This window comes from Panthera tigris, chromosome D3 (assembly GCF_018350195.1).
Source record: "Panthera tigris isolate Pti1 chromosome D3, P.tigris_Pti1_mat1.1, whole genome shotgun sequence".
NCBI lineage: Eukaryota > Metazoa > Chordata > Mammalia > Carnivora > Felidae > Panthera > Panthera tigris.
The window spans coordinates 34,007,016-34,151,194 of NC_056671.1; the positions used below are offsets into that span (position 1 = coordinate 34,007,016).

General features: G+C 44.5%; 2 protein-coding genes across 5 annotated transcripts; both read right to left on the reverse strand.

Annotated features, from left to right (window-relative positions):
* Window positions 1–4,372: 4,372 nt before the first annotated feature.
* NAPG (NSF attachment protein gamma) lies at window positions 4,373–69,540 on the reverse strand. Of its 3 annotated transcripts, none has more exons than XM_042963212.1 (13): window positions 67,371–69,540; window positions 37,380–37,577; window positions 23,414–23,481; window positions 21,323–21,407; window positions 20,607–20,624; window positions 19,938–19,968; window positions 16,666–16,775; window positions 16,485–16,551; window positions 16,134–16,204; window positions 10,529–10,607; window positions 8,351–8,427; window positions 7,675–7,804; window positions 4,373–6,654 (listed from the first exon to the last, which is right to left on the reverse strand). In XM_042963212.1, the coding sequence occupies exons 2-13, from the start codon at window positions 37,436–37,438 to the stop codon at window positions 6,514–6,516; spliced, it is 936 nt and encodes a 311-aa protein (XP_042819146.1). In that variant the 5' UTR covers window positions 37,439–37,577; window positions 67,371–69,540; the 3' UTR covers window positions 4,373–6,513. The 3 variants fall into 3 exon arrangements, with proteins under 3 accessions (XP_042819146.1, XP_042819145.1, XP_007083599.1); XM_042963211.1 differs by having other exon boundaries at window positions 8,351–8,430; XM_007083537.2 differs by lacking the exons at window positions 37,380–37,577; window positions 67,371–69,540 and adding an exon at window positions 32,687–32,840 and having other exon boundaries at window positions 8,351–8,430.
* Window positions 69,541–70,743: 1,203 nt separating this feature from the next.
* On the reverse strand, window positions 70,744–103,566 carry APCDD1 (APC down-regulated 1). Of its 2 annotated transcripts, XM_042963209.1 has the most exons (6): window positions 103,413–103,566; window positions 90,489–90,672; window positions 86,936–87,467; window positions 73,436–73,757; window positions 71,834–71,968; window positions 70,744–71,721 (listed from the first exon to the last, which is right to left on the reverse strand). In XM_042963209.1, the coding sequence occupies exons 1-6, from the start codon at window positions 103,468–103,470 to the stop codon at window positions 71,270–71,272; spliced, it is 1,683 nt and encodes a 560-aa protein (XP_042819143.1). In that variant the 5' UTR covers window positions 103,471–103,566; the 3' UTR covers window positions 70,744–71,269. The 2 variants fall into 2 exon arrangements, with proteins under 2 accessions (XP_042819143.1, XP_042819144.1); XM_042963210.1 differs by lacking the exon at window positions 71,834–71,968 and having other exon boundaries at window positions 103,413–103,565.
* Window positions 103,567–144,179: the final 40,613 nt, after the last annotated feature.

The window sequence follows — 144,179 nt, forward strand, 5'->3', positions numbered from 1 at the left end:
TGAGAAGGGGTCGGTATTAGCATGAGAAGTGCTATTTGTGTTTATTTACTCTGCACTAGAGAGCCTGGAAGGCCTTGGCCCCCTCCTGCTAATGACAGTGACAACATCTGCACTCCTATGGGTCCATCGTCAGCCCCCTTCTGGAATGAAGATCCGCAGGGCCCCTGAGGAACTCCTCCAGGATGGAATAACATCTGGGATGCCAAGAGCGAGAAATGCGTACCTGACCTGAAGCCCTTGCTTCCCAGCTGCCACGGGTCTGGGCTGGGCTCTGGCACTTTTGGCCTTTGGCAGGCGACCTGTGCGATTGCACAGGGTCCACGCGCAAAGGGCCCCACGCCTGGGGTCATCTTGAATTTCTCAATAATCTTGTCTTTGGAGGTGTCTTTTGTAAGCCAATCTGATGGGATAGTGGGGGATGTGCCAGGGCCTTGGAGCCTTGGCTCATGCGGGGTCCGCCTCCCCATCGTCATGGGAAGGCTTCTCAGCAACCGGCTCCCTGCCCCTGCCCACAGACCTGGGGCCGCCTCTGCTGGGAGGGCGGCCTGGGTGTGGGAAGGGTCGGCGTCAGGCATGCACCCCTGTGCAGAGGTGCACGGCAGGGCCAAGGCCCCATGAGGGTCTGCTCCGGAAGCACCCACATTGAATAGCAAACGCAAACACTATGATAGGCAGAGAGAGACACACACACACACGCAAAGAAACAGAACTTTTTTTTTCCGTTTTTGAACAAAGGGGCCTGTTGTTTCATGTGGCACTGGGCCCAGAAAAATCATCCAGTTGACCCTGGCTAGAGAAGGCCTCCAAACTCCAGACTCACTGGAGCTGGGTATGGGTCGCCAGCAGCTGTGGGGCAACTCGTGGCAGCCTTGAAGTTCTAGGTCATTTGGGGATCCTTGCATTTCCTCCCTTGTGCCCACAGGCACACCACTGATGCAGGGGGATGCAGGAAAGGGGGACCAGGGCCACCGCTCACCATCCTGGGTAGCCACACGGTAACGTGCCAACCCATACATCCCGGTTGAGTAAGCACCAGCGGTGGGAGAAGTCGCCAGCGTCACAATGGCAGTCGGGTCCTGATAAATCTTAATACTTCCGTCCCATTCATCTTTCTTCTCGTGCCTTCTGCACCCTTCTTGGATAACACAGCTACAGAAACCCACTGCTTTTGCCAAGAGAATTGGTTAGGATTATCGCATTCCAACGTTTAAGCCAATGTTCAGCTCTGAAGACACAAGTCTGGACATGCCTCTCATACGTCTGCCAGGTGACAGGACGGTCCAGCTTCCGGTGGGGTGCTCATCTGTCTATATGCCCACAGAAGCCACGGGTATGGCCCCGGAGCTAAGTGGCTTCTGTAGAGGTGTGGATGAGACAGCGGAGGATATGAAGAGGAAAACATTCAGAGACCGAGGAAGCCGTGGAAGATGCTGGAAAAATGCAAGACAGCTACAAAGCGACTTCCAAAATACGGGAAGAGATCAAAACGTGTTGCTCATTCTACAACGCTCTACACATCACAGTTCAATTTTGTGAGTGAGTTCACGTAGCATGCTTGACGTCAGCCCTGAAGTTAGAAATATTCATCTGCACGGTTCTGGGAGGTATCACTCTGCCCCAGACATTTTATAAAGCCTCCCTAATCAAAATCATATTCAATCAAATCTCAAGAAACATTTGCTAACATCACAGTTAAAAGGAGCTATTGGCCAAAGGACTAAACCTAAACACACCAAAAAGGTGAAACACTGGTTTCATTTTGAACAGAAATCTTCTGCAGGGGGACTTCTGCAAGCCGCCCATGCAATAAGCTATCGGAATGTCGCCTGTTCTCACCATCAAGGTCGTAGGTGCAAAGGCGGCAGGATGTTCCGCTCTCTTGAACTGGGAAGCCCAGGTTCTAGAAAGAGCTTCAGAGAGGCTTGAAGAGGAAAGGCAAGGTTTCTGTGTACGAGTTCTAAGATTTGAACAGCACAGCTCGAACCAATTTTGTTTTCAGATTCTCCAATCTCCGCCCCTCTGATGGATCGCCCCTATGAAATCAAAGCCAGACTGGACCTCAGCTTCGAGCAATAAAACAACTTCAGGGTCTGGCTCTGATATCTGGAGAACTTGCAGCCTGAGACTCACCCAACATGGCCTCGCTGGGCTCTGGAAGGCAAATAACCGAACGCATCTCCGTGTGCTCAGGTATTTCTCAGAGCCTCCCTGAGGAGGCTTGTGTCCTACGAGTGCCTTGGCCTAAGATCTAGCAGGGAATGTTCAGTCCCTCTAAATGAGGCATGGAGGGACAGGGAAAACAGAGGAGCTCCTAAGTTAACATTTCATGACCTTAGAAATGCTACGTCTACTGGGTTTGAAAGCACTGGATAAATATTGGCTAATACAAATTAAGAGTGACAAAGAACAGGACCAGAGACCAGCCAATTTCTTTTTTTTTTTTAATTTTTTTTAATGTTTATTTATTTTTGAGAGAGACAGAGCATGAGCAGGGGAGGAGCAGACAGAGAGGGAGACACAGAATTAGAAGCAGGCTCCAGGCTCTAAGCTGTCAGCACAGTGCCCGACGCGGGGCTCGAACTCACAGACCGTGAGATCATGACCTGAGCCGAAGCCGGACGCTCAACCGACTGAGACACCCAGGCGCCCTGAGACCAGCCGATTTCAGTAAGAGCAAACGGAATAACATTTGCTGAGTGCTTTTGTTCCCGTATCTATTAATATTTATTCAGTGCCCACTATGTGCCAGAAACTGTTCTGAAAGACTCACAGGTGAGGGAGAGAATGAAGGCCCTGCTCTCATGGCGGCCGTATTTTAACCTAATGGAGTTCACATTTTCTTCACAATTCGTACACAAAAAACATGCACACATGCCGTAATTTCAAGTACTGAGAAGCACTAGGAAGCAAAATAACACAGGATGAAGAAAGGGCAATCTGGATAGTGAGAACAAATCCCACATTCTCTGGGAGGGAACGAACCCTAATTTGCTCAGCTGGAGTCAGAAGCCAAGTCTGGGACCAAACCACTGTGGCCAGGAGGGTGGGGACAGTGTCTGAACCTGACTGCTGAGGGCCCACCACACAGCCTGCAGAGGGAGGAGGGAGATGTGGGGCTGTCCCCCCACTCCGCCCCCAGGTTCAGAGCCACTGGTCCTGGTCTGAAGGCAGGCAGAGGTCAGCCTCCAAGAGATCACGGGGCAGTAGAGGCCGCAAACGGAACTGTGGGAGAGGCCGGCAGGCAGCATCCTGGGTACGCAAAGCCCGAGGGCTGAGGCCCATCAGTCAGTCTAACCGGGAGGTGCCAACAGGCACAGAGACACAAGTCTCTAGCAGAGACGTGGCCTCAGTTGTCATCCGGCCACAATGAGAATAAAATGAAGTCTTAGATCCAATGACTTACGCCGGAGTCTGAAATGCAGAAGTTCGCAAGGAAGTTTGGCTGTCAAAATCGGAACGACTAACTGACCTTTTCTCTCCCAGAGTTCATGATCTCATGAACCCGCTATTTATCAATTACTCTGTGAGGTGCTTTGCGTTTGTGAACTCAATCCCCCAAGCCCCTTTAAGTAGACACCATGAGGCTCCTGTGGTTAAGTGAGGAAGCCAGCTTGCCCAAGATCCACAGCAAGTCAGCTGGGAGCACCGCGGGCCGGCTTGTCCAGGAGCCTGGCTCACCAGCGCGCACAAAAAACACAATATAGCTTCCATCAACTCTTAACAGTAAAGTCATACACGCTTTTCGAAGACCAACTAAAACACTTTACAACAAAACGTGCCTTACTCCAGGTTTATATTCTTATAGAAGTAATAACATTTTTCAAGAAAAATTTCTTGAATAATTAGTCAACTTCTGCACAAATCCTGGGACAGTCTTTACGTACTAAGACGCACTGGAAACCAAGTACATTCCTGCTTTGTGTGCATCACAGGTCAGCTGAGGGCTCTGCTTACGGCTTCCGCTCTCAGGGCGGGACACGGGAGCATTCCGGATCTGAGTGGCAGGGGAAAAGGAACTCGTGAGTGTCCCTCCAGCCGTAAGTGGTCTGGCCTGGAAATGATGCACTTGACTTCCACCGCCTCCCTTCGTGAAAGAATTACTCTCTCGGAAGAGGTATTAAAGTCTTCCACCTCAACAAGCAGCAGATAGTACAGTATTATACTAACTGGAGGATCAGTATCTTAAAAACTCAAATAGTTTAACTCCTAAAGGTACTTAACTGACTCCCAAAGAGCAGAATACAGGACCTAACAAAATACTGTTCTTGTATATGTATGGCTGGAAATCACATAAATGAGACTATGTTCTTGGAAGAAAGGAAATAAGTGAAGCGAAATGAGTAACAATAGTCATACTTTCATATCATATATATATATATCATAGTTACAGATTTTATTTTCATAATATCTTCCCACTGAAGCAATAATCTACATTTCCGTAACAACACATTTAATATTTTCTCATCAAAGAACTGGAAAAAATAGGAAGGAAGCACAGATTCCATACACAAATACCATACATACTCTATGTACAAAGAAATTCAATATATTAAATATATTTGTAGATCGACTTCACTTACAATATAATAGAACACTGAGTATTCAATTCTGAGCATACTCATGCAGACTTCCACTTTGGTAAAAGTGATGGTGTGAGCTCTGCAAAAGGTTTTCCTGTTGTTGTAAACACGTTTCCCACTTCGGACCACACTCAGGATACAGACTTCCGTGCATGGAACACTAAACTGCATGAGGATGGAACGAGGGCTCTTTCCTGGACACCACAGCGTGCGTCCTGCACGTCAGTCCCTGAGCATGGGCAGGGAGGGAGGAGGAGGCTGCACTTGGAAGAAACAGAGCCTTTTACGTTGCTAAGGGTCAGCTGCCCTGCGGATGCAGAATGCACTGAATCACTCCTCGTTTTTAGAATGTAAAAGTTACCGATTTTTCCAAGGCTGCAATGGGTAATATGGTCTTTAAACAAACGGTCTAAAGTATCTTTTAAGTGCTGCCAAATCTGTTTAGACAGATGGTGGCTTAGCTCACAGGAGCGTTAATATGAGGCTCCTGAAGTTTCCGACTAGATCTAAAGGGCACAGCAGCAATGGCGGGATCTTGGCAGCATTCTAGTATGTCCTTCAGTACAAATGTCTAAGTGCAGCTTTACTGAGATTGTTCAAAGTTAATCTCCATAGAGTCAGTGAAAATGGGCTGCTACCAGAACTAGGAGTGCAACTTGGGGAATCCAAACATTGTATTTGTTAGTATTTTAAATAGGGTCTTCAATAAATCTGTCTACCCTGCCACCCACCCCCACCCAAGAGCACCTGCCACATGAAGATAACGTCCTGGCTAAGCCCTCCTCTCCCTTGGCTAAAACCATGGCTAAACACCACACATTGTGATGGATCGGCCCTGGGGTCTTCAGAGAGCAGCGAACAGACACACGCTGCACTCGCATAAGGCCGGGCTCTGTGAAGACAGGACACGCGGACAGGAAACCACCCTGCCCGCAGAAGGCACCCTGCTGCTGACCGGTGCCTCTTTCCGCTTAGCAGACTGGGAGACAGAGGTGAAAAAGGAATGCTTCAAAAATAATCTCTTAGGAATACCCACCAGGACTAAAATGCTGGCAGTCAGTCCTTTAAACAGAAGTGCTTCAGAAACCATTCTTCCCTCTAAGCTAAATGTCTATGGTATACGGCATTCCCACGTCTAGTTACCGTCCGGTTACAGCTCTAAATGAATCAAAAATTATTTTGGAGGGAAGAAATGTTCTAGACTGCTGGGAATTAGAATGCATAAAAACAGTCCTCATTAATTCCCATTTAGTCAAAACCAAGTGGATTTGGGGAGAGCCGCTGTGTTTTTTTAGGTGGAAAAAATGTATTTCAAAGAGGAGCTAAATATGCCTTCAAAGGATTCAATTTACGTGTAAGACTTTAAATGTACCTTTCATTGGGCTAAACAATATTGTAAAGCTCAAAATAGCATCCTGTCCCAGTCTTGCCTCTGAAAAGACTTAGATTTAATAATTTAAATGTATCTGACATCACTAGGGATAAATCTCCTTTTCAAAACAAAAGTTTAAAATACTACTTTGTTTAACCAGTAAACTTTACTTTTAGCAGCAATGATTAAATAAAATGCAAAGAAAATTCTCTAACAATAAATTAAAAAAACCCAAGAGAAAAGAATCTCTATGTCTACTGTCCCTTTTGTTTAGAATATCATTTGTGGCTTGCAAATTTCAAAATCAACTGTATTAAAATGTGACAATACATTTGCCTGTTCATTCTTGCTGGGTGTCTTAGAAAGGCTCTTATGGAAAGAAAAAAAAAGTTCTCAGGTAGTGGGTACAATGGGTGACTTCGCGAAATGATGACTAAAGACGAGTCTTTATTAGCATTTTCAAAACCATGACTGCAGTGAAGTCTGGATCCCCTTGGACAAGGTCCAAGTCCATGAACGGCACGTCAGAAATTTTCTCTTCCTTTCCGCAGAGCCACGACCCTAGCACAGGCCTCCGGCATACTCGTCCTCGTCTTCCTCGGTGGCAGGGGCAGTGGCGCCTTCAGACTTAGCCTGCGGTGCGGCAGATTTCTTCTTGATTCCCCCTCCTGGAACCACCAAACTCAGGCCCAGCTTAGCATACTGTCAACGACAAAACATGTTCTCAGGAGCTGGATGACCAGAATCTCAGTGTGCCACGTGTCAACAGTAGTTATCTATACGAGACAGATCTTAGTTCTCTACCAATACTACCATTTAGATGGAAGAACACCCACAGCACAACCCACACTGCTCTGCCAACAGATGGCTCATGACCGTGACGTGACAGGTACGCAACCAGTAAAAACATCAGTTCTCTGCCACACCTAGGAATCTGAGATCATTGGGACCCGCTAAGTAATACTGGCAGGTACCTACAAAATAAAGATCTGTGCAGTAAATGAGAAGTTAAGCTAGAGACAAATTCTTAAAAAATCATCAAACTTACAAAAACCTACAGAAGAATTTATCGAGAAAAAAACCTATATACATCATTACAAAAAACCGAAGGTCTTAAGCTGCTCTAATATCAAATCAAATGAACAGGGGCTCATCAATCTACTGAACAGACACGGCTCGCACTCTGTATACGGCACTGTGCGAGGCTGTTTCCCACACGCAAATCTATTCTTCGAGACAGGTGGGCAAGACAGGGACCTGCTGCTCCATTCTTACAGATGAGTTAAGTGAGGCTTCCAGAGTTCAGGAGTTCAGTAGTACCCCGTGTCACACAACCAGCTGTCACGGAAGTGGGCCTCCGACAAGGTCCCTGAATTACAAAGGCCACTACCTGAGGAGCCTCTTTCGGTGAAGCCTAAAAGAAAGCTCAAACTAAGCGACCTACAGAGGTCTACGGGAGGAAGGCAAAGCTGAGAACTGGAACCGAATTAAAAACTACAGATATGGTCAACAGTTAGAAGGCTAGATAAATGGCTGTGAACCCACATGGCTGACATCTCAACAGTCTAAGACTATGGTGAAATTCAGGGCAAGTGCCGCATTCCTTGTCGGGCAGTAGCCGGAGGTGAAAAATAGAGGGGGAACATCTCACACGCCCACAGGAGGAAAATGATGTCACTAGAAGCCTCCACCTTTGAAGGGGAAAGAAAAGAGGCCACTTACATCATTGTCCATGTACTTGAAAAGGGGCGAGTTGCAGACCTCCGACACTTGGTCTTGGTCTTGCTGGTCATAGCCTTCAAGGAGCTGCTCCAGGGCGGCGCAGTCCTCGCTCCCGCTGAACCCTGGAATGCTGCGGCAAGCACGAGTCACACGTCTCCACCTGCCCCCCGGCCATCCTGCCCCCCCAGCAAACGTTTGGCAATATCTGGAGACATTTTTGTTAACAAGTGGGTAGCGGCCTGGGATGCCCCAGACGCCCCACAAGGCACAGGACAGGCCAGACAGCAAGGAATTATGTATGCGCCCAAAATGTCAGCAGTGCCCAGGCTGAGACCACTCATTTGAACTACCTTCAGTAAGACATGATCCTCCTGTAACATATAATCTGAGAACATTTCTTTACTCCTTTTTTTGTTGTTCTATTTTCTTAGAAGGCAAACAGAACAAAATCATTGAAGTCATTCACTCCCGCGAAATCCCCAGGAGAAAAACACAGGGAAGATCCGAACTTGTCAAAATCCTGCTGAAGTGGTTAGGGAAGTCCCCCCACCACTATGAAATGTATTAAAAACCAAAAATGGCTTCAGGACCAATAGCAGCTGTCTAAGCAGTGGTCTGCCACTGAGAACTACAGACGTTAACACCGCACATCCGGGCAGCGCTGCCTCCGTCTTACCTGTAGCTCTCTCTGACGCACCTCTCCGCGGCCACGTAGTCACTCCTGTGCAGGTGAACTAAGACTTGAGCGATTGTCTTCTGAAACAGAACAGGTGATGACGGCCCAAATTTACATCTGTTTAGCCAAGTCAATCCCCTGACATCTGCAGTCATACGGAGACTTATAAATTCTTAGTAGCTTCCACAGGACGCATGAAAGAAAACACACAACGGCACAGGTCAAACTGTACCGTGCCCATGAGCCACGCAGGGTCTTGCTAAATGAAGGCTGATCTAGGGGGTCCGAGGCAAGCCTGCAATCCCGCTTGCTCCCACGTGTCCCAACACTGCCAGTCTGAGGACCACACTGAATAACACAACTTAGAACACAACTACCGCACGCTGTAAGAAAACGTCTCTTAAGTATCTACATAGGCTCAATCTTGAAAAAGGAATGAAAAAGAGGGGAGACTTGTGACGCCACAATAATACTCTGGAATTCTTAGACAGTAGGAAAAAGACAAATGAATGAATAAAAACTTTAGATAATAGGAACAATACTATCTATAAGCCCACAAAAGCATCATTAAGACCAAAGATATGACTGATAAGATCTTATTGGCAGAACAGCTCTTCAAAATGGGTTTTTCAGTCTTTTTCCGTTCTTCAGACAACTTTTACTGATCCATCTTTAAGTTCACTGTATCTTTTATCATCTCCATTATCAGATTAAGTTCATCCAATATTTACTGCAGACATTGCCTTTTCAGTTCCAAAATTCTCATTTAGCTCATCTTTAGTTTTTATTGAAAGAAAGAAAGAAAGAAAGAAAGAAAGAAAGAAAGAAAGAAAGAAAGAAAAGAGAAGAGAAGAGGAAACAACAGTCCTTTTGTCTATTCATCTGTTTGCCTTTCCACCTCATGGGCCAGTTGCAACAGCTGCTTCAAAGTTGTGAAGTTGTGGGGCGCCTGGGTGGCTCAGTCGGTTGGGCGTCTGACTTCGGCGCAGGTCATGGCCTCATGGTTTGTGAGTTCGAGCCCTGCGTTGGGCTCTGTGCTGACAGCTCAGAGGCTGGAGCCTGTCCTCGGATTCTGTGTCTCCCTCTCTCTCTCTCTCTGTCCCTCCCCTGCTTGCACTGTCTCTCTCTCTCAAAAATAAATAAAACATTAAAAAAAAAAAAAAAGGCTGGGAAGTTGTGACCTGGTAATTCCAACATCTGGGGCACCTCTGGGTGGGCGTCCACTGTCTTCTCTTGAAAACTGGCCGACTTCCTGGCTCCTTCTGTGTGGAGCGCTTTGGGGCTGTATCCTGGACACTGTGGATGTTATGCTGCATAGACTCTCCTAGAATTCTCAGGAGAGCATGGATGCTTTCAGCAGGCAATACCGCAGGCAGGCTCAGACTGCAGGTTCCGTCTGCAGCTGGCGGGCAGCGGCTCTGGTCTTCAGCGCCTCTGCCCTGCCGCTGCGGCTCGGCCCCAAGCAAGAGTCCTGCCAGGGTGCTGTGGGCCCTGGACAGTGGTCAGATCTTACTTCAGCTCCCAAAGCCTATGCCCTGCTGCTCTGGGTCTGTCCAGCACACGCGGAGCTGGAGAGTAAACCCAGGACTTGTGTGGGCGCCTGCTCACACCCACACTCGGGATTCCCTTCTCCTCCTTCCTGAGCGTTCTACCTTGCTCTTAGCTCATCGTCCCAGCTCCTCTGGCCAAAGAGACTGATAAGCCTCTTGCGGTGTTTCATCTGCCTGCACCATCGTCACAGCCGTTGCCATGACTAGGACTCACCCTCAGAACAAAGCCATGGGAGAAACACGGGATAGATGAGTCCCTCCAGTTAGAAACATGGGGTAGATGGGTTTTAGCTGCTGGAGCCTCTGCTGCCGAGCTCTAGGACTGGGGGCCTCTCTCAAGCAATGCCACAAGAAAAATAGGGAAAACTCTGGAAACCATCTCCTGTACTGGCTGCCTGTCCAAGTGCTTACTCACCCTCTGCTTTTATTTTTCAGAGTCCAGGAATTTTTATATTTTGTCCAGAAGTTTTAGCTGTAATCAGCAGGAGAGACAGACTATAGGGGGCTTACTCCATCTTGCCCAAAATTATTTTTAAAAATATCCATGGAATCCAGTCCTAGGTACCCAGTTACACCAATATGAAAAATTAACAAATATAAAGCCAAAATAAGCACTTTCAAAGCATACCTTATAACAAGTTGGATAATTCTCAATCTCCTTATAAATATTTTTTTCTTTCTGAATAGAAAGTGCTGCCTCATCAAACCTAAAGACAAAACAAAGAAATGTCAAACAAGGCAGCTCTAAATGACCTAAAGGGAAGATCGCCTTTGTATTTGATAGCACAGACTTTAGCGAAAATAACACATAAAGCACTGTGAGCTCAGTAACCCAGTTTCCATGAGCTCTGTACATCTGGCTTATGATTTTGTTTGTTTTTTAATGTTTATTTATTTTTGAGAGACAGAGACAGAGCACAAGCAGGCTCCAAGCTCTGAGCTGTCAGCATAGAGCCCGATGCGGGGCTCGAGCTCATGAACCGCGAGATCATGACCTGAGCCGAAGTCGGATGCTTAACCAACTGAGCCACCCAGGCACCCCATGGCTTATCTTTGAAACACTCCACTCACCCGTTCAGGCATCAAGCAGACAGACAAAAAGCAGCACGTAAGGATAAGTTACTTCAAACAGAGAAGTTTAAGTCTGGTAAAGATCACCCATTAATGAGCCATCTATCCAATTCAACAAACTGCTCTCTGTGAATTTCCGTGAAAAGCATTAGACAAGCCCTGATTTAATCACCCCAGAGTTCTTCCCTTCCACTAAGGCCATTCAGACACCCCAAGGGCAGTGCCTCACAGCTGGAGAGTTCTTTCCCCAACTCTGTCCTCACCACCACACGCTCCACTGCTGCTCAGTGAGCCAGAAAAAATGTCCCTTTCGTCCTCACCTTTCACCGGTTTCAATGAACTCTCACCCACTTTCCTTTTCTTCCATCCCACTCAGACGGCAGGATGAAGAGGAAAGGCACTGCTAACACTGTTCCCCCAAATCCTCCAAGGCCCTCGCCCTTCCCATTCCGCAGCCTCAACCCCAGCACACCGTACACAGCTCCTCATCTCTTTCTACAGGCGTACCATGGCCCCGTCCTGGGACTCCTTTCCTGGCACCTAACCCGTGCCTCAAGAAAGTGTGCAGGCCTCACCCCAAAAGCCAAAAGGGCAAGCAGTCTGCACTGTTCGGATGCAGAGGCAAAGGGCTGTTTTGTAACCCAAATTAACATATAAAAATGTTAACAATTATCTTTTAAAAAAGATAATTTTAAAATTATGCCTGAATAGTTGAGTCGCATATGCGTGCACACACCACACACACAGTATTGGCTTGGTTTACTTCTTATGAATTAAATTGAATTTCTGTGGGCCTTACCCTGGCAACTTAATACTTCATATAATACGAGCACTTGTTGGGATGAGCAGTGGGTGTTGTATGTAAGCGATGAACCTCGGGAATCTACCCCCAAAAACCAAGAGCACACTTTACACACTGTATGTTAGCCAATCTGACAATAAATTATATTAAAAAAAAATAAGGCTCACTGGAGAAATACATTCTGAATTTCTTAAGCCCAATTTGATAAATCTGGGGAACAAAGCCAGTTTATAAATTGCACATGGTAGCAGAATTCTAAGACTGTTCCCCAAGATTCTTGCTCCTTATATATATCCTTATATAGTCTTCCCTTGAATGTGGGCATGACCTCTGAATATGATAGAACTCACTCCTATGAGGAGTGACTCAGTGACTAATCAACTGACTTTGAGTGAAGCAGAGAGACTGTCTGGATGGGCCTGACCTAATCAGAAGAGCTCTTAAAAGGTCAGAGATTGAAGTCAAGAGACATGCTCTCACCAACCTTGAAGAAGCCACAGAACTACTATCTTGTAAACCGTCCAGAGGGCACATGCCAAGGAACTATGGGTACCTCTAGAGCTGAGGACTGCCCCCAGGCCAACGACTAATAAGAAAATATGGGTGTGCGTCCTACAGCCACAAGGAAAGGAATCCTGCCGACAGCCAATGAGCCCAGAATGACTTCACAGCCATACTGGACACCTCATTCCAGCCTAATGAGACTCTGAGCACAGGACCCAGCTATACCGGAGCTGGGCTTCTAACCTGCAGAACTGTGAGACAATGAATGAGTAACTGTTGTTTTAAGCTGCTAGGTTTGTGGTTACTTGTCATACAGAAAAGGAAATTAATACGCTGGGTAACATACATTTGTATCATTTGTAATTATGACATGAGCTTATCCCAGATCCTGTTTTATAAAACGTATTACATCAGGACATTCGGTGAACATCCAGATTATACCACTCTAGTAGGAATCTTAACATTTTAAGTTTTTCATATATTTAACGATAAAGGCTGTATTCTTCACACGTGACTCACTTATCTCCTTGGCATAAAAACAGCATTTCCATGTGCTAACAGCTAGTTAGCAAAACAGCCATCTAAGAGAAATACTGTTTGTTTATGTGTGATTTAAAAAAATGATCAACTTGGCTAAAAGTCCATGAAACTGACATATAAAGCCAACTGTTTTCAAATGTATCCAGGAAATTATTCATAAATTATAATGGAACATGGAGATAATTCTTAATACTCCTAACAAAATAAAATGTGTCTGGTTTTGCTGAAAAGAGAATAAACTGTTTTTGATCTTCCTACAATTCAAAAATAAAATAAAATGTAAGCCCCACAAAAATTATGTGCATACAACAGGAAATTGTCACAGGACTTCACTCAACCCAGTTTTCAATGGACATCTCTCTCACAATAACTCAAAACTCCTCCACGGCCTCCTGAAATCCAGAACGTATTTTTAACTACCTACAAAACTTTCAGCCAATTCATCACATTGCCAACTAAGCTTAATATCACCCTAATAAACCTTGGCATCACAACGGACAGGACAGGACAAGGACAGGAAACTAGTTATGTTCAACTAGTACCTACCCCACATACACACACCCAGTTCTCCCTGTGTTTACAATCTAGTGACTGACTCAGCCACCAGGGGAGAGTCTGAGAGAGAGCCTTAGAAGTGGGGAGTCAGGTAGTGGTGGGGGTGGTTAATTGATACAGAAGTCGGATTCTCCTCCTCACTGAGAATTATGACAAAGCTCTGGAAAGCACTCTGACTTGGTTCACTGCGCACCAACCACTCAGTGTTACCAACCAGCTCAGCTGCCTCAGAACTTCTCTGGAAGGCACAGGAATGGTCTGTTAAGTCAAACCAACTGGAAGGGCCTGTTCAGGGAGGGGACACGGGCACTGGTGTGGACTGATTTAAGGCCTCACAGATGGAACCTAAATGAACTCTGACTCACTTCTGAATTATGGCTCTCCAGAAATGTGGGAAGAGCATGAGACTAATACCAATATATTAAACAGGATATTTAATGTCACTATACTTAGAAGCTACTGTTAAGTTGTGACTAAATATTACAGAATCACATTATTGTAAAAATATATTATTCTAAATGTAACAAACATAAAATTTAAAATTGCAAGCTACACTCTATTAGATGCTCTTTCTATAATTATATAAAATTACTATTTTAGTTCTTTTGGACAACTGACAGCCCCAATTGAGATTAGAATCAAAGTATATATTCAAAATACTCAAATATCATATAAATTCTCACAGCTATCTTTTTTTAACATATACCCTCCAGGTTTTTCTCATCCCGTACTAGTGAAATTCCTGACGGCAGTACTGTGACAGCTGACTTGTAACTCTTTCATACTATCCATACCCAGGGATAGTTTTCAAAACATCAAATTCCTTACCACTCCTGAATAAATTCAAATCAATCTTTATGTTCTTATAAAACTTAAAGAAAGTATTTCCATAAAATTTTTGTTCAAGATACTACATAAAATACTATTTTTCAATGCACTTTTACTAAAAAGGAAGAAAAAAAGCAATAAAACATTCATGAAGTAAATAAAAGACATACTGGCTGCCCTAGACATATAAATGTCCCCCTTCCAACATCTCCATACCACTTTATTGGACTGTGAAGAAAACTCCGTATTTGTTCTAGAATAATGGTTCTCATCACACACGCTACAGCTGACTAGTAACTTCTGGGAATGGTGGTGGCTACTGCTCGGCAGGGGACCATGTACATGTAGCTAGAAAAGGGTGCTCAGCTGCCCTCCTGGGGAGCTCCTCCTGGCCCCCTCCTTCCCTTTGCTCCACCCCCTAGAAACCAGCTTTAGATAATCTCAGTCTGGACAACAGGTGAGCAGATGTGAAAGCAGAAATACTCTGGGGAGACTGAAGCAGCGCACGCTCGTGCCCAGAGCAGGCCTGACTTTCTGTCCCTAGCTCCAACTTCGCTTCGGATGCCTTCAGTGGTTAAGGGACCTCGGTCGGGCCTTAAGAAGGCTCTGGAGGTCTGCGGGGAGGACCGTCAGGGAGTGGATGAGAAGAGGACGAAGTATGCCAGGGCATGCCTGTCTGCCCTGGGATGAGAAGAGTCCAGGGTACCGTTGCGACAAGTGCGAGGCTCTGCTCAGAGAATCAGAATCCTGGTACACTTCAGCTATGCTGCACCACCTGGGACCATCACCACAGGCAGCTCTGTTTCTATAAGAAACCCTTTCAGGCACTGACCTGAACTTACTATATCACCGTTTATAAGTTGGGAATCGTTGGAGTTAGCATTCCAGTTGTTTGGATTTCTAGGAAGCTTAGATAAGTAAAATGAATAAACGTAATGACCCGAGGCTTATGTATATGTTAAGTTTTGCCTCATGGTTTAGTACAAAACTCTTAATTTAAAAACACAACAAAAATACTACGCCGTTTAGCCCAACAAAAAAATCCTAATCAATGAAAGAAGGTCCTATAAAGTAGTATATCTAAATGAAAACACACCAAAGTTATCAATTCTATATTAATTTATTCCGATGCTACTTTAAATCTGTTTGAATTATATTTTACAATCTATTGTCTTCATGAAGAAACATTTAATTCAGTCTCAGAAAAAGGTCAACTGATTCTTTAGTCATTTGTTTTTTGATTCCTTCACAAAACAGATCTTGGGTCTTTTCTGTCACGAGGGAAGTAGGGGCAAATTTTAACGAGGTTATCTACCTTCAGATTTACAGTTTTCTAAGTGTGTTCATCTTAAATAGTACTAAACAGTGTCTTGGCAAACAATTTTATTAATGACAAAGAGTGCCTACTAAGCTTAAATTAAGGTAAATGAATAAAAATAAAGGAAAATCCAGTAGCATTCTAGGTTCCTGGGGTCCAGCTATTTATGCATTAAGTCATATGTTTAAAGGATAAAAAAGCAAATACCCTATTTAATGACAATATTTGACTGTCAAGAACCGGGCAATTTCCCTGGGTGAACACTGGGGGATCTTGTTATTTATGCCTGTACAGCAATTTCTCCTCAAGAGAAACATGTTATAACCCAACCAAATAACGTATCAAGACAACTGCTCTCCCACACTGCTGAGCCAGGTTTTAACCAATAAAACCACAATGCATGATACATTTTGGCATCAGATTTACAAAAACAGATCTTTTCATATTTAATTCCATGTTCCATCTTGTAGACATTACTCTTTCTACTCGGTGGCCTGGTGTGCCTGTGGCTCACACCAAATAGATTAACAAGCCATTCCCCACACTACTTAACGGTTCCAAATGTGGACTGAAGGTTTACGTGGACACACAGCAACACAGTTTTGGAAATCTTACCTGCGTCCTCGGACCAGCAGTCTGGAGGCTTTTCCTAGTAATTCAACTGCCTGTCGTAAGCGTTCCTCATTCTGAAGGAATCAGAGAAAAGAGACAGTTGGCTGCTTTAATCTAGGAATCTTCTTTTCCTCCCAATAATTATTTGATAAAAAAGTAACAGCACTCAAAGTGGGCAGAGGGAAAATGCCAAAGCTGTTAATCCATTTTATTAACTGTCTAATAAAAAACTACAGTTCAACTGTGAGCACAGAAAACTTTAAAAGCAGTCACTGCATTTCTCTATTTTCCTACAGAAAATGAGCCTAAACATTCTAAGTATACTTAAAGGAAAAAAGTAAAATTCAGACTTACTTCGAACACATTTGCTGTCTGTTGATACAACTGTACAGCCTTTTCTGGATCTACATTTTCTATAAGCCTATGAGACAAGAAAATTGGACTCTTATGAGAGATAGAAAACTTGTTTTTCCAAGGACTTTATTAAGACAAAAAGCCAGTGGCTCCTATGCAGACTTGTGTTCCACGCACTCACTTGCCAGCGCGTTCCAAGGCCATGGCTGCCGTGTCAGGGGTGCCGTTTTCCAGATACATCATGCTGGCTTTCTCAATCAGCTGAACGGCCTCTGGTAGTTTCTGCATCTCCTTTAGGCAAAGGATAAATGCATCAGCTTAAGCACAGAATTAACAATCAGAAATTCATTTTATTCCTTATTCATGAAAGTAGAATTTATTAATTTTAACGTTTGAATACGTTATACAACAGATAGATTTAAGATGAAATGCCTTCACGTGGTTACTCTCCCCCATCAAGTTCATTTTGCCAAACTAAAAACGTTATCAGTTGAGTTCTGCAGAGTTCATCACCACTTTAGAGTTTCAGAAAAGCTCTACCAACGGTAGAAACCAAAACCCTTGCTCTTGACTGTTTTGTAGGATTTATAATCCTCTGAACACTTACTGAGTCCCTACCAGGTGCGAAGCCTATGCCAAAGGCTGCAAACCAGCAGCTCAAGGGCTGTACCTCATTTCCAAGTGCATCTTGCTTGAACCGTTCAGTAGTTTTAAATCAGAAACTTTCACAAAGGTTCTGTCTTACAGCTTCCTATTTTAAAAAAGGCTCACAAGCTCTGGCATCAGCAGGTTTTCATTCCCACATGGCAGGAGTGGGTTGAGGCTGAGCGGATGTCCCGGGAGGCGTGGCGTCTCCTGCAGTGGCCTCCTCTCTCCGCACTCCCCTCCACACTCCCTGCTGTCCTATACGCCCAGGCCTGCCTCAGTCCCCACTGCCCTGGGCTCATCAGAGTCTGCAGCCCTTTTCCACAATGAGTGCCACCAGCACGTTAACTCCATGCCTCACTAGGAGATCATAGGTCTCAGCATCCTGTGGTCCTTACATCTATTATCTCCAAATCTAAACTCTTTTAGAAACAGAACAATAATCATTTACAAGCCAGATATAAGGTTTACGTGGCATTGTCCTACTTAGGGTTGACATCCTTAGATCTTCAAGTAGGCTCCATGCAGACGTTTCATGGGTTGTTTTCAAATCTGCCTGTTCAGTCACTCATTAAGTTGGCAAATTCTTTAGGATACAAAACCTGTTGGTCTCATTCTTACTGATGTCCAAATATAACTTTTTCATTCTTTAGCTAAGGAATAAGCTAGGATAGGCTGCCATCTGAAAAGTTATACTATTTTATACTCTTCCCCATGTTCTTGTAGCATGGCAAAATCAAGAGGAAAATAAAAACATGCTTATTTTCAGCGGTTTTGTGCCTGAGTCACCCTACTGCTTCTGTGGAGCAACCAGGATATGAAATCTAACAGTCGTACAATGACAGAACCAGGGGCGGCTCCAGTAAGTAGTGTCTTCCACTCGGCCTCCTTCCACATATTGTCACTTCCTAAGCCTTGCTGGCAGATGATTACGAAGGTCTGTATGACAAACTGATGGAAATTTTAACCCACGGAATTAACACTGAGCCAAGTAGCTCAGGACCCCTAATGCTGCTAAGGACTGTCCAAAGGCATTTAATTTAAATACAAGAGCATGGCAGAAAGCGTTTTCTCTTGTCTCTTCCCCTACCTACTAGGTTTATTTTTCCTTCATTCAAAGCAGTGCCTTCAAATCCTCAAATTAAACCAATACTATCACAGCGGAAATGATGTCAAAATAGTATCTTTTTATGAAGACTCAAGTCTTAGCCCAGCTGTTAGAATATAAACTGAAGCTGTGAGGATTATAAATTATAGTGGTCTAGCATTTCTGTATTAAGAGAGTGGATCCTAATAATAGCCACAAATGAGATGACACGAGCCACCTGGGAGCTTCCTATTTCTCAGGGGGACCTGGGACAGCAGAAGGTCAGGGCAGACACCCAGCTCCTTCGGCTACAAGAGATATTTTAGTTGCTAAGAAACTGCTGATAACCTGACCTGCATCACCAAATCTGGTTGCAGGTTTTATCCAGAAAAGCTTTACTACAATGGCAACGTAACAGTTTATCACAAGGAAGCACCATAATTTATTTAAATATCTCCTTATTATTAAAACTTTAGATAACTGCCATTTTTCTTAAGCAATATATAATAAACATTTTTACACATAAATCTTTGCTATCTGTCTCTTTACAACAGAGTCACAGAATTGGAATTCCTAGGTCAAAGGATATGGAAATTCTTAAAGCCCGTGATATATATTTTGAAAGTAATTTTTTAAATGGCATGAAAAAGAAAATCTGCATGAAAAAGTTAAATGTAAATAGTAAGATATGTATGTACATAGAAAAATGACTAAAAGAAAAAAACTCATTACTAACATTTTTTGGTCCTTCCAGTTTCTAAATGTTCTACAATGAGCATGTATTCTTTAAAAAATCAGTAAGATTATAAAAGTCATTAAAATTAAAAAAAATAGTTTTACTAAAGCATGAGTTCTTAAAGCTTCATAATAATTCAAACAGCTTTCACCATATTAGGAAACATAAAAATGGAAAGGAAATGTTCTATGTCAACCGCTACTTGGCATGCTTTGTAAGTGTCATAAAGTAACATGTTTTTTCTCACCACAACAGTGTATTACTTCCCAACCTGCTTTAATGAGGCAGAAATATGAAAAGCGGCACAAGCACATTAGCCAACTATTCCATTCAACAAGAATCAGAATTAAACATCAATTGCTTAAGTCTAAGGTTCTTTTCAATGCCAGCTTCTATAAAACAAGCAAAACTCTTCTTTCTAAAACCCAAAAGTGGGGTGCCTGGATGTCTCAGTCCGTTAAGTGTCTGACTTTCGCTGTTCATGAGTTCAAGTCCCATGTCGGACTCTGTGCTGACAGAGCAGAGCCTGCTTCCGATTCTGTATCTCCCTCTCTCTCTCTGCTCCTCCCCCACTTGTGCTCTGTCTCGGTCTCTCTCAAAAATAAATATTTTTAAAAAAATTAAAAAATAAAAATAAAAAAATAAAACCCAAGAGTAACAAAAAACATGTATTTGTAAATTTTTACTGCATTAAAATGTCCTGAAGCTCTCAGCAGTAGGGAAATCTCCCAAAGAGCTCTCTGTTTATCAACAAGCTCCTGGTTACAAAGCATAGAAATGTGTTCCTGGTTTCCTCCATTAAGTTTTCTCTTAAATTTCACCTTTAAAACTCCCTATCTTAAGACACACAGAATATACTTTGGAAATGAAATCTTAGCACCTCTCACCTTACAGCAAGGAGACTTTTCAATCTCAACACAAATTTACTTTAACACCTTTTAGTTAATTCATTTTACCTACAGAACAGTTGTGACACATTACTGACCTTCAACATCATGCCAGCTTGCTCATAAGCTCTGCAAAGAGAATACAAGTTCTCAGATGAGATCTTAATGAAATAAGGAGGAGAAACTTTCTACCACAGATAGGAGAAGTTAGATCAATTAAAACTGGCTCAGGCACTATATGCTGCTTTAGGCCTTGAGTAACAGTTTTTTCTTCTTTTTATTTTTGAGGGCAATAATGCCTTGGAAACAATTGACATCTGAGTTAAAGGGATTTTACTTTGCAGATGCAAAATTAAGTAAAACTCAGACAGGTTAAAGGACTTTCTATGTGACAAAACTAAATCCAAGTTTTGCAACATGTACTCTCCACGAAAGCAGGAGAAAGCCTGCTTCTATCCACAAGTACTATTAACTATCAAGGAAGAGGGGGGAAAACATCCTTGTTTTTTCATAGGTCATTGAAGAAAATGGCCCTAAAAATATTTGGTGAATTGAACTTAACCGCTGTATATCTTAGGAGTGACTTAGTTTCTAAGGGTCAGGTAAAGACTGAAACAAATGGAAATGATGATTTTATCTAAATCAATACAAAATAATTCACTATTTATGGATTTATAACGTAGGAAAAATTTACCGACCTATGGAAAAACAGCAACATTTAAAACATAAACTGCAAATACATGAAAACATGGAAAATATTTACTTACTTGGCAGCATGAAAAAGACTGAATGGATGTAACAAAGTTAAAATTAAGGAAAAAAACCAAATCAACAGTTTCTACAGATCTACCACTTAAAAAACAACGTCAACTGCCCCAGTTGGTTCCAAAAGACAAATCCTACAAACAGATGAAGCAGTAATTTTATGCCTGTTGATGTCGCTTAAAACTACATAATGCACAAAAACACTGAAAAAATAAAAATACCACATAGATTTTTAAGTTCTTTCCACTGCCCATTTATCTGTAAAGTTTCACTAAAATGCAAGGTTATTACAACCGCAATTTCAAAGTAGATAAAAAAGACACTTTTTACAGAGTAAATTTTCAAATACCTCAGAAAAATTTATTTAAACTACTCATCTTTTTTCAAATACTTAAGAAAGACTGTATTTTAAAAATTTCCACTACCTGCCTCACTCTTCAGCACCTGTGTATTTCCCTCACTTCAGCCCAAGTAAAACCACTATGGAGCAAATCCAGAAACAACAGAAATAAACTCTCAACTACAGTTCTGCAAAACAGTGTAAACATTATGAGAAGTCTCTGTAAATGCTCCCTCAGTTAAAAATGCAGAACTTTTTCTAATCATTTTCTAACTTAATAGCATTGTTCTCTCCACACGTAGCCAACTTATAACAAAACGAGTTTCAGTCTGTATCATTCTAATTCCCCAACTCCTTTGTAAAGGTTGAAAAAGATACGCCCTGTTATTCTCATGAGCAACAGCTTCTCTCAGGCAGGCATCTTTTGCTTGCTCGAACTGTTTGGCGTTTTTAAAAGCAACAGCTGAAACGGAACAACAACAAAGGCAGACGTTCTAATCCATCATGACAAAACTTCAAACGAACCATTACTAAAATCTGTATCACGTGGGAAGTATTAGAAAATATACTTATTTTAATCAAACACCTAAGAAGTTTTATAAAACAGCACTTTTTAAAAAGCAATTTTCTTGTAACTTTTTTGATTACCAGTAACTTAGAAGTACTTTCAAAAGTTTGTTTTTGTTTTTGCTTTTTTTTAAATTGTAGACTACTGGCGATAAGTCAGCGCTACTTTCACTCAAAGCCAAGTCTTTTTAACACCTACGCTTTGAGAAACTACAACCGCATCAGTCAAATCAAGACTCCCCAAGTAGCGGGTACTGTCATAAAAGACAGTACCTTACTTCACCAGTTTTACAGTTAATAATAAAAACAGTGCTGTAGTTATAGCTAAGTCCATCTTTCAAGTTATTTAGAAACTGAAGACCAATAAACACATTCAATATTTGTGTAATAAACCCTCCTTTTGTCACAATCTTTAAATAAATGCCCAAAACATTAACGATGCATGTCTTTTAAAGCTTTTACACTGTTCAGTAGGTTTCTGTGAAAATGACATTTCTATTGTCCAAAGAGCTAAAATATATTGCTCACTGTTATAAAGTGTCATCAGAGTAAAACAATTAGGAATGGTCCTAAAATAGGATCTTACAGATTTTGGAAAACTTGCCAAGGGTTGCTTACAAATAAGTAAAAAAGGATACTGCTTAAAAAAAAAAAGTACTTGTTAAAATCAAACTCTTAAAATTCTCGTCAGTAAAATGTTGAAAATAAACTACCGAACTATTTTCACCCCTGGACTTCCACATTTTGCTTTTTAAAAAAGTTATTCTAATGATTAAATGTATTTTGCATAACCCCTTAAAGAAAAGAAACAATGGATGATTTAATGGCAAGACAGGACCTGAAATACATTATCTGTGAAAGCAACTCATGGTCTCGGATGCATATAAAACAAATCTGTGTTAAATTTCCCTCAGGAGATTTGCAAAACGTTGTGCCCTCCACTTACAAAAGCATTCTTGTACAAGGTATCCACAGAATCCACACGAGGTTTGATTTTAATAATTTTCCTTTTAAGTATAACATAAATAACCGGCGTAAGTCAACAGAGAGAATTTACTCAGGATTTAAATGAAAGTGTTAAAGACTCATTAGTTCCTACTTACCGGATTTCTGCATTCTTTGGTGATATACTAAAACTAAAGTCTATCAAAAGCACATTACACAGGTGGTCTCTACATTCGGCTAACAAACGTGATCCAAGCTGTGGCTGAAACACAACTGCAAATGTATTCAGAGCACTTCAAAAACTGCATTAGGCTTTATATCCGAAATAATTGTGGATATGCCGAAAGCTATCATTGCATAATTGAATGCTAAATTTTTGATAAAGTCCCTCTCTGTTGCATATTGCAGATCATTTTTATCTAATGTACAGATAAATTTATTCAAAGATTTATACAACTTCATATTTCATGAACACTTATCAGTGTATCTCAAAAGCGCAGCTCTTAAAAAAACATGTGCCAAACAAACACAAGATTGGCAGATCTATTCAGATTAAGGCTAAATTTTGAAAAATTAAGAAAAATTTTTACTCAATTATAGGAAGCACAAGAGAGAGATACAGAAAGACTCCTGGAAGTAGCAAACAACTGACTGAAATTCAAGCATGTAAGAACAATGCAAAAACCCTGCAGCTATGTGCCACCAACCCTACCCATCTCTGCCGTCAGGACAGACAGCTGCAGGGAACTGGACCTCTCACTCAGTCCTCAACACATCTGAAAATAACAAGTGAGAACAAAGCAAGGGTTTGGGCAGGTTTATTATTTTTTTTTGTTTTTTAGTTTTTTTAACTATTAAAATCTTACAGAGAGCATCGAGTGTTAAGTACTTTGCCGAGAAGTTACCAGCCTATGTTAAGATTACACGTTGGAGTTACAAGGCTACGGTCACACATACCTGCTTTTCCATATTCAGAAGCGGCACTGTCATAATCTGGCTTCCATTTTAAAAAACCAGTTTTCAGGCTAAAATGAAATGAAGACACAAGTTACCAACTACATGTGTAAGTCAGAACCCTGCTTTAATAACTATAGGTGATTTTAAAAAACCAACAACAGGGTGCCTAGGTGGCTCAATCGGTTAAGTGTCCAACTTGATCAGGTCATGATCTCACAGTTCGTGGGTTCGAGCCCCATGTCAGGCCTGTGCTGACAGCTCAGAGCCTGGAGCATGCTTTGGATTCTGTCTCCCTCTCTCTCTGGCCCTCCTCTGCTCATGCTCTCTCCCTCTCTCAAAAATAAACAAACATTAAAAAAAACAAGCAAACTGGCATTTATCTTCTTACCCAGCTGCCTTCTTGGGCTGTTCCAAGGAACAAATCCAAGCACACCTGGTGGAGGGTCCAAATTATTACTACCAGTAGGGTAATAAGATAACCAAGGACACGAAAATAGAGATCAAGTAACAATCTCCAGAAAAACACCTCCTGAAGGGCCAGGCCCTGCACAGTGTACGACCCTCCTTTAACATAGCAGTGCTCACAGGTGCAGAGCACACAACAAGCTTTTAAAACACATAAGGGACAGAAAACTAGCCAAAATGGTGAAACAGAAGAATTCTCCTCAAAAGAAATTCCAGGAAATAGCGACAGCTAACGAATTGATCAAAACTGATTTAAGCAATATAACAGAACAAGAATTTAGAGTAATAGTCATAAAATTAATCCCTGGGCTTGAAAAAAGCATAGAGGACAGCAGAGAATCTATTGCTACAGAGATCGAGGGACTAAAAACTAATCATGATGAATTAAAAAATGCAATAAATGAGGTGCAAAATAAAATGGAGGCGGCCACAGTGCGGACTAAAGAGGCAGAGGAGAGAATAGGTGAATTAGAAGATAAAATTATGGAAAAAGAGGAAGCTTAGAAAAGAAGAAATATAAAAAAATCCAGAAGTACGAGGGGGAGAATTAGAGAACTAAGTGATGCAATCAAACGGAACAATATCCATATCACAGGAATTCCAGAAGAGAGAGAGAAAGGGGCTGAAGGTGTACTAGAACAAATCATAGCTGAGAACTGCCCTGATCTGGGGAAGGAAACAGGCACTGAAACCCAAGAGGCACAGAGAACTCCCTTCAGACATAACCTGAATCGATCTTCTGCAGGACATATCATAGTGAAACTGGCAAAATACAAGGATAAAGAGAGAATTCTGAAAGCAGCTAGGGATAAATGGGCCTTAACATACAAAGATAGACATGTAAGAGTAGTAACAGACCTATCTACTGAAACCTGGCAGGCCAGAAAGGAATGGCAGGAAATTTTCAATGTGATGAACAGAAAAAACGTGCAGCCAAGAATCCTTTACCCAGCAAGTCTGTCATTCAGAATAGGAGGAGAGATAAAGGTTTTCCCAAACATACAAAAACTGAAGGAATTCATCACCACTAAACCAGCCCTACAAAAGATCCTAAAGGGGACTCTGTGAGTAAAAGGTTGCAAGGACCACAAAGTACCAGACACCAGTACAAGCATGAAACTTACAGATATCACAATGACTCTAAACCCGTATCTTTCAATAATAATATTGAATGTAATGGACCAAATGCTCCAACCAAAAGACATAGGGTATCAGAATGGGTAAAAAAAACAAGACCCATCTATTTGCTGTTTACAAGAGACTCATTTTAGACCTGAGGACACCTTCAGATTGAAAGTGGGGGGATGGAGAACTATCTATCATGCTACTGGAAGTCAAAAGAAAGCTGGAATAGTCATACTTATATCAGACAAACTAGACTTTAAATGAAAGGCTGTAACAAGAGATGAAGAAGGGCATTATATAATAATTACAGGGTCTATCCATCAGGAAGAGCTAACAATCATAAATGTCTATGCACCGAATTCAGAAGCCCCCAAATATATAAAACAATTAATCACAAACATAAGCAACCTTATTGATAAGAATGTGGTTAATTGCAAGAGACTTTAATACTCCACTTACAACAATGGATAGAACATCTAGACAGAGCATAAATAAAGAAACAAGGGCCCTGAATGATATATTGGATCAGATGGACTTGACAGATATATTTAGAACTCTGCATCCCAAAGCAACAGAATACACTTTCTTCTTGAGTGCACATGGAACATTCTCCAAGACAGATCACATACTGTGTCATAAAACAGCCCTTCATAAGTATAAAAGAATTGAGATCATACCATGCATACTTTCAGACCACAATGCTATGAAACTTGAAATCCACCAAAGGAAAAAGTCTGGAAAACCTCCAAAAGCATGGAGGTTAAAGAACATCCTACTAAAGAATGAATGGGTCAACCAGGCAATTAGAGAAGAAATTAAAAAATATATGGAAACAAATGAAAATTAAAATACATCAATCCAAACACTTTGGGATGCAGCGAAGTCAGTCCTGAGAGGAAAATACATTGCAATCCAGGCCTATCTCAAGAAACAAGAAAAATCCCAAATACAAAATCTAACAGCACACCTAAAGGAAAGAGAAGCAGAACAGCAAAGACAGCCTAAACCCAGCAGAAGAAGAGAAATAATAAAGATCAGAGCAGAAATAAACAATATAGAATCTAAAAAAACAGTAGAGCAGATCAATGAAACCAAGAGTTGGTTTTTTTGAAAAATAAACAAAATTGATAAACCTCTAGCCAGGCTACTTGAAAAGAAAAGAGAGGATACAAATACATAAAATCACGAATTAAAATGGAATTATTACAACCAATCCCTCAGAAATACAAGCAATTATCAGGGAATACTATGAAAAACTATATGCTAACAAACTGGGCAACCTGGAAGAAATGGACAAATTCCTAAACACCCACACACTTCCAAAACTCAAACAGGAAGAAATAGAAAATTTGAACAGACCCAAAACCAGTGAAGAAATTGAATCAGTTATCAAAAATCTCCCTTGGGGCACCTGGGTGGCTCAGTCAGTTGAGCGTCTGACTTTGGCTCAGGTCATGATCTCGCGGTCCATGAGTTAGAGAGCCCTGCGTCGGGCTCTGTGCTGACAGCTTGGAGCCTGCTTCCAATTCTGTGTCTGTCTCTCTCTCTCTCTCTCTCTCTCTGTCAAAAATAAATAAACATTAAAAGAAAAAAAATCTCCCAACAAATAAGAATCCAGGACCAGATGGCTTCCCTGGGGAATTCTACCAGACGTTTAAAGCAGAGGTAATACCTATCCTTCTCAAACTGTTCCAAAAAATAGAAAGGGAAGGAAAACTTCCAGACTCATTCTATGAAGCCAGCATTACTTTGATTCCCAAACCAGACAGAGACCCAGCAAAAAAAGAGAACCACAGGCCAATATCCCTGATGAATATGGATGCAAAAATTCTCAACAAGATACTAGCAAATCGAATTCAACAGCATATAAAAAGAATTATTCACCACGATCAAGTGGGATTCACTCCTGGGCTGCAGGGCTGGTTCAACATTCGCAAATCCATCAATGTTGATACATCACATTAATAAAAGAAAAGATAAGAACCATATGATCCTGTCAATCGATGCAGAAAAAGCATTTGACAAAATTCAGCATCCTTTCTTAATAAAAACCCTCCAGAAAGTCGGGATAGAAGGAACATACTTAAACATCATAAAAGTCATTTATGAAGAGCTAATATCATCCTCAATGGGGAAAAACGGAGAGCTTTCCCCCTGAGATCAGGAACACGACAGGGATGTCCACTCTCACCGCTATTGTTTAACATAGTGTTGGAAGTTCTGGCATCAGCAATCAGATAACAAAAGGAAATCAAAGGCATCAAAATTGGCAAAGATGAAGTCAAGCTTTCCCTTTTTGCAGATGACATGATATTATACATGGAAAACCCAAGAGACTCCACCAAAAGTCTCCTAGAACTGACACATGAATTCAGCAGTCGCAGGATACAAAATTAACGTACAGAAATGAGTTGCATTCTCATACACTAATAATGAAGCAACAGAAAGACAAATAAAGGAACTGATCGCATTCACAATTGCACCAAGAAGCATAAAATACCTAGGAATAAACCTAACCAAAGATGTAAAAGATCTGTATGCTGAAAACTAAAGAAAGCTTATGAAGGAAACTGAAGAAGACACAAAGAAATGGAAAAACATTCCATGCTCATGGATTGGAAGAATAAATATTGTTAAAATGTCAACACTACCCAAAGCAATCTACACATTCAATGCAATCCCAATCAAAACTGCACCAGCATTCTTGAAGCTAGAACAAGCAATCTTAAAGTCTGTATGGAACCACAAAAGACCCTGAATAGCCAAAGTGATATTGAAGAAGACCAAAGCAGGAGGCATCACAATCCCAGACTTTAGTCTCTACTACAAAGCTGTAATCATCAAGACAGCATGGTATTGGCACAAAAACAGACACATAGACCAATGGAATAGAATACAGACTCCAGAACTGGACCCACAAAAGTATGGCCAACTAACCTTTGACAAAGCAGGAAAGAATATCCAATGGAAAAAAGGCAGTCTCTAACAAATGGTGCTGGAAGATCTGGACAGCAACATGCAGAAGAATGAAACTAGACCACTTTCTCACACCATTCACAAAAATAAACTCAAAATGGATGAAAGACCTGAATGTGAGACAGGGGAAACCATCAAAACGCTAGAGGAGAAAGCAGGAAAAAATCTCTCTGACCTCAGCTGCAACAATTTCTTGACATATCTCCAAAGGCAAGGGAATTAAAAGCAAAAATGAACTATTGGGACCTCATCAAGATAAAAAGCTTCTGCAGTGCAAAGGAAACAATCAACAAAACTAAAAGGCAACTGACGGAATGGGAAAAGATATTTGCAAATGACATATCAGATAAAGGGCTAGTATCCAAAATCTATAAAGAGCTCACCAAACTCCACACCTGAAAAACATAATCCAGTGAAGAAATGGGTAGAAAACATGAATAGACACTTCTCTAAAGAAGACATCCAGATGGCCAGCAGGCACATGAAAAGATGCTCAACGTCACTCCTCATCAGGGAAATACAAATCAAAACCACACTGAGATACCACCTCACACCGGTCAGAGTGGCTAAAATGAACAAATCAGGAGACTATAGATGCTGATGAGGATGTGGAGAAACGGGAACCCTCTGGCACTGTTGGTGGGAATGCAAACTGGCGCAGCCACTCTGGAAAACAGTGTGGAGGTTCCTCAAAAAATTAAAAATAGACCTACCCTATGACCCAGCAATAGCACTGCTAGGAATTTACCCAAGGGATACAGGAGTGCTGATGCATCAGGGCACTTGTACCCCAATGTTTACAGCAGCACTTTCAACAATAGCCAAATTATGGAAAGAGCCTAAATGTCCATCACCTGATGAATGGATAAAGAAATTGAGGTATATATACACAATGGAATACTACGTGGCAATGAGAAAGAATGAAATCTGGCCTTTTGTAGCAACGTGGATGGTACTGGAGAGTGTGATGCTAAGTGAAATAAGTCATACAGAGAAAGACAGATACCATATGTTTTCACTCATATGTGGATCCTGAGAAACTCGACAGAAGACCAGCAGGGAGGAGAAGGGGGGAAAAAAAAAGTTACAGAGAGGGAAGGAGGCAAACCATAAGAGACTCTTAAGTACTGAGAATAAAGTGAGGGTTGATGGGGGGGTAGGGTGGAGGGGAAAGTGGGTGATGGGCATTGAGGAGGGCACCTGTTGGGATGAGCACTAGGTGTTGTATGGAAACCAATCTGACAATGAATTTCATATTAAAAACAAAACAAAACACCAACAACAACATGGGGAAGCCACCAGGTACAAAGTCCCCATCTTGCCCACCTCTACCCGAATTTATTCACAATGAACTACAACCTCGCCATTTTCCCTTTCACTATCATAGATGTGGATTTCCTTCTTTTGAAATGTTGGTATAACATCCACATACAGCAGAAATTCTCAGTGTGGGGTCCCCAGACCAGCACTGCCAGAAAGCATGCTAGAAATACTAACTCATCCTGCCCCAGACCTACAGAACCAGAAACCCCAGGCTGGCAGCAGCAATCACAGTATAACAAACCGTGAGGTGCATTAACGCTTGAGACCCTCTGCAGCACAGCATCAAGTAAGCAGTTGGATTCATGAGGCTGAAGCTCAGGAGAGGCTAGAGGTATTAACCAAGGAGCCACTGGCTTATGCCACACCAGGGGCCTAGGTAAGATCCCCTAGGGATATCTTAGAGAATGAGCAGAAAGACTACAGAATGCAAACATTCAGAGGAACAACACAGGGAGTCAGCAACACGGGTTGAGAACTCACACCAGTGAACAGGGAGGATAACAAGAAAGATGAGGATGTTATGAAAACAACAGAAGCTATTCGAGGATGACCACTGGTTCTTTAGATACCAAAGCAAAGGACCATCAATTTTGAGTCCTTACCTTACTTGCCCTTTCTTCAATATTTTATTCCTTTTTTATTTTAAAATAAGCTCAGACTTACACTTTGAAGTAACTTTAAAGTAACACTTTAAAGTCACTAAAGTAAAGTGACTGTCAAACTTGGGTGTGCATAAGAACTGCTAAATAAATGTCATTTTAGTTTCTAAATTTCAATTCAATAAGGAAAGTCTACTTACACAGAACACTGTAAGGTGCTTCAAAGGAGCACCCTAACTGAAAGACGGGGGAATCCCCAAGAGCCCTCAGAAATACATGTTTATTTTGTCAGCCCTAACTTTTAAGCAATATTTTTTGCCAAATAAGCGTGTTTAACATTTGTGTTTGCGTATTTAGTGCTATAAGATCCAAATGTGTGAGCAATTTTTTAAGCTCACCAAGAATATTATTGCTCAGAAAAATAAAATGTTTAAATTGCAGTCTAATCCACAACACTAGAGAAGTACTCCATTAAGGCAAAATTCTAATCCTTCACCCTACCCTAAAGGGTTCGTTATATTCTGTATACTCACATAATTTCTTAAATCCCGACCCAAACACAATATGAATGTATTGTCTCATGTGCTACACATGAAAAGAACTAGAGATTTAAAAATACAGCAAATCATCCCCAGTCAACTAAATACCTCTAATAAGAAAGAGAGAAGGCACACTGGTTAATTTAATGGCTCTACCTGTTAGTGTTTTTGATATTTTGGTCCAAAGAGTCAATAAAGAAGGGTGCCTGGGTGGCCCAATCAGTTAAGCATCTGATTCTTGACCTTGGCTTAGGTGATGATTTCTTGGTCCCTGAGACAGAGCCCTCATTGGGCTCCGTGCTGTGACTGCAGAATCCTTTCAGGATTCTCTCTCTCTCTCAATAAATAAATAAATAAATTTTAAAAAATCGTTTTAATTTAAAAATTTTTTTTAATTAAAAAAAGAGAAGAGTCAATAGCTGAAGATCTCTCTTCCACTTCATCTCTCCAAACTCTCCGAAACCTTGACTCTTGTCAAGCTTTTCACTCCAGTCAAGTCATTAAAGATTGCCAATTCTGTCTGACAGATGTTGCCCAATCCTGCCCCCTACACAGTTACTTTAATTTGGACCCTGGTCAAGTCTACTAACCTGTCATGGGAAAGTCACCTTTCCTGCCTGCTCTCTTCTTCCATTTCCCCCACTCCGAGGATAGTAACTTTTCCTTACTTTGTATATCCACTGAAACCACTGCATACCTCTATTCTAGCATTTAATATCTGACTTATATGCCCACCTGTGAAGTCTAGGCTCCTGAGCAAAGGACCACTTTTCATTACCTCAATAACCCCAGTGGCTGGGACAGATACACAGGACAGCTTTGCAGATGTTTGCTTACTGAATAGGCCAAAGTTCTCACTTTTCTCTCTCCCTGCCCATTCTCCATGTTGCTGCCACACCTCTTTTGCCAAAAATAAACCTAAACACGTCCCACTCCTTATATGATCCCTAGAAGAGCTAAGGTTCAGGACCATCAGAGGGGCAGCCCCTTCAAAGTCCAACCCCAAATTCTCTGCTCTAGCTTATCCCCTGGCACTACAACTACTCTACATTAACTATTTTCCCAGCATATTTTCAGGGCTGTGCTCAGACTACATCCTGTGCATAAATTCTGTCTCACAGGATTTTCCCTCCGTCTAAAAACTTATTTTCTGGGCCCTGCTCAGAAATCACCTCTGGGAAATCTTCCTAAATTTCCCCAGGCAGAATAAATTTCTCTCCCTGTGCTACCAAAGCAAAGTTAACACAGCTTTATTCTGGTCCGTAGTACACACACTTTTCTAATGATACTTTTGTTTGCTCTCAGTAGAAAGCAAGACTGTTGTGGTCATTTCCAGTACCTTACACACTGCCTGGAAGCAGTGATATGGTACAACAGAAAGATCTTGAATTTTCCCACTGTTCAAAAACTGGCGCTGCCACCTTTCAACCGTACAGTTTCGGGCAAGTCACCATAAAGCTTCTCCAAGCCTCGCCTCTTCTTCTGTAAAATGAGATTCTGCACGTCCAAAGTTGTAAAGATCTCAGATCAGGTATGTGAAGCATCTGCCACACGGCACCACGTAGACTTTTTCATGTTCTAGAACTGCTAGACAAAAATTCGTTGCAGTAATGACACGGAGGAGGAGGAGAGTGTTCAAGGACTGGACGAATCAGTTCAGTTCCGCAACTGTCTGTTGGGTGCCTACTTAGTACCATCTCAGAAGCTGGGCGAACACATAAAATGACTAAGGAAGCTCAACCCCCAAAAACCGTATATTGGGACACAAGAGACAACTGCGGAGTTTTCAGGGTACATCTGTAGCTCCTTTCTCAACTCTACTTTAGAGTGCTGGTTGTCAAGAAGGCGATTTTATCTCCCAGGGGGACAGTTTCGTCGGCTCGAACAGGGAGGAGAGGTGCTGCAGGCATCTAGTAGCTAGAGGCCACGGACGCTGCTAAACTACAGTGCACAAGACGGTCTCCTAAGCCAATCATCCAGTCCAGAGAGCCCAGAACAGAAGCAGCTGCACAGCCTCCAGCCCACCGACCCCAAAAGACAGAGGAGACGACTTCCGGCAAGGGGGACCAAGTCCGCTTCCGGAGGAAAGCAGGCCCCGCCCAGGCCGCAGCCCCTCCGGGAGGCCGCTGCCTTCCCCGCTCGCTCCCCCGCGCCCTCCCTCCAACTCCCAGGTGCCAGGACCGGGCGGGGGTGGGGGCACCGACCCACGGCCGGGACAGCGGCCCACGTCAGTGTCTCTCACTCACTATTTCTCTGCTTTGGCGAGGTGCTCCAGCCCCTCATTTATCTTCTGAGCCGCCATCTCGAAGGTCCGGGCCCTGACGTGGAGGGCGAGAGCCCGGCTGAGGAGGCGTGGGAACGCCGAGGGGAAAGCCGGGACGACGCGGCAGCCCGGCTGCTACAGGGGCCTGTAGGGCTCAAACCTAATGCGGCGAAGCAGGCTGGGGCGGGGCGTTTAGAGGCAGCGCAGTCACACAACGCGCAGGCGCAGAGTGCCAGGGTTCGCGTGAGTCTTGCGCTTCCAGCGCAGGCGCCGTGGGCACTGTCGGTGGTTGTTTCGTTCCGGCGTTCGTTCGGTGATTATTTATTGAACATCTAATATGTGCCGGGCACCGTTCCAAGCACCGGGAAATCAGCAGGGGGTACAACAGACAAAAAACCCCGCCCTCGCGGAGACTTGCTTTTCTCTTCATGTGAAAATACGTTGGTGCTATAATTTACTACATTTGTCCCATAGCTGAAAGAGTATTCATTCACTTATCCTGCCTTTTGAGCGCCAACTATACGTCAGTCAGTAAGCAAAACAGACTGTCCGTCCTGGTTACTGTCAAATAATCACCCAGCCGCTACAAACTACGGTGAGTGCTCTGAATGAAACGGAGTTAGGATCGCTTGCAATGTTCAAACAGAAATAATAGCCAGTAACACCCTTGGCTCAATTGCTAACTCACGGTGATTCCAATATCCACAAAGACGATTCTTGCAATGCCTAGGCAGCCTCTCAGTTTCTAACCCCACCAACTCATCCACCCATTCCCAGGATCATACTCTTGACCTTACTAATTACTCGTAACTGCGTACTTAACCTCCACTTAACCTCCTCCTGCCATTCCACATCACCTTTCCTCGTGCCAGGAATTTTTCACCTTCAACAGAACGCTCACCTTTTCCTATCCTTCTACTCTTACTCATCTCCCCCTCTTTACCCAGCATAGATTCTGTGTTCCATCATTTTAGCTACTCTTTGGTAGCTAAACCTCAACCTCCGTGGCCCTCCCTTTCTCCTCTCTCCTTGTCTAGAAAACCCCCAACTCTCTACCTACTCTGGAACTGCTCTGGAACAAGGAAATGTGGCTGGAGAAAAAAAACAAACCAGCATGCCAACATTACTCATTCTAATGATCATAAGCATCAAGGAGATCTTTGGTGCTGCTAAGCAATTGTTCTTTATTTTCCTGTCAAATTACTCACCCACTCACTTGGATGGCTGTTGACACCCTCTTTCTCCTCAAAATTCCAACACAATCGTCCTGGCTGCCTGCCTGCCTGCCAACTCTTAACTTCTTGTGTAATAGGAAATAGCAATTGAAGAGACATCTTGCATTTGGCCTCATCAGCCCATCTACCAATTATCTGTATCAGTTCCCGAATAGTCCGCCTTTTCTCCAGTGAACCCCTCTCATCTATCCTCACTTCCTTACTTAGTTTCTTGGGTATAAGTACCACCCACACATGGGGCTTCCCGCCATCATCACATTATCTAGCCTGGGCTTCCCTATATGAAGGCACAGCATTCCAAGGGGGGCGGAAGTGGAAATCTAGGCCTTCTGGGACCAACTCAAAATCACCTCCGCAGCTTTCATTGGTTAAAGCAAGTCACAAGGCAAGTCCAGATTCAAAAGGTGGGGAAATAAAGGAGTTGCAAAATATTGTGACCTTGACTTCCAGTTCACCACAGCTCCGGAATGACTGGTTCAGTATAAGAGAACTGGGGCCTTTATCAGAAAACAGGAAAGTCTTACATTTTTAAGGGAAATTAGACCTAACATCCACCCAGCATTATCAACCTCTAAAACCATTTGACTGTCCCAGAAGTTTTTCTGCACCAAAAGGCTTCTCCTCGTTCTCCCTTGTTCACACATTCATTTATTAAACATTTTCTGAGCATCCACTCTGCACAAGGCACCGTGCCCACACCCACAGGATACAACTGTAAGCAAGGGAACATAGGGGAGAAAGAAATATCTTCCTCTACCCAACTTAGAGTCTCCAACTGGGGTACTGTAAATTAGACTGGAAAGACAGATCAACAGGAGGAAAGCATACAGATTTGCTTAATGGAAGTTTCACAGGACACAAGAGCCTTCCCAAGGAAATGAAGACGTGCAAAAGTGGGTAAACCTGAATGTGATGCTAGATTTGATGAAGGAAAGGAAAGTTGTGGGAAAACGTAATAGGACAAAGGGTATGAGTGAAGGGTAGTAAACAGAGGGAAGCTTAGCAAGGACTAATCATTCAGGGTCCCCTCAGCATCCCTGCATCTTCTGAGATAAGGAAGGTCCTCTTTTCCAGGTATAAGGAGGGCACATCTCATAGGAGGGCTGATGGGTTCAGGACATGATCCTCAAAATATGTCACCTTGGCGTATTGAATGTTTTAAGCTGAGGAAATTTGAGAAAACAGTACAAGCAGGAAGATCACTCTGAATTCCTCTGCCCACCGCCCTTCTGCTCTGAAAACAGGTCATAAAACCCTCACGTGAGAGCTGCCTCCCTACACCTGGAGGAAAACAACATCCTTATCTCCAAAGACGGAGGAGAAGAAGCTGAACAAACAGGTTTTGCTAAGTGTCCGCCACTTTAATACCCTTACTTTCTGCTCCTTAACCTGTCATATTCCACTCTTCACTGAACCTAGGATAAAAGTACACAGGTCTGGATCTTGGGATCTTTGTTTCCTTATGAGGGCTCCCATGCCATGTAAAACTTACATGAAATATACCTGTAGGCTTTTCTCCTGTTAATCTTTGTCTGTTTAATTTGCAGACCCAGCCAGAGATTCCAAGAGAGTTGAGAAAAACTTTTCCCTCTCCTGCAGGGTCTTATGACCTGCTCCAGCAGAGAAGGGCGAGGTCAGAGAGACATCCTGCACCTGCTGTTTCTCGAATTTCTTCATCTTAAAGTTTTCACTAAGCCAAGGTGCCATATTTAGGGGCAGCCTGTTCTAAACCCTATCAAGACATAATGCCTGCCCACGTGGAACTTGTGGTCTATGAGAGGACACAAATATTAAACCTACTTTTGTTAAGTAGTGACAAAGACAGAATGGAAAAAAGAAAGAAGGCTAGGACATCCCCATGGCATCTGAGGGTTCTAGTTCCCAAAGACCTTTGACTAGGGAAGGTGTGTAAGTACATGCTAACTCTCCTTCACAGGAAAGGGAGCAAGAGGAGGGAGAACAGGGACAGTAAATGGGGGTACACAAATATTCTACCTTCTTCTTCCCTCCCCGCCTCCACCAATCCTTTCCTACATTAGGGTTGAAATAGGGCTTGAGGGAGGGATATTAGGGAAGCCAGCTTGGGTGAGCCAAAAAATGAAAAGACTGGACCAACTGAGGAAAGGCGAAAGAGTGTAGTCTCTCAAGCTAAATCTGGTGGTATACCCCAAGAAAATAATTCTTGATATCACAGCAGCTGCTTCCAGCACCCAAGCAAAGGTTGCCATCGTGGCCTTTGCCTTCGACTCACCTGCTGCCTCGCCTCCTTCCGGGGCATCTCTCACCTCCTCTCCTGGACCCCTTCATATGCTCAATGTCCCTTGGTGGTGCCTGGGTGGCTCAGTCAGTTAAGCAGCCGACTTCGGCTCAGGTCATGATCTCGCGGTCCGTGAGTTCAAGCCCCGCATCAGGCTCTGTGCTGACAGCTCAGAGCCTGGAGCCTGTTTTGGATTCTGTGTCTCCCTCTCTCTCTGACCCTCCCCTGTTCATGCTCTGTCTCTCCCTGTCTCAAAAATAAATAAAACATTAAAAAAAAAATTTCAAATGCTCAATGTCCCACTCATTCCCCAAGCTGGCTGCTGGTTCAAGCAACCCCATCAAACTCATCCTTTCCTCTTATTCTAAAAATTCCTTCTTTATCTTGCCTCCACAAAAATTTACCTTCCCACATGCTGTCTGGTTTTGGATCTGACTACAGTGATTTCCATCAAAGGGTGAACAAGGCTGAGGTAGAGCTTGTTACCCCCAGCTTTCTAATGGCAGGCTATGGTCTTGGGCTGTGGTCTTGGGAGAGTTCTTCATGCCCATGCCCGGATCCCCGGGCTCCTCATGTGCACAAACCTCCCTCCCCTTGTCTCCTCTGCTGCCAGAAAGGAAGATTCTTGGACCCACCTTCCTCAGCTGAATGTTCAGGGAAATGAAGGGTATTTGTCACTGCTTGGGAGAGAGGTTGGTTGATGAACTCTGACTATTTTGACTCAAAAACCCACACTTTTGGGGCACCTGGGTGGCTCAGTCGGTTGAGCGACCGACTTCAGCTCAGCTGATCTCACGGTTTGTGAGTTCAAGCCCCTCATCGGGCTCTGTGCTGACAGCTCAGAGCCTGGAGCCTGCTTCAGATTCTGTGTCTCCCTCTCTCTCTGCCCCTCCCCCACTCATGCTCTGTGTCTCTCTGCCTCGGAAATAAATAAACATTAAAAAAAATTTTTAAAAAGAAAAATAAGAAACCCACACTTTTAGTCCTCAGCATTGCCCTACTTTTCCCCCAGAGCATCTGTTGTCTCCCTACCTGATGTCATTTTCTTGTTTTATGAAGATTTTTGTTTATTGTTCATCTCTCCTGGTGGAAGTTAAGCCTTGTGTGGCTGGCTTTCTTTGTACTGCCTGTTTGCTGGTGTTTAGACCAATGCCTGACCCTTAAGAGGCACACAGTGTGCACACCTGGGGTTAACTGGTGAATTGTTCCCTGTCCCTGTGGCTGCAGGGCCTCCATCTGGCATTGTCTGAGGGTTTGCAGTATCTGCCTTTGCCCTTCACCTGTGAGCTTTGGGGGACAGGGCCCCTGACTTCTGCAGGACCCAGTACAGGGCTGCACGGAGAACAGAGCTCACTCAGCGCTCTTCTGCAATTCTCTCGTTCCTGCGGAAGAAGAGAAAGACGAGTTAGGACGTTTAGACGCTGCTTCCTCCAGAGCCTTGGTGTGGCTCCTCCCCGGGGTGATTTCCAGATGGATTTATAGATAGGAAACTGTTGCAAGCATCATTGTTAATGCCTTAATATCTTCAGAAGAATTCCAGAAACAGAACGAGAGGGCAAGGGTGTGAGAATGGAAACAGACACACCCTATGTGCTGTTCCTCTTACCTCGGCACAAGACGGCAGACCAGTGTGGCCTCAGCCGGAGCATAGCTTCCCATGTAGCCACGATGCCACAGTCGCCCCTGCCTCAGTGCGGAGGAGGTGGGTGTTGGCGGTGCCGACAGTGGATTCTGTCCGGATTGCCTGACCCTGCAGGCTCCGGATGGAGGCCAGCCGCTAAGACCCCCACCCTGGCAGTCCCTGGCAGCTGAGAGACAAACGGCTCAATGGGACAACTAAAATCTGCCCAAAACCCTACAAAGCATTTCATGTGCACCACCTCAGAAGCACGATAACGATCCCATTTCACATATGAGGAAACTGAGGCTCAGAGAAGCTAAGTAACTTGCCTAAGATCACACAATCAGTAAATGGGAAGGCAGAACTTGGACCCAGAACCATGAGACTCCAAAATCTATACCCGAGCCACTCTAGTGGACTTAAAAATGGAACCTGTTTTGTAGTCGTTTAATAACAACTCACACAATACACCCACTTAGGCGCATGGATCAATTATAGACGTTCAAATATTTCTGAAGAAAAAAAATCGGAGCACGTTTTACTACATATCTGTTAGTGTTTGGAAATTTCACTAACCATTGAAAAATTGGGGAGTTTATTAGATACGACTGACAGAAGTTGCCAAATGGCTGAGAAGGAAACATCCCTGCCAGATGCAGTAAGGGCACCTTACAGAGACTTTCCCAGTTCATTGCCTCCTTGAGGTGGTCTTGTACTTCTCCCTAGTAGACACACGGTGGCGCCACTCGCACAGGCGTTTAGAGCCGCGGGCCATCCAAACAGCAGTGATTTGCTACTTTTGGTACAGAGCCAGACGCCGGCAACATGCTGCCTTCATAACTGAACTTTCCACATAAAAGTGATACCTCTCATTATTTTGTACACAAAGTTAGGCAGTGTTTCCCAAGAGTTCAGAGCACAGTAAAGCTAGAAACATCTGCAGCATTAATGGGCTTAGTAACAGATTTTTAAAATCCCCTTTAACCAACACAATTGTTTTGATAAATAATACTTGTAAGAAGAGAAAAGATGTAGAACTTACTCTGATAGTTATCTTTGAATGAAAGTTGAAACCAATTTACCAAATCGGCTTAGTAGAGTCCTACTGTATATTTTATTAGCCTGCTTGCAGACAACCTAATTTCATCCTGAAAATGTTCTTTTTAAAACTACATCCCAAAGATATACCTGTAAAGATGACTTTAGCCTTCAATTGTAATAATTTAATACTGTTGCAAAAGAATACATTCGTGTGGCTACATTTTGTGCAAATATAAATTAGACAGATTTGAAGTAACACAACATTGACTTTATCAATAAAATTTTACAAATAGCATGCATCTTCCACACTAAAAATTCCTCAAGAATTGCACAATTTGAACCTGTCAGGAACAAAGAGCTGTAGACTGAGTTTATGCTATTGACTCTTTTGTTTAAATTTATTTTTGAGGGGGGCCTGAGTGGCTCAGTTGGTTAAGCGTCACACTTTGGCTCAGGTCACGATCTCACGGTTTAAGCCCGCATTCGTCTCTGTGCTGACAGCTCAGAGCCTGGAGCCTGCTTCAGATTCTATGTCTCCATAGCTCTCTGCCCCTCCCCCGTTCACGCTCTGTCTCTTACGGTCCCTCAAAAATAAACAAACATTAAAACATTTTTCAAAGTTTATTTTTGAGAGAGAGTGAAAGCACATGCTTGAGTGGGGGAGGGGCAGAGAGCGAGGGAGAGAGAGAATCCCAAGCAGGTGCCACACTCAGTGCAGAGCCGGGCACAGGGGTCCACCTCACAAATCCTGAGATCGTGACCTGAGCTGAAATCAAGAGTTGGACGCTTAACAGACTGAGCCACCCAGGCGCCCCTATGCTGTTTACTCTTTAGGCATTCGTTCAAGAGATATTTGTGGACTGGCTTCTGTGTGCCAGGCACTGTTCCAGGTCCTGGGGGTACAGCTGTGGACACAACAGACAGCAGACTTGCCTGGTGCTCTCAGAGTTTATATGCTGGGGAGGGAAGGGTGCGGGTGGGGGCCTGGGCGACCAGCTGGAATGCTAGGTGGGATCTGTGCTTCTTGGAAAATAAAGCAGGAAGAGAGCTGGAGCAGTGCACACATAAGGGTGGGAGCAGTCACCTGACTGGGCAGGTGACAGCTGAACGAAGACACGCAGGCACGATGGCTTGAGCCAGTGGGCTCTCCGGTCAAGGAGCGTGGCTAATAGAGAGATAAAGCAAAGCAGCACGTTGGTGTTGGAGGGTGTGTTCCTGGCCTATTCCAGGGAACACAAGGGACCCGCAATGCCAAGGCCCCATCGGAGTGCAGAAGACCAACTGCTGAGTGAACGAGCCAACACACCCCTCCTCCGTCGAGTCCCATCTAAAGCCAGGCAAAGTTTGGATTTGGTTGAAAATCTTCAGGAATATGCCTCATGATCACATACAGACAGCTTCCTTCTGCTTGTGTGATTAGAAATGAACAAATAGTAATAAAGAAGGCAAAAAAAAAAAAGTGCCTATAGTCTATGATGGAAAGCTTACTCAAACATGAAAATTTCAAGCCCACAAAGTGCACTAGAGTTGCAAAAGCAGCCTTTTTCTCGAGATTCTCGTGTCGCTGTGAAGATAGAATAACACTATGGTGGGACACATTCTAGTAAAGAGACGTAAAAGTTCCAGAGACGAATCATGTTCACAGGGATCAGTAGGGCCCCTGCAATCCCGGTGAACCTACACAGCCCGCACCAAGCTCCCCTCTGCTCGCGGTTCCCGTTCTTCCCGCTGGGGAGAGCTCTAGGGCCACGGCCATTGCCAGAGGAAGGCGTGGACTCAGAAATAGACTCTGGTAAGGCTTTTTAGTCATGCCCACATTAGAAAGGAGACCTTCCAGATTTGGGGGGAAAGAAAAAAAGAAGAAGAAGATAAAAAACAAAACAAAACAAAACCTCATCTCCCAGCTCCCAACAAAATCAGAGGTTGAAAGAAGACGGTTTTAGCATGGCAAATAAGAAAAATAAACAAGTGCTTGAAATGGATAAGGTTTTCCTTTTAAATTTGTTTTTGCAAAGGGTTTTTTCTTCCCCGAAAAACAAAATACTAAAATAGCAAGTTATGTTTTCACTTATGAATCCTTCTCAAGAGGAAATCTAATAATAACAAGGGGTTCCCATTGGATTCCAGTGTATTTCATAATGTAAATATATTTCTATCCTCTGTGGAGAGAAACCTATCCCGCGCCAGGTAGTTCTCATTTCAATTGGTGATTTTGCTCATTGGTAATTTTTCCTCGTCTTTTACCTCGAACAACCTCTCAAACTGAAGGAAACTTTGGATTCGACACCTGTATGTTGGGACCGGGGGCCTACAGCTAGTGACAGAGGGTGAAAGGTGGCGGTGGCGAAGGGAGTTCTTATGCTTTCTTCTAGATTCGGTCGGAAAAGTTCTTTGCTGCTCACCAAATGTTCACATGTTGAGAGAACAGGGCTGGGACTGGAAAAAGAAACGGCTTCGAGGCAGTCCCACTGCCAGTCTCAGCTGTGTTCCCGTACGATGTAAATTATTTCGCTTCTTTGAACCTCAGTCTCCTCTTCTATGAAATAACCATAATAATAGCGTGGTGGATTCAAAATGGCAGTCAAATCTCTGGCGCTCCTCCCATTGAGAGGTGGAGTCTGTGTCCCCTCCTCCCTTGAACCCAGGGTGGGGAGGTGTGCTTTGGCCGCTTTGGCCCGTAGGACGTGGAGGCGGCAGTGTTGTTCCAGGCAGCAACTACTTCCTGCCATTCTTGGAGCCCTGAACACAACCACCCCGAGGCCACCATGATGGGTAGACTCCCGAGTTTACCCGGAGATGGTCTGTGTGCGCGTGGAGGGGGAGATGCCCAGCCAGCCCCCAGCTCTGCCGGCGGCTCCCAGCCCTGTGGGCCACCCCAGCCGGGGTCCCCCACGTCGCGAGGCAGAGGTGAGGTCCTCCGACCGTACCTATCTAAATGCCTTTTTACACTATCATGAGACACATAAATAACAATCGTCGTTTGAAGCCACCGAGCTCCGGGATCGTTTGCAAAGCAGCAGCAGATAAGCACACTGAGGGCTTATCTTGCGAAGCTGTTGTCAGTTTTACCAAAAATACCTGCAAGCCACCTAGCCCAGAACGGACACAGGCTGAGCGCTTGGTAGACAGTGCCCTCATCATTACTGCTGTTTGTATTTTCTTTCCAAAGGGCAGTTTTTAAGACTGTGGGCAGAAAATCCTCTCTGAGCGCACAGAGGACATGGAGAGCCCTCGCAGCTGACTCGTCTGGAAGTCCACGGGCTTCGGGACTGCAAATCCTCCGCGGTCTAAGCAAGTCAGGCGCAAGGAGAGCCACTGAGTCCAGCCTTTGCTGGCACTTCTGGTAAACATGAGCTCCGTCCGGGAGCAGGACATGCTGTCCCCACATTCCAGGGACGCTACGGCATATGCAAGAGCAGCTCTGTGCCTGCCTTGTGCTTTTTCTCCGGTAAATCTCTTTGACCACCTAACTTCGGTAGGCAACCGAACACAACCGGGCTTAAAGAAGGTACGGTGGCCTAAGAGATTGTCTTGAAAGGCAGCTGCTCATGCCCAGGTCCGTGGAGGAGCTGAGAGCTTGCCAGCCAGGCTGAGAGTCTCTCAAGCACTCGCCCTCCCCATGGCCTCCAAGTGACCTTATCTTTTGGTCACAGGTATTTAGGGGATCCTCTGTGTCAGTGATGACACTAGACCTCCTGGGATAATCAAGGCGGTAGTAATGTTAGGATAGAAAGTATTCTTTTTTTTTTTTTTAATTAAAAAAAATTTTTTTTTAATATTTATTCATTTTTGAGAGAGAGAAAGGCAGAGCGTGAGCAGGGGAGGGGCACAGAGAGAGGGAGACACAGAATCCGAAGCAGCCTCCGGGCTCTGAGCTGTCGGCACACAGCCAGATGCAGGGCTCAAACCCACAAGCCGTGAGATCATGACCTGAGCGAAAGTCTGACACTTAACTCACTGAGCCACCCAGGCCCCCCTATAAAGTATTCTTAGTGCAGTGAACTTCTAGAACTCAGAATCCCAAAGAAGGGCGTGTGCTGATTCCTAATCTGTCCCACATGAGCCTACATTCCCATCCCTGCTGCCACTGGCCCTTTCTCTGGCCTGGACGACTGGCCAACCTGTTCTTACCGGCCAGTCCTCCTGCCATCGCTCTGACTTCTGTAGAAGCCATCATCCTCCCGGCAGCCTTCTCGACGCCCCAGTGTCATGGTGTGACAATACCACTCCCTGTTTCAACGACTTCAGTAGTTCCTCTTCACACAGAAGAAAATGTAGCAAGTCCAGGGCTGGGAGCCCAGCTTTCCTGGCGCAGGCCCTGCGTTTGCCCCACTTGCTCTGACCGATGGCTCAGGCCAGTGCTTTGCCCATCCCCAGACAGGAGGGGACGTGGGGAGGACTGGGGGCTGACGGTGGGGATGTCACAGCCCAAAGGTGGCAGAAGCAGATGACTCAGTGGGAGGTGAGGTGAGGATCTTTTGCTTAAGGACTTTGTACCTCACAATCCACCCCTGGATCCTCAACCTGGGAATCTCAAGGTTGGTTCAAATCGCCAAGATTGGAACAAATAACTGAGTGAGGTGCTGTCCCCATCGGTGCTTTGGAACCGCTCGGAAAAAGGCAGGATTCGCTAAAATCGACAAGTCAAAAAGCAAAAACTGAGACTTTCAGCGAAGGCGCTCGTGTTCCCCAGCAGACTAGGACCAGGCACCTCACTTCTCGTACTGATGCTTCCAAACGCCTCTGTTCCCCAAGGAATGCAACTCTGCCTTAGGGCCCTCACACAGCCACTGTGACCTCCCCTGTCCCCATTTAGAAACCAAGCTTCTATTTCTCATGTTTCCGGTCTCTCTTGTCACACGAGCTCATGTTTTCAGTTCTTCCTTTGGAGCCATAGCACACATCTCCAGTATTCCCACAGGCTTGACCCCGATTTCTTCTGTTGACCTGGCACACAGCCCCGGCTCACTTCTGTTCTCCCCACTGGCCTCATTACCTTTGAAGGACACTCCCTGTGTGGCTTCTCTTTGCCTTTGTTTGGCTTTCTGCCACCCACCAAGTATCAGAGTGGGGACAGAAAGACAAGGGGGCTGGTGATTTCCACCTAGCGGGCTCCGGGTTTAACCCTGGGAGTCTGCACACCCGGACAGACCGTTATAAGAATGCAGGGTGGTTGTGAGTGGTTCTAGGAAGCATTTTTACATTAGCTGTGATTTGCTCTAAGTCTCTCCATTTCTAGGGGCCAGTGCCGGTCCTGCAGAGGAACAGAGAAGATTCCCCTTCGGAGCAGGGGGAAGAGATAGCAGCAATCCACTTGAACAAATAGATCTTGTAGCCCTGCTAAAGCTTCATTTTCAGAGCCACCGTTTAGAAGCTGTCTCATTTATCATTGTAGAACTTTGATTTTATGGGTTTCACTTTTGAGTAAGCATCGACCAGCAGGCAACTTACGGTTTAAACTACAGAGTAAGTCTTTGATATTCAAAATCAGCTCTCAAATCAACCTTCTAACTGAATTATAATCTTTTTTTAATTTTTTAATTTTTTTCAACGTTTTTTATTTATTTTTGGGACAGAGAGACAGAGCATGAACGGGGGAGGGTCAGAGAGAGAGGGAGACACAGAATCGGAAACAGGCTCCAGGCTCCGAGCCATCAGCCCAGAGCCTGACACAGGGCTCGAACTCACGGACCGCGAGATCGTCGCGGGGCTCGAACTCACGGACCGCGAGATCGTGACCTGGCTGAAGTCGGACGCTTAACCGACTGCGCCACCCAGGCGCCAAATTTTTTTAATGTTTTATTTATTTTTGAGAAAGAGAGAGAGAGAGAGAAACAGAGCATGGGTGGGGGATGGGCAGAGAGAGAGAGAGGGAGACACAGAATCTGAAACAGGCTCCAGGCTCCAAGCTGTCAGCACAGAGCCCGACACGGGGCTGAAACTCAGGAAGAATGAGATCATGACCTAGGCTGAAGTCGAACGCTCAACCAACTGAACCACCCGGGCACCCCTATACTCTTTTTTTAAATGTTTATTTATTTTTACAAAGAGAGTACTAGTGGGGGAGGAGCAGAAAGAGGGAGAGAGAGAATCCCAAGCAGGCTTGGCATCATCAGCACAGAGCCCGATCGATGTGGGACTCGAACCCACGAACTGTGAGATCATGACCCGAGCCAAGTCATGGGTCGGACGCTCAACCGACTGAGCCACCCAGCTGCTCCTGAATTATCATCTTCTATATCTTATTTATCAAAAATACAAATTTGGGGGCACCTGGGTGGCTCAGTCGGTTGAGCGTCTGACTTCGACTCAGGTCATGATCTCACAGCTTGTGAGTTCGAGCCCCATGTCAGGCTCTGTGCTGACAGCTCAGAGCCTGGAGCCTGTTTCAGATTCTTTGTCTCCCTTCCCTTGTTCATGCTCTGTCTCTCCCTGTCTCAAAAAAAAAAAAAAAAAAAAAAAAAAGTTAAAAAAAATTAAAAAAAAAAACAAATTTGTAAAAAGGGATAAATTTAGTAAGTTTTCCTTGTTGAATGTATCAAGACTTATCGGTTGTCATTGGAAGTCCTTACATTACAGGCAGTGCCCTGCCTTGGACTGAGTCCCGGTCAAGGTCAGCCAAGTTGGTGCTCTTGGCTCCCAGAGACCAGCTTCAGCTGCCTTGCTTGCCAGGCATTGAACAGAAAAGACATAGATCTTCACAATTGTTGCTGGGACTATCTCTGTGTAATTTTCCCAGACAAGATTCTTTTCTCTGCCTCTGGAATAAAGGTTCTCTTTCTGTCTTAGGCAAGCATTGGATGTCTTTGCATAGAGGAGCACTTATAATTAAGTTTGCTCTCGACAATAGTTTTAGATAGATAATTAGAATAACATTCATCTTAGGAAAAAAAATCGGTATGTTTTATACAGAACTAAACATAGTGAATTGAATCAAAAGATCGTTTCTGAAGCTAAAGGTCTGCTAATTGTATTGCCAGAGCTATGATGAAGTTTGTTTATTTTCAAATTTTGTAGCATTCTGTGACCTTGAATTCTTTCTGGGGAAGTTTTTAATAAAGCGAGGCTTTATGGTTGGTGGGGAAACCAGACGGTACATTCAATGTTCACGTATTCATCTAGAACATGTTTGCAAAGTACTAAGGTCCGCTGATACGGAAACAGCATGGGCCAGTCAGGCACCATCCCTACCCTGGAGGAACTCACTCTGTAGCAAAAGTGTCAGATACTAAATAACATTTAACATTTTTTAAAAATGTTTATTTATTTTTGAGAGACAGAGACAGAGTATGGGGGGGGGAGGGGCAGAGAGAGAGGGAGACACAGAATCCGAAGCAAGTTCCAGGCTCTGAGCTGACAGCCCAGAGCCCAACGTGGGGCTCGAACTCGCGGACCGCGAGATCATGACCTGAGCCGAAGTCGGACGCTTAACCAACTGTGCCACCCAGGTGCCCCCTAAATAACATATTTTTAAAATTACAAGTAGCTGCGGAGGAGATAGAGCCTACCAGGGGGCGGGTGTGGGAGAGGAGAGAGGGATGAGCATGGGCGTAATCTCAAACAGCTCAGGGAAAAGTTAAGGAGACAAGATTCTAGGGAAGAGAGCACCCTGCAGCTCACAGAGACAGGCCCTGGTGCCCATGAGCCCCAGCTAAACTTTGGGTGGGGATATGGACCTCTGAGCAGCCAAGCACTGAGTACCTATCGACCGAATACATGATGCTTCATGGGCATGTCACAGGTTACTTCTCAAATACTGCAAAGTTGGCAGAAAAGGTTGAGAAATAATAATATAAGAATTCAAGGGAAAGACATATTCCGGTTAACTCTGGTATTTTTCCCATTTGAAGGTTATTCTTTAGAATGACTGGCTTTTAAATGATCAATTACTTATATGTGGATATTACAATTATATGAAGATGAACAGAGGAAACTCTTTTTTTTCTAGTATTTATTTTTGGGAGAGCGCAAGTGGGGGAGGGGTAGAGAGAGGGGGACAGAGGATTCGAAGCAGGCTCTGCGCTGACAGGCTGGCAGCAGAGAGCCCAACGTGGGGCTTGAACTCATGAACTGTGAAATCATGACCCGAGCAGAAGTCAGACGTTTAACTGACTGAGCCACCCAGGTGCCCCCCAGCAGAGGAGACGCTCTTACGGGTAGAAGGGAATGGAAGAAGGAAAGAGTCTAATTTGGGTTACTCTTAGATCGGAAGAAATTCCAGGGAAGGGTTGGACGCTACAGTTAAAAAAAAATAGTGCTCAGGGGCGCCCGGGCGGCTCAGCTGGTTAAGTGTCTGACTCTTGATTTCGGCTCAGGTTATGATCTCATGGTTTGTGCATTTGAGCCCGGTGTCAGGATCCCGTGTTGGGATTCTCTCTCTCTCTCTCCCTCTCTCTCTGCCTCTCCCCCACTCACACACACACACTCTCTCTCTCTCTCCCTCAAAATAAAAGCTTATCTTGTGGTGCAATGCTTGCTTCTGGTGATGAAACCTGCCCCAGTTCATGCCAGTGAAGATGGTGAGGAGGATATGAAGGAGGCTCTTTTTAACTGGTTTTGAACTCACTTAGAGACCACTCCTTCTCCTGCTGTTTGGGGGCAGCTGTGACCCAGCCAAGAAAGCATCTCTGATTAAAGCCTAGGACACTGTTTTATAAGACAAAGGAAAAGCTTTGTGATGCAAAACACAGACACACAGACACACACATACAGATTCACACACCCATAGATGCATACACAGAGAGAGAAAGAGAGAGAGAGAGAGAAACACAGAAACACACACATATAGACACACACACACACACACACACACACATCCCTGTCTTAGCGATAGCAGGGTTTTCTTTGAGAAGAGATTGGCCTGGATTGAGGACTTAAAAAATAACCCTCTGTAAGAAGATAAAGGAGAACTGAAGAAAGCAAGATAAGAGAGGGTGGACAGTGGGCATCTGAGGAACTCAGCTCTGGAAGGCCCATCACCTATGGGTAAGACAAGAGAATGGTTTGTGATCAAGTGAAAGAAAAATTCCATCCTTAGTGTTTTGGATGCCATGCCATGGCTCTGAGATCCAGCTGACTCTTCATAAAGAGATACCACCAAGGTCTGATGCAATTGGTCTGGGGTAGACTATCTAGGCAGGAGGGATGGACAAAAGGACTCCGTCCTGCCAATCGTTCGGTGAGAAAACTGGGGTGAAGGAGGGCAAGGTTGATGCAATTAGGGCTGGTGGAGAGAGAAGGCCCACTGGCTGGCCTCACTGAGCCCCTCCAGCTGTGGGGACAGTAAGCAGAACTCTGTGTTGCCACTTAACTCCCACTCCACCCTCCCAAAGTTTTTCCAAGAACACCCTTGGATGTATAAAAACGCAAGGACCCTTCCACATGGAGGCCACACAATAAATGGTTTTGCTATAAACAAGTAGAGCCATTTAGGGTTTTAAAGTTGGATAAGCTTAACCAAGACTGTCATGTCAACTATTCAGCAGAAGGTACTCTGCATGCAGACTGCGTGTTCGGGCCTTCATTGACACCTGACATAGAATGCCATAATTGTGGGACCGCTCTGGGGACAGATAATTATGACCCTTTGATGGGAATGCAGCTTTGTGTTTATGACTAGGGTAACAAGAGGACAATCTGCCTTTCATTAGCACACAATAACATCTCACTTTTATGGGAAGTTCCTTCAGTTGATTTTCTTAATTAGATTTAACCGAAGGATGAAAGTCAACTTTTGCTACACAAAGCCCTGAAAAGGAAGACCACTGTGTTTAACACAGTAATTGAACATGAAAGCCACATACATCAAAGGTACACACAAATAAGAGAAGTATGTTTCCTAAAGATCCCTGCACCAGAGAAGGCTAATTTCAGACGGACCCAGGGCTTCAAATTTAAGTGAAAGCTTCCATACTGGGACTAAATGGTGCGTAGACCTGGGGTATGCAACACAGACATCCTTACTTCACTTTCTAAAAAATACACAAAAAGGTAGCCAGCTCACTAGGTGCCAAGATGGTCTAGCTTTCAAATTCCTCAATGGAAATGACTAGACTGAGGAATAAACAAGCAGATTCTTCTTTATTGAGTAAGTTTTCCAAAGAAGAATCTCTGCTTTCAGAAATAGTTGTTCTTTTGTTCCTGAGCAATTAACTTGTTTAAGTCACTTGAGATTTTAAGTCATGTTGCCTCTTTGGCGTCTAGAAAGCCTGGCATTCAATATGGCTCCCCTCTAAGTGAGGAGCTGAGGTTTGCCAGCACCTCCTGAGAATACCCTGTCACGTCCGGATTGTTCTTGTTTTTGTAGCCCTACATTCTGTTTGCTCAGATGCACTCAGCTATTTTTACATTTCATTTGGTCTTGTTGAATTGTAGGTATTTCCGTAAGCTGCCTTGAATCATTTTGGGAATATAGTGGGATATGAATAAGTAAATGAAGAAACATTGATTGCACATTAAGGAACTCCAACAATTTAACCGTACTAAAGTAATGCAGTAAGATCAAAGCTTCAAAAGCACAAATAATAAAGCACTAAGATAGGCAAAATATAACTTTATAACCCCTCCCCTGCTTCAAATACAACCAGTCGCTATCAGGCCAAGGTGATGTTCCCTATTTTGTCTTCCCCTGAAAATACATCAAATTCTTGACCCATTGAAACTTCTTGATCCTTTATGGAAACGAAACTCAGGGGTCCTGCCTTCCGGGGATAGTGTCTTGTCCCACACACTCATCTCGTTCTTCCACCATAATTAAGTGTTGTTTGTGAGCTTTGATAAGCATGGAGTCTGTCAAAGGTAAAACATTTTAGCCACTGTCTTCATGAAATATGACATACAGTGCATATGTCAGATGCCAGACCAGAGGAGGTGATGCTGGAGTTGCACTGGTAGAGCTTCTAGGGAGACAGAACAAATGCAGACGTCCATCATTTCTGGGTGAAACAACTTGGAATCTTCTCAAATTCCCAGAGCAATTGAGTCCTTACATTTCTACACTCTACAACTCAAAAGAGACAACTCTAGCTTCTAAATCTTGCAGGACACCAATGCCAAAAATGAATGCAAGTCCTATATTTAAAACTGTAACTTACTGATAACCACCAGAACTGGCTTAGAATAGGGGAAGCATGGGTACTAATATTAGTTTCATTGGTCTATTCATCTAAATATCTCTGACAGTCCTTTCAGTATTTTAAGAGAAATGTTAATTTGTGAGACTGACGCCAACTGAAGGAGAAAGAATAAAGAAGTGATTTTTAGCACTGTATCCAAGTCTATTAGGAAAGTGTGAAGAAACTACCAGAGAACAGAATTGGAAAGAATAGTTATTTGGAAGCGTATCAAGTCAAGGAAGACTATAGTTTATTCTGACAAAACTAAGGCCATGGGTAGGAGCATATTCGTTTTAACTCAATATGAGAAAGTTTTTAAGAATTTCAAGTGTTTAGGGGCGCCTGGGTGGCTCAGTCGGTTAAGCGTCTGGCGTCGGCTCAGGTCATGATCTCACAGCTTGTGAGTTCGAGCCCCACGTCGGGCTCTGTGCTGACAGCTCAGAGCCTGGAGCCTGCTTCAATTCTGTGTCTCCCTGTCTCTGCCCCTACCCTGCTTGTGCTCTCTGTGTCTCATAAATGAATCAATATTAAAAAATAAAAAATAAAAAAATAAAAAGAATTTCAAGTGTTTAGAATGGAATGGGAAGCCTTGGGAGATTTGAGCAATGTTTCTGAAAGTGTTTGAGCTAACACTGGATGTCCTGAGCAGTTACAGGATCGAGGGGCTCACTGCATGGGATATGTGGTGGGACTAGATAGATTCAAAGTTTCGTTGTGTAGAACATTCTCTATTTGTTGCAATATATTTGCTGTTGCTTAAATGGTGTAAGGGCAGAGCCTGGAGATTGGCTTACATAATGGTGGCCATATAAAAATAAGTGAACTCTAGGATAATTGATTTAAGTCATGCCATCTAAGATTAGCTAAGCTGCATGTACCACTGTGTTGTGAAACAGCTGCTAGTAATAAAGCAGTTAGGATATGTAATTTGCATGGAGGAAGATGCCGGGACTTCACAGACCTTACAAGAACAGGTTGAATAACCATATTTATACTTGTAAATAGATATTCGTACGCGTGGTAGAATTTTGCGTGAGAGCTATTTTCATTTTGCCAGAGTGCCTGGCAAAAAGACTATAGATAGAATCACAGATTGTGGGGCAAGGCTGTGAAGTCACAAGTCACACAAAATGTGCCAAAAATAATACGAAAACTATAAAGAGCCAAGTTCCCATTGCCAACAGTTATTCTTGAGTCTTTTCTGAGAGATAGAACATAATAAAGCAGTATTCGTCTCCAGCTTGTTGTTTTCAAACAATATATTATTTCAATGAACCAGATCCTAAAATGTCTTAGAAGGAAGGAAGGCTTGAGTTTTTAAGACATGGTCAATAAATAGATAGATTTTATCTTGAGGCAATCAGGGATATTAAAAAATATGGAATCGATCCTAAGTCAATGCCCATCAAGAAAATACGTAAAGAAAATTTGATTCAGAGGTGTGGCAAGATTTTGGACTTTTGGCAAAGTCCTTCTGGGATCGGCATAAATTGTGCTATTAAATATGACACAGAAGTAACCGTTGGAGAAAAGTTTAGGTTAAAACATTATTGAATGACTGAAAAATGGTAGTGTAGAGAAGTCTAAAACTACCTTCCCTCACTAAAGCAACAATTAAGCTAGCCAAACCTGTCAGAATTAACTTTTTGGATCTCTGGAATATAATTTAAAAACTTGCAACAACTGGGGAATGATTAAAGAAGAAGGAAGCTACTGAAATTCAATAAGAAATAATGGGGGTATTTGTACTTACCTGCCCATGACCATCCATGCCCCAGCATGGCAGCAGCCATGAGTCCCTGATGCAGCTTGCACCAACCAGCGGGAGCAGTGTGGGCCTTGTTATCAGAGAAGTGTGTTTGCAGGTACTGATCTGTCTGCTGGCTCCCTGAGCATCGGTGCCAGGGTGGGGGTGGTGGAGGGTGGTGAATAACCTTTATTTTCCTGCCTTAGAGCTTCCTCAGGGATGCCTAGGTAGCATTTGTCAAATGCATTTAAAGGAAAACACATGAGCAGAAGCCACCCACCAAAGGGCAAGCAGCAGACAGACCAAAAAGCCAAAGAAGGTAAAGTCTCGGAAAGAGACAGCATGGGGAAACAGGGCTTTAAAAAGCTCCTGCGTGTACCAAGGAATTTAGAAAGCCATGCCCAGGACTAGATACGTGTTCAGGAAAGACCTGAGAAGACCCTGAACTTTGGCCACCCTCGGGCTGACCATTAGGCTCCGGATAAGCAGGAAATGAAGGTTAAGACAAATTTGTCAATGGCCTGGCTAAATGTGGAAAGAGTGTCCCAGCAAAAGGCCATCTGCAAACCCAGGATTTTTTTTTCCAGGCATTTAAGGAAGACTGTCTAATGACACAACTAACAGAACAATCAGTGACCCTGGGTAACAAAGAATACATTCTTTATAAAACTAACTTAGAAAAGTCACTAACCAAGCAACTCTTAATGCATAACACACAGCAGCAGCAAGCCCTAGACAAAGCAGCAAATCTGATCTCAAGTTGTCTCGTTATAGAATTCAAAATACCCAATTTGCAATAAAAATGTATGAGGCATGTAAAGAAAAAAGAAAATAGGATCTAATCACAAGGAAAAAAAGAAATTAAGAGGAACTGTCCATTATTAAACCCAGGCATTGTACTTACTAGACAAAGATTTTGAAGCCATTTTCTTAAATATGCTCAGGAAACCAAGAACAAAGAACTAAAAGAAACCAGGAGAATTATGTCCCACCGAATAGAGACTATAAATAAAAAAGTAAAAATTATAAAAAGAAGCCAAAAAATATTCTGGAGCTTAAAAATAGAACTAAAATGAAAAGTTCACTCATGGAGTTCAGTAACAGATTTGAAAAGGCAGAAAAAAGAATCCGTGAATGTGAAGATATGTCAGTTGAAATTATCCAGTTGAAAGTCTGAGAAGTAGAAAAAAAAGAATGAATAAAAATGAACTGAGCAGAAGAGACATATAGAACACCATGAAGTATACCTATACATGCATAATGAGGGTCCTAGAAGGAGAGAAGAAAGGGAAAGAGACTGCAAACATATTTGAAGAAATAATGGCCCCAAATTCCCCAAATATGATGAAAGACATCAATCTCCACATCCAGCAAACTCAATGAACTCCAAGTAGAATAAACTCAGAGATGCACAGGGACACATTGTAATCAAACTGTGTAAAGCCAGAGACAAAGCAACAATCTTGAAAGCAGCAAGAGACAAGAGGCTCGTCACACTCAAGGGATCTTCAATAGATTAACCATCTATTCCTTGTCAGAGACTGTGAAGGCCAGAAAGCAATTGGATGACACATTTAAAGTGCTGAGAATAAAAATTGGATCTGCCTGATAGGTAGTCGGAGTCAGACTCCTTACAGATGAATCTGGGACAAGGAGCCTTGGGCACTCAGAACACCCAGGAGTTCCTCATCCTAGGAGCCCCCTGCCAGCCCCCATAGAACTTCCAAGATCCCATGAGATTGGACTTCCTCTGGGAAGAGCAGTCATGGCTGTAGCATCCCAGGCCTGATTTCACCATTCTCTGAGCTGCCCCTACACTAAGCTCATCTCAGCCCATCTTCTCCCTGCCCCTCCATCAGGACCCACACTTACTTCCCCTATACACATGCAGTCACATAGCATATCCTGCAGGCTCTAACTGAGCCCTGTTGGCTTCTTGGGACACTCCACCCACCTGGACCAAAAGAATTTTTTTTCAAAATATTGAGATTATAATTCTGGGTTGTTGTGTAACTGAATATTTTCATTTTTATTTCTTTTCTGCATTTTAAATACTTCTACATATGTGAACCATGTCATGATTTTGAAAAGATATCAGTTATTTAAAAAACGTGAGTATACATATAGATGGCAGACAGATAAAACTGATAGACATGTATAGAACACACTATGCAAAAATAGTAGAATACACATTCTTCTCAAGTACTCATGGAACATTCTCCAGGGTGGCCACATGTTAGGCCACAAACAACTATCATTAAAATTAAAAAGACTGAAATTTTACAAATTATCTTCTCCACCTACAATGGAATGCAAGTAGAAATCAATAATGAAAATATAACTGGAGGGGCGCCTGGGTGGCTCAGTCGGTTGAGCGGCCGACTTCGGCTCAGGTCATGATCTCGCGGTCCGTGAGTTCGAGCCCCGCGTCGGGCTCTGTGCTGACTGTGCTCAGAGCCTGGAGCCTGTTTCAGATTCTGTGTCTCCCTCTCTCTGACTCTCCCCCATTCATGCTCTGTCTCTCTCTGTCTCAAAAATAAATAAACGTGAAAAAAAAATAAAAAAAAAATAAAAAAACCCAATACTATGAAAACTTGTACATCACAAATGAGATTACCTAGATGAAATGAACAAATTCCTAGAAACAGCACACTACCAAAACTAACTGAAGAAGAAATAGAAAATCTCAATGACCTATATAACAAGAGATTAAATCAGTAATAATAAAAAAAAAAAAAAAAAGAAAAAACCCTGCCAATAAAGAGAATCCCAGGACCAGATGATTTCACTGGTGAATTCTACCAAATATTAAAAAAATTAAAGCAAAGCTTTCTCAAGTGCTTTAAAAAATAGAAGAGAAAGGAATACTTCTTAACTCATTCTATGAGGCCAAAATTACCCTGATACTGAAGCCAGACAAAGATATTACAAGAAAAGAAAATGATAGACCAACATCCCCCATGACTACAGACTAAAAAATCCTCAATAAAACACTAACAAACTGAACCCAGCAGCGTACTGCACATAAACATCATGATCAAGTGGGATTTATCTCAGAAATGCAAGGGTGGGTGGTTCAATATAAGAAAATTAATCAATTGAATGCACTACATTAGTAGAACAAAGAAGGAAAAAAAGCCCCACAATCACCACAATTGATGGAGTAAAAGCATTTGACAAAATCCACTACCTTTTCATCATAAAAACACTCAACAAACTAGAAATAGAAGGGAGCATCCTCAAAATGGCAGTGGGCATTTATGAAAAACTCCACAGCTAACATCACACTCAATGATGAAAAACTGAAATCTTTCCTGCTAATATCAGGAACAAGACAAGGATGCTTACTTTGGACCCTTATCTTCAAAATTTTACTGATTGTTTTATCCAGAACAACTAAGCAAAAAAAAAAAAAAAAAAAAAAAGGAATAAAAGACATTCAAATCATAAAGAAAGAAAGAAAACTATCCATATTCACAGATGACATAATCCTATGTAAAATCCTACAGTATCCTTATGAAAATGATTAGGGCTCATAAATGAATTCAGCAAGTTGCAGGACACAAGATCAACACACAAAAAACAATTGCATTTCTATACATTAGCAATAAACAATCTAAAGGGAAATTAAGGAAGCAATTGCATTTTCACAGTAACATTAAAAAGAATGAAACAGTTCGGAATAAACTTAACTGAAAAGGTACAAGACTTGTACACTGAAAACCACAAAATATTGTTGAAAGAAGTTCTAGAAGACCTAGGTAAGTGGAAAGTCTGCTGTGTCCATGGGTTGGAAGATGTAATACTGTCAAGGTGGCAGTATTTCCCAAAGCAATTTACAGATCTGCTGCAATTCCTATCAAAACTCTAAGAGGCTTTTTTGGCAGCAATGGGAAAGCCAATCCTGAAGTGTATACAAAATTGCAGGGCACCCTAAACAGTCAAAACAAAGGGTAAGGCTGCAGTACTCATATTTCTTAATTTTGAAACTTACTACAAAGCTACAGTAATCAAAATAATGTGGTATTGGCATAAGGATACACCATAAATAAAGGTATACATGAGATCATATTCATATAGGTCATGGAATAGAATTGAGGCTTTATAAATGACCTATACATCTATTTTTCAACATGTCTGTTGAGATCATTCAATGGGGAAAGAATAATCTCTTCAACAAATTGTGCTGAAGAAGGAAGTTGGAACTCTATCTCACCCCATATACAAGAATTAATGCAAAATGGTGTTTAAAACTATGAAAATCCTAGAAGATAAGGTAGGACTAAATCTTTATGACCCTTAGATTTGGCAATGATTTCTTACATATAATATCAAAAGTATATGTAAGAAAAGAAAACATAAATTGAACTTCATCAAAATGAAAAATTTTTGTGAATCAAAGAACACAATCAACAAAAAAAGGAAAAGCCACAGAATCAGAGAAAATATTTGTTAAATCATGTACTCAGTCAAGGTCTAGGATCCAAAATATGTAAAGGACTCTTAAAACTCAACAACTAAAATACAAGCAACCCAATTCGAAATGTTCCAAAACTGGAATAGACATTTCTCCAGAGGAGACATACAAATGGCCACTGAGCACATGAAAAGATGCTCAACATCGATAGTCATTAGGGAAATACAAGTTGAAACTACAGTGAGATCCCAATTCACAATCACTAGGATGGCTATAACAACAATAACAGAAAAAGGGAAATAACAAGTGTTGGCGAGGGTATAGAGAAATTGAAATCTTCCCACGATGCTGGTTAGAACATAAAATGACACAGCGGTCCCTCAACAAGTTAAACATTACTCTATGACCTGGCAAATTCTACTCCTGGGAAAAAGCCCAAAAGAATTTAAAACAGGTGTTCAGATAAAAATTGGCACACAAATGCTCATAATAGCACTATTTTCAATAGACCAAAGTTGGAAACAGCCCAAATGAATGAATAATGAATGACTAAACAAAATGCGGTATGCGATGGAATATTATTCAGCCACAAAAAGGAATGAAGTACTGATAAATGTCACAACATGGATGAATCTAGAGAACATGCTGGATGAAGAAGCCAGGCAGAAAAAGCAACATATTGGAGGATTCCATTCAGATGAAATCTCTAGAATAGGCAAATCCATAGAGACAGAAGGCAGATGAGTGATTGCCTGGGGCTGGGGGAAGCAGGTAACAGGAACTACTACTTAAAGGGTATTGGTGTCCTTTGGAGGTGATGAAAATGCTCAGGAACTAAATGGCGGTGATGGGTGCCTAACATTGTGAATGTACTGAATGCCACTGACCAGTGCACTTTATAAAGTGGTTAAAATGAAAAAATTTAAGTTACATGACTTTAAACACAAATCAAATCATTATTAATTCAGAGGCGCCTGGGTGGCTCAGTCGGTTAAGCGTCCAACTTCGGCTGAGGTCATGATCTCACAGTTCGTGGGTTTGAGCCCCACGTCGGGCTCTGTGTTGACAGCTCGGAGCCTGGAGCCTGTTTCGCGTTCCGTGTCTCCCTCTCTCTCTGCCCCTCCCCTGCTCCTGCTCTGTCTCTTTCTCAAAAGTAAATAATGTTAAACAATTTTTAAAAATCATTACTGTTCAAATGGTAAATTATAGATATCGTCTAAACTTCATTGTCATATTTTTCTGAAAGTGAACAACTCTGCAAATGCACCGATAACATCTTGCCTCGGATGGAAGTCATTTCTGTTGCCTTGTCAATATTCAGTTGCAAACACTTAGAAGCCAGGGTCCATGTACTCATCTCTGAAGTTTTCACAGTCCTGCCATCCCACCATCCCACCCAGAAAGTTGCCTTATTCATGCCTTACTCAGCAGCACATTTTCATTCCCTTTTTATACTGTCTTCCCAACACATTCAATGTGGATTTCATGGCCATGACAGTTCTCTTTTGAAGTTTTTAAAAATAAGTTGTTTATGAATTTCTTTCTTTTCTATCCTTTTAAAATTCAGCTTTGAAGTTATTTAAAAAAAATTTTTATTAAATGTTTTTATTTATTTTTGAGACAGAGAGAGACAGAGCATGAGCAGGGGAGGAGCAGAGAGAGAGAGAGAGAGAGAGAGAGGCAGAATCCGAAGCAGGCTCCGGGCTCCGAGCTGGCCGCACAGAGCCTGACGTGGGGCTCGAACTCAGGAACCGGGAGATCATGACCTGAGCCGAAGTTGGACGCCACACCGACCGAGCCACCCAGGCGCCCCATGAAGTTATTTATATAATGACAACAAGAAGAAGAGCATGTGCAAATAAGCGTGGGGATTAAAACAACTCATCAATGAGCACACAAGTCAGTTGGTAGCAGCAGAAGTGCTGAGTGTACTAGAGAGTAAGTTAGTCACACCTCTCGAGCTTGCATTGTGCACAGGAATCACCTAGAGAGAGATCTTACTGAAATGCAGATTCTGATTCAGGAGGTCTGGAATGGGGCCTGGGAATGTGCATTGCTAACACACTCCCAGGGGACGCCATGCTGCTGGTTCGTGGTCCACACTCTGAGAAGCAAGGTGCTGAAGCAAGCCCTGAGCACCAGCCAGGCCTCCAGGATATTTTCTGGAGGGAACCGGACAGTCCACAAATCCAGGACACTGATAAGTGCAGGTCTGCTATAAACATTTCTATCCCACCGGGTTAGGCTTCTCATTATATGAATGCAGAAGCTGAACACAGAAAAGCTGAAGGACTTACTCAAAGAGGGCAAGTGGGCAGTGGGTGAGCAGGCATTCAGATGCGGGTCTGCTTGGCTCCGAAGCCTGTGGTCTTCCCACTGGATGTCTTGCACAGATGCTCAGGGAAGGGCTACAGGAAATGATGGCAGTTCTGGCCAACCCGCCCAGAGGAAACAGCAAAAAGGAGAAAATAGTTTCCAGGGCAAGATCGGTGACTTTCGGGATCGCTTACAAATCATTAGAAGGGTCAGCTAAAGGTAAGAGGCTAGACATTCTCTTCCTTAAATTTATGTATTACCACAAACACTTGGGGCTTGCAGAGTTCCTATTAGCTTGTAATTATTTTTGTCATCACCATTTTCTCCAACATCCTGGTGCTTTTTGAGTGAATTGCGACTGGAAAGTTAACTTCTTGGCTCTCTGTTGTCTGGAAAAATGATCAGAAACTAGGCACAAATGAACAATTGGGCATAGTACAGTGATGTTATTGCCTACCTCATTCCTTAGAAGAAAGGTTGCTCCAGAAATAGAAAGTATTGTTTTGTTTTGTTTTGTTTTGTTTTGAATCAGACTGCTCATTTGAATTCATATTCACTGCTTTATTATGCTGAAAATTGCACATGACTTCTTTGGATCTTTGGCTCAATCATCACTTTGATGTTTTATTTATTGATGCAAAAAAGGGACCTGCCTTTCAAGTTTGTTATCTCTCATTTCAATGGAATTTTTCAAAGTATCCAGAAACTAGCTTCATAGTACTGTCTACCCAGTTTGGAATTGGCACAAGATTCTGAAGTGTTATTGGTGCCCCTGGGTGTTTCCTGCCATTTAGTTTCAAGCTAATAAGGAAATGCAGAGGTTGGCTAGAGTTTGCTATGAATACTGTAGATAGACATTTGTACTGGAACACACTCAAAGAAGTTTCTTTAGAGAATGCATTTTATCGTACCAGGGACTTTGTTTTTTTGGCCATTGAAATGATTTGTATTTGGAAATCAGAGCCATTTCTCATCTTTGACCAACTCTTTGTGAAGTCTGAACTTCCATGTTTATGGAATCTGTCTGTGACATCATTCAGCCGTTTCCATGGCAAAGAAAGTAATTTTTAAAAAGTTTAGAAAAAGTCAAGGAAAAGACAATATAAAATGTAATATTGTTTTTGGAGAAATGTCTATTCCAGTACTGTGCCTATTTTGAAAATTAAGTTACTTCCTTTGTGTTTAGCTACTGAGTTGTAGTAATTCCTTATACCTTATATTTCTTGGAATATTAACCCCTAATTAGATATATGATTTGTAATTTTTTTTTCCTATTCCATAGGTTGCCTTTCTATTCTATTAATTGTTTCCTTTGCTCTGCAGAAGCTTTTGAGTTTGATGCAGGCTACTGATTTATTTTTTCTTTTATTGCCCTTGCTTTTGGAGTCACATTCAAGAAATAATTGCCAAGACCAATATCATGAAGATACTCTCCTATGTTTTCTTCTTAGGAATTTTACAGTTTCAGGTGACATGTTTAAGCTTTTAATCCATTTTTATTTGAACTTTGTATATGGTGAAGGGTCCAATTTCATTTTTTTGGGTGTGGATATCCAGTTTTCCCAGAATCATTTGTTGAAGAGGCTGTTCCCATGTATTTCTAGTGCCCTGGTCAAAGATGACTTCCTGTATAAGTCTGACTTTATTTCTGGGCTCTCTATTCTGTTCTATTGGTCTATGTCTTTATACCAATACCACACTGTTTTAATTACTGTAGCTTTGTATATATTTTGAAATCAGGGAGTATGATGCCTCTAGCTTTGTTCTTCCTCAAGATAGCTTGGGCTCTTCAGGGTCCTTTGTGGTTCCATATATATTTTAGTATTATTTTTTCTATTTCTGCAAAAAATGCCATTGAGATTTTGAAGGAATTACATTGAATCTGTAGATCTCTCTGGCTAGTATGGACATTTTAACAACATAAATTTGTCCACTCCATGAGCTGGATGTCTTTCCATTTATTGTGTCTTTAATTTCTTTCATCAATGTTTTATAATTTTCAGTGTGTAAATCTTTTGCTTTCTTAGTTAAGTTCATTATAATATGAAAAAACAAGCTATGAATATAGAGGATATATTTGCAAACTATGAATCTGACAAGAGGTTAATATTTTAAAAATATAACTCTTACAATCCAAGAGCAAAAGAAATAAATATCCTGATTATACAATGAACAATGAAAAGAATTATGCACAATAATTAAGTGGAATTTATTTCAGGCATGCAAGTCTGGTTCAACATTTGAAAATCAATAAATGTAATCCATCACACCAATAGAGCAAAAAAAAAAAAAAAAAAAAGGAAAATCACATGATCACATCAATAGATACAGTAAAAGTATTTGACAATATCCAACATCCACTCATGATAAAAATCCTCACTAAACTAGAAATAGAGGACTTAAGTCTCCAACTTGATAAAGACTACCTACGAAAACCTACAACAAACATCATCTCCAATGGTGACAAACTGGAAGCTTTCCCACTGAAACCAAGTACAAGGCAAGGACATCCCCTCTCACCATCACTTTTCAATATCATATTAGAAGTTGTAGCTAATGCAAAAAGGCAAGAAAAGGAAATAAAATACATGCGGATTGGGAAAGAAGAAATAAAACTGGGTTCACAGTTGACATGGTCATCTGTGTAGAAAATCTGAAAGAATCAACAAAAACCTTCTGGGACTAATAGGTGATTATAGAAAGGTTGTTGGGACATAGGAGTAATATACAAAAGTCAATCACTTTCCTACATAGTAGCGACAAACAAGTGGAATTTAAAATTAAAAATACAACGTCATTTACATTAGCACTCTAAAAAAATTAATCCTTAGGTATAAATCAAATAAAATATGTACAAGATCTATATGAAGAAAACTACAAACCTCTGAGGAATAAAATAAAATAGCTAAATAAATGAAGAAACATTCCATATTCATGGATAGGAAGACTCAATAGTTTCAAGATGTCAGTTCTTCCCAAATTGATCTACAGATTCAGTGCACACCCAATCAAAATTTCAGCAAGTTATTTTGTGGATACTGACAAATGGGTTCTACAATTTATGTAGAAAGGCAAAAGACCCAGAATAATTGACACAATATTGAAGAACTAAGTTGGAGGGCTGACACTACTGGACTTCAAGATTTACTTTAAAACTACAGTAACCAAAACAGTATAGTACTGGGGAAAGGATAAGCAAATAGATCAATGGAACAGAACAGAGAGCCCAGAAATAGACTCACATTAATGTACTCAGCTGATCTTTGACAAAAGAACAAAGGCAATACAATGTATCAACAAATGGTGCTAGAACAACTGGACATCCATATGCAAAAAAAAAAAAAAAAATGAACCTAGACACAGACATTTCCGCTTTACAAAAATACCCAAAATGAATCATAGACCTAATGGTAAAACATAAAACTCCTGGAAGATAACACAGGAAAAAAACCCAGATGAACTTAGGTAGGGCAATGACTTTTTAGATACAATACCAAAGGCATGATCCACACACACAAAAAAGTAATAATTGATAAGCTGGACTTCATTAAAATTAAAAACTTCTGCCCTGTGAAATACAATGTCAACAGAATGAGAAGACAAGCTTCAGACTAGGAGAAAATATTTACAAAATAAACACCTGATAAAGAACTGTTATCCAAAATATACCAAAAAAAAAAAAAAAAACAAAAAACCAAAGAATAAGAAAACAAAAAGTCCAATTTAAAAAACGGGCTCAAGACCTTAATGGACACCTCATCAAAGAAGATATACAGATGGAAAAGAAGCATATGAAAAGATGATCCATATCATATGTCATCAGGGAAATGTAGATTAAAACAATGAGATACAACTACCACCACACAGCTATTAGAATGAACACCACCAAATGCTGGTGAGGATGTGGAACATCAGGAACTCTCACCCATTGCTGGAGGGAATGCAAAATGGTACAGCCACTTGCAAGACAATTTGATGGTTTCTTACAAAACTAAACATACTCTTACCGTATGCTCCAACAAGAATGCTCCTTGGTATATAGCCAAAGGAGTTGAAAACTCATGCCTAGCCAAAAACCTGCACATGGATATTTATAACAATTTGATTCATAATTGCCAAAACTTAGAAGCAGCCAAGATGCTTTTCAACGTGTGAATCAATCAACTGCGGTACATCTAGAAAATGAAATATTATTCAGTAGCAAAAAAGAAATGATCTATCAAGCCATGTAAAAACACGGAGGAACCTTAAATGCATATCACTAAGTGAAGAAGCCAATCTGAAAAGAACTACATATTGTATGAGCCAATGACATGACATTCTGGACAATGCAAAACTATGGAGACGATAAAATGGTCAATAGTTGCCAGGGGTTAGTGGGGTGGAATGGGGGAGAGATGAATAGGCGGAACACAGAAGATTTTTAGGGCAATGAAAATGCTCTGTATGATACCAGAATGATGGATACATGTTACTGTACATTTGGCCAAACCCATAGAAGGCACAGCACCAAGAGTGAACTGTAATGTAAAACCATGGACTTGGGGTGATAATGGTGGGTCAACATAAGTTCATCTATCCTAACAAATGCACCACTCGGGTGCCAGGATGTTGATAATGGTGGAGGCTGTGAATGTCTGGGAGCAGGAAGCATCTGAGAAATCTCTGTACCTACCCCTCAATTATGCTGTGAACCTTAAACTGCTCTAAAAACATAAAGTTTTAATTTAAAAAAAAATGAGCAAAGGACTTAAGTAGGCATTTCTCCGAAATGACATACAAATTGCCAATGGGTACACTAAAATCATTAGGGACCTGCAAATAAAAACCACAATGAAATATTACCTTCTACCTGCTAAGATGGCCCTTATAAAACCACTTCACCACCACCACCACAACAAACTGATAACAACTATTGGAGAAGATGTGGAGAGATTGGAACCCTTGTAACTGCTGATGAGAATGTAAAATGGTGCGGCCATCATGGAAACTAATATGGTGGTTCCTCAGATCCTTAAAAATAGAATTGCCATCTGACCCAGCAATTCCACTTCTGCCTATTTGTTCAAGAGAAATGAAATCACTGTCTCACAAAGATATCTGTACCATGTTCGCTGCGGCATTGTTTATAATAACCAAGATGTAGAAACAACCTGAATGTCCATCAACAGACAAATGGATACATGGGGTATATGCACATCATGAAATTTTGCTCGGCATTAAAAAAGAAGGAAATCCTGCAAAATGTGACAACACGAATGAGCTAGAAGTACATTATGCTAAGTGTAAGAAGCCACTCAGAAGGACAAATGCTGTATTATTGCATTTATATGTGATATGCAACATAGTCAAACGCACAGAACCAGAGAGTGGAATAGTGGTTGTCAGAGGCTGTGGGGCGAGGGAAATGGTTATTGTTCTTCAATAGGCATAAAGTTTCAGTTATGCGAAACACGTAAGTTCTAGAGATCTGCTGTACAACATCGTGCCTGTAGTTCACAATACTTTCCTGTACATTTCAAATTCTGTTAAAAGCCTAGACATTCTCAATCTTCTTACTATAATAAAAAAATAATATATGTAATACATACCACGTTTTGGCATTGAACTCTTCATATTGAAAATAAAAGCGTCAACTAATTCAAAGTCATAGTGACTACGTAAGTCACCTACGGGAAGATTAATAGAGCACGCAGGCAAATAGAAGAGAGCTTGAGGTGAAAACATGAAATCTGATCTGAATTAAATGATCAGTTACTCCCCTCCCCCAAGTGGAGAGTGCAGTTTGTGTAATATGGAAAATATTTTTCACTCAGCATGCCCTCATGGAACCTGAGCAGTTCAGCTTCTCGTCCACGTCTCTCCTCTTCTTGTTTGCCCCCTCCCCCTGTCCAGCAGTTAACCTGTCTCCATGGAAATGCGATCTGCAATGTGAGGGGCCACCACATGTGTGGGCATGGGCCCCGGAAGATTGGGTCAGGTAAGGAAGGACTTTACTGCTTATGAAAGTAGGCAGCTCCTTGGAAAGGCTGCCACCAGATTCGCCCAGATGTCCTAGAAGCGCTAAGGCATCGTCTGAAAAAAAAAAAAAAAAAAAAAAAGATTCAAATGCATATTTATGTGTTCCCTCTAATGAGATCAGATGTGCCACAAAGATAGAAAAACAAAGCTGGTCACCAAAAGTGGGGGAAATGAAGGTTATTTACGAAGGAATGCACCAAAAATGAAGGGCAAGCAACGAGGGCCAAGCCTGGTGGGGAGCCATGCAGGGTGTGGGAGGAATGGTTTCCAGAGAGAGCAGAGAAGACAGCTGTGTGGAGAGAACTGTCTGGTAGGAGCCGTGGCTCTGGCAGCTGACCAAAGTGAGCCAATGGGGAGAGAGCCAGGGCTCCTACCAGCCAGTCCTCTCCACACCCTCTCCCACCCCTCTCCTCCTGCCTATACCCCCATTGGCTGAAGTCAGTTGGATGGCCAGGGAGTGCATGGCTGCCGTCTGTGTGGGGACCCAGGCAGGGAAGAGTGGAGCCCAGATCTGGATCTGGAGAAACCAGCAGATACTACCCTGCTCAGCTTACCATGGAGTGCTTCCCCTGGACTTTCCTCTGGGCCTCTCCTGCTGAGCATGGCTTCTGAGAACTTCATCCTCAAGACGTAGGTGAGCCTGTATACCTGAAATGTCTAGGCTATGGCCTGGCTGATAACACCACCCCACAAAGGGGAGCAATGGCTGAATATTTGACTTGGGTGACAGAACTGAAAGGCACAGTGGAGAGCTGAAGTGAGTGATGGACTGAACAATGGCTATTTAGCCACCCTGGCAGATGTGGCTTTCCTGGACTGTGTGATAAGCCAAGGCCAAGATGAAAGTTGGCCTAAAATATACTTTGGCCCCAGAGAGCACGGACGCTAGTTCATGTACTTCTACCCAGAGGATCCCTCCCATGCACAACATGCTTTTTCTAAGGACTTTCACTGAGTGCATTAAATATCTCTCCGGCTTGACCCGAGGGGCTCAAATACCTGTTCCTCGAACCTTAAATATCAAGTGTGTGCTCGTGTGTGAGGAGCCCATCCTGAAGGCACCTTTACCCATTGGTCTAGTAAACCTTGGACCAACCAGGAAAGATCAGGACGGAATCATTTTGGGTTGGCTGAGGAACCGAGGGTCGCCACTCAAGCCTGACGAGGTTTGGAAGTTGAAAAGGCCCACTTGTTGCAAAGAGGGCATGGGTTGTTCTGTCTGGGAGGAAAGAGGCTCCCTCGGCTTTCCCAAGCCTGATCCTGGGAGGAATGATTGGGAGTTTCACTCTCAAACTTAAAAGCAGAGACTAATGCCCCCCGATTCTCTCTTTTCTCTCTATCCTGAAATCGGGGACTAACATATGCTTCGTAACCTTTGCTTGCTGCGTCTCCACATGTTCCGGAAGGGTGGGTGATAAAGTCCCTAAAGAAAAACTGGTTTGTTTGTAGGGAATTAGGACAAGCAAACCATGACCAGACTTTTCAGCAATAACTCCAAACTGCAACGCGTGGTACTAGGTTGAAGATTAAACAAAGCAATATATGTAGACAACCAATTATGATGCAGTATATTCGGTGAGCATTCAAGAAACGGCTGCCTGCTTGAGAAAACCAGGCTGAACTGCTGGGGCATTAAAAAAAAAAAAAAAAAAAAAAAAAAAAACAGCTCACTAAAAGCTCTTTGATTCCCAAATCCTTGACCTCAGGGAGCTTCACCTTCATCATCTATAACATGAAATTAATAACGCCTTTTTGTTCTGCTCTAGAGCTGATCGAAGTTTCCAGGCAGTTTAATGCTTGTTTAGGCTATTCGCTAGCCTTATTTTAACAAACATTTAACACCTGGTCAAATTTCATGGGCAATAGAATCTGGAACACGTAATGGGGAAGAATTGATTTGTACGTTGACAAAACATACACACGGTTAAAAAAACAGAAAGATCTTCCCATTGATAAAGGGCCAAAAAAGCATTGAAAATGCATAAAGATGTCCACCGGAATTGGATGATGATTGCCTCTCTTTCTACATAGGTGGCAGAGAACTCTATAAACGAGGTTCTTTCTTTTTAATGGCCCACAGTGCATGTATTGCTGTGCTCTCCATCTGATATTAGGAAGAGAATTCATTTCAAAAGCTTAATTTGTGCAAAGGGATTTTAAGACAAAGCAGCCCTATGTGTTCCTAAGGTGTCTTTTGTTTCCAGGGAGAGCAAGGCAGCAATAGCGAAGAGGTGTTTTCTTGCGAATACGAGTTTCCCAGGACAAGCTGCTTGCTTCTAATACAATGCAATATACTCTCTTTTGCTTCGAGACTGCACACTCTTTTCAGGGAATTTTTTTTTTTTTTTTTTTTTTTTTTTTTTTAATGCTCTACTTAGGCACCATGAGTTGAGAATACTGCGAGGCTGGTTAACTATTTTCTTTTACGTAAGTGATGCTGGGACTGAGAGGGTAAGACTGCAACATGCAACCGATATCCTAATTTTTCCATCTATGAGATATCTCAGTTTCAATGAGATATCTCAAGACATCAAACTGATTCCAGGGCAGATGCATTACCCTGGGCCTAGCATATGAGAACACAGACTATTTTAGTTAGGGAACAGGAAGATATTCTGTAAATGAGCTGTATTTATTTTAAAAAAATTTGTGAAATGTTTATTCATCCATTTTGACAGAGAGGGAGCACGTGCACGAGAATGGGGGAGGAGCAGAGAGAGAGGGAGAGAGAGAGAATCCCAAGCAGGCTCTGGGCTGTCAGCGCAGAGCCTGACACGGGGCTTGATCCCACTGACCGTGAGATCATAACCTGAGCCCAAGTCGAGAATCAGACACTGAACCGACGGAGCCACCCAGGCCCCCCATAAATGAGCTTTCTTAATACACAGTGTCCCTCACCTGTTTGTTATAACCTTGATCTTCTGAAGGTTACATACGTCCTCTCAATCGTCCTACCTATGTTGCCTTATCTGCTGCAGAAAAAGCCCGAGCCTCAAGTGCCTAAAGTCCTCAGGAAATACAATTCCCAGCCTTCTGAGGATCTTTCTCAGCCTTTCATATCGCTTGAGAGGGAGACACTTCAGGAGGAATAAGAAGGCCAGAGCAGTCCTTGAGTGGCTGACCAAGCTGCCAGGAGCCCCTCCAGCTCAGGAGGATGAAGATTTACCCACCGGTTGCCACGGCGGTGTGGAGGCCTGGGGCTGCAAAGTTCTGCTCTCTGTGCCTGCAAACCCTCTAACCTCTAAATTCTAAGGTAAGAGCTACACAATATTGATTAAGTGAAGGGGGTGTGGAATTTCTCAGGTGGTGTTCCAGAGGGCGTAGGGCTCTCAGAGGTGACTGTGTGGCAGATGTGAGACACCAAGAGACCAAAAGGAATCCACGGCAACCATGGGGGTGCCCACCGGTCGGATCCTGCAACCTGCTGCCCAGTGTGCTGTGCATTGGAGTAGAAGAGCTGTGTTTGCTCAGTGTGGCACCCTTTGTGGAGCACAACTTGGTGTCGGGTCTCCCCTGGAGTAATGTGATTATGTCACGTGAGCGATGTGACATAACGTCATCACGTCTCAGTCAATGCAGAAGCTGGAGGTCATAACTGCCCCCCCCCCCCAATATTTTTTTCTCATGATAGTGTCACTTACTTTTGCCTGCTGGAACACCGGGGAAATGGGGCAATCATAAAATAGGAGTCCCACGTACCTTCAGAGACCATTTACCCTGCAAGCCGGAAACACTCTTGGACCATCACAGGGATTTAAAGCATTAGTACTTTAGGACACGTGATTCAGGAAAGAGTGCTTACACATTTTCTCATGAACCCAGAAATCAGTGAGAAACATCTGCCCCAGCTACCTTTATTTATTCTTGACGCAGAGGTATCCTTACGAAAGATGTTTGGATTCATGAAAGCTTCAATGTCTCGAAATGGCCAGAAAGTTCTGTGCCGGGCAGAGAAAATCTGTGTGTCAGAGTGGACCCACTCTCGCTTGTATTTCCACCCCACATCCTTGCCCCAATACCACCACCTCGGGATGGTCTGCGTTTTCCTTCGAGGCCAGCGTCCTGAAATGCCCAGTGAGGTGCCATCTGTCAGTTTCTGCACTCCATTGCCACGTGCCTAGTAAGTCTTGTAGGGACGGCGGGGAGGGGGGATTACCACGTTACAATAAAACATGGCAACGTGTGTGTGGACTGTTTTGAACACCATCTTTGTTTTCAAGATATATTTAAAGAGTTGGTGGAATACAGAATGGCTTTTCTATGATTGGGAAAGCCGTCCCTTCAACCAGGAATCACAGGACTTACATTAATCCCGTCATGTTTACAAGGTGTGTGTAAAGCCCCATTGAGGATGCCCTGACCCCCAGCCTCTCTTGCAGGCATCCTTGGTGCTGGGCACTGCTGAGAGTCACCCCCGTGGGCTGCCACGGCACTGTGGCATCATCGCGGACTGTTCAGGATGGCGGGATGGACATCACAGACACTGGGCCCGGTGTCAGCTACTACTCTCAGCAGATGACCAGATCTGTCATGTCCGCACAAGTGGGGGACTGGAGGCTCCAGGAGGCTTCTGAGTCCAAGGTCAACTTGGACTTTACAATGCTTGCCCAAGGAACAACTTCCTGATCCTGACCATCATCAGCAACTACCCAGGAAGGGAGCAAGTCTAGTTGTAGCAGGCCAGGGAAGTCTAGAAGAGCCATCCTTTATTTACTTACTTCTTTCACCAAACCTGGAATTTACACGTGGACCTGCCCGCTACTAACTTCCTAACCCTTATGTGTGTTAGCACGTCGTAACCAAGATAAGATGTGATAAATGTGGGGGATACAGCAAGTGACAGGCATACACCTAACTGAGTTGGTAACTTGTGAATAAATTATACTGGCCATTCTCTGTATAGAGTATCAGAAAGTGATATGACCACATGAATGCCACCTTGTCCCTAAGACACATATACATACACATACATTATATGCATGTTAATACCTATGTATTTGGATATAAGTATGTGTGTGTGTGTATGTGTGTGTGTGTGTGTGTGTGTGTGTGTGTGTACTTTTTTTAAAAGTGTGAGCAGCTAAGTCTAGGTGAATGGCTGTGAATTAAATGGCTATAAATCTATCACTTTTATGGCAAATCACTGAGGTATTCTTTAGCGGTGAACATAGTTTTCCACATAATTTTATTATATCCTTTAAAGATAGCATTAGTATTAAATAGATCCACAGGCAAAATGTATTCTGTGGGAGTACTGTTGACATCTTTGTTTATGAAACTTGGCAGACATTTAAGTTAGTATTTTCATTTGAATAAACCCCCTCAGTACGCACCACAACTTCAAATATATTCTAAAGATAAAGCACTTTGGTGCTCCATGCTATCCATTTAACTTATCACCATCCTGAATGCTACAGCATTTCATAAAGTTAATTTTTAAATACAAGTATGACTCTTGACCTTGATCATGGTTTGATGCTCACTTCCGGTCGCATCCAGGCTTTCAGTGACTTGCTATTTCCCTCCATCAGTCTCTATTAGCAATAGCACTTGGTGTGCAGACAGCACCGTTTGTAATAATCCAAAGTAATGGGCAGACGTGACTCAGGCGCCCTCCCAGTGCCTGTGAGGAAGACGCTCACAGATTCTGTAGAAGGTGACCCTGAGACTCTCTGCCACACGGCCAAGGCAACAGCAGGACAGAAATCGAGTCAAGCTGGCATGTCCGATGAGAAAGCGGCTTTACCCAGAGCCTGGGTTTCACACGAGTCGAGGGTCTAGTGCAGCCCCCGTGAGGGTGCCTTCACTGCACTCTCTGAACGGCCAGGCCCCTTAACAGCAAAGCGTGGTCTCTGAACAGTCATCTTTGAAGGCAGCAGAGATGGCAGAGTGAAGATGTCTGGTCGCCCCTCACCAGAAACAGCATGAGCCAGGACGACGGTCCCACGAAGAGGCAACTGTGGAAGGAACAGGCACTTTCTATCAGTAAGGTGGCATTTAACACACTGTGACCATCCCGGAGGTCACTGTTCCTGTCTGTACTGCTTTTGATATTTGCTCAACCGCCCTCGTCAACGGAGCAGGAATAAAGCAGTGTGCGTCCTGCAGCCACCCAGAAGCCGAGTCTCCTTTCCCCACCAGTTAAAACAATGATACTTTAAATTATGTTGAAACTTTAATTCCAGATACTTTTGCACTCAACATCTGAAAGCTTGGATTCCCTCCTTTTTTTTGCATAAAGGCTGTCGAGGTGGTTAAGCTAAACCCTGTGTCTTTCCCTATGTACATATCTACACCCAAGTCTCTTCTTTATTAATGAAAGGTGTCTTGATTGCAGTTCCAAACCAACTCCACACTGGATTCCCAGCTCATAAAGCAGTTTTGAGGGAAGACAGGAAGCGACTGCGGTATAGTGGCAAAAAACACCATAGCTTGATATCCATTTAAGTTTAACTCGGAAATTTAATAATAATTACAAGGAAGAAAAGAAGAGGACTTAGCTGTCACCCTGCCCCCTCTACCACACACACTAGCTCAACACTCTCTGCGGTCTTAAAGTGCAATTACTCTCGAGAAGGCACCCAGGCCTGGGATCCCATGGACAGAGTTCAAAGCAGGAACTTCAAACAGCACTGCTCAGGACTCAGGCCGGGAGGGAGGGGGCCGGACAGCAGAAAAGGAGCCACAGTTCTCGGCCATTCAAGTGCATCACAAGAAGTGTCCTTCCTTTTTGTAAAGAAAACCTGTAAGTTGTAAGGAATCCTGGCGTGGAAAAATATGCAGCTTTTTAACAACTTCTATCTGAGGACGTGCCACTGCAGGAGAGTCAAAAGGCCAGCAAGCACGGCCAGGAGCAGGGGACGAGCGCTCCTCCCTGGCGCCCGGCTCCCATACTGGTGACCCCGGTGGTCCTCGGAGAAGTCCTCGGCTCTGGGCGCCGAAGACGCACACTGGACTAAGGGCATCTGATAGGAGGTGGCTCTCTTCTCAGGCCTGTCCGGACTGGACCCATCGCTGGGCCTCTGGCCGTTGAAGAGCAGATAGCGGCCGCGGGCATCCTGCTCCATTTTGAAGATCTCGTACTCGGTGTGAGGTAGCTTGATCCCCAGCGCCACACAGCCGTTGGTGTGGGTCACGTCCTGCTGGACGCCCACCTGCCAGGAGCCCTCGGCCCCACACTCGTTCCCATTGAAGACGTTGAGGAGCGAGGCTGTGGCCGCATCCATGGGGGTGACCTTCATGTGGTTCACTGAGAAGGAGAGACGACAGGGTGGTGACTCTAAGGGGGTCGCGTGCGGTGAAGAAAGCACTCTGTCTGCACAGGCCACCTGCTCTAAACCCGACCCCGCGCAGCCACCCACCTGTCGCGGCCTCCCTAAAAGCATCTCCCAGTGGAAAGAGTTCAACGTGTTGGTCCGAATGGCCATCACATTGAATACAATGCAGGTAGACTGTATTTGGCGTATAAATGCGGAGCCCAGACTGTGGTTGACTGCCTGTTAATGTGAAATCAAACTGTCACGCAGAGGGTCTCCAAGGAGTTGTCTTTGGGAACACTGACTCTTTGGGATTGACAGAATATTCGACGCAAACTGGAATTTTATTTTTATGAAAGGTTTGGAGGTTTTTAGTTTTGCTGTCATGTCACACACCTATACTAATTAGCGGTCTTGGAAATTAATATTGGCCCATAGATCAGGCAACTAAAAAAATTAGGCTGAGAGCAAGGAAAATGTGAGTAAACGCATTAAATAAAAATCCCAGCGCTTGGAGAGGGCTGTTTTTGAAAGACCCCAGGGGATTATATTTTATGTATCCCAAGGCAGCTTCGGGGTGGAATCAGACAGAGATGGTTGTTCTCTTGGCCAAATCTAGCAAAGGTCCATATTTCCTGGAGAAAATCTTTCTCTCCAAGCGGAGGGTTAAGATGCCCTGGGACTTATCTGGGTCAGCAGAAATACTTCACATTAAAAAGACTGAACCACGGAATGCCATCCTAGAAGGGGTCACACCCAGTTTCTGGGCCACCTCTCTTTTATTTGTCAATGACATGACTGACTCCGTCTTAAAAAGGTGTACAATGGGGCGCCTGGGTGGCTCCGTCGGTTGGGCGTCCGACTTTGGCTCAGGTCATGATCTCGCGGTCCGTGAGTTCGAGCCCCACGTCGGGCTCTGTGCCGACAGCTCGGAGCCTGGAGCTTGTTTCAGATTCTGTGTCTCCCTCTCTCTCTCTGACCTTCCCCCATTCATGCTCTGTCTCTCTCTGTCTCAAAAATGAATAAACGTTAAAAAAAAAATTAAAAAAAAAAAAAAAAAAAAAAGGTGTACAAGCTTAAAAGATTCTAGAAATAGAGGCCACAAGGCCTCCCTTGCGGATAATGGCCTGGTGAATTTCACCCCTCACCGTACCTTCCTCGCTTAGGTAATCATTGCAAATCTCAAACCTCCTCCCCCCAAGCACATGACAACTCTTAAGCGCGTGACAAACTCAGCGCTGGAAAGGACAACTGTGGGAGCACCTGCGGTGTGACTAACACCGGCTCTTTACCGCCCACTCAAGAAAGCACACTGAATGCAGCAAGTAAGTGTGATGTTATCACAGGGGCAGCTCAGAGTCGGCATGAGCTGTGCACAAGAAAGGAAACATGCAGACTTGAGGCTTCATTACTAGGAGAACATGCTCCTTGACCACATCTGACACCGTGCACAGCGGGGTGGGCAGCTCCAGCACTGTGGCCCATGGGCTGAGCCACCCCTGTTGGCCCCATTCTGAGCAGAGAGGACCTCAGAGGCTGTGGCGAATGATGAACTTGAAGCAGAAAGTCCTCCCTAATCTCTCCCCCAACATCTCTACCAGAAGAAAAGCCCTTTCCCTCAGGCTCTGCCTGGACAAAAATGTCCCCAAACTGCCCACTTTCTCACCCGTGGGGCTGCTCCCTTGGGAGTCGAGGCGGGAGCCCTACCTTTGAACACAAACTCAGTTCCTCCCATGACCCTGGAGGAGTGCACGCCCCGGCTGTAGCGGCCCTTGGCATAGATGGTGAAGGTGGGGTGCTTGCAGACGGGGTCGGAGTAGTGGTAGTAATGCCCTTCCCAGGTGTTATTGTTGTCATGGAAGATGAAGTGGCGCGTGAGGAAGAGGACTTCGGGCCGCACCTCGCAGCGCTGGCTCACCCACTCGCCGTGCAGCCCGACAGTCAGGTCGGCCTTGGGGGGCAGGAGCGGCGGGCGGTGCTCATCTGACCGGTGGATGATGCGGCAGGCTATGCAGGCATGGTCGTGGTTCTGGAGCCAAGAAACAAACACACGGAGAGACGTTTGTCTTCATGACAGAGCAGCGCACACAAGCTTCCTTCAAGTGAGGCTCACCAGTGGGGCCGGGCAAGGCACCATTACTAGCCACCTGGGAACCCAAGAGACACCTGGAGCTACGCCCTTGGGCACAGACAGGAGGGTCGCGGTGGGTGTGTGCGCGCGCTGGTGTGGGCTCAAGAGTGCACCTGTGAGCACCGACATCAGGGACTTGTCTATTTCAGCCGCAATGTGTACTCTCTTTAGAATCCTATCACACGTCCTGGACACTTGACTTCAGAAAGGCGAGCCTCATCTCATACCCGTTGGGACGGCTACTCTGAGAAACATCTGAGCCTAACAGTGTTGACAAGGATGTGGAGAAATCGGAACCCTCGTGCACTGCTGGTGGGAATGGAAAACGGGGCAGTTGCTGCGGAAAAGAACTACCGTAGGATCCAGCAACCCCACCTCCGGTTTATAGTCCGAAGAACTGAAACCAGGGTCTTGAGGAGACAGCTGTTCACCCGTGTTCACAGCGGCGTTATTCGCATGGCCAAATGATGAAAACAACCCGATGTGCACGGACGAGTGAGTGGATAAACAAGACGTGGTTCACGCATACAACAAAATATTATTCAATCTTGAAAAGGGAAGGGAATTCTGACCCACGCTACAACATAGATGAGCCCTGACGACATGACGCTAAATGAAATAAGCCAGACACACTTTGGCTCAGGTCACGATCTCACGGATTGTGAGTTCGAGCCCCGTGTCGGGCTCTGCGCTGACAGCTCGGAGCCTGGAGCCTGCTTCCGATTCTGTGTCTCCTTCTCTCTCTGCCCCTCCCCCACTCGTGCTCTGTGTGTGTGTCTCTCCCTCTCAAAAATTAAGTAAATGTAAATAAAAAATAGGCCAGACACAAAAGCACAAATAACCGTACAATTCCACTTCTAGGAGGGACCCAGAGTGATCAAAGTCAGAGACAAAGGAGAACAGTGGTTGCCAGGGGCTGGGTGGGGGGAGGGGCGGAACGGGGAGTTAGTGTTTGACGGGGACAGAGCTTCAGTTCAGGAAGATGAAAAAACTCTGCGGATGGATGGGGGAGATGGCTACACAACGGTGTGAACGTACTCCATGCCACCGAACCAGATACCCTAAAATGGTTAAGATGGAAATTCTGTGTGAGTATTTGACAGTTAGATTTTTTTTTCCCACTAAAAACAATGATGAGACACACAAAATAACACACACAAAAAGGATAACATTCTAATTGCTGGGATAACAAGGGGAGCTGTGTAGTAAAGCAGGGGTCCTTTCAAAGGAGGGCATAAAGGAGGAGGCCGGAAAGAGGGCGAGAGCAGCGGCCTCTGAGAAGTCAGCACGCACATCCATTTGTGTCTGCTGGCCCCGAGGTTTCGAGGTTTATGGGCTCTTCATTTGCTTCCTGCTTTATAGCTTTAAGCCACTTAATTAGTGCAAGATAGTTGCGGCTCTTCCGGGACTGCCTCCCTGTTGCATTTGCTTCAGAACGCTAACAGAGCCTCGGGGACAAGGGCCGTCTGTTTAGGGTTGTGGCTTAGAAAACCTCCAGTGAGTAGAGGTGGCCAGGGACTGCCAGCCACATAAATGCTGTCTGCCTAGACGGCTCAGGGCGCCCCTCAAAATGCCACGGTCTAGAAGACAGCAGAGCTGGGTTCTTGAGCACCCGCGCCATTGCCTGGCTATCTGACCTCAGTCAGAGGACGCCTGTGTGCCAGGGGCTGCCTGCCCCTGGCCGTGGGGAGCGTCTCTTCAGAATTCTCCCTCCCACACTGGCTGTGGCAAAGTGGACAGAAGCACGAGGCAAATCTAATCAGTGCTGTCGCAGGAGGGTGACAGTTGTGGCCCGCTCTCAGGGGGACAGCTCCCGGACACCGGCCTGGGGCTCCCCCAGCCACGGGGCCCAGGGTGTGCAGCTGCTCACTGGTGCGGCCCCAGGCCCGAGTAACAGGGACTGGCAGACACTCCCAGGAGGGCACACACGTGTTTCCCGAAGTCAGGAATCCAACTTCCCAAGGCTTTTTCATTGCCAGCACTGACACAGCGTGATGTTCCTGCGCTTGTTTGGTTAAGTGCTCGGATGTCTCTGAGAGCGAGGGAGCTGCCCTCCCTCCACATTCTCCTCCAGGGAGAACTCAAGGCTCACTAACTTGTCACCGTGCTCGTTAGAGGAGCCTAGAGTTGTCACTGAGGAGAGAGAAGGCTTCCTTTGCTAACACCGATTATGGCTTGTAGATGGTAAGATCAAGTGGGCCGCCACAGAGTGAGATGAAGGCCAAGTCCTCACTGTGTTGGGGTCCCGATGCATCTGTTACACATTCTGTGCACAGAAGGAGAAGTTCTGGCCAGGTCCTGGGAGCCACGGGCCAGCCCCATGCTTTCAGCTGGTGACCTTGGGCAAGTCACTAATCTCTATTCCAATGTCCTGATGTGTAAAATGGGGGTCATTCTACTTGCATAACTGCTGCAAGAAATTAGCAGTAGATTAAGATGGCTCCCACTCAGTGCACCCAGAATCACTTTGGGGAGAAACTTCTCAGATGAGGCCCAGGGAGCTGGATCGCAGGCATGCATGGCATTTGACAGGAAGACTAAATAAAGGCATGTCTCCCACTACAGGTGCAAACACAGGTTAGGGTGGATAAGATAAAAATGTAGTTAAAGCACCACCGAATGCAAACTGGTGCAGCCACTCTGAACAGTATGGAGGTTCCTCAAAAAAAGAAAAACAGAACTACCCTATGACCTAGCAATTGTACTACTAGGTATTTATCCAAAGGGTAGAAAAATACAGCTTCAAAGGGACTCAGGCATCCCCATGTTTACAGCAGCACTATCAACAATAGCCAAACTCTGGAGAGAGCCCAAATGTCCATTGACTGATGACTGGGTAAAGAGGATGGGGTATATCTATGCAATGGAATATTACTCAGCCATCAAAAAGGATGAGATCTTGTCATTTGCAACGATGTGGATGAGCTAGAATGTATTATACTGAGCAAAATAAGTCAATCGGAGAAAGACAAATACATGTGGAATTTAAGAAACAAAACAGATGAATATACGGGAAGAGGAAAAAAGGAGGAGAGAGGGAAATAAATCACAAGAGACTCTTAACTGAGGGTTGACAGAGGGAGGTGGGTGAGGGATGGGCTAGATGGGTGATGGGTGTTAAGGAAGGCACTTGTTGGGATGAATACTGGGTGCTGCATATAAGTGATGAGTCACAGAATTCTACTCCTGAAACCAGTAACATGCTGTAGGCTAACTAAAATTTAAATAAAAAATAAAATAAACATAAATAAATAAAACAAAGTACCACCAAATTCAGTAGTTTTGTCATTATGTATTTTCTTAGTCAACTATCAGGAGGGGAAGAATCCAAACTTCTTACCCTGGAATGGGGTTCCGATACTCAAAGTCTGGGGTGCAAAGTGAACATAATGTCTGTAACACATATGAAGAGGAAGCAGCCTCTTAACTGCTAACAAGTGTCATCATGACCAGCACCTTTACCAAACCATACCTGCTGTCCCTGGTCCCCTGCCCCTGCCCCACACAGTCTGAGTAAAACCAGCCCAGTACTCAGATCCAAATCCCTGAGATTTCACAGACAGGACAGCAGCGTTCTGGTGCCCGGGCCTATTACAACAAGGATGCTGAGCTGTGCGGAAGATGGCTCTGGAAAGAAAGAGGACCGTCCAGCCTGGCCCAGGCTGTTCCAGAAAGGTGCCATGGTAGCACCTGGAGTCCACTTGGCATTTTTAAGAATAATGGGGCAGGGTCCTGACCTTTGAGATGGGGACCTGGAGGAAGAATTCCTGTTTGGCAACAGAGAAAAGCAGGCCACAAGCAAAGGAAGCTCGCCGTCCAGGAGTTGGGTCGGTGAGAATTTAGGGACACAATGGGAAGAACCTGGCCCTTAGGTATTGATCTTGCCAAATTCTTAAACTATTTTAATTGTGGTAAAATATACATAACACACAACTTGCCATCTGAACCATTTTTAGTGCACGGCTCCGTGGTACTAAGTACATTCACACGGTTGTGCAACCATCACCACCGTCTACTTCCAGAACTTTTTCCATCCTCCTGAATTGAAACTCGGTACCCAAGAAACAACAACTCCCCGTTCTCTCAATCCCAGCCCTCGACAACCACCCTTGTACTTTCCGTCGACGCTAGGTCCCTCACACAAGTGAAAGTATACAGAACTTACTGTTTTTTTGTGACTGGCTTATCTCGCTTAGCACAATGCCCTCAAGGTTCATCCATGGTGCAGTATGTTGCAGAAGTCCCTTCCTTTTTAAGGCCGAATAGTAGCTCAACGTACGTACGGACCACACTTTGTTTATCCATTCATCTGTTGACGAACACTCCAGTTTTTGGCCACTGTGCGTAACGATGCTATGAGCACAGGTGTACAAGCTATTTAAGACTCCACTTTCAGTAACTCTGGGCATGTGCTCAGAAGTGAAATTTCTGCATCACACTGTAATTCTGTGTTTAACTTCCGGAGGAACCACCATACTGTTTTCCACAGCAGCTGCGCCATTTTACACCCCCATGCACGGTACACAAGGGTCCCAATTTCTCCACATCCCTGCCAACTGGTATTTTTTTTCTCTTTTTGATAACAGCCATCGAAGGGGTATGGTGTGCTGTACTTTGATTTGTGTTCCCCTAATGAGGAGTGATGTTGAGCATCTTTTCGTGTGCTTATGGGCTATTTGTATATCTTCTTTGGAGACGTGTCTATTCAAGTCCTTTGCCCATTTTTTAACAGGGTTGCTTTTCTGGTTATTGCCGACTAGTAACTTTTGATAACAACTTTTGAGAAGGCATTAAAAAAACCAAAGATGTAGCAGACAGGGGTGGGATTTTTGACCTCTCTGTGGATATTATCACCAAGAGACCAGTTTTAGTCATGGTTAGGTAAAGGGGAAACCACTCTGTTTTATGGACAGATTTTTAGATTTTTGTGCTCTTCATTCCCACCATCCTTGGCTTGAATAAAACCCAAAAGACCTATAGGAACAATAATGGGGAAGCAGAAATTAAGACCTACACACTGTATTGGCTCTAACGTTTCTCTTTTTCAGGATGCTTTCCTCAAATCGCAGCTCTTCAACACTACTAAATGAGAAGTTTTTCGACATGAAGACTCATGTGTAGTATGGAATATCACTTGCTTTATGGAATTGCTCTCTTTTTTGGTCCACACTCTGATACATGATTCTCCTCTGAGAAGCTGTCAGTTTGTAGCTCTCCCACTGGGCTTCTTTCTACATCACTCCCCTCCCTGATTCTTAGAAAGGGCTGCTTTGAAGTCTGGGTTTCTGAACACAAAAGATCCGAAGGTTAAAGCAAAGGGACCAGAATATGTCTCCTTGTTACGACTCTTTCCACCAACCATAAAAAGCTTTAATTCTGAAGGAGGAGGGGAGAAAACAAGATCCCTATGTAATTAACATCGTAAAAGAAAACAACCAAACTTACTCTAAAAATGAAAGATAAACCTTCAACATCATAAGCGAGCAATGTTCTAGGCAAAGAGTGGGGTTTTGCCCACTCTGTTCTCCTGCCCAGCACCCTGGCAACACGTCAGCTAAGGGCAGCTTTGCACACACAGGACATTGGATTCTGAGGAGGTTCAAGTACACCATTCCCTTAGCTTTACAACCTCTCAAAGAGACCACGGGGACACTTCACAGATGAGGCCACCAAGGCACAGAGAGATAGAATAACGTGGCCCAGATGACTTTACAAGCCAAAAGTAGAATCTGGAGCATAATTTGGTCTTGGGCTTTGCTGAGCGCTACACCCTGGCCCCAGGCTGTCTCTTAGGCTGAGGTCCTGCAAAGAACAGATGTCTCCCTGTCAAGGACTCGGGTCCCTGGGTAAAGGTCTTCTCTGGCCGATGACTGATAGGGATTCTCTAGGCTTTCTCTCGTTCCTTGCCAATATTTATTTCTGGAGAGCCTTGGTCCGTCGACAACATTTGCTGACAGTATCCACTTGTTTCCAGCGTCTTCCCAGAATGGAAGAAATTACTTGATATCATCTTGCTGTGAACAGATCAACTAGAAAAGCAGGATGAATAAAACATTTCTTGGTCTAAAAGTTTTGCTCAAAGAGGAGGAGAAATGGGCACAGATGATGGAAAGTTCCTTTCACAGAGTTTTCTTCCATGGGATAAAAAACATTCATGTTTCTCAGGAAGAAACCTGCCAATGACTGAAGCTGAAAGCTTTTTTATTTATTTTTTTTTACAACTCCGAATCTCCACACATTTGATTAAATTTCTACTGTAGGTATTCCTACACATACAGACTTCCCAGGACCTCTCCATTTCACTGGAGAACAACTTCATCAAGCCTTTTGAAACTAAGACCAAAGTACTCTCCCTTTCCCCGACTTCCTGTGACATCTGGGGGGAGCACGGAGGGTATGATAAAGGTTCGAGAGTGACAGCCTGATTGCTTGAATGCGGTCACCAGCTATTTAACAATATGAATAGATTAGGCCAGCATTCATCACAAATGAGAGCTGACCACCTTGTGGAAGGGGCCTCACTGGGTGCTTTTCAGATCTGGGATCCCAGGAGTTCATGAACTTGGGCTCATTCTGACCACCTCAATGAGTCATGATGATTCTGCTTTCAGGAGGAAGCAAGGGGAACAGCCACGGTCACACCTGTTGGGTCTTACAGCAGCTTTCGGGGCCACAAGCGGTGGCTGATGGTGCCCACGAAGGGACGGGGGATGGAAGGCAGATGGAAGAACACAGGCCAGGTGGGTTGCTGACTCTCACGGCTCACATCTGTCTCCCGAGGCAGAAGTCAACTCCACACTGTCTGCATCCTGGAGTTTAGAAGGGGCACATGTTTGGGGGTGGGGGGGTGGGGTCTTTGGGAGCAACCCTTCATTTCCTAGAACGGCATTCTCTAAGAAGTCTAGAATCTGAGAGGTTAGCCCACAAACGCCTTTCCAGTTTGCAAAACATCAGCAAATCACACAAAAGACAATTTTGCCTCCACCTTGCCTACACGTACACACTATGTACAGACTCAACAGCCAGATGTAAAGGGCCCTAAGAGGCTGGTTCTTTAAAACAAAGGACTTCAAAAACGTTTCAGAAGAAAATTTCTCATAGATGTTTTTGCTTGTTTCTTCTACTCTTATCAATTTAAATTCATTTAAATAGTTGAAGTAGATTCATTGTAATCATTAAATTAAATCTGCTGTAAATCCAGCAGACCCCAAGGTCTGGCCCATCCAAGGGTCCACCCTCCTTCCGAAACTCTTCCCCCAGAATGGGCTTCCTACAGACTTTGTGGATGGTTGATTTCTGGCACGCCCAGGCTCTCACTCCGTCCTCTGGGCTCTCTTGCTTTTTTTTTTCTTTTTTTTTAAAATTTTTTAACATTTATTTATTATTGAGAGACAGAGAGAGACAGACTGTGAGCAGGGGAGGGGCAGAGAGAGAGAGAGAGGGAGACACAGAATCTGAAGCAGGCTCCAGGCTCTGAGCTGTCAGCACAGAGCCCGACGCGGGGCTGGAACTCATGAACCGCGAGATCACGACCCGAGCCGAAGTCGGATGCTTCACCACCCAGGCGTCCCTCTCTTGCCTTTTAAGGGCTGAAATGTTTACCACTTGTTCCGTCCCTGACAACAAGTATTTCCTGGTCTGCTAACTCCTTAAATAAAGCAACCTTGCATGTCTGTTTATCTGCTGAAACACTCTGGAGTCAAGAAATGTAATGAACTGTTTCTGCAGTAAAAGTGTATGCCAGGAGCTGTGAGGCAGAGCAACTGTATGGCATTTCATACTTTGGCCCAAATAAAAGGTCCACACAGGCAACCCTTTCACAGTCAAGACCCCATCACTCAACCCCAGTCATCAGCTCTGTCTTCCCTTATGATGTGCAGCATTTGCTGCTTTATAGTAGACACCCAGCCCCGGCGAGCTGGGCCACACTTCTCTTTAGGATTCATCCTTAATGCGAGACGGGCTTTCCTAGGTCATGACTCCTTGAGCTCTCCAGTCCTCTATCACCTCTTCCATTCCCTGTCGCCTCCACGAAGCCCGTCTCCTTTCCCTACGCTGGCAGGAAGAGAAGGAACACGAGATCTTCCACAAACACCATGCACGGCTCCCTCTACTGTTAGTTCCGTGACACCCACTCACCCACCCATCCGGGGTTCCCGCCAAGCACATGCCTAAGGAGGAGCCACTTCCCACGGCACAGCCATCTCCCGGAGCTGGCCCGAGAAGTGCGCTGCCCACGGCCCTGGTCCACAGTCTCTCTGATGTCACAGATAGCAGAAAGTCTCTGTATTTCTCACATACTCTGAAAAGGCTTGGAAAAGCAAGCTCCCTCAAAACCGAATGCTCGTTCACAGGCTAGAAGTTTCTACAGAATTCAGGACAGAAAGCCCATGAGTATTTCCTTCTTCCTTTTCAGTCCTCAGCTACTCTTTAAAACACTTCGGTGCTTGTCCTCCTCCGATGTGCTATGCATGTGCTGGGGCAGAATACTTGAGATACACGGCTTGAGGAAAGTTGTCTGGTTTCAGACAACCCCTTTGATTTACGACCCTGTGGCTAAATCAGTGCAGGATTTTGGCGAAAGACCAATTCCATTTGCTTACAAGTCTGATCCTGAGGCTCTGGCGTTTCCCGGGCAATCATTTGCTTTTAATTACTATTTGATTCTACCACTGAAAGAATTCGGCTGGCTAACCCTTCAACTGCACAAAAAATCTAGGCAGAGGGTGACAGCTGCCCTGATGTTAAGCTCAGTTCAGGCAAAGCCTCTTCTTTCGGGGTTATTTTATGCAGTCCTGATTTTTCGTAGCGAAGGGTAGCCAATTTCATCCTGAAAGAATCCTCCCGGCACACCTGATTCTCTTCAAAGGCAATGTATTTGCCAAAGGATTCTGAACCTCACAGCAAAGCTGTATAAAGCTTAGAAAAACAAGTTGATTTAAAGTTTCTATTTTTACACGGTGTCCCGTTTCCAGAGGGGCTGAGACTAGTGGTTTCAAACTCAATTTAGCATTTAAACTAATTTTCAGCCAGGTCTCTACGGACCGGCAATTAGGGGGAGGCAAAGAGTTCAAAGAGGCGGGTGGCGGGGGGAGTGCGGTCTCTCCGGATGTGCTCCCAGCCCTCCTCCTTCCCGTTCCCAGCGGGTGAGGCGACCCGCCACTGGCCAGCAGGCAGGGAGCACCTGGGGCTTTGCCTGCACCGAGTCTGGAAAGGCACCAACGGCCAAGTCCGTTTATTCTTCTCGTAGCTGTCCTGGGGAAGGATCTAAAAACTTCCTGAGGACCTGGCGGCATGCTGCAGGCCAAGACGTTCAACGCCAGGGACAACAAGAGAAGAATGGGCCCTTTCAGCTCCCAGAGCCACACAGACCTCACTGGCCTTCGAAGGACGCCCCTGGCCACGCGGGCTGGCAGTCGAGGCGGTGGACAGCACGCATCGGCCCTGGACGCCTGCCTGGGTCCTCCTCCCAGCCCTGCTGCCGTCTTTAGCTGTGGCCACTGCACTCCTCTGAGCCTCAGGGTCCTAACTTTCCCAATTCATTGTAAGTTTGCATGGTGATTCTGTTTAGATAATACGGGTTCATGGCACAAACTGCAAAAGGTACAAAAAGGTATACAGTGTTGAGGCTCCATCCAACTGTCCTCCAACTGTTCCCTTCCCCGGAGACAATCATTTTGTTTCTCACGTCCCCTTCCAGAAATACTGCCCCCTCTGTAAGCTTATCTTGTTCTCCCTTCATTATTAGTTTTACACAGTGGTATCATACTGTTCATACTCTTCTATACTTCTTCTTCCTCCACCCCTTGCCCGTCCCCTTTCACCCTCCCCCTCCTCCTTCTTCTTAACAGTACGCCCAAGGTTCTTTCTACTTTTAAAATTTCTTAAATCAGGGCATTAGGATTGGGGCTTAAAGGATCTATGTCTTAAGAATCTGGGTAAATGTCCTCACAATTGCCTTAGCAGGGGAGGGAGCAGAAAATGGAAGGAGATGCTTCATAGTGAGTCATCATCAAACACCTGGAGGCCCGTGGTCAATGTCATCCCTCTAGGAGACACCTGCCCAGAAGGGCTACCTACTCCAGGAGTGGGGAGAAAGGAGCATTGGTGGAGGGCCCTTTCCAGATGGCAGGCATTCTGCACACCGATCCAATCGATTCTTATAGTCTTACTACTTTATAGAAGAAAAATTAAGGCTTCAGAAGGTCAGATGACACAACCAACACCCCGCAGCTGATGGACACAGAAGAGGAGTCCAGGATTGGCTACCACCTCCAAAGTCCATATTCTCATCAATTTATCCAGACAGTGTTAAAAAGAAAAAAAAAAAAAAAAAAGCATGTCGCCCACTTTTTTGTTTACAAAAATCCTAAGGTCAGCCTTACAACTGTCATCCCTAGTCCCTGTGCCAATGGTAATAACTCACAGTCAAGACATTTTTCCTCCAGGAACCACAAGTGTGTGCCTTTGCCCTCCCAACAGACAGGCTCTGTTCAGTGAGTCGACTGACAGCATGAGAAATCCCTCCTACAGGTCTGGGAAGGAGTGGGAGAGAATCTTCCAGAGCTGCAAGTCTTAGGAATACTGATTTTACCTGTCCGGCCTCCTGATGAGGCATGCCACAAGTACCACAATGAATTCAGAGTGAGGGCGTAGAGGTAAGAAGAGAAAGGTGTTATGGTTAAATCTGTTTTTCTTTTCAGTCCTAAAAAGAGCCTCCATAGGCATCTGAAGCTGAGGGAAAGGAATCCGAACCTGAATGTGTGCAAGCTATCAGCCCAAGGTCAGGTGCAGACAGCAGAGCAACCAGACTCCAGCTCGGGCAGCTCCAGGGCTGCACCTGCCTCTTCCTGCAGCAATTCAGCCTCCTCCCTCGGACTCCCTCCTCCATATTCAGTTCCCTGCCTCAATGCTCCTGCCTCTTGGCTGTCTGTTGTTGAGCAGTGTCTCTGCTGGTGGGTGAGCAGGCCACGAAAAGGACTCTCTGTGCATAGCAGGTCTTCATAAAGCTTCAGAGTGGGACCCGGTTGGCGCTCTTGGCTTGCATAACGTCTGGATTATCTGTGGGCCATTATCTGTGGGCCATTTTGATTCATGACATTCTTACCTCTCATTACCATAGACAGTTGAAGAGTTGGCTAGATTGTACTCAAGGAAAGCCAAACGTTTGGAGGAAAGCTCCTTTCCCTGCTGCTCTTTCACACCGGAGATATCAAGAGCAGTTCTACTCACAGGGCAGCCGGTGGCTCAGTTGGTTAAACGTCCGACTCTTGACTTCACCTCAGGTAATGATCTCACGGTTTGAGAGTTCGAGCCCCACATTGGGCTCTGTGCTGCCAGCATGGAGCCTGCCTGGGACTCTCTCTTCCCCTCTCTCTCTCTGGCCACCCCACTCACATGCTCTCTCTCTCAAACTAAACAAACATTAAAAATAAAAAGGAGGGAGGTGCTGTTTAGCAGCAGCATTCAGCACCGCCTCTGGATGACACTTCCGCCTGGAAGGGTCCCACGATGGTACTGGGAGCCTGTGACTCCTAAAAATCTCCCCAGAAACCGCACCCGTGCCCCGGTGCCACTGTCCTCTGGATGCCTTTGTGTGATGTGCATTTGGGTGGAGCTTCAGCTTCTCAGCTCCTCCCCCATCCTGAGGGGTGCTGGGGGATCCCAGGCAGATACTGGGACGAAGGCAGGCAGGAAAGGCCACCCTCTCCCTCACTGCCCTAACTCACTTCTTCCTCCTCAGTGCATCTGGCACCTTATGGCAGGACACAGTCAAGCTGTGAGCCCAGGGAACGCTGGGTCTGGGGCCCTGGGCCCTCCGTCTGGCTTCACCTCACACGTGGGGACAGTCCCTGGTGAGACGCATCTAGAGGAAGCAGCCTCCGCCAAGTGGGCTTCCTCAGCAGATTTCCCACAATTATAATAAAGGCGACTTTCATTACAGGAGCTCACAATAACACAGATAAATAGAAGATAACACCAAGTGGTCTTTGGCAGGGAAAGTACTCTGGGATATCTCTACCAGTCATAAATGAACTCAAAGGACTAAGAAAAAAAAAAAAAGATGAAAAATAATGAGTAAACTGTCAAACAGAAGTCAAATGGGGCCCCTCATTTAGAAAATCATTGTTCTAGAGAAGATTCCACAGAAGCCAATCTGATGCAGGGGAGCACTGGAGAAATCTCCCCTGGCACCCTCTCCGCACCCCCTCCCTGTCTAGAGCCTCCCCAACTTCTGCGGTGGAAACGATCATGTTACAGGCTGACACGGATTCTGAGCCCATGGGAAGGAAATGCTTTGTGAATTCCAAATATAATTACTGGACTATCATTCAAGAAAAGAACATTATAAGGTTTTAATTGTTTCCTGCCCCCCTCCGTCCTCCCTGGTGATTACAGTGACTTTACATTTCACTTAGTCGAATGGAAAGAATGTGGGGTCTGGAGAAAGAGGGCTGGGTTCAAGTTCCAGTGCAGAACCTCCCTAACTGGATGACCTGGGGCAAAAGACAACCCCTTGAATCTCTGCTGCCTCTCCCTTCAGCCCAATAGGCTGGCGACATCTGCCTCAAGGGGTCGTTGTGAAGACTGACAGCAGTAACGTGGGTGGGTGTAAGACCACAGCCTTACAAGAGCCCTGTCGCTTTTCCTCAGGCACCCCTCCGCCTCCTCCAGGGCTGGGATCATTGCTGTCGTTGTCTCTCCCAAGTGTGGTTATAACATCTTCGAATTCCCTTTATGCTTTCCTCTTAGAATCAAAGAAGATATTCCTGGAGGGTTAGAGCTAAACAGAGCCTTATGAATCTTCTAGAATAACCACCCCAGGAACCCCTAGCACACCAACAACCCTGCTACCACAGCCCCTGGCCGCAGAGCAAGGTGGTGGCCCAGCCAGGCCTCCTGCTTCTGCTGCGCGTGCCTCCCCGTGCAGCCCTCCACATCTCCCCCATGACGCCGGGTGCTTCCTCTCATGGGGCTCTTTGGGCCCCACTGACACGTCTCCCTGCGGGCCACTCATCTTACTTAATAAAGAACAAACAGCCCGCAGGCCGGGAGGGCGGTCAGCTGCAGGGTACCTTGGCATTCTGCAGCGGGGGCTGGTAACTGGACGGCCGATAGAACATCCTCTGCGAGGCGTCGGTGTGGATGTCCCCGAGGAAGAGCTCCTCCACCAGGCGGTCCAGGTTGTGCTGGAGGTACTGCTTCTCCACGCGGATGAGCTGCAGCTCGTGCATGGCGAAGTTCACGGCCTTGGTGCACTCGCAGCCATTCTCTTCTCGCCACAGGTCGTAGGGCACGTCCTGCACCCAGGGGCCCCCGGCGGGCACGAAGCCGGGGCACGTGCGGTTCACCAGCTGGCTGAGCCTCTCGGCGACGGCCTCCGTGTGGCAGACGACCTGCACATTGTGCAGCTGGTAGTCAGCCTCAGTGCCCCCGCGGATGATCCAGGAGGCCTGGCGCAGGCGGACCTTGCCCCGGATGACGAGGGTGTAGGTGGGGCTCGTGCACCTGTTGCCGCCATAATAGAACTGGTAGGCCTTGAAGGTGTTGTTGTGGTAGAATCTGTAGGACCTTGTGATGAACTCTGGGCCCGACCTCACTTCACAGCTGGAGGAGAAAAGGGGAAGGAAGGCATTTTAAAACCCAAAGGCATGCGGAACAGATTCGTTACCCTGTCAAGAAATCATGGTCATGATAACAAACGTTTACTCGGCCGGACATTACTCTCTGCCTTCAGAGACACCAATTCATTGAATTCTCACAACAACCTCTGAGTAAAGTAGTACTGTTTCCATTTTACAGCTGGAGAAACCAAGGCACAAGAGATTAGGGAATGTGCCCCAGGCTCCAAAACCAGCCAGGAGCAGGAGCAGACCAGGAATCCAGGCAGTCTGGCTGCAGGTCTGTGTTCCTAATCTCTCTACACCACATTCTTTCATTCATTTCATGAACAAGCCAGGAGAGCCCAATCCTGCCAGCCTCACTTCCACCTGGGGGCCTGACTGCAGACAAGTGTCTTCCTTTCTGGTGGGACGAGGGAAGAGTATAGTGCCGGCCTATGAAGGAAGTATCCTTATGCTAGTGCAAAAATAGTTGATTTCCTGAACAATTCCCTTTTATGGACCTTGTCTAGAGCAGGCAGGTGCTGGATGTCTGTCATCCTGAAATGGAATCCAGTCTGGGGAGAAGTCACTTAGAGGCACTTGCACATTCACCCTCCCATCTAGTGAAAATTAATTTTCCCTCTCCTGGAAAAACAAAGGGTCCATTAGTGAAAAAGCAAAGCTAACATAACAACAGATATAAGGGTTCCTTTCGTCTGTGCTGACAAAATGACAATGATAAAATGGTTTTATGCTGTGGCTTTAGATAAATGCTGGATTCCTAGGCCAGAAATACTTGGACGAGGTCTACAGGGCACAAATGGCTCACAGGAACTGATCACCGCTGTACCTGTGGCCAGTTCCTGTCTCTGCAGCACAGCCCGCACCAGAGAAATGCTGGAGGGTTTCTTCAACACATCGGCCAAAGAGCCAAAGACTCCGTCCTCTGTAACCCTCTGCTAGATCCCACTCTCAGTTATATCATGCTTTACATGTCATCAGTTTTGACCTTATAAATCTGCTCCAATCTGTAATATGTATATGTATATATATATATATGTATACACACACATATTTTTTCATATATATATATGCACACAATGTAATATCAGAACTCAATGTGATACACAATATATCATATATCATGTTATATCTATAGTATTTACTATATATTATTTATAATAATTTTGGTTTGAGCAGATCCAGCATCGCTAAATCAAGCAGTGGGGCTGAAATCTCAAAGGCCCGTGCTTCTCAAAATTGCTAACATTTCCTTTTTTTCAGCTCACACACTGGAGAGAGGTAAACATTACTCCAAGCGGGCACCTCCCTCTGGGGAGGGCAGTCAGTGAACGTCCGATGAGGGTGCATGCACAGAAGGCACTCAGAGGAACTCGGCAGAGTCTGCAGAGAAGGCTTGGAAGGAGACAGTCGTAAGGCTCCTCCCCCCTAGGAAGGAGGCTCCCTTTGGCGTGAGTGGTTAATGCAGTTTAACTGCTCATCTGGGCACTGGTGGTGGTGTGCCTCGGGGGGCCCCAGAGCTCGGCGCTCTGAGCATCTCAAGTCCTCCACACTCCACGGACCCACCACCTCCCTCACCTAGGCCTCCTCACCGCTAGATGCACCTGCTGCGTCTTTTAATTGGTCACCCTCACATCACTTTTCTACCACTCAGCCAGGGTGCCCGTATGAAAGCATGGTCTTTGCTGCAAACTCGTCAAAGACCTTCCAGTTCTCCTCTTGGATGGTAAGTCCAGTTCGGACAGACGTGCTGTGGCTGGCCTTGCCCGCCTCAGGAGCCTCCTCTGGAGCTGTTCTCCCCAGATCAGACACCCAGGTTTACTGCACCTCAGCTACAAGGATTCTGGGTCAGTTGTTTCTCCAACCCAGCCTTTGCTAGTTCTTCCAGATGGAAAGCTCTTCCCCGGGTCTTTGCACAGCTAACAACATCCCAGCTCAAGTGTCCTCTCCTTCGGTAGCCTTTCCTGACCCCACCCCCATCCTAAAATAAGGTCCCTGGTATTCCCCTTTAGCACCTGTTGTTTTTTTCCCTCTTCATAGCACTTCTTTGTATGTTTATTTGAAAAATTCCTGAAGACGGGGACCATGTCTTGTTTTGTTCACTGCTATGTACACAAAATCTAGAACAGTACTTGGCACACAGTAAATAGTTATGCAATCAATAAATATTTTTTTGAATAAAATGATAAATTATTAAAAGCACATCGCATTCAGGCTGTGCAAATATTTACCATCTCCTTATTTTAAGAAACCCCACCTTTAGAAAAAAATAAAACCTCTGGGTCTTCATCATCTTATAAAATTCCTTTTTTGTCTTCTCTGTGTGCATTTGATCCCTCCCCAAGGTACCTGGAGGCTGCAAGGGAGAAGTGATTAGATCCCAGAGTGAGCCTTGTTAATTCTCAACAATTTAATGGGTAGGGGAAAAACTGCAGGTCTGCCTCTAGGCTATTTTTAAAAGCTCTAATGGAAGATAAGCCAGAGCTCAAACTGGGATAAATCTCAGCTCTGCAACCTGGAAAAGAGTCCAAGATATACGCCCTGGCTAGTAGAGGTAGCCTGAGTACTTTTTCACGTACTCTTAGAACCCTGAAGCCGTGTATTAAGTTACCAGAATATGGCTAGAATATTTAGACCATCAGAACCTTGCAAGTCATGTTTCAGGGTTGGTGAAACACAGACTCCTAATTTCACTTGCTAATGGTTTCTTTTCATACACGAGTGGTCCCACAGACTTCGGTAAACAAGGACCCATTCACTCACACCCCTTGGTTAACAGTGGTACATCTCTGCTTTAGCTAAGATTTCTACAGTACTTAGCTCTGTTTCTTTACCAACCAGAGTTTCAAAGTGTTGCTTGGCTTTTAGTTAGAACTTAGATAACACCTACACCATTGCAGATAGGAGAGAGTCTCTGTGCATCTGAGAAACCCTAAGAAAGGCCTTCCAAAGACGTTGTGCTCTCTGGTCCCTCCCTGGCCCGGTCCAGCCCTGGCCCTCTTACCCAGTGGACACCCAGTGGCCCTCGATCGCTGGTGGCATCTGCACAGTGATCCTGGCGCCATTGTGGAGATGTTTGAGCATGTGATGGCACTGTGATTCCTTGAAAGCCCTCCAGGCACTTTTCTCTAAGGATCTGGGATGGGACCTGCTGTCAGGATGAAGGAGGGCAGAACCCTCTCCCAGCCCTGAAAGAGAAAAGTGGAAGTTCGCTGAAAGGAGAGCTTGCAGCAGACAGGAGGGAGTCAGGCTGAGGAACTGCTCCTTGGCCGGAAATCACTGCAAGTGGGAAACGCACTCCTACCCCGCCATGCTTATCACTGTCTCTGTTCTCGTGGAGTTCACATCTCAAAGGCAGAGGTGTCCCTGGAGACCGTTTCCCAGGTGGGAAAGCCGAGGCCCATGGAGACAACACAGACTCGCGGGAGGTCTCTTGGCTAGTTCCTGGCAAAGCCTGAGCTCAAATCCGTGCATCTGTGAAGCAGCAAATAAGGTCGTGCATCCAAACGAGCAGCTTACCGTGCAGGCAAATGAACGTAACAGGGACTGAAGAGAGAAAGGAATATGTCCCAAGGGAGGAGTAAGAAAGGGGTCGTGCAGGGACACATTTAGGGGAGGAGGGGGAAGAGTGTGGAGATCAGCCTCAGTGGAAAGGGAAAGGGAATTGTGATGGAGGGGAGAAAGGCCCAGGAACAACTCGGATGGACTCCCATCTGACATGTGCTCCCTGGCTTGGCTCCCAGCTGTTCCCACCAAGCCTTCCATCCTCTGGCTCTGTCTCTGGACGGACACCCTCCACGGGCTGCCCATCAGTAGGGTATAAGTCATATTACCCGCCCGACACTGGGGAAGTGTGGGACGCTTTCCCCCAGTTACATTCCCACTCCAACTCTTCACACCCACAAAGTCGGTGACAATGCAGGGTTCTAATAGGAATAACTACAAGAAGGCTGTACATTTTTATTTCCCACGGGTAAAGGGATATTAGGACTAAGTTTGTCTTCAGTATAAGTGGTTTATGTTGCCGGACACTTAACCATGCAAAATAGCCACCAGCCCCACGTTCAGAATAAAGCCAAGCTGGCAAATGAAGTTATAATCTGAAAACCCATTGTTTTGAGATTCACTCCTGAAGTAATTAACACATTAATACGACCTCATCGTGGACCTACTAAGTACTCAGCACCTTGTTAGCAACCCCCCCCCCCCCCGCAAAACACCAGTTAGACAAATGTATAAAAACAAAATAGAAATATACACGAAATAAATAAAATGCATCTGTTAGAATGCTACCTATGAGGGGGCAATCATATATTTTTTAATCAACACCTTAATAACTTCATAGAGAAACCATGGCTTACAAGAGAAAATTTAATTTAATTTAAAAATGAAACGTTAGACCCAGAATATGGTGACTTACAGCAACATGATGAAATCTACTGGGAAAACTCAGACCCACAGGTTGATAACATTCAGATATTTGTAAAATATTCAGATTTTCAGATATTTGCCATGATTCAGAGGGCTGAACGAATCCTTTGTGGAAAGTCCTTGGTACTGAGAAGACAGCAGTCTCCACGTGGGAAGTCTGGGGCTTTCCTCTGAGCAACATGCTGGCCGTGGGCTAGAGCAGGGATTATTCTTATGTATCTTAAATGAAGCGAACAGGGAACGAGGCAGAGACACCTATGGGTACAATTCAACTAAATGACAAGTGTGAAAAAAGATTCTAAAACGAGATGATGGTGCTGTGTTCAAATGGCATACAACCTCACCACCAGCCCCGTGTCGCCCAGCCAGGTGATTGGGACCCCAGCCAGGTGATTGGGACCCCAGCCAGAATGAGAGAAACACTCAAATCCGAAATCCACGTTGGGCGGTGTCGATGCTCGTAGCTGTTCCATGAGGACCTTCTTTCCCGTGGCCCCTGCTTCCAGGGAGGAAGGAAGAGTGGCATTTCTCGGTGCCCTTTCTGCCTCCCTCATTCACCCTTCCCCAGTGAAGCCCGGTGCAGGATGGAGAAGGAAACAAGTGTGTGTGACCACGCCACTTTTCTCTTTCTTTGACAAACTGGCCTGTTTTCAAAATATAGTTCACCCTTGAACAACATGTTATATGTTTTATGTACTGTATTCTTACAATAAGGTAATCTAGAGAAAATAAAATGTTATCAAGAAAATCATAAGAGAAAATAAATTTATAGCACTGTAGTGTCTTTATTGAAAAAAAAAATAGTCCACATGTAAGTGGACCCACTCAGTTCAAACCTGTGTTGTTCAAGAGTCAACTGCTAGTGTATCTTGATCAGCTCCCACACTCGCCACGTAGTAAGGACCCCACCCCTTCCGATGTTTGACTGTGGCACTAGGCCAGGTGGAAAGTCTGAAAACTTCAGGGGTGAACTGTTAGCAATCCTATCCTGGCCATCATCTATATGGTATCTTCTGATTTTTATCACAATCCTCATGTTTTCATGTCTTCATCTGTCTGAGACCTCTGTTGATCTGTCAGTTGGCTTTGAACTAGAGGAGGGAGAGGGGGTACTATGGACTATACCTCCCACCAATCCCAAGAGTTGTAATTATCCTGATGATGGGAAGCATTTCCTGGATTCCCTGTTAGGCAATCAAGAAATGAAAGACAGTACAGCTTGCTGTCTCTGGTAGGTCAATGGACTGTGTGATCAATTACAATGTTAATTCAAGTTACAAAGCAGTGGGAGTTGGGGAAGGCTCTGCTTTAAATGCGACACTAAGCATTTAGTAAAGAACCATCAGCTCGCTATCAACCAAGCTATGTTCTAAAATTCGATTTGTAAGCCCCTTTATACCCCGCAACTGTTTTCCTATAAAGATGATGAAAGCCGGGAGGATAGTGGGTATGGGCGAAATATCTGGAGCTAGGCTGCGTGAGTTTGAAACTGGATCTGCCACTTAAAGGATTTCTCTGAATCTAAGATGTCAAGGATTGTTAAGATGCATCATTATTTTACTACTAGTGACAAAACACTTGCATTTAAATGAGGACACAATGCCTGAACTACAGTCCCGAGATACCCTGAATCAGAGTAGCACTTGCTACTCTGACATTGCTTTTATCTGTTCCAAGAGATTTGACAATGTCTCTTGCCTCTGGCTGCAATGCTTCACACGTGACAGGCAATATGTTTGCTTTGCAAGGATCTCAACAGCAAAACAACAAACACAGCCACACCGTTTTGTGGGTATCTTCCTTTCCAGGTAATTGATCACTGCTAACATGAGAAAATATAGAATTGCAGTTATTCTTCCAGTGATAAGTATTTGCCTCATTGATGTCACACTAACGCTCTGCTGCTCTATTATGAGACCACTCCAATTTTCACAGTGGTTTTTCTTTTCAGCACAAAGAGTGTAATTTATCAGTAAGTTACGGAGAAAGCAACCAAGCATGCGGGCTCAAACGTTTACTCTACTTTCAAAACCAACCTGTCTGCAACTAATCCATAGACATGGAGTCGCAAGGACACACACAAGGGAAGCGATGGGATGACAGTGTGTGCTACTATGTCCAGGTTCACAGAGGCAAAGGCCGTATCACCCCCTGAACTGCTCCCGGCAGGCTAACAGGGACTAGAACCCCCATCGACCATAAGATGCATATCCACTGCAGAGATCTTAAAATGGGAAGAAAATGTGTTTCTTACAATTGATGAAACACACCATTAGCACTGTGACCTTAAACAAATGACTTAACCTCGCCAAGCTTCTGTGTACTCATCTGTAAAAAGGGGATAACACTACCCATCTCTTAGGGCTGGTCTCAGGATTATCTGAGACTGTCTTCCTTAGCACAGGCACATAGTTCTCATTAAATGTGTTATTATTTTAAATAACGATTAGGCTCTTAGACTGCCCTCAAAAAGTCCATTCTAACTAATAGGACAGCTAAAATAATGGGAAAAGTCATCCAGAGCTAGGCCCCTCTGGGCTCTGAGAATGACACGGGGCTCCCCGGCAAAGTTAACTGGTGACCCTGATGCAGAAGAAGGTGGGACCCAAAGCACCGGGCTCTGTGGTTGTTGACGAGTTCTACTCAGTTTAACAAATGCCTATTCACTGTTACTTTGTATATTTCAGGAGCTGGAAGCATGACCAAGAATGAAGATAAGTTTTTCTGACCTCGAGGCTCTTAAGGACTCATTGGCCTGGATGTCAAAGAACAAGGGTGGAGATGATGAAGGAGGGCTCTGGGAAGGAAGCTGGGAGTTCAAAGGCAGAGGAAGAGGGAGTGGTGGTCAGGATTTGCATGGATCGTTCATAAGGCCAGTCACACAGGAAGGGAGCCTACCGTGATGCTTTCTAACCGAGGGTGGAAGAAATAAAACCCCAGAACCGCCAACACACAAACCATTTGAAAGCAGGCAAAAGATCATTACATCACTTGGGTTTCTAGAGACATATCTCCACTTGGCCATCGCTCTCATCAGACAACGAGTAAAGCTCACAGACCCAGCAAGGCTGTCAGGGGAGGAGAGTGGTAGTGTGAGCAGCCAGATGGAGAAGAACTCTCCAGTTAGCACAGCTCCTCAGCACACAGTGAGTTAGGGTTTGCACTCGTGGCTGATGCTATACTTTTAGCGTAGAAAAAATGGGATTTGTTCCCTTTCTATCTTTGCCCTTTGAAGTACCCACCACCTTGGTTACCACGAAGGAGCAAAATTAAATGGGTCACGTGAGGGGCGCCTGGGTGGCTCAGTCGGTTAAGCATCCGACTTTGGCTCAGGTCATGATCTCACATTCTGTGGGTTCGAGCCCCGTGTCGGGCTCTGTGCTGACAGCTCAGAGCCTGGAGCCTGCTTCAGATTCTGGGTCTCCCTCTCTCTCTGCCCCTCCCTCATTCATGCTCTGTCTCTCTCTGTCTCAAAAATAAATAAACATTAAAAAAAAAAATGGGTCACGTGAAAGTAGGACCTGCTGTACGGTAGGAGAAACTCTTTGGTCTGCAGTCAACTGCCAACAGTGGTCTCCAATGTTTACTCGTTTTGTCTGGTGTGGAAACTCTGGGAGGCCTTCTCATGAGTGCTACTTCTATTAATTGGCTTAGAATTAAAAGGCCATTTGAAGCACCAAGTCTAGCTGCAATAGAGGTCAGGTATAATAGCTCTCCTTATCCCCCAAGACTTCCTCCTCTGTTTCAGCCATGGTGTGCCCTCCAAGGAGACCAGCCTTACTAACCCAGGGACCCCTTTGTTCATTGTATCGCTCAGAGTATGTCAACTCCAATTTGGGACTGAAACTAGTAACTCATTCATCAGAATGAGAAACCATCAGAATGGTTCTGAAGGGCCAGACTCTGTTCTAGGCACCGAAGCTACACACATTATGCCCTGAGGGAGTCTCAGTTGGGCCAGAAACCAGACCCCGAGTGGGCTTGTAGAGGGCCTCATAAGGACAGAGAGAGCAGGCTCGACATTCATCCTTGGAGGGTTCATGGAGGGGCAGCCATGTCTCAAACACTGAACCAAAGTGGTCTAGGCAGAGTGTGCAGCATATCCAAACATAAAGAGACAGGAGGGGATCACATAGGAGGAACTGGGGATAGACTCAGGGAGGGGGGACCACAGGGCGGCCCATGACAGAAGAGCAGAGAGGCAGGGCCGTGATCAAGAGTGTCACGGCCATATTGAGTGTGCATTTCACTGGAAAGGTGAAGAGAAACCATCAAAACACTTTAAGCTATGTCACAGCACAATAAGAATTCCAATTGGGGAAGATTACTTTTCCCATTTTCGGAGGGATGGGAAACAGATAGGAAAGAGGAAGATCCATTATGAAGCTTCTACAATGGGTCAGTGTATCGTCTGGTTCAGTGTATCATTTTTGCCTGAATAAATGAGAAGGGAACCACTCTGGACAAATAGCAGTAAATCTCTTGTAGTCTTGGGAGTTTTTTGTACTGGCCATCTCTTGCGTGTTGTAGAGAAGGTATATGAGAAGTTATAGTCAAAGAAAGGAAAGGGGGGGGGGAATGGAGGAAGGGAGAAAGGAAAACAGGAACCTATACTAATTTAGCGCTACATCTGAAATAAAACTTGTGCAAAATATTTCTATGTCCTACTTTAATTTTAAATTGTGTAAAGCCGTCATCCTGGTACTTAGCAGTGTAGTAATCAAGGATGGTGACTATCATAATGGTTCCTGTCTGAGTATTCCTATTATTTATACTAAACGCGCTTGTTATATATAATAACTTTTTAAAACCTCCACTTAATTGGATTACCTATGTAGCTGGAAGTGTTGACTAATCACAATATCTAGTTGTTGAAAATTCTGCCATTGTGTGTTGAACGCAGTTGACATTTACGGTCTTTCTTTGATGATTTAGGTTCTCAAAGTGGCTCAAGGTCATTACTAGGAACATCAGTCCTTGTAGGATGGTACTTTGGATACAGAGATACTGGGGTGAACAGGTAATAACTCTGTTTAAGCCATGAAAGTTTTTTTTTCCCTCATTTTTTTTAATAAGACAAGAGTGACAAAGTCTGTGTGTGGGAATGTGGGTGCAAGTAACATCAACAATTTGGTTAACTGAGGATTCTAGACATTTTGGCTAATTGAGAAGACTAGTTCATTGGGTTCTCATTTATTAAGATTTTTGCTGCAAATGAATCCAAGGGAAAGGGCATCTCAAAGGATTAAAAACCAACACCCCTACAATAAGAAAGTGACTGTGAATTCAGTCCCAAAGGCAGCTTTGGGTGGGTCATGTAATATGTGCCTTTTATCTATTTAAAAGTAAAAATTATAGTAATGGTAATAATAACTAAAGTCGAAGGGTTATATAGATTGCCAGTCTGCGACACCAACTAAACTGGAAGCTCTCCACAGCATCGTGCCCTGTCCGGCAGAGGTCCAAATCAGGAAAATGACTTCACCGTAAAATGGTCTCCAGCATTGGGGGGGGGGGGGGGTGGTTTCCCTGGCCTGGGCTCAGATAAAATTATGATGACAAATGCGTACTTCTTTCAAGTGAGTGTGGGGGAAAAAAGTAGGTTCTGGAAGGAAATTATTCATCTATTGAAAAAAAAATTAATTCCTGAAGGTTTTAGGATATAATTCTACAGATTACCATTTCTAGAGAACTAAATGAGACCCTGGAGCTCTGGAGGGTTTATTCACGTGTGTGCCTGTGTGTGTGTGTGTGCGCACACATGCACACACACAAATGATTTACTCCCAGGGAATAAATCATTCTATACTAGTAATCCAAAATGACTGTAGAATGACCTTAACCACTATCATAATTGTAACAGTCTACTGTTCAGAGGCTGATAACTCTCAATGATATCAATAAAAAAAACCATAGATTTCCCAAAATGAAGCATAGGGTTGACCACTTACACAGAGATTTACACCCTAAATACAAAGCATATGGGACCAGGTGACTGTTTATACCACCGAATTCACCAGATTATGCATTCAGAAAGCAGTTCTTGGCATAGTTTTCAGAGGGAATGAATATAGTACCTCTCCTACAGTCATCCATGGCAAACCTTGTTCCTAAACCCACGGTGTTGTCAGGAAGCAAGCCAATCCAGGGACAGGGACCAAACAGAAGAGTGAAGGGTGGGGGTTTGGGGAGGAAGCAGGGGCTACTTGCGTTTTCAAAGTCAATATTCATTCATTCACCAAGTAGCTGAGTGCCTACTACCTGTGAGGTTCTCTCTCAAGCATGGGACATTGTTTATAAATGAAAGGAAAGGTAGGTATACCCCAAGTCCAAATTGTCAACTTTTCAGTAACATATTAAAATTTTTGAATTTTCTAGATATATTCCAGAGTTTTTCACCTATCTAGATTGAGAACCAAAAGCTCCAAAAACTGCTTTATGTGTCGTAAAATGCAAAATTAGTGGGGAAGGAAACAATTTTCCAGCACACTGGGGCTGAACCAATCTTTGATCAGGTCAGTCTTTAGAATATGTGGTTGAATGCTTCAAAAAAATTTCAAGAGCTAAATAAGCATAATGTGAAAATATTAACAATGGTTGTCTCTGGGTAGAGGGTTTTGAGCAATTCTTTTCTTGCTCATTTCGCATGCTCCTGTTTTCAATAACGTGACATATATTACTTGGATAACCAGAATGAGAAAGTATTCTCAAGTTAGAACTGGTGTGATATGTAAAAACCCAAAGCAGATAAAATGTGACTGATTAGATTAAATGAAGGTAATTACTTGGCCATGAAATTGCCCAGCCCAATTATATAAGCAGTCATTACTGTAAATGTATGCTTTACCCTGGATTCTGCTAGATAAGCCCCAGCACAGTTTTCCATGTGCTGGAATAAAAGCACGCACGCATTGCAGACAAACTGGATTTTACGACCGTGTGGGTAGCTGTGCCTACCAAACTCTTATCCCAAATTGTTTTTTGAGACAAAAGCTAAAAGAGCTGCTTTGCCAATCTTTAAGCCTTTTTATCTAAAGGATATTATATTATAATAAAGTCAAGATTTCAAATTCCTGGCTCCATTCAGCTGTCGTTGCAAAGGAGGTAATTTTCGATGTCCTTTTCTTCTAATGCCACAGTCCCCAGGCTAGACACTGAGGTTGAACTGGAGCCACAGACTGAGAAATTTGCATGTTGCCTCTGAAACTGACTGCTGCTGCCACACCCGTACTCTTCAGCTCGGTCGTGTGCATGTGCGTGCATGTGTGGTGCGTGCGCATGGAGTGTGTGCGTGGTGTGCACGTGGTACGTGTATGTTTGGCGTGGTTTGTGGCGATTCTCAGCAGGGAAAATACTGCAGTCATCTAGAGCCTGCCACGCTCCCAGCTCTGCTTTTGTTTCCTCGCCCTTCGATATTCTTTGGGGCTCTGCAGGAAAGGCAGTGTGCGTCTCCTCACAGCTCCTGTCCCTAGCATGCAGGGCCTCTTGGCCCAGAGTAGGACCTCATAAACGTACCTCCTGAACAAGTGGTTAGCTGAACGAAACGGGACAACTCCCACAGAACAGAATACTCTTAATGATTTTAGGGTGGCACTGTATCATTTCTCTGACCTAGATACCTATCATGTGACTTTCCTGAAAAATTCTATTCCCGCATTAGAAGGAAACAAGGATCTATACACACAAAATCTTAACACAGCAAGAAGCTGTGCGTGGATGACGGTGGCAGGTTCTGTGCTTCAACTACATACACGAGACTCTACAGAAGACATGTCCTCCTGTGTTAGCTGTCAGCAGATGTATACAATCACTAACATCTCTTTTTATGTTTCTAGTCTTAAACGTTCTATGCTCCACTTTAATTGATTACATCAAGTTGTCATCAGTCTGTCCCTAAGCAGTATATAATTACACAGTCATATCATCCACTTAATGTTCGATTCTCTTCTCATTTGGGGAGAAAAAAGAATAAATGTGGCTATTATAGATCTGCCTGGCCACATGTTTGAAGCAAGTCCATTTATTTCACAAGAGAATATTTAACATCTAAGACCCTTGCTCCCTGTTATGTACTAATGAGTCATATTTCTTTTCAAGATTTCATTTTATGACCAACAGGGAAAGGGCGCAGGAAACACAATGTTTTCTTGGTTACAAAACCGGTCTTCAGAAAAATGGTATTTCAAAGATTCCTATCTTACCCTAGTTAAGGGTTTCCTTAGATTTTGTTGGTGAAGGTATCATTTGGAAATCTACAGGTTTTGTGTGTGTGTGTGTGTGTGTGTGTGTGTGTGTGTGTGTGTTTCAAGTTTTGCTAGAATATGCTTGAATGAAAGGGAATGGCTCAAAAGTACCTTCACCTTTCAAAAAAAGTCAATGAATTCTGAACAAGTAAACAGCTCTGGGGAATAGAACATCTCCCCCAGCATCAGTTCCAAAACTTAAAATCAAAGGTTTCCATTAGCAAAGAGAGTCAGCACTTTGCTTCGCATTAAAGCACCACTTATTCTGGAATACCTCATGCTAATCTGTGTTTCTGGAGCCGAATGATTTTTGTGGCTTTTCATCTAAGCAAAGAAAACAGTGATAATGGACATCTTCCAGCTGCATTCTTCCGTGACATTCAATAGGTTTTTTTTGGATTAAGAAATGCAATTGTTTTCAGAAGCTGAAGGAGAAGAAAGTAAAACTGACATGTATACTTTTATTCCATCAAATTTTGAACTTGAGTTTTGCACTACATTTACAGCTTTACAAAACAGCAAAAACAAACAACAGGCTCGAGTCTAGCTGGAGCCTAACTTACTCACCAATAGGAGCCGGGGGTGATTTATGACTTGCAATGAGTTGAAATAAAAGTAACCAACAAACTGAACAAAGACTGGAGGCCAAACATCATAGTTTCTACAGCATCCTCACGCAGAATCTTCATGAAGGCCCTGTGCCCTTTTAAATCTCATTAATGTGACTTGCAGGTGTAACAATCTATAAATGTCTGAAACTACATTTATTAAAGTTGGTCACAAATACACTCATAACTCTAGAAAATGTGTTTTTACCTACTAATAGTTACCATGAATAGACAAATAATGTCCTATGGTTAGCAAAATAAAATGCCTAGGTATCGAGGGAAAAAAATCATGAAGCCATTCTAAAGAGATCTCAGGTAATCTTCAGACTCATAACTATTAAAATATATGATCAAGTTCATCTGTCACTGCCAAATTTGTAAATGCTTGTAAAACCCCTCACTATAGAATAGGACACATTCATCAAGGCATTCTCCTGGATTAAGTTGATTAACACCCATTTTCTGTTAAAATTACTTCCATCGGGTAGAATCAGGAAGAAAAAGGGGAGAGGGAGCATACTCCATTCCTTCTTGGTGCTTTACACTATCCTAACGAATTATGACAAGCCCTTCTTAAATCCCAAGGATTCATGCATTGCACAACTATTCCATCTGTTTATTTTTTGTGCTAGGGTCCAACACTCCCTGCAGGATCTAAGTTGATCTTTGAGCAACTTCAGTGTTAATAATTTTGCCATTGCAGATTCACTTTGAAATCGGATAGCTTTTTGCAGGGTATCAATGTCATCCAATTAAACTTCGCAAACTCCTTTTTTATCTTACATCCTCTTCGTCACACAGGCACACACGTGCACACAAGCACAGGGTCTGCCCCCCTCCCCCTTCCTCGGGTTACAGTGCAGACTGGCCCCTTCCTTCCTCCCTCCCACCACAAGGTTCTCTCCCCAGCACCACCGGGTCTGGGTAAATCGCTCATTCCAAGACGTTCAGGCCAACACGGACTCAAGTTTGGAGATTAGGGGCTATACTCACTAAGGATATACTTGGGCTCTTATTACGAACTATTAGTTACTATCCCAGCTTGGACTGGCGGGGCCGTAATTACAACCCCCACCTCTGAAAAGAGAGAGAGAAAGTTGGGAATGAGACGGTCCGCACTGCACATCTGAGGACCACTTTGGTAGTGCAAAAGGCAATGAGCTTATGCGAAAAAATTCTGTTTATGCCAAACTCTCAAGTAATTTCTCATTTCAAAAGTCATTTGACCACACTGCCATTTTTGCTCACAGATATTACAACAGATTTTTTTAAGGGGACAATTTTGTCTGTTTCATCTCTCTCACCCTTTTTTTCCCCCCTGGTGTGTGTGGCAGCTGCTGTTTGATCTGTTCATTGGCTCTGATTTGTTTCATGTTTCAGCCAAAGATTAAAACTGCTCTGTAATTCTAAGCAGATGGGCCTAGGAGTGCAACCCTATAATTATACCTTCTCTCCCCGGCCCTCGAACTGCAAGCCTTCCATCCTGACTTTTAAAGTCTGGGATCACTGGGGCTCGGGGTACACACCTTGGCAATCAGGCAGGTCTGGCCCCACCAGACACCTTAGCAGGGCTGCAGGGCTGGAGCTGTCTGCCCTGAAGCCCTACTACAAAGAAAAGAGCCACTTCTAGCCCCTAGATTCTCCCCCTCTTCCCTTCCTAGATCTTGGGGGGGCCGGGGGAGGGGGGGGATGGGGGGCACAGCTTGGTCTTCAGTGCTGGCAACAATGCATCAATGCATTCTGAAGCTCCATCCTGCTGCAGATCCTCAGAAACCCAGAGTGTCCTCGAGGGTGCTCATCTGCCCTGCAGGGGTTGTGGAGGCCACGGCGTTGACGCTCTGCCGAAATGTCAGGTGTCCACCATTAGGGAAAGTTCACTCTGGATTTCTGAATCAGCACAGTGCGTTCTGCCACCGCCTGCAGCGAGCATCAACACCAACCTACCACAAAATCTGCCTTATTTTTCTCAGGGCAATTCCTGGAACTCTTTGAAAGCGCTGATGAGTTCTCCGGCTAAGGGGTTACCGGAGCCCCTGAGAAAATGTGGCACACGAAGCGCAGAAACAAAACCATCCAGCGAGAGTATGCGGGAGATGAGGCGTCCCGTCCCGGAGAACCTTAGCAGACTGGTTTTAATGACTACACCGTGGCCGTGAAAGTGTCCCCTGCTCCTTGAACTGCACCCAGTCCACTTGGGAGAGAGCCCCATCGCCACACCTCGGGAGGCACCAGTCCTCTCTGAGGCCACAGAGAAACCCGCGCGGGCTGCTTTTCCCCCTTAAACGACCACAGTTTCGCTTTACAGACCCACAAAAGCCTGGACCACATCAAGAGCCCCTCCGGCAGGCGCCGTGACACTTTGGAGACGGGATCGCCAAGCCTGCGATTTCATGACAGTCTGGACTCTGAAAATCCAACAGGCTGCGTAAAAGTTTTCCCTCGAACTTGAAGCAATCCATTCAGGAGCTAAAAGGTGTCTGTGTGTGAGCTCTGCAACCTTCCAGAAAGCAAGCTCCAGCCGCAAACCAGCTCCGGGCGCCGCCGGGGAACCCGCAAGCCCCCCTCCCGGGGGTGGGGGGCGGGCAGGGGGTGGGGGTGGGAGCAGCGGCTGCGCCCGGGTTCCGCGGCGCCGACGGAGGAACTCACCGTGAAGCAGGAGGGCCGGGAACAGGTACGCGAGCAGGAGGCGGCACAGACCGGACATCTCCAGTCCTCCTCCGGGACCGCGCGAGCCGCCCGCCGGCCAGGGACGCCGCTCCCCGGGAACGGCCGCGGCGCCGCGCGCGCTCTGTCCCCCCGCCTCCAGCCCGGAGGACGCGACGAGGCGGCGGCGCCCGGCGAGGCGAGCGCGGCGGCGCGGGGACACGGGCGGCCGGCCCAGGCCCCGCGCGTCAGGCGGCCGCGGCGCGCCCCATGCCCCAGGGGCGCGGCGCGGGGGCTGCGGGGCGCGCGCTCCCTGGGCGCCGTCGGGCCCCGCGCGCCCGGCCCGGCCCTGTCCGCGCTCCCGGCCTTCAGGCTCCCGGGCCGTCCGCGTCCCGTCCCGGCCGCCGCCGCCGCCGCCTCTGCCGCCGCGCGCCGCTCCGAGCTGCAGTGGCCGCCACCGCCACCGCAGCTGCAGCGTCTCTTCATATTTCCCGAGCGCCGCCGGCGGGGCGGCCGTGCCGCGGGCCGGGGGAGGGGCCGGGGGAGGAGTCGGGGCGGCGACGCCGCGCCACCGCCTCCCGGGCCGCCGCCGGGGGCCGGGGGCGCGGAGACTTGAAAGGGCGGGTGGGGCACCGCCTCTCCAGCTCCCCCCTCCAGCCTCCTCCTTGTCCTCCTCTCCAGCCCCTTCGCCTCCTCCCGCCTCCTCCCGCCTCTTCTCGCTCCCCTCCACCTTCCTCTCCCCTCCCGTTTCTTAGCCTCCTCCCTCCCGCCGGCGCCCCTTCTCCTCGCCCTGGGCTCAGCGCCCCTTTCCCCCTCCATCTCCTCCTCTTCGGCCTCCGCGCACCCGCAGGCCAGGAGAGAGGTGCCCTTCGCCGTCCCGGCCTCCCCCCGTTCTCCGTCTCCCCTCCCCCCCCCCCCCGGGGAATCTGGACTCTTTCTCTTCCCTCCCCAGAGGTGGAGGCACCACTTTTGAAAGTTGTTCCGAAAAGGGGCGGGGAGGGCGCTGTAGAGCTAGGGGGCTCATGGCGAGGGGGGTGGGGGTCTGAGAAAAGTCCACTTGCAACGATTGGGGTGTGTGTGTGTGTGTGTGTGTGTGGACGCGTGTGTGTCCGCGCGCAGGAGAGAAAGGAGACGAGGAGAGACAAGAGGTTACTGCAAAAAGAGGAGTTGTGAGTTCTGGAAAATTGCTCAGGGTGGCGACGCTGCAGTGCCTACTCCCTGGGGGGGGGGGGGGGTGCAGTGTGCGCTTTAACCGGCCGTCCTACCGGGTGAGCAAGGAGCCCGGTCACAGCCCCAACCTGTGAAGCGAATGGTGTAGGCAGCAGGAGCCCTTGCTTCCCCCGCCCCCTCCCCCCTCCCGCCAGCCTTCCAGGAGGCAAATGACTTGTTGAAACACGGGAGAAATCTCCGAGAAACACTCGCTGTCGATCTCCAAGAAAGTGCACGGAGGCCCGTTTTCTGGTTCCTCCTCTCTCCCAGCCCAAATCTTGATTTTATTTATGTTCTGTGGGCCTTTGGGGGGTATGGTCAATTTTACAGACCCAAAGGCAGGAACGGCTTCCACTTTCTTCATTCCCCAGAGCCCTGGTACAAGCTGTTTGCCTACAGGGCAGCTCCCCTGGGCTGATGTGCCAGGGCTCCCTGATTTATCTGGAGGTCCTTCCTCTGCGGAGCTCCTCCACGGGCCATTCAGCAGCTCCCAGGAGGTTTAACCAGGCTCCTAGGCTAAATGTCACCTCCTCCTCACACTGGGATAAGGGAGCAGCCACGGGACCAGATGAATCAAGAGACCGTTTCTTGACTCTGCTGCTGTTTTTCATAAATAAAACACTTAAAAAGAATGCCTGACTTCCCAAGAGAGTTCTCTGCCCCTTTGAACAATGTAACAATTCAACTCCTTGTGCTCTAGACTTTCAAAACTAGTGGGACCTTAGCATGGGCGTACAATTTAGTAAAATAGATAAGAATACATTTGACGGTTTCTACTTTTCCCTTCTTTTCTTTCTTTCCTTCCTTCCTTCTTTCTTTCTTCTTCTTCTTCTTCTTCTTTTTTTTTTTTTTGAGAAAGCCATGAGTCTTTTGATGTGATAGTGCTGACACTGTTTGATGTGCTTCAATTTTTATCACCATCATTATCATCTTTCCATCTTTAATACGAGGGATCATAACATGTACCACCTGCCTGGCTCACAAGGATGTTGTGAGGGTTACGTGCCAATGTTTGCAAATCTCAAAGATGAAAGACTTGCTGTGTGCGAGAGAAGGGAAGGCAGAGCAGCAGCATTATTTTGTGTTGGGCTTGAATCTCTCTGGGCTCACTTTGTCCCCCGGTCTCTGGCTTGTCCCTGTTACGAGGTTTGGGTAGCAGACTATGACTGGTTGGATTTGAATGTTGCCCAAAGGTCAGTCGTGTTTAAAGCAGGAACTTGATTTCCTCACGAATGTTGGGCAGTTGGAAATGATGTAAACAGCATACTTGGCTGCTTAAGCAGAACATTAGCCTTGTCACCAAGAACACATACTGGGCAGTGTTTCGCTTCTCTATGCCTCCTGGTCATTTGATGCTTTTCTAGCCTATCCGCGAAAATTTGAAACAAGCAAGCAACAGGACAGAATGTTAGGGTTGGTGTGTTTATGAATAAGCACTGGGTGGACAGTAATTGAAAAATGTTAAGGTCATTCATTACATGTTAGCAGAAAAATTAGGTAATATATTTAGTTAAATAATTACTTGATTCTGTTACTTAAAAGGAAGAAGAAGGAGGAGGAGGAGAAGGGGGAGGAGGAGGAAGACAGGAGAAAACCAGCAGGCCAGCCAATAATTTGGTGTCATCTTGACAGTCAAATTGATTCAATTTTTGTTTTCCAACTGGTTTTACTGGTGTCGTATAAACATAGCCAGGATGATGTCATCATTTTAAAATGTGTTTTTGCCAGTTTATTTTCCACATGTAGTGTCATAGGTTTAAATGTTCGACCCTCAACTCTCAACATAACATCCAGCCAGAGTCTCTGCTCCCTCATAGCCTTCCGCCTTGTCGTAGGAGTAAGGTTCACTCTCTGTGTTAAATTTTAGTTTTACCCTGAGTGTACTCTCTTCTGGAAGAGAATAATGAAAACGATGTTAGATATTTGTCTCAGAGTGATTACACAGTGTGTGGCTATCTGCTTAAAGTAATACAGTTGGGATGAGGGCCTTTTCTAGGAGGTAATAAGGTGGCTGTGAGCTCCAGCTCAGAGGCGGGCCCCTGCCACCTGCACGAGAAATTCCCCCAGGCCACTTGTGAGGATCGAGCCTCGAGCAGGAACATGTGTGGCCAGGTCCTGGTGATAACGGGAGAGTCCCTGGCAGGGGTAGGGGGACAGGTACCCTCAGCAGCATCAACAAGTGTGTTAGAATATTCAGAGCTACTCATAATTCACTTTTGCCGGGTCGATGGAGAAGAGCAAACTCAAAGGGTCTGAGTTCTCAGCCACCCCGCAAATCAGAGGCACACTTGGAACTCCTAGGAGTGTTCCATCACCGGCTCACGAGGTGTCTCACATGCTCAGCAAGTGGTATTTTCCCAAGAACACTGCTGATCCTCACTCAGAAGCTCTACAGTTGGCCCCGTCTTTGAGTCAGAACCAGCCCTTCGCTCTTCCCGGTAAACTCCGAATCGTGAGCACATTCTCTGGAATGGACTGTGCTGGCCCCAAAGCTTGTGTCTCGGGTTTTAGTGAGCGCACAGTAGTGGACAGCTCAACAGCATCATTGCCCTGGGAGGTGCCAGGACCAATGTCCTTTAAAACCTGTGCTACAATTTGGTTTCCTAATCAGTCCTTGGGGAAATTGATTAAGGGTGGACGATCGTGCAAGCCATTTGCAACTTGGGGGATTCCGTGTCTTTTGGTTCTTGAAGAAAATGATAGTTTTAAGAAGGGTCAGAGGAATGAAAACATTAATCTTGAAATATGTTCAACTATGAATAAGGTTGAAAGCATTTTACTACGGCCGCGTCCTCAGAGGATGGGAAATGTCCCTGGGAATAGGCTTTTCTCGAAATTTGTTAGACGTCAATGCCCAGTCTGTGACACCGTGGAAATGCCTCTGAGTATCAGAGTCTGGAGGATAGGAATGGTGTCTAGTCATGACTTAACCCTTTTAGCACCTAGGCCAGTGTTTTCAGTGTTTTGCCCCAGCAGGACTTTAGCAGTTGATAGCAGTATTAAATTTAAAAAATCTTTTATAGTTTCCTCAGAGACAGAGTTAATAAAATTATCCTGAGGAGTCCTTAGAAGGGGACGTATGTCTGAGTTACATTTTTACAACACGTTAGTTTGAACAAACTATTTTGCAAATAAAGTGTAGTTCAGATATATTTCTGAGTGACATGGTTGTCTGAGCTTCAGAAACTAAAGGTTACATTCCATTTTATACTCATGGCGGTTATCAAGGGAAACCAGTAAAATGCTTGTGAGCTTAGCATTCATTCATTCATCCATCCCAACACATACGGACCACTGCCAAATACAGATGTATGCGTACAACGATCCAAAAATAGGGATAGGTATGCAGGAGGATGGCCCAGTTTAACCACCCATTCATCCCATGTCACACGTCTCTTTGGGGGGCTGATAACAAGACTGAGGACCCTTATCACCGAAGGAAAATATGAGATCAACAGGGACAGGAGGCAATAAAGGACCTTGGTAACATTTTGGTCTTTACTTTCATGTGCCTCTTGTAATATTCTTCCTTGTAGTGCTGGTCGCCCTGGTTGTCTAACTGCTTTATCTGCTTAACGAGATTACTTGGCTCTTGGAGGGTGGGAAGAAAATTGGGTATTATGTTTGTATCTCCTCCCCCAGCCCCTCCGCAAGTCTTTCCATAATGGGCATTTGTTGGGCTGGTAGATGAGGCAGGATAAGATCAGACCATCAAGAAAGAGTCTTTATGAGGCCAACACTACCCTAAGCCACCGCAGCACACAACTACAGAAACAGGAAGACGCAAAAACACTGGTATTCAATCCGAGCACGCCCTGTGTTGTTATGGAGCACATGGCAACGCTCAAACATGTTTGTCAAATGAGGCAGTGTGGCACAGTTGTTAAGGAGCCAGATTCACTAGGCCCAAACCTCTCAGCTCCAGGACCTTTGGCAAGATATTTAACGTGGCCGTGAGATGGGCGTAACGGTAACGAATACCTGCACGTAGCCAAGCACTATGTAAGCGTACCCTAAAAAAGAACTCACTGACAATGATGACTTCAGACTAGACCATACGTTGTCAGTGATGGTGAATTTGCCCCCAAGAGGGTGCAAATTGAGTTTCGGTGCGGAGAGGGGACGACGACGACGATGAACACAAGGGTTTGTGGGTCTCCAAAGGGGCACAGTGCTTAAACAGGTGTAATGTATATCCACATTCCCTACAATTTGATGGGGGTGGGAGCAATTAGCAATAAATGTCTAAAAGGCTCGTTGGGAACCAATAATGAAAAAAAGTCTGAGAAACAGTACTGGAGAAATAAAGTTTCAGGTCAGTCCTATTATAGTTAATCGTATATCAAACATTTACCATAACTTTATTTCTTTAATCCGCCTGGTATGTTTTGATTACGTGAACCCAAATAGGTTTTACTTCCGCTGGCCATCTGGTGTGGCATTCTACCATCTGATTACACCCTCATCATATCACATTCAATATTGTTGGTCTGTGATTTAGATACTTTAACTATTACAAGCCACTTCACAGATGGGAGCACTAAGGCCAAAGAGAGTAAGTGGTTTGCCTAAAGGTCACGCAACTTTAAAAATTTTTTTCAACGTCTTTTATTTATTTTTGGGACAGAGAGAGACAGAGCATGAATGGGGGAGGGGCAGAGAGAGAGGGAAACACAGAATCGGAAACAGGCTCCAGGCTCCGAGCCATCAGCCCAGAGCCTGACGCGGGGCTCGAACTCACGGACCGCGAGATCGTGACCTGGCTGAAGTCGGACGCTCAACCGACTGCGCCACCCAGGCGCCCCAAGGTCACGCAACTTTAGAGGGTAGGCTCCCTAAGAAGGTGCTATTTTCAACTCTAATGCTATACCGCCAAAAATAAATGCCTCTTACCTCTCCGAAGAAAAAGGTTTTTGGGGTTAGGTGAGTGTTCAAGCTAAAAAACGCATTGCCCTACAGGCTATCAGGACACTGATTGCAACTGCCGTCTGGATGGTTGGTGCCACGGTTCTCTGTTTTACATATAAAGCACCCCAAACAGTCTAATCTCTAGAACAGATGATTGCAATCTGTAAACTAGGAGGGGTGAGCAGATGGTCACGTGCTGCCCGCTGCTGTGAGCTCCGAACTCAGCATTAGGACGTGCCCAGCCCTTTCAGAACATTCGCATCCGTGTTACTGTGTTTTCGGTTGTGCGCAGGCCGAGTGATGGATGGGCTGTGTGGGTGCGGCTGTGCGCAAACGCATTTCATCTCCCCGAAACACAGGTCTCTAAAGCAGTGTTGAGCTTAAGCAAAACGGTACTCCGGGCCACCGACTGCGACCTCACCAGGTCCGTAGCGATGCCTAACCTCCACGTTGGAATAACACATCCCAGTTCTCAAAAGGCTTCCAAGTACATGGTCTCTTTTGATCTTCATGCAATTTTGTGTAGGCCAGAGGACAGTCAGGCCTTTCGATTTAGAGATGCCAACTCCAGTTTCAGAGAGGATTACGATGTCTGTGCTAAGATCTCCTCATGACACAGGACACTTCTCAAATTTGCATCTCCACGCACCGACAACATTACTTTAGTTCTATCAGGGCAGAGCAGGTGCTAACTTAAAATCTTTTTATTTCCTTATACAGAACGTGGTGTCTTTGCTGCCCTTATCCTTATGGAGGCAGCAGGGGAAATCTTTTTTTTAAAGACAGACACAGCACTCAAAAAGCACCAGAGTTTGGTTAAAAATAAGTTAATCATGGGGCGCCTGGCTGGCTCAGTCAGTTAAGCATCCAGCTCAGGTTGTGATCTCATAGTTCATGAGTTCAGGCCCCGCGTCAGGCTCTGTCACAGCTCAGAGCCTAGAGCCTGCTTCAAGTTCTGTTTCTCCATCTCTCTGCCCCTCCCTCCCTCATGCTCTCTCTCTCCCTCTCAAAAATAAACATTAAAAAAATAAAAAATAAATTAATCCTACTAATCTAGGAAAACTGCAAGTGTACAGACAGTTTATTTTCTCACATCTCATCTCTAGATTTTCCATCTGCTTTAGCCTAAATTAGTAGCTATTGACAGATTCTCCATTGGTTAGATGGAACCTAGTGTTTTACTGTAATGGAACCATTGAGTCGAATGAAAAGCAGCAAATACGCTAGCAAATCATGCTGGAAACTGGATAAGGAGGTAAGAAACTGAGTCGTCTACACCAGCCAGGCTCATAGAATAAGATGTCAACAGCCAGTAAGTCCATCCAGAACAAAACATCACGCTTAGGAAGGGTTCTCCGGTTGTAGAAGTCTAACGCTGATCGGTTGGTTGACCCCACACCCCGCTGCGGGGCGGAATGGCACCACTGAGGATGGCTGCACAGTCACCATCACACATGGTGTCGGCAGGTGGAGTCGAGCAGGTGGTCGAGCCGAACAGTGGGGCTGTTGTCCTTTAGGCTGGAACTCGTTTCTTTCACGCCGGAATGGGAGAAGGGTTGAGTAACTCCAAAACAGTCGGAGGCGAAACAACTGAAATGCGGAATGAACACTCCCACACTTGGAGAGATGGAGTCTACCTGCGATGGGTGGGGAGGAGCCCTGGGGTTAGCCAGAGGGTTCACAGCCACGAGTAGACTGAGGGCCCTTGAACTCGGACTTTCCAGAAGTCACACAAGCTGGGGACCGGGACCAGACCCCGCGTCCCCATCTCATCTCAGAGGTCTTTCACTCCCACCTGGTGCTTCAAATCTGTATTTTCTCTCTCGTAGTGATCAAAAACTTGGAAAGCAGGACCTTACGAGGCATTGTTTGTTAAATTCATTATGTTTGGGATTTCCTTGTAAAAGTATATTCTGCATAATTAATTCTTTCCTTCACAGCATCAATTCTGTCCTTGCTGCTTCTGGAAGTACCCTAGATTCTTCTGTCCTGGACCCAAATATTTTCTACCTCACGAAAAACTCCTAGTTTATAAGCATGCAAGTTCACGTTGTAAACTAAGTAATTGGACTTTATCTGTGGTACTTGTGATTTTTTTTTTCTTTTTTGTGTCCATCACAGTAGCTGTTGACTTTGAGCCCCTCTGTGCAGGATGGCCATTGTGATTCTGTGAGATGAGCTGTGCTGCTGGGGAAAACTATTCCTGAAGAATTCACTCATGTTGCAGATCAGGCCTGGGGAGAGATGGACAAAGGAGAGAAATTTGAGGCTACATTTTGATACGTATTGTGCCATACCTTCCTAGATCCTCTGACTCATCTTTCTAATATTTTAATGCAAAATGAAATGCAGAGACGTTTTCCTTGCCATTGCATAACTGGAAAGTATGCCAAGACTAGGTAGCTCTCCAAGAACACGGCAGGTAGAGAAAGGGGCAGTGCTTAATTCCATGCTTCACAGACGGGAAGGTAAGGCATTCCCAGCCCACGCTGAATTTAACATGGTGCCATGTTGCCATCAATTCCATGGAAGCCACTGTGGCAGACAGGACCCCTGAGCCTGGATGCTTTTTAGAGGTGGGACGGCTTGCTAGAAGCCCATTTGAGGAGGGCTGACCCCACATATTATAGTTGAATTCAATAACTCAGGTTTAAAATCTTAATCCAGTCCCCTGAACAAAGTTTGTGCACAGAAGACCCTCCATTCCCCACTGCCAAGCACACATCCACTCCTCTGTCACAGAGAAATGACCTTGCCGTGGAGCCCAAGCATTTGTGCAGGGCTGAGTCAGGCTGCAGGAGGTGGGTGCTGCCACGGAAGAGGCGTAAAGCACTATATAGACAGCCATAGTCATTGTGACGACCACCAGAGGACAGGTCCCCACGTGCAGTTGTCTGGCTCCAACGCTTGTTGAATCCTCATCGTCAAGTGTCCATCGATAGATAAAACAGATAAAGAAGATGTGGTATATACACAATGGAATATTATTTGGGCACAAAAAAGAAAGAAGTCTTGCCATTTGCGACGACATGGATAGAACCAGAGAGAATAATGCCAAGCAAAATAAGTCATTCAGCAAAAGACAAATCCCACACGATTTCACTCATATATGGAATTTAAGAAACAAGGCAAATGCATAAGAGGGGAGGCGGAAGAGACAGACCAAAACACAGACTCGTAACTCTAGAGAACAAACTGGGGGTTACTGGAGGGGAGGGGAGAGGGGGATGGGTTATGTAGGGGATGGAGATGAAAGAGTACACTTAGAGATGTAAATTTAAAAAATAAAATTAAAAATAAGTAAAACATTAAAAAAATAAAGAGTACACTTAGTATGATGAGCACCGAGTAATATATAATTGTTAAATCACTATATTGTACACTGGAAACTAATATAACACTGTATTTTGACTCTACTGGAATAAAAATTAAAAAAAAAAAAAACAAATTAAAAAAGCAAACACCCCTCCCCTCTCCAAATCCTCATCTTGGATAATAAGTGATGCTGATGTCGCATTCCATTGCTGGTCAGGTCAACTCAAAGTGAGAAGTTGGTGGTTAGGCATGTCTCTGACCAGACACTTTTGCACAAGCAATCCCTGAAATCCTATTGTCACAAAATAATTTGAAAACAAACAGCACCTGTCTCCAATAAGTCAAAGAACAGGAACAATCTAAGAGCGCAGAAGAATAAGGAAAACAAACATGACTGAGCCATCTTGGAATAAAGTTGCTACACACAGAGAGCCAAACACAAAGAAAGGAAAACATTAAAAACCCTTCTCCTTTGTCCAACAAATATTTACTGAGAATTGAGCCTTATTTCCCCTCTTACACATCCATCAGATCTTTTTTTTTTTTTTTGGAAACATTTTTTTTATTATAATTTGTTGTCAAGTTGGCTTGGCAGTACGTACAGCATACAGCATACAACATATGCTGACACACGACATACGGGGTGTAAAGTGTGCTCTTGCTTTTTGGGGTGGATTCCCATGGTTCACGGCTTACATGCGGCACCCAGTGCTCATCCCAACAAGTGTGCTTCTCAATGCCCATCACCCAGATCTTAATTCAGATGTCACTTCTTCCTGGAAGCCTGCCTGGACCTCAGGCCGTGGCCCACACGGCATTTCGCGGACCGATGCCATTTCACTTGACTCGATGGCTGTGGGAAGGCAGGGGCTCAAGCCAGCATCCGGGACAGGCAGTGGCACAACTGTAAATGAAATAAATGCCTGTGGCATAATTAAAAGAACGGATACATGTTCTAGGTGTCTGGCTGGGCGCTGGGAGCTCACAGCCAATGTGAAGTGTGTGTTGAGAATCATAGTTCCTGCTGGACACACTCTGTTGATAACCTGAGTCAGGGCAACATGAGACCACGGGGAATCTGGGAGACCATGAAGGGGTAGGTGGGGTGGGGGTATTGTTTTCAACTCTGCTCCTAACAGTTAATGCTCTCAGTTTCCCCATTTGCGAGATCAGGGTTTCCTTAGGCCCCTCCCAGTACTGAGTCCTGTCCCGAGGAAGGAGCAGAAGAATTTTTATATCCACAGGTCTTTCGCTGGGTGGAGAAAATGGAGCCAGAGGGCGGTCACCCTAAACTTATTGGTTGTTTCACCAGCACTATGCTATGTACCTTTCAGAAGCCATTGAAGGCATAGCTTATGAACCTGATCCTAAGAAATATGTTCTCCAAAGGATGTTCATTTTGGCATGAGGCAATGATGTTTTTATTCAGCATCTTTAAGTTTGCAATCAAGGATATACCTGGCAAGGGCATGTCTGTGAAAGATGGAAAAGACATAACCCAGTGTGACAGTGGCCGATTGCTTGTCTAACACCTATCCTAGCCCTTTGATTTAGTATCAGCATCCTTGTGTTTGGGGTGGAAATGTGGCCTGCTGAAATCCTGCATTTCCCAGTGTTCCTGACGGAGTGGCAGTGAGCTAAAATTTACATCAGGTTAAGATCGAGGAAACTCCCTCCATCCCTTGTACCTCACGTTTCCTTTCCATGCTGAGCTCCAGCTACCCTTGAATTAACTCATCCGCTTGTTCTCCCTGGTGAGCCATGAGCTATTATTATCCCCATCTTACCCACAAAGCAACTGAGTACCACAGATTCCAAGGCTAGAAAGAGGCTGAACCAGATTCAGACCCAGGCATTTCTGAGAGATTCTCTGCTCCTAACTGCAGCACTGTACTGGGCTCAACAAGGCCAGCAGTCAAAACTAGAGATGCAGAGGATAAGGGGGCTGGGGGGGGGGGTGGGCCTCATCAAAGAGGTGTGGGTGGAGCTGGGCCTTGGAAGGGTGAGGGGGAGTTGAAGAGGTGTGCGCTTTTCCCTGGGAGACGGGGTAAGACCCCTCCTGTAAGCAGGGCAGTGAGAACCAGGAGGACCCGGCAGAAACTGTGCATAGAAACAAAGGCTGCTTCAGGACAGGACAGAGTGGAGGCAAAGATGGCCCCAGGAGAAGATCCGTGCACAGTCTCCACCAGTCCATGTTCGTGCCCCACGATTCTCTGATGTGTCTGTGAACAGTCACTGTATAAGAGGTGAGGGCAAAGGTGAGCTGCCCCAGGCATCCGCATACACAAGCCTTTTCTGTCTCTGTCCCCGCCTCCCTCTTTTCACACGCTTACAGCCACACACGTGTGCACGTGCACCTACACATTTGCAAATATATGTGGCTTTGAGGACATGTTTGAAAATGAAAATCTCTGAGGTTACAAGGATAGTCACACACGTGGGGGAATTAGCACTGGCAGATACACTCCTGACTTGAAAACCACCGGTTTCCAAAGATTTCCCACGAAGGTCTGCTACATGATATCTACGCCCTTTCCAAACACGTGTGATAAGAGTGGCAAGAACCACACTGATACACACGCTGGCGTATTCTCCCTTTTTCTACGACAACGGAGGCAGTGTAGCGGTCAGAGGTGCGGGCTTTGGGTCCTGGCAGACCAGATTAAGTTCTGACTCTACTGTCTGTGAGCCCTTGTGCAAACCAAATCTCAGGCTTCTCGTCTGCGAGATGGTCATAATAGTAAAATAGTTACCCCTTGGTACTGGTGGGTGTATTAGGGATGTGAATTACGTAAAGCACAGCACCTGGTCTTCAGAGGAGCCTCACTGAGGTTCCTCTAGGAACCAAAAGGGGTGGGTCCAAGGGGCTGCATCTTGGGCTTCCTCCTTGTATGCCATCCCTTGTGCTGGGCCTCCTATTATAACTATTGCTTAAACAGCCCAAGAGCTTTCTGTGTCCACTTTAAATCATGCTTTTGTTCAGTAAGCATTGACTTAGCATCCATTGTATTTCAGACACTGTTTATGTAAGTGCATCTCTATTTTCACCAGGAAAACACAGAAGAGCATTGGGATTAGAGGAAGGGTCTCAAAAAGATGAATTTCCCACCCTCATCTCCCTGGTGCTGCTCGAGATCATGCTCAGTGCTCATCTGACTTGGCTTCCTCCCTTCCTTCCTTTGTCCCATCCTCCCAAAGATACTAGAGTGTCCTTGTGTCCTCTGCCCTTATTCCCTAACAAAACAAGAATTGACCTCATACACTCATTCATATGAAAACACAAAGAATAAGTCTGTAGTGTCAGCATTTTTTTTTTTTAACGTTTTTAACGTTTATTTATTTTTGAGACAGAGAGAGACAGAGCATGAACGGAGGAGGGGCAGAGAGAGGGAGACACAGAATCTGAAACAGGCTCCAGGCTCTGAGCCGTCAGCACAGAGCCCAACGCGGGGCTCGAACTCACGGACCGCGAGATCATGACCTGAGCTGAAGTCAGCCGCTTAACCAACTGAGCCACCCAGGCGCCCCTGTAGTGTCAGCATTTAAACTGCAGACGATACCCTGACCCAGAATGAAGCTGGAGAGGTGGAGTTTCAGGCATCGGTTGGAAGTACAGAGGGCTATCCAAGAACCGTTTTGAGTAACCACTCGACGACCCCAGAGCATCTCAGTTGGAAGTACAGAGGGACATCCAAGAACCGTCTTACGCAACTACCCTGACCCCAGAGCATCTCAATTTTGCGAAACACTCGTATTGCCTGTGAGCCTCTGTGCTTGTATTTAAGAGGCTGCTCGCTCCCTTGTGGGGGTGTGAGTGAGGGAGTGGTGGAGACTTGTTTATTTTGAACTCTGGGGAAGCCAGATTTCTCATTATGGCTCTGGTTGTTTTGTGTATGATTTCTATCTGGGAGTGGAGAATTTGGTGACACCACTGGGGTATCGTCTTCTGGTTCTGTTCTAACTTGTAGAAGTTATCTAGTTCTATTCTGTTTTCCACTTTATGTAATATACCTTCAGCAGCTAGATTACCTGAACCATGAATTGGGTTGCAAAACCTTTCCCTCTCCCATGTGAAAGCAGAGAGGAAGAGGAGACATGGCTGTAGATAGTCACCATACATATTTAGTTAGATTTAGAGGACCTTTTGCTTCTCATGTGTAAGAAGGTTCTCTTCTCTCCCCCGCTTTTACTATCCTTCGGCCAGTCACTATATCTTCTGTAAAGTATTACTGGGGAAAGTCTTGACATACATGGAATAACCGAAAGCTCTACCTGGCTTTCATTCCATGGTTTGCTCAGATTGCCGTATCTTGGGTTCCCAGTGGTGATTTCTTCATCATCAGCAAGCCGAGATCAAGATTTCTGACTCCTGTTCTCTAGTAGCCAGTGACATTATGGAAGAGGTCTCCTGTAATAGATGGGAAGTTGGTGCATTTCAAAAGCTGGACAATGATCCTATCACTGAATATGCCAATGGTGCTCTGTGTTGTCCAAGAGCACTTTATGAAATGGGAAAATGCAGATGACCCCTGGAAGAAGCACTTTGCGTGGGTCTTTTTTTTCAGGGACGCAATGGACTTTACAAGCTCTAGATGGACCTCAAGATGGGTCAAAAACCCCAAACGTGGTGATGGTGGCCTGGGACTGGGGTTTGCCTAGCCTGAGACCTACGAAAATTACTCTGCTGTTTCAGTATTAACTAAGGAATATATAAATCTATTTTTACTTGTGGGACTTGGTATGATGACTGTCAGCTATAACAAACTTATTTGTAACCCATTATGAACATTAGTATATACCTGGATCAAATAAATAAATAACTAGGACAGACTCTGAAAACAGCTTCCTATCACTTCTTTCATTCGGAAAGACGTTTGCCCTTTTGCAGATGAAAGCAGACATTTTCTTATCAGAGTTCCAAAATGATTTTTTTTTCAGTTTCTAGTCCTTTTGGATGCAGATCTCTTTGAAATTACAATAAATAGAAATTAAAAAACCCAGAAAACACAGTAAAATGAAACATATTTTTCTGGATTGCAGTAAGCCTGGTGATTCTTTATGAGATGGGAAACACAAAGAAAAGTATTTTTGTGGGGTTTTTTTTTTTGTCCTACTGAGAGGTGGGCTGTCCATGTTTATTTAAAATGTCCCCTTTATTTTCTGCTTTTAAAGCAGAACAATTTCTAGGAATCTGAAGGTGTCGCATCTTCAATTTATTCAGGTAATTTCAAGCAGACACAGAAGGTGTTACAAAGGAGAAATGGAGTAGTTTAGCTTTAACTCATTTGCTTTTCAGGGTTCAGTTTTACTTACAATCCATAAAATACACAGCGCGGCTAAAAGCTAGCCTGAAATTACGCACACAAAGAAAAATAATAATAACATTAAACGACGTTGTGTCTCACTACACAATGAAGCTGTCTTCAGGCAGCTGCTGAACAATCGAGCTTTGTGTGGGTGTGAGGCTGGGGGGGGTGCCCGCTCCATACATTCACAGAATACGCATGATAATACGGATAAACTGGAGGAAAACAAAACCGAGCTGGATGAAGTTCACATGTCAGCCGGTTGACAGTCTCCCGTGAGCATTTTAGCACTAACATTCATACAAAGAGGGAAAATATTAAAACCGTAGCATAGAGAACCAACTCCTTTATGAAGTGTAGGAAGTGTAGACGGTGTCACTAGATGAGACAACATGGCTTTGTAAAAGTAAACTAAACCATCTGCTGGGCAAGACCAGTGCGCAGGGAGGCATGACGGGGACTTGTATGTACATTGAAGGAGCATTCAGAGCGCTGATTTTCCATTGTCCCAACTTCAGTGATGGCATCGCTCGCCCTCAAGACGGCTGACAAGAGGGATGTTCAGTTAGGTAGCACCCACGTGGTCGGGACTGGCTCAGACAAGGCAGGAAGGCTGTTGATCAGATGTTTAGGAAAAATTCTGATAACGTCTCCTGGTAGGCGTTGAGTAAGATAACACCACTTACTCATTGATGGGGGTGTCTGGCCCTGAGGCAATACTGTCAAAGGGAGACCACAGACCATTGCCTGGTGGAAGACAGATTTTTCTTCTGTGGCTTAGGGCGATGAAGCCAACAGTGGTTCAGGCAGTTTTTTTCTTTTTTTTTCAGTGACACTGAAAGTCACGGCCACATCCATAGTGACCCAAACTGGCCGTGTCGACGGCTGTTTCTCAAACCCGCCTTGTATACAGCAGCAACAGTCTGAATGAGCAGCTCAAAGCTGCTCCCAGGTTTCAGATCGGTTCATACCGGATCAGATTGTTGAGGGAGGTCCTGTCGGGGTCAGGAACACGTTGCTGGTCTGCGTGGTGGTAAATGATTGTGTGTCTGGGGGAAAGCGATGCGTGAGACTGGAGGTAAGGGCGTGGACTTTCGTGTGCCATGAGCGTCGTTTCGTATCTTTACTATAGCTGCGGGGCTCTGGCGCATTATCCAATCTCTCGAAAACCTTGTTTGAGCGTTTGTAAAATGGTAATGACACAGTGGGGATCTCATGGCGTTGTGCGCGGATTAGCTGAGTGACACAAAAAAGCTCTGTGCACCGTGCCTGGCACCTGGTGGAAGTCAATAAATGTGTGTTTAGTGGTGAAAGCTGAGCAGCCTTTGAGATAAGCTGAGCAGATGAGCTCCTAATGGTGCCAGCCCGTGCCAGCAGCCAGTCTGAGAGCCCCCTGCAACTCTTGACGTTTTCCTTGAAATCCGTTTGAGTCACTAATTGTACAAGCTAGGGTTCTTGGCTGTGAAGCAATACAGACCAACTTTAGTTAATTTAAACAGAGAAGCATACAGCTGGTCACTGCTATCACTGGACCACACTGTGTAGATTGCTCTGTGGACACCTTTGACACTGGACCCCGGGCTGGCCACTAGAACTGCTGTCCCGACCCATCTAAAGTGGTGACTAACTTCCCCTGCTGGCCCCACCCACAGCAGAACGGATTCCTCGGGAACCCTTTTTGTCACCATGAGCTCCAGCTATAAACCTGGAGCAGGTGAGTTGGACTGGCACCTTTGACACCCCTTGAAGTCACTCTTTGGGGAAAGATGGGCTCTTCTTGTTAAGACTTTCTGCACTACTGCCCCCTAGGGGCTGCCCAATTCTGTGGTGGGGATCCAGTCCGTTCCAGCACCTGGGACCCATGACTCAAGAAGAGATGCTTGAGGACTGGAAAGTGGCGGGGCTCTGGATATTTCAGCCCACCCGTCTGTAATGGTCTCAGTCTTCCCTAAAGCTCAGAAGGTGGGAACTGGTGACTCTCCTTGCAAAAGGCATCTATGGGGTTAATTGACAGAAAACAGTGAGCATAGAAAGCAAGTTTGCTTTGTATTGGAACATGAATATGGAAGAAGACATCACTGAATTTTGAGAAGGGAGGTCAGCCGAGGGAACAGGCTGAAAATCCTGAGCATATCACCAGCTACATTTCCGCACGGGGGTGGGGGGTGGGGGGAGCACCTGGGTTGCAGGGAGGTCAGTCCAGCCTCTGCCTTGTCGCATGGCTCCAGCATGGATTGAGCCCCTACCCTATGTACTGATGAGGTTTGAAGAAGCTCCTCGTGCCCCTACCGGGTGCTCATGGAACTTTTACTCCTCCTTAAGCAGAGCCAGGAAAACCCATGGGAGATCACCAATGCTTTTCCTGCTCCCAGGTCCGTGACATGGAGGGGAAAGAGTTACCAACCTCCACTTTCTCTGGATATGACTGGCAGGGGTTGATCTGACATTATATAATGTAGTTATGCTTTTGCCTATCCCTAGACTTCAGATTGGAGGCAGGAGGACGGGATGCACAGACATGATTGGGAAAGCCACAGACGGTGATTTCCAAAGTGGTCCCTATCCACTTCCTGCTTCATGAGGGGACAGGAAGAAGATCGCAGCATTTGTACTTACTTTTATCCCTGTGTTAAAATAAGAAAAAGATGCAGGTTTCCTCACTTTTCATACAGAGACTGACCGTCACCTTCAGTTGGTCTGTGTGTCAGGGGGTCTCAGGTCTCAAATGCGCAGCCCTAGCAGGACCCTTCGGTTGGCTGTTTTCACAAACTAAGAAATCTGTTTATTTATTTATTTATTTATTTATTTATTTATTTATTTATTATTCTGGGAGAGTGAGAGCAGGGGAGGGGTACAGAGAGAGGAAGAGAGCGAGAGAATCCCAAGCAGGCCCCACACTTTCAGTGCAGAGCCCGATGCAGGGCTCGAACTCACGAACCTCAAGATCACGACGTGAGCCAAAATCAAGAGTCAGGCGCTTAACCGACTGAGCCACCCAGGTCCCCCACAAACTGAGAACTTTAGATGGGGAATGTTCATGAAACTTTGTAATGAGGTTGTGAGTTAACATACCTTTTGTACCACCCTGAGGTTTACTGTTAGTCATATGGGAACGTTTTTAAGAGAGTCATCCATTATAAAATAAGTAGTATCTTTTTTCTTATTAATAAGGGACAGCATGCTTCGGAAATTCTGACCTTTTCTTTGACAATAAGTCCCTGCCAGTGGAAAGCTACCTGGCAGAGTTTGGGGGAGGGGGCAGATGGGAAGAAGATGAGGGAAGTAATCTGTTGAAAAGGCAAGACTCAAAAATAAGTAATCAGTGGTTATTTATTATCCTCAAAGCAAAGGTGCCTTTAAAAAATAATAAATGAGGAATAAACTGGTTTTCGAAACAGACTATTGCTACCCTCAAATATTCAAAATATATCTTTGCAATTGTTTCAATCATTATATGATTTGTTGCTAAAATTGTATCAACACCCTCATATCTCTATGGCTAAAAGGCTTGGACATTTTCTAAACTGTCCAATTTAATGCCCAAACATTCAAGTGCAAAACTTTCTGATTAGTTTGCAATGAAACAGAACAGTTCAAAGTCATGATTGACATAAGAAAATGAAAGTTGTTCAGCCAATTTCACTGGAAATCTTGATAAAATTGGTAGACAGGATTGAAAAATGAGTGTCATGATTGAAAACACCCAACGCATACAAAGCTTTTTCCATTTGGAGGGATGTAATTTTGAGCATTGCCTACTTCAGCCATCAGAACTATTACAGTGAAGAATGAAGATAACCATTTAACTTTCTTTATCACAAAGTATCAAAGCAAGATTTTCAAAGATTTTTTTCAAGGGAGAATAGTCAATCACAAAGCAAAGAGAAAGTGTTTAATAGCATTAATACTGTTTAAGATACTGTTTAGTCTGCCCTTAGTTCATCCTTTTGAACATCATAGTCACTACGTATGTTTTATTGCGGATGTAGCAGTGATGCCTTTTTTCAAACTGATAGGTGCATAAGATCAAAAATGTTAAGAGGCCGCAGCTCTAGATGTTTCATAAAACTGGCAGAACGGAATCCCTTCCTATAGACAAGGCAAACGGAACATGGTCTTCGTTGGTTAGAGGCATGTACCATGTAAGGCAAACTGAAACCTCAATGGGTTTACTGAACTGTGCTCATTTTGTGTCTCAAATAAAAAGTTAAGGACAGAGTTGAGAGTATTAACTTGAGAAAATGTGTATAATTTTCCACGTTTAACTGTTTATAAATATATTGACTATTCAATTTTTTAAAGCATGCCCTAAGTAAGTGTCAAAAGTAGCTGGCAGTGGCAGAATAAAAATGACAGCAATACAGACGTGATTGACCGAGTGAATATAGTAAAAGGAATTTTAGCCTGTTTGAGTTCTATTTATCTTAAAATTTATTTCCAGCTTCTAGTTTTGACACATTTTAGATAATGGTTTACTAAGTATCAGAGTCTTTTTACAAAAAGATTCTTATAAATACTGTGCTCTAAGGTGGAAGTTTGGGGAATATTTATGCCACATTGACCTTATCAAAAATATCGATATATTCTACAGGTTCAGTGAAATCTACTTACATTAATTTAGCTCTCCGTGATTAGCATTTTACTTGATTTTGATTGCGGAATCCCGTGGAGCTGGTAATGCAGCAGCATCTGGGTTTTTGGTGTATTTACCTGTTTGCATGTCACTTCCAGCTAGTTTCTCATTAATCACCACCCACACATAATATATCTGTATGCTCTTTTCACATCACGTTTGTGAATATAGCCGAACTGCGTAACCCTGAAATACGTGGTCTGTTCAGCTCCTACACACAAAACTAAGTTACAAAGGCAATATAGTACAAGATAATATCTGTTAGGAATTTACAATAGCTATTGAACAATTACTAAGATAGCCAGTCTATCAAGCGTCTATAATGAGCCAACCACTCTTTCAGCAGTGAACAAATAAACCAACGAGTCAAAAACCTCATTTGAGTCATCATAAATCTAGGGCGTTTTCTGTATGAACTCCATTGTAGGTAATTACGTGATTGCATATGGTTTTGTTTTATGTCTATATATTCAACAAAATGGCACAGATAAGCTCTTTCAACAACTATCAATGAACATGGGTCAAGCTGAACACATTTCAAACAAAATCTCCAACGTTGCTACTAATGGCTTTAAGATAATTTTTAAATGAAGTTTTCATATTATTGCCTTAAAAACTTTCCACTTAATATTGACCCTAAGTTTTCCCAGTCCTTCAGAAATCCAGGGCCCTGGCATAGGATTTGCTTCCTATTGAGTATTGGGGAAGTCTTGCCCCAATTGCTTCCAGATGTCTCTCCCTCACCCATACCAGCAACTCTGGACCATATGCACTTGTTTGGGGGAGGGAATAATCCTTTTGAATCAGAATCTGTTTTTCCAATGTTCACTGTATGAAACTGGACCATTAAAACTTGGACATTTGATGTGGTCCAAATTGCATCTCTTCTTGTGCATTTGATGAATGTTAATTAGTTGTTTTAGGTTTTCTTCTAATGATTTACTGAAAAAAAAATCTTCCCTAATGTATACTCTTTCAAGACAATGCTATATAAAACATACATCTCAAATGCCACATGTGGTTTGCTGAAAACAATTATGTTTCTTCACTGAAAGGTTTTTTTCTTTCTTCTTTTTTTTCCCCCCATAGTTTCACTGAATCTTAAAATGTCAAGTAAAAATGCTAGGGGAAAAAAAAATCAATTACATTATATTCAGATGAACAAATAACATGTTGCCTCAAAAGGCAGAACTATTTGTTTGACCACAACATACAAATATCAATATCAATGTATATGCACACACTCATATGCTTGTGTGTGTGTTTAGATCTGTATCTTCAGACCCTAAATGGCAATCATAAACTTTGAAGATTAGGTCTAGTTTAAAAAACAAAAAGAAAAAAAAACTATAAAGGGGAAGAAAGCTTTGAAACACGTCTGTAAACCATGTGAATTGCATTTAGGTTTTTCAAAGAGAATTGAAGGCTTTTAATTTCAACAGAAGTAAATTGCTGTCATTATTAATAGCAGACATGTGGCAGTGTTTTTAATTGAGACCAAAAGTGTGGGTTCTTCATAGTACAAAGACAGTGAGAACTCAGAGGCAGTGAAATATTCAAGATCAATTTTTAGTCCCCCAGAGGGTTTTTTTTTTTAATGCCTAAAAATTCAGTGTGCAGCCTTAGAGCTCAAGGGATAAGATATTTTGAAAAGTAGTGATAATCCTTTGAGCAGGAAAAGAGTGTCTATCATTAAGATGAAATGAGAGTGGCCAAGAATTGTGTCTTTTAATGAGAATTAGGGTAAAATTTACTCATACAGGTGAACACCTGCTTCTTTGTCATTCTCTGATCTTCTTTCTCCCACTTCTCTACAGCATTGTTTGACTTAGGGAACTAAGTACAATTTAGTAAGTCTGTTCCCTTAATAAAAGAGTTAATAAAACTGCCCAAAACTTATCAACATGGGCTAATATCACCTAGAACTGGCCTCCTGGTCATGTAGAGCAGGGATTTGGCAAGGCTGCTTGGGCTGGGGCCCTTGCTCAGGAAAGGTTTCTGGAGCAGTGGTTCCCATACTTTAGGAAGCATCAAAATCCCTTGAAGGGCTTGTTATAACATAGATTGCCAGGCTTTACCCCCTAGTTTCTGATTCAGTAGGTCTGGGGTGGAGGCCCAAGGATACACATTTCTGACATGTTCATAGATGATGCTGAACCCCTACTGGGAGCCCACCCTTTGAGAACCACTGTACTGGAGGATGAGGCTCTTGGCTGGGTTTTGTAAAAGAAGAAAGAGAGGATCATTCTAGGCTTACACAATACCAAGGGTGAAGGCCCATATAGGGATCCTCTAGGGAGCTATAATAGCCCTTAGGGCTGTAGAGAAGGGCCTCAGTAGGGATAGCAATCTTACCAGTTGTTGAGTGACTGGGAGGTTCCCCAGGATGCAGGACTAAAACCAGGACAAACCTGGGTGAACCTAGATGGTTGGTCTCTTGGGAACAGCAAGGATAAAGCCAGAAAGGTGGGCATAATTCACACGCTGGTCTTCCTTGGAGCCAGGTCATAGGGCTTTAACTCCAGCCAGGAAGCCATGACACCCATAAAAAGGGCCTTCAGCAGAGGAGAATCATAATAAACTTTGTGTTTTAGAAAAATCACTTCAAAAGGCTCATGGATGTTCTCGATTAAAAGAGGGAGGAACAGCGGGCAGGCAGGGAGGAAGCTGCTGTAATGAGTTCAGGGAATCCAGTGAGAACCGACATGACCTGAGGCAAGGTGCTTGAGGTGTGACGGGTAAGGGGCAAAAATGCCAAATATGCTACCAGACAGAAACACTGGACCTGCTGCCCTGGCTTCCGGGCATTGAAGACTGGAGGGTGGCTCCCAGGTTTGTGGTTGGGGGTTGAGTGGATGGTGCTGATAAACAGATAGGTATAGGAGACTGTGAACGTTTAAACCGTTGGCCAAGCCTACAATATCCACTACGGGAGGAGCCACACTGCTTCTTTGTCCACAAAGTGTTTACGGTGACTCTGACATCCTCCTAGTGGGGTGGGTATAGCGTTCGTCGTGGTCTTTAAGGAGCACAAGGATAGGAGTAGAAGTGAGAAGCTGCTTCAGCAGCTGTACCCAGAACACTCTCTACTCGTGGACTTCCTTTCAGGGAGCCATTTTGCCCCTTCGGGGAACACCATTTATTACACTTCATTTGTGGCTTTTGACTCCTGCTCTGACCCCGTGCATGCTGGTTTGTTCTAATCTTTGTTCCAAGTTTCGCATCAGTGAGGGAGTGTGCGGACTCGGGCTTTGTCCGTCTTTGGGAGTACACTAAAGTGACTAATACTGGTTTTTAAGTGAATTTCTATTGCACGGAATTAATCCCTTCTCCATTTTCGACTCACTGGGCAATAGTGCTTCCAAACATAATCTTTGTGAACCATGTTGACACAGTGGGAGTGTTTCAAGACTGCCCGAGGAGCACCTTCTACTTAACATCACTGCTAATTGGAAATAAATCCCGAGTTTCAGCATGAGTCAGCTAGCTTAATAGGAGCTCAGTGTCGCCTCTATACCACGGCTGCACAAACAGAGGCCACGCAGGCTTTTTGCCTTTGGCTAGGGTTAACCAGTTTAAAATTCAGACACAGGTGAGGGTCTCAGAAATGGCTGTGTGTGCAGAGTGACCAGCATGGATATATCCCCTCCCCTGATCACAAGGAGACCAGCACTTGCTACCTAAACAGACGTTTTCTAGTAGCTCTTAGGCATCTTTGCCTTGGCTTATTTTAAGGGGTGTGCCCTACAGTTCCAACAGGGGCAAGGCTAGCTGGAGATAGGACAAAGGGTGAAGGCTATGAGGTTGATCTTTGGGGCTTGATTACACATTGCCCTTCTCTACAGACACCCCTCCTTTCAAGGTTACGCTTTGCCCCGCTTGCCGTGGAGCCTCAGATGTCTCCTGCCACTCCCAGGCTATTGTGGGATCCTGCCCAAGTTAGCCCCATTGAGACCAGGCCTAATATTTAAGCCTTATGACTACACTTCTGGGGGTCCCACATCAGCAACTTGAACCTGTAATGTGAGCCAGTGGCCTCCCAAAGAAGAGTCTGGCAAACGACTCTTGCCCAAAGGAAATTACTCCAGTTTCCCCATCTTGAATTTATTCTTCCATCCTATCTGTCCCTTAGTTCTTCATTGACTTCAGTTCTCAAACTGACCTCCTTTGGTGACATATTCAGTCTTTGGAGTCTCTGCTTTGCAGACATCTTGTTCCTTGGCCAGTTCTGCCCATCAGCTCTGCTTTCTTCCATCCTCGTTCCCCCACGCACCTGCTGATCTTGGGTATGGTTTTTCCTAGCTCCGTTCAGGCTTCCAGCAAACATCTGTCATCCCTTCAGGTCTTTGTTTTTCACTGCCAGCAGGTTGATAAAAGATTTGATGAATGAATTCATGTGGATGTAACCATAACTGATAAGTCAAAAGGATGATAATTTTTGAAGGGCTGGTGTCATTTTATGTCCTTCAAATTACGCAATATAGGCAGGTGTCTTCTCTACTTGTCTTTAAAGTTAGTTCTGTGCCCAGAACTGATTAGTGGTGTATACAACCCTCTCCTTCAGGTCTGCTAATTTTTTACCCCCTAAGGCTAATTTATTTTTTTTAATTTTTTTTAATGTTGATTTACTTTTGAGAGAGACAGAGACTGAATATGAGTGGGTTAGGGGCAGAGAGAGAGGCAGACACAGAATCCAAAGCAGACTCCAGGCTCTGAGCTGTCAGCACAGAGCCCGATGCGGGGCTCGAACTCACAAGCTGTGAGATCATGACCTGAGCTGAAGTGGGACGCTCAACCGACTAAGCCACCCAGGCGCCCCAAGGCTAATTTATTTTTCTTCAAGAATGACTACTGTATCCTTTTTGTAAAAATGGCTCATAGTTGATATAAAAGTCTAAGCAATGCAGAAAAATATAAAGAAAGGGAAAAAATCATCCTAAACCTCATCACGAAGAATTAAGTATCATTAGCACTGTGTGAACAAATTTCCGGCAATCTTTCTGGGCATATATACAAATCAAAACCAGACAAAACATTGTCTTATAAACGTGAGATCATGCTGTGCATTCTATTTTTTAAAAAAGAATGAAAAACAATTTTTCTTCAAGTAAACACAAATGTATGTAAAATAATGGGATTTCAGGAATTCAGATCAATTTGTTTCTCCATGAAAGAGCTTTTCCTGAAGATATTCTTCTATGATTGATGGAAAAGATCAAGACAACATTAAATGGCAGGAGGCATTTGTTGTTTTAAAGTACATTTCACATTTAGATGTGAAAAGTGGGATATTTGCGTACATTTATTCTTCCTGCCTCCTCTCTTAGGTCCTATATGATTTTAAGATTTATAACATCGATATTCCATTTTCTAACCCTAGTTCTCTTTGTAAATGATTCCTTACTCACCATCTGTTCTTTTACTGTGGTTATGCCAGTTCTTACTTCTTTACTTTGATTTATCACTTAATTGGCTGGATTTCATTCTTAAATGCTTGAAAGGAAAACTTGGCCAGATAGCATATTCCTGGATCACTTGTCTTTAGAATCTTGTAAACATTGCTTCAGTATTTTCTGGCATTAAATATTAGTCCTTGGTTTCTCCATTTATTCATTGGTCCATTGGTTATATCAATATATAGTTTTTCAAGAAGGACTCAAGGATACCATATTTCTGGAGCTCTTTCATGTTTGGGACTGTTTGTATTTGAATGATATCTTGGTTGGGTGTAACATTCCTGGATTGTGCTTTCCTTCCCTAATAACATTGCTCCAATGTATTTTGGCTATGAATGTTGTTGTGGACAAGTCTGAGGCCAGCCAGATAGTCTCTAGAAGCTTCTCTATTTGGATGACTGAAGAATTCTTGATCTTTGCGTGGAAAGTTAATAATAATCAGGAAAAGTCTCAGCGGTCATAATTTTTGCATCAACTTTCTGGAAAACGTGTCCCTGTGGTTCGGAGGTTCCCTTTTCCCTGCATCTCAGGAAAATTCACTTCTTAGTTTGAATACTTTTTATTTATTTATTTATTTATTTATTTATTTATTTATTATGAATCACTCCCTCGTTTTTTTATTTTTTTAATATGAAATTTATTGTCAAAGTGCTCATCCCAACAGGTGCCCTCCTCAATGCCCATCATCCACTCATTTGCTGACATTTTTCTTTAAGGACACTAACTTTTATGAATTACGTTCTCTTTGTTGTAATTTGTCTTTTTCCTCTCCATTTACTCGGATTATTTGAGTCCATTATTTTATGTTAGTAATTGACTTCTGACTTTAACTATTTTGCTGCTTGTTGTTTCTAATCTATGTACTGGCTCTGTAATGGTGTTCTTTCCATGCTCAAGTTATTTCTTCAGTTGTGTGATTCTATAATCCTTAACCTGTGTTTTTCCGAAATCCTATTTTACCTATTGTTTTCTGGAGTTCTTTATAATGTTAAAGCAGTGACTTTAGGTACAGAATGGATTACTCATGAGATATTGGCTTAAAAGGAAAATTGACCGACAAAAATCACCAATGTTAAAATATAATTTCGACTTTAAGTTTAACCCACAAATCTAACAGTTCTATGTATAAATATAAACCAAAGCCCAAAATTAATCCTGTAAGTTTGAGTTACTTTATCTCTATACTTATTGTTCAAAGTCCCATGGGTTGATACATTTCTATCCTCAGCAAAGAGGAATCGTTTTTGCCTTCCCACGTGACTAGGGTTTCCGGGACCAAACTTCTAGGCCTGGGTGGAGTTGCTTGTCAATCAGGGATCCAAGCGAGCATGCAGGAACTGGGGGCGACGCTTGCAGGATGAATTTATCCAAGTAAAGACGTCAGGCATCGTTGTGTAGGTGGTGTTTTGCACCAGGGTATCTTCACGGGAGGATTATGGGAGCTGAAATCCAGCCCGCACTCTGCTAAGCCGTGGCCCCGGCAAGGCCGTGCATCAGCCTGGAAGAAGGGCCCTTTCCTCAATTGCTCTGCCCAGCACGCTTTCCTTTTTCTGGTTTTTGTTTGTTTGTTTTGTTTTGTTTAATTTTAAGTAATCTCTACCCCCAACGTGGGGCTTGAACTCACAAACCCTGAGATCAAGAGTCGCATGCTCTACCTACTGAGCCAGCCAGGCACCCCTTGCCTTTTTCTAACCGGTGTAGCCAGAGAGGCACTTTTTTAATTCATCAACTTATTCTCCTGTTGCCTGTGCCTTTTTTCTAATTTGTACAAAGGCACCTTACACGGTCGAGTGCTAGTGATGATACCAAGCCACAGATGAATATACTCCACCTGTCTGATGGCAGTTAGGTCAGTAGAGAACCCCAAACCCCCACTTTTAGGTGGAATTTACTTTTCCAACCAGCCCATCCCGTGCTCACTCTTCCTGTGTCCAGTTCCGCTCTTCTGTTAAGTGTTAATCTCTGACTTGGACAGATGGAATTCTGCACTGTGCTCATGTTACTGCCAATTTATTTTGTGACATCATAGATTCAATTAACCTCGCTACTGCCTTGTTGGATTCGGCATTATTTATTTATTTATTTTGGCAAGATCACTGCCATTCTACAGTCATTTATTAACATGTGTTTTCAGAATTCCATAGTGCGATGCACTTGAGGAATTTCTTCTTTTCCTTTAAGTTATATTTAAATTTCTTCCATTTCTTAAGTTATGTGTTTTTCCTGATTGGGTCCTTTGTCATGTAATGCTTTTTTCTTCCCTTCCTACCACACACACTCTTTCTCTCTCTTTCTTTTCTTTCTTTCTTTCTTTCTTTCTTTCTTTCTTTCTTTCTTTCTTTCTTTCTTCCTTTCATCCCCCTTTCTCTCTTCTCTTATTTTGTTGCAACAGATTTGTACACTAAGAGGAGGCTTTTCTTTCTTAATTGAAACACTTTTTAAAAAAATCGGTTTTAAGTTTACAGCAAAAATTAAGGAAAAGCACAAGAGTTCCCACATACCCCCCTCACTCTGTGCCCCAATTTTCCATTATCAATGTCTTTCACTGGTGTGTGGTACATTTGTTACCTTCGATGAGCCAATATCAATACACTTTTAGTAACTAAAGTCCCTGGGTTGCCTTAGGGTTCACTCTTTATCGTGTACACTCTATGGATTTTGACAAATGTATCCACAATTACACTATCATACAGAATAGTTTCATTGCCCTAAAAATCCCCTGTGCTCCCCATCTTCACCAGAGGAAGCTTTTATCACCTGAGCTAGTTTTGGTGGCCCCATTGATGGTCCCTAAGGTTCACTGAAGTTCTATCTATACCACAAATTGTAAAGAAGTTCTGATTCCTGAGGATTAATAGTAATCTTCAAAGTATCAAGCATTCTTCTCTGTGCTGTAGGTAAGAGGGAAGCCAATTGGTAGATAGAGGGATTGTCCCTCCCAGGATGGAAATTGTGGGTTCCATGACTATGGTCCCCACTTAAATGGAAATGACCCACTTAAGTCCTGGTAAAACCAAGCTGACAAAAATGAAGCTGGTCTACAAAGTATTTCCTGAATACAATTTTCAGTAAAATATGTTTTAAAATACTTGAAAGAAATGGTTCACTCATGAGTGCAATTTATCTGCCTTTATTGGCATGAGGGGAAGTTTGTTAAAATCTACTAGAAATGTCTTAAATGTCTCACAGGGAGGGAGCGCCATCTTTGGAGCTTGTTTCCCTCATGATTCTAATAACACTATTTATAATATGTAAGAATTAAAGATAGGATTTTGACATCTTCGCCGGTAATATTACTGGCAACGTCCTACGAAAACATGAAGAGCACCAAAAGTTTAGAGATGTGAAAATGGCCCCAACTTTCAGAAGAAAGGGGAAAGGTTGATGGCGAAACCCTACAGCAAGTTATTTAGGAGTGATGTTATGAGTATTTCTTAAACAAAGGAAGTAACAGTTCCATGGTGTGCCATGAATGTGGAATGGGGGGCTAGTTCTGAGTAGCCCATTCTGGCAAGTTTCTTGGCATTCTGAAGCATCTTTGGGAAGAAGGTATATCCTTGCTCTCCAAGCCTTTCAAGCTTCCTCTTGACCTCAGAAGGAAGTTGACATTTTGTTATACGACATAGGAAGCCACAGAGAAAGGACGGTTTATGTTACCTGTTTAGCTCTGATGTCAACCAGACCTGTTTTGGAATCCTGACTGTGCCAGTTACTGGTTGTGTGCCCAAGGGCAAGTTAACGAGCAAGTCTAATCCCCAGTTTCCTTATTGTTTTGAAGGCTGAGAATATGCAAGTAAGGCTTAGCATGATGTGTGGCACCTAGTGTGCCTTCAACAGATGGATGCTACTAGTTTTGTAAAGGCTCTTTATGGTCATGCCATGGACACCTCTTCAGCTGGAAAGTCCCTCATCCTTGCAAAGGTTTTGTACATCCTGCCAGGGATATTTTAGAGAAAATTCCCGGGTTGACTGAATGTTGGGCTAGATGATCTAAACATCTCTTCCAGCTCTAAGATTCCAGGATTCTTGGGCTCATACAAAACCACAGTTTCCAGGCAGAACTGACATGGTATTGGGCCCCAGAATGACCCCCCCCCTTTCTTCCCCTCTCATTTGTGATACTTGTGTTTCTGTGGCTGCCTCACTAGCTATCACTGTGACTCTTCTACACCAGCGGGTGACTCTTTTGGGGAGAAAATAATCCTCTGACACCCCTGACTTCAGAGATCAATTTGCTGCCTCTTATGAAAGCCACAGGAGAGAACTGGGCAACCTGTATCCCATTGGCCTCACATGAAGGAGGAAGGACAGGGTCAGAGGGATAAGCTTTCCCCCCCCAGGAATCTTTGAAAGTAAAGGCTGCCGCAGTTTGCTCTTCCTTATGAATGGAGCTTCCTCACCCACTCCACCTCTGGGCGTACCCGTAGAGTCATACAACAGTAGTTCATAGAGTCTGTCCCCCAGAGGGCGGAGAACTGTCTACTGCAGCCTGCACGCATGTGTCAGTTCATCCAACAAAACGCACGTGCTCTTCTTCTTGGTCACTGCAGAGGAAAACCCTCAGCGATGCAGGAATGTCAACCACAACTGTCACGGGGAGCAAAGGCGCCCAGAATGGTGCCTGCCACGAGGTCAGGCACCGTGTATATTCGTGGCCTCAATGAGCAGGGCTCAGTGGGGGTTGTGGGTGTTGGGGGGATGCTTTCGCTGCCATTCCCCAATCTGGCAAAGGCAATTTCTTCCTCAGTTGGGAAGAAATTGTGTCTAATTGGAGATATTCAATCCTTTAATTCTGAGAAGCTGAGTGTTTCCCAGGATTTGAGAGGAGGGGACATCAAGACGGGTGGGGTCATCAGAAATACAGTCAGGCTGTTAGGAGGAATGTGACAGTAGCTCTAGTCATGCCTTTGTTACCACACATGTTTATAAATGTAGATCTTTAGGCAGAACAGCCCTTTAGCAATTTATACTAGTGCTGGTTACGTCTCTGCTTATAAAGAGTACTTTGCCCTCAAACCTCATTTTCAATCCAAGTTTCAAAAACAAAAGAGATCAGAAATTTCAACTATAATTTTTTGATTAAGTGCCTTGGTTTGGCATTGCAGCATGTTCAAGAACATCATAGCTCAATGTCAAGAGTTCTGGTAGAGGTCACAACTAAGGAAGGAAAAAAATCAAAAGCAGCAGCACAGAGTGATCCGAACATGGAAATCCTGCCAAACTATATCCTTCCAGTGACATAAAACTGAAACAAATCAGTAAATTTGCTTTATAATGAAATGCATACTGCTTTTAAACTGTGCTGTCTTTTCTGGAACATTTATGATTTCTGAACTTGTATGTTCATTTGTGGGTTTGCCATTTGAGAGCATGTCCCTTTTTAGTCGAAGTGGCTGTCCCGGGGGGTTTTCTGCGTGTTTGCTAATCTATAGTAGAGTTGGCCACCCGTGGAGGTCAAAGAGAAAACTGCCCACTGCCCACAGCCTGCCCCACACCCTCTGTCTCATTGTGTTGTCTCTGAGTGGCTCCATGCTGAGACCCTTACTTTTATCTGAAACTGAACTTCATTTTGGAGCCTAAAATCTGACATTTACACTCATCTTCTAGAAGTGCTTTTATTATTTCACAGTTTAGGATAATTCCCTTATCTATCACACTGCTTTTGAGAAGGTGAAAAGTGAAACATTAGGGTCCTTACCAGTGTTAACAACTCTCTCTTTCTTCCAGAACATATTTATTGAGGACTAGCTATAGGTCGATCACCATGCCGGCACTATGGACACAATTCGAAGGCGACCACCAAGGAGAAAGATTAAGTATAAGATTAAGGCCAAGATCAGGCAACCATCCTCTTCGCTAGAACTGGCTTCAGGGTTTGAAGGACTCTGGGCCAATAGTTTTTGAGAGCTCCCTGTCTGTACAACTTGCTTGACATATGCATTTCAAAATTCAAAAGTCCATGACACGTATAGTGATTTATCAATAAAGATTTAGAATAATGGAGGGAGAGACGTATTTGCTGGTGTATTGACTGTCAATGAATGCACTTCGTATTCTCCAGGCACCCTTTCTCTGTGTTCTTTATGGTTAAGTCGCCATTCCTGGCTAATGGCATAGCTCCTATTTTGAGAAAAAGTAACCCTGTGGGGTTGGGGTAGGGTGGCGGGTGCATGCTGAGGTCAAGGGGGCTGAGCATATTTTGTTCAGGCCAGGCCAACCTATAAAAGTGCCTGTCAAGGTACAGAAGGTGATGCAGCTGCCACCGAACAAAGGCCATGGGGTTGTGTGGAGTATTGTGTTGGGCAATCTTGGGTCACTTCCAGGGGACATGCTGTTAGTGGAGCTGCATACCCAAGCAACTTTCCAAGCATGTAGCAGTGGGTAACCAAAGTCCATTTCTTTAACCAAGAGCCCCAGGAGGAGTTGTATTTGCCATCATAACTCAGTACCCATTAACTTAACCAAAATGATGTTTCACAGGATAACCGTACCCTTACTACATAAAATATTCTTCCACACTATCTTATTCTATCCTATCTTATCCTTCAAAAAGCTGGCCTTGGAATAGCTCAAGGAATTTCTCCAAGTTTTACCACTCACCACCCTTCTGTCCTGTTGCCCCAAACCTGATTCCCCTTGTGCCTGGCTTCTTCAGTCTGATCCCCATTTGGAAGGACTGCCATGCTCTTGATTTTGGTTTCTACATGAAGTGTTTTCTCTTGCCTGGTTCCCTTGTCTCTAAGCATCAGAGCCCAGGGGCAAGTTCTACCTGAAATGCCACACCCAGTCTTGGCATGAGGACCCCACCCACCCCAACTCAGGTGCAGCGCCCCAGGTTCTGCTGTGTGGGAGGAAGGCTCAGACAGTGAGTGACAGAACTTACGGGCTGAGCAAACTGGGAGTCTAGTCCATGCTTCCTGAGTCAGGGAAAGCAAGCTTTGTGACTATGAGCACAATGGCTCATTGTCTAGGACCCTGGAAGGGCACAGTAGCCAAAAATAAAGGCACAAAGACACAACTGAATGACCAGGTGAATTGGCCAACATTGTCTGGGCCCAATTCATTCCATTCATTGGTTTGGGATTTTCATGCTGCCTGTCTGTCCCGGTTGACTTTTCCTTTGGGAGTGTTCCAATTTCCAGCCGGTTGTACTTTTCAATTTACTGTTTATATAGTGTGTGCAAAGGTGTCACAGATGTAGGTGTAGCTCTTACATAGCTCAGTGCGTACTTACTGATAAATCAGGGAAAACCTCTGTCTCTCTGAGCGCCTAGACACTCTTTCTCAAACCACCCACCAAGAGTGTCCATGTAGAGCCTGGTATTTCTCATTCATTTACTTAAACCTAGAAAAAAATCATACATATTGGGCCAGATTCCTTCTTGGCATGTCTAAAACCTTCTCTTTTGTTCTAAGGCTTACCTCATATTAAGAATGAATGAATGAATTGGGCACCTGGGTGGCTCAGTTGGTTAAGTGTCCAACTTCAGTTCAGGTCATGGTCTCATGGCTCATGAGTTAGAGCCCCATGTCAGGGTCTGTGCTGACAGCTCAGAGCCTGGAGCCTGCTTTGGATTCTGTGTCTCTGTCTCCCTTTGCCCCTCCCCTGCTCACACTCTGCTTCTCTCTCTCTCTCTCTCTCTCTCTCTCTCTCTCTCAAATAAACATTAGAAAAATATTTTAAAAATGAATGAATGAATATATTAATTCCAGTGTGTATCTAGCCATTTAACTTTGAGCTTGTAATTCTCCTTTGGAATTACTATCTCCTGAAATGCCTTTCCTCTGTGTATAAGATCTTAGATCAGCAGGTCATTTCTCTTTGAGAAAAATGTAAGAAAACATTGTCTTGCAAAGTAAATAGCCCTCTGGGGCACAATGGTCTATACACATATACATACTTTGCCAGACTGAGGGTCTGTTTTTGGGGGAGTGTCATTAACTCTGGAGGGGGTAGGGGCAGGTGTGGTCTACTGGGTGGGTCAGCAGATAGACTGATCACATTGGAGAGGAAATCATTCATGTATGTGATGTCATGACAACAACTGGACCTTGTCTATGAACTGCTAATTGCTGAGTATTGTTTAAATTTCAAAGACTACAAAATACAATGCTTTAACCAATGGAATTTCTTTTCAGATGATAATAGGTTCACACTGGAGACTTGAAGCAATTGATCAGATAGGAACCATAAATAAGATGCTGGGCTCTATCCCGGTTCTGTATCCTGGTTCTATTGGGCCCTGGGCAATTCACAACCTTCTGGGCTGTGCCCTCTTCTGTGCAAAAAAAAAAAAAGGGGGGGGGATTAGGATTAGAATCAACATTTTCAAACTTTAAGTTATAAACTTAGTGGGTTGTGAAATCAATTTAGTGAGTTAGAGCCAGCCTTTTGAAGAATGGGATGGAATGGAATGGAATAGAGTAAAGTAGGATAGGATAGGATAGGATAGAATAGAATAGAATAGAATAGAATAGAATAGAATAGAATAGAATAGAAATATAGGAGAACATTATACGTAGTTAGGGTACAGATTGTTCTGTGAATCGTCCATTTCAGCTATATATGTGTATGAGTACCAGGTTATCATATAAAATGGAATTCATTCTCTGGGTCTTGGTTAAGGAAAAAGGGATTAAAAAGCCTCTGAACTAAACAGACAATCCCAAGTTTCCTTCCAGTTCCGGTTATATGTTCCATGATAATTTAAGACCTAAAAATTACTTTTTCCTCTGCTATCAAGATACCTTTCGGATCCTCAAAGATGAATGATATGGGAAGTAAGATATATTTTTGTCATAGAAGTATATTTTGTTTTTTAAATGTCAGAGGAATTGGGTATCCAGGAGGAGACCCTAAGGAATAGAGCAATGGCATTAAGCAAACATGGAAGGCAAGAACATTGTCCTTATGATTGTGTCCTTGGAAACATATTTTTTCCTTTCTGGGTTCAAGCAGTCATTTGCATTATGCAACTGAACTTGAAAGGTTAGTTCCCACGTGTGACCCAAAGAGCATCATGTTCCTACACATTTGTGAATAAATAATTGTGTCTATAGCGAGAGTCTTCTAGGCACTGGAATTGGGGGGGTGGGACGGAAATTCTCATAGTGTTCTATGTATTCACTCATTCTTCAAAAAGCAGTGATTGAGTATACACCCCTAGGACAGTCCTAGATGCTAGGGACACAAGTGGCCTGTCCTCATGCAGCTTACATCTCAGTGTGAGAGATAGACAATAAGAAGGAAGGAAGCGAGATAAAGCTCTAAGGCGAGCATGTGCTTGGCAAGTTCAAGAAAAAAAGAAAGTAGGTCTGTGTGCTGGGGCATAGGGGGCAACAGGAAGAGCCCCAAGACTGGGGTGGCAGCAGGTATGGTAGGATCACCGCCTGTAGGACTCTGTGCATCAGGGTGGAGAGTTTGAATTGTGTTCTGAAAGGGACGTGAAGCCTTTACAAGCTAAAGCAAAAAGGGACATGAGAAAATTAAGTGTCAAGAAAATGACTCTGGCTGCTGGGTGCAGACGGGATTAGAGAAAAGCCATGTTGAGGGAGGCCAGCCCAAGCAGCAGTGAAAGAAGTTCAGGCAGCCTCTGGGAAGGCCCCTGCTCCCCACTCCAGGCTGTCTGTAGCCAAAGCCTCCTTTCTTGGCCAAGCGGTGGAAGTTATGCTTGCCTCCTGTGGATATCATTGGGGATTCTTCCCCGCCGCTTCCGTAGTATTTTATTTTGGAAGGGAAAGCCAAAGCCTGTTGCCTTGGGATAATTCAAACTACCTTGTACTGGAGGAACAACACCTCTGAGGGAAAGTGAGAATGTCCAGTGAACCAGCTGCTGAGCAGAGAGACAGGCTACGTTCCCACACCAGCAGCCATCTGGGTTGGAGCACAGAACTGCCGTGGCCACGGGCGAACCTGTGGCAGACAGGCCTGCAGTCGATACTCGTCTGTGCCCAGCTGCCAGGCAGTCAGTGGAGCTGCCTTCAGGGCCTGCACAGATCAAAACAGCCATTTGTGCTTAAAATAATTGCTTTGGTGCCATTTCCGAGATGCTTCTGAATGCTGTGAACTTCGAAGATCCTACTTCCTCCATTTGAAAAATGAGTATTTTAATATCGGTAAGCCCACCATTCCATGAGGCATGAGGGTGTACAGAATGTTCCGGAGGCTTCCAGATGAAAGATCTCTGAGGGCCGGAACTTACTGAAGTCATATAGGCCACCTCTGAAAGAGGCAAGCCTCAAAGAAAAACAGCAGCATCAAAAGAGAAGCCCTTTGGCTTGATGTATCCCCTATCACCCAGCTCTGCTCCAACTAGACTCCTCGCTGGTGACCCAGGAGAAACTAATCAATTCTTGATTTGGTGAAGGACAGCAGAGCACTGTAAGCATATGGGCATGATTCTCTCCAGAATGGTAGTGATAAGAGGGTTGATAGGAGGGTCTGAACTCAGGGATACATGGGCTTTCATGAGCTGTGTACAAGCAGCCTTGCCTTCCAGGTTTCACAGGGAACTTAGGTGGAGCTCCTGTCACCAGCAGAATCAACAGTACCATCCTGAGACAGAGGTGAAGGAAAGATTTCTCAGCCTGCAATTTTTATAAGTCAGAAAAATGTGACGCGGGATTTCCTGGAGTAGGGACTTGACCAAGAGGGTCCCCACCTCCTACTTGCGTTTACTCCGTTTCAACCGCCACCCTTTACGGGAGCCCCGGGGCAATGGGGCACCCACACGGCCATGAGATGCTGGATTTAGCCGAGCTCATTAGGCGAGGGTGCCCTTCCCACACGGTGGTGCCTTGCAGGCATAAGGACGGGAAATTATGCGAGGAATGTGACAGCACCAAGTCTGAACACACAGGATGGGACGTTGGCGCAGGCCTGCTCAGTCTTGATCTCAGCCTACAGAGGAGCTGGAGGAGGTTGGCCACCTTCCCCGGCCTCACGGATGGGATTGCCTGGCTGCCGGTGGCTCTTCTCTCTGCCCACGTAGCAGTGCCTTTGCGGAGGACAGGGACACACGCTTGAGACTTTGCATCCGCCATGTCAGTTGGCAAGATGAGGAAGAGTTGGCTTGGCCGCTTGTTGGGGCTCAGGTGGCAGGGGGTAGTGAGGGGAGCGGTAGCAAATACCCTTGTGCAAGCGTCTGGGTCTTCCATCTGGCTTGTTCTTCTACTTCTCTGCATCCCGAGGCGAGATCTGCATCATGCTTTTAGAAGGACAGACGAAAACATATCCAGGGGGGGAGAAAGATGGAAAAGCTGCTTTAAAATTTTTTTAAAAATGTTTATTTATTTTTGAGAGAGAGAGACAGAGTGTGAGTGGGGGAAGGCCAGAGAGAGGGAGACACAGAATCGGAAGCAGGCTCCAGGCTCTGAGCTGTCAGCACAGAGCCCGACGTGGGGCTCGAACTCATGGACAGTGAGATCATGACCTGAGCTGAAGTCAGACGCCCAACCGACCAAGCCACCCAGGTGCCCCTGGAAAAGCTGCTTTATATGAAGACCCAGGGTGTGGATGAGAGGCGACAAGAACTGTTTGCAAATATGGAGGACTGTTGGGGAGAACGGAGACGAGACTCACTTTTTTATCCAGAAATAGTAACTGGGATGGTAAGTGGCAATAACAGAGAAAAGGCGTCTCTCCATATATGCGCTTTCTGATGATGAGAACAGTGAAGAGTGTGGGTTCCAGGTGAGAACGCCCAGAGTTCAAACCCCAGGCCGGTGATTAGCCAGCTCAGCCACCCTGGGTTAGTTAGACAACAGCCTCCTTGAGTTTGTTTTCTCATCTGTGAAATGGGTATTTGTTCCACTGTTTCTTTTGAACACCACTTATATGCCATGTTGTAGGTATGGGAAACCCAGGAGTGGGAAATAAAGTGACAAAGCCCCGTGGTTTGCATCCTAGGAAGAAAAAACACGGAACTAAGCGAAATATGTACTGCATAGCAAAAAGTATAACGACCGCAAAATCAGAGACCGAACATAAAGAGCGGGCGGGGATATGGATGTGTATGTTCACAGTAAAAATCTCTTGATGCAAGGCCCCAATAGTTCATTTTTGCTTCTGTTTCCCTTGCCTCTGGAGACATGCCTAGTAACAAGTGGCTACGGCCAAGGTCAAAGAGGTTGCTATCGATAAAAGGTTAGCGTCCAAAATCTATAAAGAACTTATCAAATTCAACACCCCCCCCCAAAAAAAAAATAATCCAGTGAAGAAATGGACAGAAGACTTAAGCAGACACTTTCCCAAAGAAGACATCCAGATGGCTAACAGACACATGAAAAGATGCTCAACATCACTCACCATCAGGGAAATACAAATCAAAATCACACTGAGATACCACCTCACGCCGGTCAGAGTGGCTAAAATGAACATCTCAGGAGGGGAGCCTGGGGTGGCTCAGTCGGTTAAGCGGCCGACTTCGGCTCAGGTCACGATCTCGCGGTCCGTGAGTCCGAGCCCCACGTCGGGCTCTGTGCTGACAGCTCGGAGCCTGGAGCCTGCTTCGGATTCTGTGTCTCCCTCTCTCTGACCCTCCCCTGTTCGTGCTCTGTCTCTCTCTGTCTCAAAAATAAGTAAACGTTAAAAAAAAAAATTTTAAATGAACATCTCAGGAAACAACGGATGTTGGCGAGGATGCGGAGAAAGGGCAACACTTTGCACTGTTGATAGGAATGCAAACTGGTGCAGCCACTCTCGAAAACAGCTTGGAGGTTTCTCAGAAAATTACAAATAGAAGTACCCTACAATGCAGCAATTGCACTACTAGGTATATTTTCCAAAGGATAAAAAATGCTGATTCAAAGGGGCACATGTACCCCAATGTTTGTAGCCACACTATTGACAATAGCTAAACTAAGAAGAGAGCCCAAACGTCCATTGACTGATGAATGAATAAAGAAGATGTGAGATATATATATATATATATATATATATATATACACACACACACACACACACACCAAAATTTACATACAGTATGTGGCCAATTTGCAGTCAGCTAGAATACATGACTGGGCATTGATAAAAGTAAGAGGAAAATGGAATTCCTATACATATAATGGAATATGAGTCGGTGATCACAAAGAATGAAATCTTGCCATCTACAAGAACATGGATGGAGCTAGAGTGTATTATGCTAAGCGAAATAAGTCGTTCAGAGAAAGACAAATTTCATATGACTTCATTCATATGTGGAATTTAAGAAACAAAACAGATAAACATAAGGGAAGGAAAGGAAAAATAAGATACAGAGAGGCAGACAAACCATGAAAGACCTCTTAATTATTTTTTTTTTAATGTTTATTTATTTTTGAGACAGAGAGAGACAGAGCATGAACGGGGGAGGGGCAGAGAGAGAGGGAGACACAGAATCGGAAGCAGGCTCCAGGCTCCGAGCCATCAGCCCAGAGCCCGACGCGGGGCTCGAACCCACGGACCGCGAGATCGTGACCTGAGCTGAAGTCGGACGCTCAACCGACTGAGCCACCCAGGCGCCCCGAAAGACCTCTTAAATACAGAGAACAAACTGAGGGTTGCTGGAGGACAGTTGGGTGGGGGGATGGGCTACATGGGTGATGGGCATTAAGGAGGGTACTTATTGGGATGAGCACTGGGTGTTATGTGTAAGTGATGAATCACTGGGTTCTACTTCTGAAATCATTACTACATTAGATATTAACTAACTTGGATTTAAATTAAAAAGAAAACTCTACTTCCTGTGGTTTTAAGATTGAATGAAAATACATGCATCTAAAGTCCTCAACACATAAAAAACAATAAAAACTAGACTCTTTCCTGTCCTATCCAATGATGGAAAGGCTGGCGATGCCCAGCGATGCCCTGGCCCTTTGATGGTCCATAGATCTGCCTCTTGCTGTGTGACCATGGGCAAGTTACTTCACTCTTTTTGAAAACGTTATATTAGGGGTAAATGAGCCAGTGTGTGGGATGCTTGGGGCCATGTCCAGCAAACAGTTCATTCACTAGCTCCATCCACCAGCTGCCCCGTCGTGGAGCACTGGAAATGCAGAGTAAATGCTCGGGAAGAGTAAGAAGGCACAACAAGCCAAGAGGAGGCTGGCTACAAAACATTACTCTGCCACCCTAAAGAAAGTCCTGAGCAGTAGCATGGCCTTCCTCTGGCAAAGGGCTGATCCTACCGATGGCCTGGGCGTGGACCTTCAAGCCATCCGAGAGCTAAGATGATGACAGATGTTCAGCCTTGCTAGTGATGCTGTCAAGGTTAGCCCATTATCAATGTCATGGGAGAGATTTGTTGTTAAGTTGGGGGGGGGGGGATGCTTCCCTTAGCTAGGAGGGGTGCACTGACTGGGAATTCGGGTTTCTCTTTTTTCCTGGTGCAAACCATCATCCGAAACCTTCTCAACCTTCTTCAGCTGCTTGTTTAATGTAAGCTTCAGTAGCAGACAGAGAGCTGAGACAAGGGGTAGTCCTGTCCTCTGTCCTGGGCTTTGTCACATGCATCTTGAGGCCTGAGGACTGGCACAGCCATTAAGCCATCCCTCAGCTCTGAGACTGTGCAGTTCTCGGGCCTACACGTGGACCTGAGGAAGAGGGGTGGCTGAGACGGGATATTGTCCAAGCGCTGTAGGATGAGGGTAGACTAGACTATTCCATTGGGAAAGAGGTTCTCTTCCACTGATGCTTTTCAGAACAGCATCTGAACCAGAGCTCAGAGACATGCAGTGGGTCGAAACTCCCTTGTTCACACTATTCTTGCTACTAATGGTGGGTGATACTTACAAAGCACTCACTTTACTCCAGACCTGTGAACGCTTTATATTTATGTTCTGATGAACTTTCACAAGGACACTATGAGGCCAGTACCATCAATTTCCCTGCTTACTGTGGAGGAAATGGAGACGGTGAAAAGGGTAAGCAATTTACCCAACACAGGCGACCAGGGGCGGGAAGCTGGCAACTGAACCTTCGGAATCTGATCTCAAAGCTGGATTTCATGAAACTTTACAAGTTATGTATTTCTTAAAATAAGTTAGAGTGATGTCATGGTTACCCCCTAGACCCTGTATCCTCCCTTACTCGGTTGAGGGGGAGGGGCGGGACAGGAGCCAGTGGGTGCATGGCACATGGAAAGTATTTGATGGGTGTTAGGGACCAGAGCAGGTCAGGGCACGGTCACAGAGGGGCAGGATTGAGACTTGCAGCCCTACCTATTTCCTTCACCAGAATCGGGGTTCTCTCCTTCACCTTATGGACCCTCTGGGGAGGAGGAGGGGAATTCCTCTAGGGACTGGGAGCTTTTTTGTTGGCCAGAATGGTGGAGTTGACTTGGTCCTGAATTGGAAGGCAGTCCCTACATTGCTGAAGAGCATGGGCTCCCTGCCCTATCTCCAGAGGCTGCCATACCCAGTTGGCCCTCAGCACTGGATGCCCCCTACAGCCCCATGGCCCGGTCCCAGGAATTCAGTGTCCCCAGCTCTCAGTGGGGTGGGCCAGTCACTCTCTTCACTCTTGAAACTGTGCAGAACGTACACAAAGCTGTCTGGAGGCCACAGTAGTTGGCTGAGCTTATCCTGGTCCTGTTTGAGTGTACTTGCAAGCCTGCGAGAGAAAGGGGAGTTGGAATTGAACTTTGAAGACCTCTTACCAGTTCACAAAGCAGGAGATACGTTATGGCCACTTTTGGCTTGGCGTTCTCGCCTCTGAGTGGGTATTACGGAGGCTCCCATTTATTTCTCAGGAAAAGGGAGTTTGGAGCTGTTAAGTTATCCACTTAAAAAGATCACGACCATTAAGAAGCATCCGTGAAGCCAAGTTTTATGACCCAGAATCCATGTTCTTTAGTCAAACCTCGATGGATTGTAATGAGATATGGAATAGTGTATGCATGTGAACTAACGTTAATCAGAGAGGCAAAATTTACATACAGTATGTGGCCAATTTGCAGTCAGCTAG

Coding starts and splice junctions, on each gene's coding strand:
- APCDD1 (XM_042963209.1), bottom strand. CDS start 103,470: ATGTCCGGTCTGTGCCGCCTCCTGCTCGCGTACCTGTTCCCGGCCCTC. Junction 87,468..90,488: donor GGCCACTGGGTGTCCACTGG/GTAAGAGGGCCA, acceptor TTTCTCCTCCAG/CTGTGAAGTGAGGTCGGGCC. Junction 71,969..73,435: donor AACTGAGTTTGTGTTCAAAG/GTAGGGCTCCCG, acceptor TCACATTAACAG/GCAGTCAACCACAGTCTGGG.
- NAPG (XM_042963211.1), bottom strand. CDS start 37,438: ATGCCAGATGGAGGCCCTGCAGCCACAGGGACAGGGAACAATTCACCA. Junction 21,408..23,413: donor TTCTGAATATGGAAAAGCAG/GTATGTGTGACC, acceptor GTTCCGTTTCAG/CTGTTGCTTTTAAAAACGCC. Junction 6,655..7,674: donor TCAAGTACATGGACAATGAT/GTAAGTGGCCTC, acceptor TGTCGTTGACAG/TATGCTAAGCTGGGCCTGAG.